Source organism: Oxyura jamaicensis, chromosome 15 (genome assembly GCF_011077185.1).
Source record: "Oxyura jamaicensis isolate SHBP4307 breed ruddy duck chromosome 15, BPBGC_Ojam_1.0, whole genome shotgun sequence".
NCBI classification, from domain to species: Eukaryota; Metazoa; Chordata; class Aves; order Anseriformes; family Anatidae; genus Oxyura; species Oxyura jamaicensis.
The window spans coordinates 1,185,065-1,325,484 of NC_048907.1; the positions used below are offsets into that span (position 1 = coordinate 1,185,065).

General features: G+C 51.7%; 4 protein-coding genes across 11 annotated transcripts in view; all 4 read right to left on the reverse strand.

Annotated features, from left to right (window-relative positions):
• Nucleotides 1–16,235: 16,235 nt before the first annotated feature.
• On the reverse strand, nucleotides 16,236–19,753 carry CRYBB2 (crystallin beta B2). 2 transcript variants are annotated; one of them, XM_035341082.1, is made up of 6 exons: nucleotides 19,205–19,753; nucleotides 18,439–18,513; nucleotides 17,792–17,910; nucleotides 17,144–17,318; nucleotides 16,626–16,768; nucleotides 16,236–16,544 (listed from the first exon to the last, which is right to left on the reverse strand). In XM_035341082.1, exons 2-6 carry the CDS (start codon nucleotides 18,490–18,492, stop codon nucleotides 16,376–16,378), a joined length of 660 nt encoding a protein of 219 aa, XP_035196973.1. In that variant the 5' UTR covers nucleotides 18,493–18,513; nucleotides 19,205–19,753; the 3' UTR covers nucleotides 16,236–16,375. The 2 variants fall into 2 exon arrangements, with proteins under 2 accessions (XP_035196973.1, XP_035196974.1); XM_035341083.1 differs by having other exon boundaries at nucleotides 17,186–17,318; nucleotides 19,205–19,742.
• Nucleotides 19,754–21,628: 1,875 nt separating this feature from the next.
• CRYBB3 (crystallin beta B3) lies at nucleotides 21,629–25,138 on the reverse strand. Its single transcript, XM_035341085.1, has 6 exons — nucleotides 24,827–25,138; nucleotides 24,040–24,119; nucleotides 22,635–22,753; nucleotides 22,395–22,527; nucleotides 22,172–22,314; nucleotides 21,629–21,922 (listed from the first exon to the last, which is right to left on the reverse strand). Exons 2-6 carry the CDS (start codon nucleotides 24,112–24,114, stop codon nucleotides 21,757–21,759), a joined length of 636 nt encoding a protein of 211 aa, XP_035196976.1. The 5' UTR covers nucleotides 24,115–24,119; nucleotides 24,827–25,138; the 3' UTR covers nucleotides 21,629–21,756.
• Nucleotides 25,139–27,898: 2,760 nt separating this feature from the next.
• KIAA1671 (KIAA1671 ortholog) lies at nucleotides 27,899–80,479 on the reverse strand. Its single transcript, XM_035340372.1, has 12 exons — nucleotides 80,349–80,479; nucleotides 78,165–79,824; nucleotides 76,690–76,783; nucleotides 72,184–75,372; nucleotides 71,396–71,521; nucleotides 39,339–39,457; nucleotides 35,566–35,821; nucleotides 33,337–33,511; nucleotides 31,801–31,928; nucleotides 31,304–31,437; nucleotides 31,034–31,117; nucleotides 27,899–30,497 (listed from the first exon to the last, which is right to left on the reverse strand). The coding sequence occupies exons 2-11, from the start codon at nucleotides 79,769–79,771 to the stop codon at nucleotides 31,039–31,041; spliced, it is 5,907 nt and encodes a 1,968-aa protein (XP_035196263.1). The 5' UTR covers nucleotides 79,772–79,824; nucleotides 80,349–80,479; the 3' UTR covers nucleotides 27,899–30,497; nucleotides 31,034–31,038.
• A 28,898-nt stretch (nucleotides 80,480–109,377) lies between these two features.
• The window catches only part of SGSM1 (small G protein signaling modulator 1), a 35,287-nt gene continuing 4,244 nt past the window's right edge, over nucleotides 109,378–140,420 (reverse strand). Inside the window, exons 3-27 of one of the 7 annotated variants that reach the window (XM_035340674.1) lie at nucleotides 135,222–135,297; nucleotides 128,760–128,922; nucleotides 128,002–128,154; nucleotides 127,425–127,492; nucleotides 126,787–126,932; nucleotides 126,199–126,330; nucleotides 125,917–126,041; nucleotides 124,857–124,919; nucleotides 124,147–124,214; nucleotides 123,570–123,733; nucleotides 123,266–123,395; nucleotides 122,014–122,193; nucleotides 120,925–121,063; nucleotides 120,488–120,552; nucleotides 119,976–120,121; nucleotides 119,533–119,661; nucleotides 118,906–119,088; nucleotides 117,077–117,148; nucleotides 115,536–116,120; nucleotides 115,233–115,357; nucleotides 113,889–113,971; nucleotides 113,522–113,631; nucleotides 113,163–113,259; nucleotides 112,586–112,753; nucleotides 109,378–112,106 (exon numbers count right to left, since the gene is read on the reverse strand). In XM_035340674.1, coding sequence (XP_035196565.1) covers nucleotides 112,018–112,106; nucleotides 112,586–112,753; nucleotides 113,163–113,259; nucleotides 113,522–113,631; nucleotides 113,889–113,971; nucleotides 115,233–115,357; nucleotides 115,536–116,120; nucleotides 117,077–117,148; nucleotides 118,906–119,088; nucleotides 119,533–119,661; nucleotides 119,976–120,121; nucleotides 120,488–120,552; nucleotides 120,925–121,063; nucleotides 122,014–122,193; nucleotides 123,266–123,395; nucleotides 123,570–123,733; nucleotides 124,147–124,214; nucleotides 124,857–124,919; nucleotides 125,917–126,041; nucleotides 126,199–126,330; nucleotides 126,787–126,932; nucleotides 127,425–127,492; nucleotides 128,002–128,154; nucleotides 128,760–128,922; nucleotides 135,222–135,297 — 3,459 coding nt within the window. In that variant the 3' untranslated portion in view covers nucleotides 109,378–112,017. Of the gene's footprint in view, nucleotides 112,107–112,585; nucleotides 112,754–113,162; nucleotides 113,260–113,521; nucleotides 113,632–113,888; nucleotides 113,972–115,232; nucleotides 115,358–115,535; nucleotides 116,121–117,076; nucleotides 117,149–118,905; nucleotides 119,089–119,532; nucleotides 119,662–119,975; nucleotides 120,122–120,487; nucleotides 120,553–120,924; nucleotides 121,064–122,013; nucleotides 122,194–123,265; nucleotides 123,396–123,569; nucleotides 123,734–124,146; nucleotides 124,215–124,856; nucleotides 124,920–125,916; nucleotides 126,042–126,198; nucleotides 126,346–126,786; nucleotides 126,933–127,424; nucleotides 127,493–128,001; nucleotides 128,155–128,759; nucleotides 128,923–135,221; nucleotides 135,298–140,420 lie in introns of all 7 variants that reach the window. The other 6 variants (XM_035340673.1, XM_035340672.1, XM_035340676.1 and 3 more) reach the window with 6 other exon arrangements.

The following is a 140,420-nucleotide window of genomic DNA, read 5'->3' on the forward strand; positions in this document are numbered from 1 at the left end:
CGGGGAGGGGGCAGCGCCGCCCGCGGATGGGCGCCGGGAGCGGTGCTGGGGGGGCTTCGGGCAGGGCGGGGACGGCCGGGGGTAGCGCTGCCCCCGTGGGCCTGCACCGCACCGGGGGGCTCTGGGGGGGGTCCCGGGGCAGGCCGTGCCCCAGCAGGGCCTGCAGGCCCCGCGGCCCCCCCGGGCGTCGTGAGGGAGAGGCGCTGGGGGCTGCCCCGAGACCCCCCCGGGCAGGTGATGGAGCAAAGGGGGCAGCGGGGGGCTCCCAGCGCCGCCCGGCCGCCGGGCACAGCCCCCCCCCCCGGTATCTCGGCTGCAGTCAGGCAGATATGCAGATCCGAACTCCTCTCTTTTCTGACTTTCTTCAAATATGTCATAAATAATTGGCTCAATGAAAGGCTAAGTCAATGACAAGTCTGAAGTTTAAAGCTCAGCTTGTTTTGAGCTCTTTTCAAGTGCCGCCACTCCTCCTTCCTACATCTTTATGAAAGTTAATGATCTGATTAAAGCAAGGTAAAGTATACAGCCGGGAGGATTTCGCCGTGTGCCTCATTACGAACCGTCTGGGAACGGCGTTTTGTTGGAAACGTGAATTTACACCGGCACTTTTCACCGGGGCCGATCCGCAGGGGAGGTTTCTGCTCGGCTGGGCACGGCACGGGGCGACGAGCAGCGGCTGGGGCATGGCACGGCCCTCCTGTGCCCCCCGTGTTCCCCAGGTCCCCATCCCTCTGCTGCCCAGGAGCCATCACCCCCCGGGCTCCTGCAGAGCAGGGCTGGAAGCTCCGAGCCCAGCATCCTATTTTCTCCTGGCCCAGCAGTGGGATGGGAAGGTGCACGTCTCTTCTCGTCACTGCATGCGGCCGGGGGCTTCGTGCCAAACTCTCCGCACGGGAGCAGATCCGTGGCCGTGAAGCCATCCAGGCACGGGAGCTGCACGCCCTCATTGATGCTTGCAGCATTGTTGAGTTGTAAATGCACAAGTATACGTGATGCCCTGCACTGCAAAGCATCCATCTACCAACCAGGGCAAAAAACACAGCCTGCACCTCATAGGTAGAATTGCTTCATAGCTTTAAAGTGAGTTCTGATGGGAAATGCTGGCGCTGTCCAACGGTGCAAAGCAGTTCGGATCCACGGCCGTGAGGAGCGTCCCAGTTTCCCCAGGCAGGAGCGAGCGCAGGTGCCCCTCACCACGTCCGCACCCATGGGTGCGAGTGGCTCCTGCGGGTTGGCGGCTCCTCTGCAGCCCCTGTGCCCGGCCAGCTGCGGGAGGCCGCTGGGGGGGAACGGTTCTGGCTTCCTGCAATGGGAGCGTGTGAAAGAAGCAGGAGAAGCGCAGCGAGCTGCCGTCGCTGGCCTGATAGTGTTGCTAAACAGCACCAGCGCCACGCAGTCACTCGGAGGGGAGGCAGAGCAAACCGAAACCCATTAACGCCTGCCTCGCGCTGCCCGTGAAGGAGGCCCTTCTGTTTCCTAAAATATTTAAATGACTCTACAACGATGATGATTGCAGTAACGGCCAAGAAAACGCCACTTAGGATTCATAACGCTCTCCTTTTTATTTCTGAACCATGTTTTTGCCATTATTATCTGGGTATTATTCTAATGTATGCTTCAAAGCCATTCCTTGTGACAGTTCCCAGGACGTCACGTTGGAGAAGGGCTACTACAGAACCCCAGCGAAGAAGCTGCTCTCCTCGTGCTGCTTGGTGCTAGCCAGCGGGGTAGCAGCAGCTAGAACCGAAACGCTGGTGGGGCTTGTAAGAAATGGTGCTCTTCAATACTTGTTTAAAAAACAGTATTTCTTACTCATCATTCTCCAGCAGCATGTAAAACATGAAAGTTTTACGGCGTTGTATTCAGCGGTTTTGAAGCTCACTGGGATGGGCTTTTTTTTTTTTGGTTACAGACTGGAAATAAAGCTAATTATTTCCTGAAGCTGAAGACCAGGCAGCACAACGTGCGGTGCTAGCAGGCATCGCAGGGATATTCAATTCCCCAGCTCCCTGGCTGCAGCCCCTCTGGGCGTCCGTGTGAATCCTGGGTTGATGTTTGCGTGTGGCAGTGCTTTGTGCTACGTGTTGTGTGCCGGCTGCGGTATCCGCACCTGGTGTTGGTGTGTGTTTGTAAACAGTGCGCTGAGCTTGTGCTCCCCTGGACAAAGGAAACCCTGAATTAATCGATGCCACAGTTAACGGAGGTCAGAATATGATACACTCGTGCACGGCCTGAATGCGCTGAAGTACCTCCTGACATTTCTGTGGATGCTGACTGATCCCATTCGATCAATGGAACCGTGCCACGGGGCCGCCGGGCTGGAGCTCAGGGCCCTGCGTGCATCCCCTGCCGCAGCCAAGAAAGCCCAGCTGGTGTCTGGTGCTCCTTGCTCCCGAGCAGCCAGTTTCTCCTGCCATCTGTGTAAGATTTAAATGTTTAATTTTGCACGGCTCTGCCGCGCAGGATGACGGATGATATCACAGAGAGTAACAAGTCAAAAGCGGATTTATTGGTGCATCCTACGCTAACTCCAGCACTTGGAGATAATGGTGCAAAACGGCACAGCAGGACGGAGGCACGCTCATCCCGCTGTCCTTCAGCCTGTGCAAAACCTGGTAACTGCAGGATCTCTGCTGGTATGCATGGCCAGCACCAGCGATATACCCCTTGAGGGGAATGCTCACACAGATGATTATTAAACTTGTTTGTTGTTGTTTTTTTAAACTATTTCTTATTTTAAGTATTTCCAGAAATGCACGGCGTTTGGGAATTAGGAATATTAGGCACTGATTACCTTAGTTGCCTCCACGGGATGCGAACGACCACAAACCCGCCTCGTTCCTCGGCAGCGCTGGTAGGGGATAATGTGTGTGCTGGGGATGGATCCAGCTGGGCTCCGGCTCTCGGTGGTTTGCTTGTGTAATAGCCAGGCAGCGAGCTCTTCTGCTCCTGCTCGCTCTGCTGGCAGTGTTATCTGGAGTGCAACTGCTCGTGTGGCTGCAAGGGGGGGAGAGGAAATCTGCGCCCCACCTGCGCTCGCCGCCCTCCACTCTCCCAAATGTCTTCGGATGGCTTCCTGCAGCGGGGCCACCTGGAGGTAAATCGGGAATGGGAGCATCGCCCTGGTGAGGCTGTGTGGGGAGTCATTAGTGAGCAACCGTAAGGTGCCCAAAGGACCACGAGGGATAAATAAATGCAAGGAGTTCTTACTAAAAAGAAATAAGAAAACTGGAGCTGACAAGGCAGGCGTTCTCCCAGCACTCGCCTCACCCCACACGACGTGCAGGCAGGGGATGTTCTCAGCCCCAGGGCAGCAGCCTCATGCAGCCCACGGGCTGTCGGGCTCCCCCTGGGCCACCACCGCTCTTAGCCCAGGGTCAGCACTTCGGAGTCACCAGCACAAGATGAGACATCTCGTCAGCTCCCATTTACTTTTCTTTCAGTAAAAGTCACCCCCCCCCCCCCCCCGAGCAAACAGCAAGCTCAGGGTTGCCCAGCAGGTGAAGCGTGCTGGAAAGTATTCTTTAGGGAACCAGACTCACACCTCCACTAGTTCTCTCCTCCGGGTGCACCCGGTTTGCAAAAGCTTGCCGCACCTCTCCAGGAGCAGCCTGAGCTTTGCAGGGGCTCCGGGCAGCTTTGCCCCTCTGCCCCCCGCACCGGTACTGGCTGGCATTACAACGAGGCCAAGTTTTAATTAGGAAACAAAAGGTAATTAAACTATCAAAAACACTGTTCACCATCAAACGTTTGTGCTTGAATAGTCTGAGCAGAAATAACGACGTCCTCTGGGGACAGAGATAAGGGAATGGAAAGTCACGCCGTGTCTTCAGTCGTGCATGAGGCAGCACAGGCAGGAGAGGTGGGCGCTGCGGTGGGCACAGCATTTCTCTAACCAGCAGAAACACCCGTTAGGCACTGTCCTCCCCAGATTGTCTCAAACTGACACCCCCCACACAAACATCCTGCTTCCAGCCTCTCCGCTCCGTCGGTCCCACCTGGGCTGGGGGCTCCTCACCTGTGCCCACCACCCATGAGAGGTGCACAGGTGAGGCTGTGACCGCTGTCCGTGCAGACTCCCCCGGTGGGACCTCGACTTCAACCGGTCCCACGGGGCGGCTTGGAAGAGCCCGGGGCCAGGGCAGCAGCTCGGGGAGGCTGTGCTGAGGACAGCAGGAAACCCAGTCCTTTCTGCTTTGTTTAGCGGCGATGCCTGGCCGGACTCCTGGCTCTGTTTAATACTCCAGGAGGAAATATTTGTTCCTTCGAAACCGACTGGAATGATTTAAGCAGTATTTTTTATCAGAATAAATTGTAAAGAAATAATGAATCTAATTCAGCTGATGGCAACATCAGAATGCATTCTTCTGGCCCCTCGCTAATTAGATTGCCAACCACACAGGACATTCTCCGGTACAGATCGTCTCCTAAGGACCGGGGCCCGCAGCCTGAGCAGATGCCGGGTGTGCGGCCGCGCTGGGCACAAACCCGCACCCACACCTCGTGCCGCGCTGGTTGCACCGCGCTGGCTCCCCAGAGCTCAAGTATTCGGTGATGGAACCTTCAACGATTCACTTCGCTGCCTTCGTCTGCAGGTCGCAGTTAAGCACAGAAGTCATTCCTTAATTCAGGCAATAAAAGCATTCCCCTCCCAGCATCGGCCGGCGGGCAGCTCAGCTCAGGGAGAGGCAGGAGACAGCGCGTACATTTTTCTGCTGCCTTCCTTTCTGTGCAGCAATTTGAAAATGAACTTTCCACAAAGCCTAAGTAAATTGTCATGTGACGCAGGAATTCCTGCATCATTAAGATATTTTGACACATGGCTGAATATGAAGTTGTCAAATTTAGCCAGTTCAAACTCACTAAGAGACTTTTTTTTTAAAAAAAAAAAAAAAAAAGGGGGGGGCGCCCTCTTTTTCCTCTTTCTCTCTTTAAAGAAGCATTCTGTTCCCTCCTTTGGAACCACTAGATTTTTAAGACACTCTCTGCTATTTATTTCCCTCCACTTCCTTTCAGTGGAGGGATGGAAACAGACATGAATGCAACACTGAACACTGAGAAGAAAATACAGAGCGTTAAGGACAGAAGAAAGCTGCTGGCAGGTGCCCGCTGAGCAGCGCTGCACCTCCCCGCAGAGCGCCAGGTAACCGGGAGGATTGCTCAGGCTCAGGTGCAATTTGGTGGCAAATGAGTAAGGGGGGAGTGGGGCTTCTGCTTCCCTCCCACCTCAGTTCGGCTTCCTCCGTGCTGTAATTCTGACCAGCACTGGGCTGCAATTTCCCGCAGCTCCCACAAGTATCTCAATTACTGCCTAATGAGATCAGCCCTTCCTCTGCCTAGCAAATCGAGTGCGCCAGCCCCAGTGAGGCACAGAGGAAACCAAAACACCAGGCACGGCTGAGCAGCCAGTACCACCACACGGGTCCCTCCTGCGTGTTTTTGTGAGCAGCTGAATGGGAAAAAGGCAGCCCGAGGGACGGGGAAGGCAGCCAGAAGGCCGTGGCTCTGCCAGCCCCGGGTGGGACAGGAGCTGGGGTGCCGGTGCCCATGCGAGGACCTCCACAGCAGGAGCTCAGCTGCCTGCTTCTAGCTGGAACGAGGAGGCCTTCGGATGGCTTCTCAGCACAGTTCAGGTCCAAGCATTGTGGCTGAGCCCCGTCTTTATTGGGCAGAAAGGTAATTAAAGAACTTACCTATTCACGTACAAATGGGGAGGCAGCGGGGATGTCTGTGCAGTGAAAGATGCTCTCACCTGAGGATGCCGCAGAGCTTGGGTGCAACAAGGACCTCAGTGCCCAAACGGCCACCGCAGCTGGCACGGCCAAAACCCAGAGCTCTTCCCCAAAGGAGCAGCACCAGCAGCCTGTCCCTGCAGGCTGGGTCTGGCTCCATCCCTTGCATAGCCCAGGCTGGACGTGGCCTCCCAGCCGTACATGCAGCAACGATGCTGGAACCGAGCACGGTGGTCAAACAGCTTTCTCCCCACTGCACACGTGTCTGCAGAGAGAAGCGTGCCCACAGCCAGCACGAGCCCACTGCCGCAGAGCGGAGCAAGAAGCCTGAGCTAAAGTTACAAGAGATCCCCCCACGGTCCTCCCTGCGGCCCCACCACTCTGTGGGCACAGCATCCTACACCGGACCAAGCACCAGATCATCACCACCCTGCTACATGGGATGTCCTGCAGCGAGATGGGGAGGGATGGACACATGGAGCCCCCGGGTCCCTCTGCCTGTGCCCTCCCCAGGCATCCTCAGGGACAGCAGGGTTTACAAACAGCAGTTATTAACCAGCAATTATTAACCAGCAATTGGTAGCAGGTGAGGACCGTACCAGCAAACACCTTACAGCTGTAAGAATCCCTCTCGAGCACTGTGTGAGAGCTCATCTCAGGCATTAAAGGAGCTTTTCCACTGCGCAGACTGCTCAGGCAAACAGATGTCAAGAGGGGACCGTGGCGCATTCGCTGCTCCGTGGTCTGGTTTGAATGTAACTTGATAAAGAAAACCAAAATCAATAACTGACTAATTCAGCTATAAATTTTGAGGGATAGAAGGAGAAAACCAACAATCGCTCAGATGGTAGTGAAATGGCACAAGATAATTTAGATTCTGTCACAATGTCGCATGGAAAGTAAGCCATGCAATGCTGAAAAGAAGAGACTGGGTCTGCAGGGTGGCTTTGCCACCCAAGGCTGGGTCCATCGTGGGGATGGGACGGGTCCTGGTGGGGATGGGACTTGCTCGGGGTGCTGCAGGCAGGAGCCAGCTCAGCACGGGGCTCTGAGCCGCCCCGCCGCGCCAGCAAGGCTGCGGGCACCCAGCCCGCCTGCTGGAAAACCTTCACAATATGCTCCTTGGAAACCATTCTAGCTACGTGTGAAACGCTTTCTAGTTATTTCTCTTCCCTGGCTCTTCATACTCAAAGCCTATTTGCACAGAAATTGGCGTTCACCGCCCTGGCTGATCATTCACCCGAATCCAATATCGCGCATCTGGCCCCCGCCGCCCGGCAGCACCCGCGGGTGCCCGACGTCAGCTGCAGGCAAACAGCAGCCGGGGCCGGGCAGTGCACGCCCCGTGGGACTGTCACCGCCTCCCTCCTGGCTGCCAGCAGCTGTGTCCCCTCTGTCCCACCGGCATCTGGCTGGAGACACGAACACCCCCCCCGCAGCACCCTCCATCGCGCCCAAAAATTAAGGGCGTGAAAGGAGGCTCATTGCCAAGAGCTGAGGGTGGAGGAACAGGGAGCCAGGCTGCCGGGCCCCTCGCTGCCCCTGTCGCAGCCGCCTCTCCTAGCTGGGCTTCGTGCTGGAGGCGTACGTGGGAGAAGCCCTCCCTCCGAGGCTGCTCTCGGCGTGCGAAGGAAAGCCGTGCCTGCTGCCAGAGCGAGCCGTCACCCCGTTCCCTTTCCTATGTGGCTGCTTCGTGCCCTGTTTCAGATAAAGAAATCTCTGCAAAATGGAGCCCGGTGCTGCCCGTGTCCCCAGGGAGCTGTGGCTGGGGATCGCGGGCTGCCCTTTGCCTCGGCCACCCCGTCCCAGGGCACGCCGGCGGCTCCGAGCCCTCGCACGGGCGGCAGGAACCCGCTGCCAGCTCGGGAACAAAACGGCACCGCGTTTATTTGCGCTTCCACCACATCAAAGGGGCCCTTGTCTGAATCCGCCTGTCTTTAGCCTAGAGGAGCAGGGGAAAGATTGGTTCCTATTAATAGCCTCACATCCCACAAGATCCAAGCCTTGCAAGAAGCCATGAAAGACGGCGGCATCTGATCCTCTCAATAAGCGAGGTAATTTGGGGAGAAACGTGTGTGCTCGGCAGCCTTAATTACTGCCTTCTCCAGTGGGGTAGGAGACGACAGTGATGACTCCTTTCTGTGTTGGTGGCACCTGGGTCCCAGAGGTGCTCGGTGCCAGGAGAGCGGTCGGCATGCTGCCTCTCCCCAGTCCTCATCTTGCAGGAAAACATCGCCAGGGCTCGCGTGGAGCGAGAAGGAGAGCCCCAGCGAGGGGCCCGGAGCCATGGGGCAAAGCAGGGCCCCTGCCGCAGCGTGCACTGCAGCTGAGCACGAGGCTCTGCAGGAGCACAGCCCGTCTGACCTGCCCGCCCCATATGCCAAACCACTCGCCTACCCTCTCAGTGCCCTTGGAAAATGATCCAGTAAATTATCTTCATTTCACAGCTGAGGAAGCGCAGCTCCAGAGCAGCCGCCGTGCCCGGGGGCCTGCCGGTCAGGAACACCGCACAGAGAGGTTCGTGGGTCAAAGACGGCAAATACATGGGCAGGGGCCTCAAAAGCATTGTTCTTCTAAAACACACCTGGCACCTTCCCACGCTGAGACCAGAGTGAGCAGTCCCATTGGGTTTAGCTTCTTTGGCTCAGCTTCACCTGCGGTGTGGTGAAAGCATCTCCCCTAGAGGACAGCTTAGTTCGCCCTCCAGAAGAAGCTGGCATTGCCGTGCACCGTGCTAAGAGCAAATCAGCCCCAGCTGGGATGTATGCGTGGTATTTGCTTCAATTAAACGCTAAAAGCAACTCGCTCCTTTCTGCTCGGGTAGGGCGGGAAGGGGCTGAACGCCTCCGAGCCGCGCACGGAGCGCAGGATAGGAATTGCCGCGCTGTGTAGGCGCACGCAGCACAGAACCTCCCGGCTCGCTCCGGGTGAGCGCTTCGGCGTGGTGGGCACGTTGCACACTGCTGGTGCCCGGCGCCGAAGCAAAACATCCCAGCCACACGTGCCCATATCCCTCGCGCTGTGATAAGAGAATCGGCTGTAACTCGGGCACCGCAACGCCACCGCCGTGTCGTCAGGCTGGGGCATGGCACAGAGGGTGACCGAGGAGCTCTCCGAAGGAAGCTGATGAAGGTACAGAAGACACAGCAGGGAGAAGCTGCTGTTTATTTCCTATCACACGCGGCTGCGTGGTATGAACTGGCTGCAGGATCATGGCACCTACTCGGAAGAGCCAGGAACTTGACTGAAGTGATTTCCATGGCCCCTTCCCACTCCGTTCCCTCAGTGCCACCCTTGGGGCACTCCTGCGGGCGCCCTGCGCCCCTGCTGCAGAGGCTGGAACTGATCCCAGGCGCTTCCAGAGTCCTGAGAAAGACGCGAGCCGCTCCCGGAGGCACATGAGCAGGGCAGGAGCAGGGATGGCCCCAGCAACCCCCCTGAGATGCCGGTGGGGGGGACCCAAGCCCTTGGTGGGTCCCTTCCCAGCCTGGCCCCAGCTCCAAGCCCCTTGCTCTTCCTTGCAGCCCAGGCAGGAGCGCGCTGTCCCCAGGTATGAGCAGGATGAGCTCCAGCAGCCAAAACGCCCTGCCCCCAGCATCACTGGAGCTCCTCTGGGCAGATAATGGACTTTGCCTTCGGACTTAATCTGCTGTAAATCTCTCTCTTAATAGCTTATCATCCAGAAACCTCGGAGTGAGCCAGGGCAGACACTCCCCCTCATGTGATGGGCTGTTGTCTCCCTCCCTGCCATGGTCCTGTTGCTGGTACACCCCCAGCGCACCCAGTGCACTCCCAGGGCATCACCAGTTCACCCCCAGTGCCCGTACAGCCCAAATCCACAGCAGCACAAGCGGCGCTGGCAGAGAGCAGGGGCTGCCTTTCCATCTGCTTCTCTGCAGACACGCCTCACAAACAAAATGCCAGGAGAGTTTTTACAGCCGCGCTTCCCATCAGCAGCGCCACTGGGTTTGCCATCAGCCATTTTAATGCTGTCAGACGCCTTAGCGGAGCGCGGCAGGATCTGAAAGCACGGCTCCCCCTCCCAGCCCCCCAGGTGGGAGCACGTTCGGCAGCACATCACGAGGCTCCCCCAAGGACCCCACACCCCGGTGGCGCTGCCCTCGCAGCCCCACCAAGCAGCTGCAGCACCCTCAGCCACAGCGGGCAGCGCGAAGGTCACCCAGGGGCTAACCCGGGGCACAATCTGGAGCCAAAGATTTGATTTCAGCGGGAGCTGGTGGGCATCTTTCCACTGAGAACGGCTCCTAAGGCAGAGCGAGCAGTGCTCTGTCCTCCTGCCTGCCGAAGGAGCAATCCCGTCCTGCAGAGGGAAGATGTCATGCGACGGGAGGGTTGCTAAGCGAGCGGCTCCCTCCGTGCGATGCACAACTTCATTACTCGGCTCCCTAAATGGATGTTACATACATACGACGTTTGCCTTGGAGCATATGAGCATCCCAAAATAGCACGCGTTTCAGCTCTGTTTGTACGGTTTCCTGAAGAACGTCCCTGTGTCTGCCGGGCTCACCGCGTGCGCTGCCCGCACGGACCCACAGGACAGGAGGGCTCTGGGGGTGCAAGCACCAAGAGGTGCGGGTTTCCCTTCGCTCTGGTCATTTCTCTCCTGCCTTTCGTTGCTGCGTTCTCAGTGCCTTGCTCGGGGTTGTGCTACAGGCCAAATATTAGGCACGGGGGGCAAACCCCGCGGGGAGAAGCCCTTAAACTCAGCCCAGCGCAGGCGGTGCCTTTGGATGCACTGAGCTGTGCAGACCAGGTAAGGCAGCAGCTCCTGCACCTCACGTAAGGTACAGATTAAGAAATAAAATAAAAAGGGACTGTCCTGAGGAGAGAAATAAAGAAATTTGTTTTCCATTTTCCCCCTGACTTCATAAGAACTTCCCCGGCTGATCTCTGCGGCACTGACACAATCCGGTGCTATATTTTAATCCCATTACGTTGCCATGCGGCTGCTCGCAGGCCGCCTGGCCCACGAGGAACAGATGTTCGCTAATTGGCACTTCTGCTGCCCAGGAGTTTACATCACTGCGAACAGTTTCTTTGCCTTTTTGTGTTGACATTGAAAGCGAGACCCCCACCGCCGCGTTTCACAGCCTGAGATCACACAACGGCGCTGGCTGCCGGCGCTCCAATTACGCCCCTTGAGCTGCTGTTTGCCGCACGATAGCGTCAGGTCGGGGCGCTTCGGCACAGCGCCTGGGTCGGGCAGGGTTTGCTGCCGACCGCCGGGGTTTAATGGCCGGAGGAAGCCGAGGAAGCAATCCGGGCTGCCCTGGCCGCCTGCCCGCGGGGAGCGGCGACGTTGTCTTCTCGCAGATGCCTTCGGGTAGAGCCGCTCGAGGAGAAGCCCCGGCTAGCAGCAGGAGGCAGCACGGGGGTGTCTGGAGGGTTTCCAGCAGGGCTCTTGGCCTCGGGGCAAGCAACAAGCAGTGCTGCTGTGATACAGGAACCCCAGCACGGCCCCAGACCACCCAAATGTGGGCTGGGGGGGTAAGAGATGGCTGCTAGCCAGCCTGGGGCCGGGCTGCAGGCACTCCGTGGGGTTGGGGCTCTCAACGCTCAGCACCCCTGCCCCTCAACACCAAAAGGGAGCAGCTTCAGGCAAAGCCAGGCTCCCCCCACACACAGCTGCAGGCAGGTGCCTGCTCCTGCCATCACACCCCGGTTTTCCCCTCCCCAAAATATCCCCCCCCACCCCGGCACAGCTGCCCCTGATTTGGCCAAGGCTGCGCCGTGCACAGGATGCTCCCCACCTCCGGGCACAGCCTGCGTGCTGATCCCCAGCGCGCGCCTTGGGCTTTTCAGATCATCGGTGACTTCTTCTTGTCCCGGGTGTTTCATTATCGAGCCCTGGGATCACCACACTGAGACTGACTCCAGAGCGCGGGGCAGGAGCAGCGCCGCTAAATCCTCACGGCTGTTACAATCCCCTGATACATTTTAATCCCATTATGTCTCCATGTGGCTGTTTCCAATTCTGGCCTTTGAAGAAGTGATGTTTCTTAATTAGCATTTCAGCTGGACGGGACTTTTATTTGCTGGAGGAAGCCTAGGAAGCTGCAAAGCTTTCATTTCTCCCTTTTATCTCCCTCTTTGCACTAACGCTAGGAATAAAGAGGAGCAGAACACAAGCAAACGAGCGCCCAGGGCTCTGCGCGAGAGCACTGACCGCTCCGGCACGGGGGGCACCGGGGGCTGGCCAGGGCATGTGTGCCGGCCGGCTGCGGCCAGGACAAGCAGCTGGCACTTGGCCCCGGGCATTTCCCTCACCAGAGCATGGGAAGAACCCGGGGGGCCCCCAGCCCATGGCCCTGCTGCAAACCCATGTCCCCAGGTCGGCGGTGGGAGCCGGCGTCACCTCCGTGCACCCGGAGCCTCACCAGCAGGGAGGGAGGCTGGAAGAAAAACTGCAGGTGGTTTCCTTCTTGCACCAGGCAGGGCAGAGGCAGCACCTTCTCACCCCACATGCCGAAGCTGAGCACTGAAAAATCACTGGTCTGCCCAGAAAACCACAGCGTTTCAATAATACATGCTGGGTTCCTTCATAGTTTTCCTTTCTTCCTTCAGCCTTCGTTATCTGTGGCTGGGGTTTGTGTGTGTGCACGCAAACGTGAGGCTGGAGGCTCAATGTAATTTAAAATGTAATTTAAAAATCAAAGCTACGATCTCATGTAATCATGTGGTTCCAGAAGCTGGGGAATTAAACAGAATAGTCATTAGAATTTTAAAAGGACAAAAATCTGTGAAACCCGCAGTACACCCCTAAAAGTTGGCAAGGCGCGCTGAATGCCCAAAGCACCCAGGCTGCAGACAAGATAAAATTCACCCCGCTATGATGGAGAACAAACATTTCATATTTCCGAGGCTCTTGGTTTGTAGCCAGTTCTTTCCCTGCCCTTGGCACCTCTCCCAGCGCCTCAGCACAATGGGCACGGGGGGAGCCGCGCGCAGCCGCCGCCGCGGAAGACAATAGGAAGGCAAAGGAAAGGCAGTGCCGGCACGCTGGCGGCTCCACGTTGCTCCTCGTGGCACTTGCTTCCTCACCAACAGGCAGCGCGTCCTGCCTCAGACAAGATCCCGCACATCTCAGGGACAGACAAGGGCTGATCTCGAGTGGAAAAGGAAAAGAAAATGGAACAAGCGAGGGGACCGGTGCCCCCCGTGCGGGCGCAGCCTGGGTCACTTTGGTGCTCCAGGATCTGCTCCGTCTTTGTGGGGTTTGGGGTGGTGGGGCCACCCCACGGCACCGCTGCAGACAGCTCCCCAAAACACCAGGCGTGCCTCAGCAACCACAGGAGCCGGAGGAAATGTCCCTCTGATGGAGAGGGAGCCAGCTCCCGGGGGTGGCCGTGGGTTTGCAGTCCCCCATGCTATTCGCCTGGTGAAAAAGAAAAAGAAAAAAAAAAAAAAAAGAAAAACCATAAGAATTAGTTTGACAGCCTGGAGAACAGCTTTAGCTCCAGTCTATTGGCATGGCAGCAAAACCACCCACTAGCAGGGAGAGCCGTGGGACCGCTGAAATATCACCAGCCAGCGCCGCTGACAAGCGCCTGTTGTTCTCCGGCGGCCGCCGCGCGGGTGGGCAGCGGGCGGGGAGCGGGCGCGGGGGACACCGCCCGCGGATGGGGGCAGCCCCTCACCAGGGTGGGATGAGGGCGACCTCGTAAAAGGGGGCTTTTCGATAAAGTTTGGTTAAAATAAAGGAAAGCTGCGGTGCCGCAGTCCTGCCCGGCGCATACAGCGCTGGCAGCGGCACGGGGTGGGCAGGGTCTGCCATCCGCGCACCCTCGCGGAGACCTGTGCTGCTCTGGAGCAGATATTTCAGAGAAATGCTCAGCTTGGTGGCAGGGTTTTCTGTGGTGGCAAGCCAACCAGAAGCCGAGGGAGCCTGTTGCAGAGACAAATTGCCCTCAGCCTTCAAAGGCAGCACACGCTCCCCACCTCAGCCAGGCTTCGAGCGCCAATCGGCAGCTCCTGCTGCTCGGTCCCCTGCTGAACCACGCAGCCTACAGCTCCCCGGTTCTGCTCCCCCCAGGCCTGGCATTTCTACGGTTACACCAGCGGGAACAGAGGAAAGAGCAGGGGGAGGAAGCATCCTGGGGGAAGACAGGGCCGGACGGCACACCCCACGGCCTCCTCCCACCCCTTGTTCCACACGCTGGATCCAAATTTCTGGGAAAGCCGCAAGCAGCTGAAAAGCAAGCCTCGGGCGAGGAGCACCAGAGACCTGCCAGCAGCACGCGCCGGTGCCCAGCCAAACGAGGCAGCCCGGCTGCTGGCCCCGTGGGGAGCAGAGGACGGGGCTCTCCGCTCCCTGCACAGCCCCTCTCCCACCAGGCCAGGACGCGATGGGACGCGACGTTTTTCGGCAAACACAGGTGATGGGGCCGGGGTTACCGACGAGCTACGGTGAGTCAGAACAGGAGCAACTGCAAAATAACAGAACCACTTGCTCAGCGCGTTACACTCAGCCAGGAAAACACATCTCCTCCTACGTGAGCCCCCGCGGGAACCGCCAGCTCCGGTGTGCTGCTGCAGCTCTGCAGCAAGCGGGGCGCAGCCCACCCCGAAGGAGCAGGGCACCCGGCCGGGGCCTGGTCCTGCTCGCACCCTGGCTGCTCCGCGTCCTCCCACCTCTGGCTCAGGCCACAGAACCTCGGGGCCAGCCGCCAGAGGGGACAAGACCCTGTGCCATTGGCACCTGGGGCAGCCCGGCGGCTCCTGGTACCCCGGGGTGCTCGGATCCATCTCCCCCCCCCCCCCCCGGCTGGGCCAGGGCAGGGCCGTGCTCACCACGAACAGCGGTCCGGGGCACAGCCCTGGGGGGGGGGGCTGTGTGAAGCTGTCGTTTCTACCGCGGGGGGCATGAGAGCAGGGGCCAGTGGAAAACCCGACCTCAGCGGAGCCAAATGGTGCCTGAGTCACCCCAGGGCGCCCACCTGAGCGCAGCCAGCTGCCGGCGAGGGAAATTCCCTTGACAAGTCAAGGGTGAACCTCCTCCGAGCTCATTCACATTTTCCCCTTCTGCTTTTGTCGCTTCTCCCCCGAGACCCCCTGCCCCTCCTCGTGCCCGTCTCAAGGTCCCTGCCAGGCGGCTGCTGCGAACACGGGGACAGCAACCGCGGGTCCCCGCGTGCCCCCCGCCTCTCACGGTGCCGCTTCCCCCCAGGAGCTGCGGTTTGCCACTGACAGCTCAAACCCAAATGCCAAGACGAGGCAGCCTCCCCCCAGCAGCCGCAGACAGGCGGGTGTCACTACTCTCATTAAAACCCCATTTTTTTCACAGCTTTTCTTGGGCAGAAATGTTCAGGTCTGGGACCGTTTGGGATTTTTCCCTCTGAGGAAGAGGCACAGATTTTCACAGGAAGCCGGCTCCACTGAGCCGACGCGGCGAAGCGCTGCCAAGGCACGACTCGCAGAAGGGCTGACATTTCAGAGCAACATTTGGCGAATGATTAATTCAGAATATCGCCCCGCTGAGCTGGGCTTTGCCAAAACCGGTGATTGATGCGGGGCACAGTCACTCGGAGCGAGAGGCTCTGCAACACGGAGGATTCGCGGGGCTGAAAACCACCCGTGGGGGCCCTCGTGCGTGGGGGGTTACGGACGGGGGGAGCGTGTATCCGGACCTCCCCGCAGTTCCCGATTTGGCTGCTGTCTGTGCCAGAGTACCCCGGCCAACAAGACTAGCAGCGCTCTGCTCTCCAGGTGCATGGCAAAGGGGTGCAGCAGGATTTGGGGCGGGGGCAGCCCCCATCCCACCACCCAGCGGTGCCCACCTTTGGGTGACACGCCAGCCCTGCTCAGACCCAGCGCTGCCCCACACGGCTGCACTGATCCACAGCGGCTGCCGCCGGCCGCGTCCTGCAGGGAGGGACCCGGGCAGCAGCAGCTCAGCACCAGCCCCACGAAGCCCCCCAGAGCCGTGCTGCAGCCCCCAGACTCACACACGGCACAGCCAGGAGCAGAAGGGGCTTTCCTCCGCTGGGGCCCTCACTTGACAGCTTCATTTGCTCAACTTCGAGTGCAAATAATTAAGGCATTATTTAGCGTTATTAATGCTAAGTCAAAGCGTTGTTGAAGCAGTTATTAAGCAATGCTGTTAAGCACTGGCAGTGCTTAATCATTGCTTTATTAAGCTCTGAGGTGTCTCTCCCGACACCGGGCCCTCTGGGGACCCCTTTGCTGCCCGCAGCGGGACGTGGGGCTGCAGAGGAGCCGCGCACCCCCTCCGTGCCCCCCGCAGGCGCAGAGTCCAGACCCCCAGGGCGCAGGCTAGGGGGGCACGGGCATCTCCATCCCGGCTGCCAAACCGCACCGCACACCTCCCTCAGCAGAGCAGGTTTGGGGTTTATCAGTGCTGGCTACGAGCACCACGATGCTGCCGGTGAGGGGCACTTGGGCACGGCAGTGACCCCCCCTCCCCGTTGGGTGCTGGAGGGGTTGGGCTGCGCCCCGCCAGGAAGGAAGGGGCCAGACCCCAGGGACTTTGAAACTCCAAGCTTTATTCGGTTGCGTTGGCAGCGGCGTGGCTCACACGGAGGGAGGCGGGAGGCGAGGCCGTGGGGGCAGCGGCAGGCGAGGGGAGCTCGCTGGGCTCCCTGCTCCCGGCGGGGCCGGGGGCTCTAGTTGGAGGGGTGGTAGGCGCCGCGCTGGTGCCACTGCATGTCCCGGATGCGCCTGACCGACTGGATCTGGGGGTGCTGGGCGCCGAACTCTGAGCTGTCTTTGTAGTCCCCCTTCTCAAACAGGTACTGGTAGCCCCTGTAGCCGGGGTACTGGTAGCCCACCCACCTGCAAGGCAAGCACGGGGGGGTCACGGCTGGCCATGGGGCGAGGAGGGCGCAGTGCCCGGTCCCACGGCCCCGTACTCACGTGCCGCTCTGCACCCGCACGGACGAGACCTTCTCCTGGTAGCCGTGCGCGTGGAAGCTGGGCACATCGTCGTCGATGATTTCGATCTTCTTGCCGGTGAAGCTGGGGTTCTCGTACAGCACGATCTTGTGCTCCTGGCTGTCCTGCAGCGGGGCGAGCCGAGACGTGGGGTCAGCACCCGCTGCTCCTGGGGCTGGGCGGGGGGCAAAGCCCCGGGGGCTGCGGGGAAACCGAGGCAAGGGAGCAGCACCGCGTGCCATACCCCCCCCCCCCGACGCCAGGACCGCTCTGTGTCCCCCCAGCTCAGAGACCCGGCACCCTCCAAGGGCACTCCCGGACTTACCAGCAGACGTCCTGCACTCCTGTGCCACCGGTCCCCATCCCCATGCTCCCACCGACCCCCCCGGGGGCTCCCCTGGGTCCCCGGTGAGCTGGGGCAGGGTGCACGGGAGGGGTGCTCCTCCGCCCGCGGGGCTGGGGGCCCGGGGGAAGGCGGGGGAAGAGTTGTGGCTGCAGACCTTGGTCTGGCGGGTGGGTAGTGGCTGTCTGGGTGCTCTCACCACTTTGATGGGTCTCAGGGAGGTGATGCTGTCGCTTTTCCGGCTGTTGGTCCAGGAGTCCCAGCGGGGGTACTCCCCCTTCTCAAACACAAACTGCTCTCCCTTGCAGCTGGCCTGCTCGTAGCCCACCCAGCTGCGAGAGAGCAGAGGACGAGCCTCAGGCGGGGCATCCCCCCCTTCCCACAGCAGGGATGCTCTGACACAGGGACTGCTGGTCCCCTCCTGAGAGCACACACGGGGGGAGAGGCAGCAGCACCAAGCCGGGGCCACCATCCGTGCCTGTCCCTGCTCTGGAGAGGAAGGCAGCCAAAGGGTGGGCGATGCCGTGATCGGTGCCCAAACCCCCCCAGCTCCCCTCCCACTGAGCAGGGGCTGGCGGCAGCGCAGGATTCACCCCAGGGACAGGCAACCCTGGAGGCCGCTTGCTGCCCTCCCCAGCACTGCAACGCAGCCCCGGGTGGGCCGGGCTGGCTGCCGGGGCTCAGCACCACGGGGACCACGAAGCCTCGCGCTCTGACCCCGCAGCACCAGCCACAGGAAACCCAGGGGGTGCCAGCAGTGGGGGGGGGGGGGTTCCCCAGGACCCTCCCCCCCGCCAGGACGTACGGTCCGGAGTGCACGAGGATGGAGCCCACTTTGTCCACGCCGGCATCCTTCAGGTTGGGGCAGGCGCCGCTGAGCTCATGGCAGCGGCCCTGGAAGTTCTCCTGCTCGAAGATGGCAATCTGCAGGAGAGGGGGGGCCGTGAGAGCAGGGCACGGCCCACGCCCTGCGCTGCCCCCCCAAAACGTCCTTCGCTTCTACAGACCGTGAGCACCACCCCAGCATCTCCCGCTCCCGAGGGCTGCGAGTCCCTGCCGGTGCCTGGCAGCACGCTGGTGCCTCGCGCAGAGGGATCCCTGCACCGACACCGTGCCGAGCAGCCCCGGCTCTCTCCTGGGCTTGGTGGCACAGCCGGGACACAGACCCCACAGGGCCCACGGCTGTGGCGGGCGCATCCGTGCACCCCCACGAGCCGAGCGCCGCCAGCTCAGCGCGGATTTCACGGCTCAGTGGGGCGGAGGGAGGCAAATGTGTTGTGTCTGCACCACGGCTGGGCTGCGAGCTGATCCTGTCCCACCGGGCCCCCGGGTGGCTGCAGCAGCAGAGGGGGCCCAGGGGGCACAGCCAGAGGTGTCCCTGCGGGCAGGGGGTGATTTGGGCGCTCGGTGAGGCTGAGCCCCGGCCCCGCTGCGGAGCGGCCGCGCACTGACCTTGGAGCTGGCTGGCTGCTGCTTGGAGGCTGGCATCTGGTGTTCGGAAGCCATCCTCAGCCGGGCGGTCTGCTTCTGTGGGAGGAAAGCTCCGACTGGGGAGGGTACACCTGGCACTGTGCTCACGGCCCTGGCTCCGTGCCCCACACCCGCACCCCGTGCCCGCTGCTGCTGAACCATGCCGAGGGGTTTGCTGGACAGAGCAGCACAGCCCCAGGCTCCCACACATCTCCCCGGGTGCTGCAGCACCAAACCCCAGCCTGATTTCAGCTGCGATGGGGCTGAGGAGGGGCTCAGCCTGGAGCGAGGGCACACGTGAGCCTGGCGCTGTCTGGGGACGCTCTCAAAGCATCCCAGCGGCTACTTGTGAGGTTTTCCCTCGGTCCCTACTCAGTGAGCTACAGCCATCCCTGTCCCTCGTGGGGTCAGGAAAAAGGCAGCAGGGCACCGCTGGCAGCCCCAGCCGTGTGTGTATTTGCGCGTGTACGTGTGGGTACGTGCACCTGTGTGTGCACGGTGCCCACCGCAGAGCCCCGGCCCCTCGCCCCCTGCACAGCCGCCCCAGGAAGGACGCAGGTCCCCCAGCGCGTGGGATCGGGTTTGCCTTCCCCACAAACCAAAGCCTGGCCTGGCACAGACCCGGCTCCCATCCGAGGGGCCAGGACAGCGCCGCGGCTCCGAGCTGCGCGCAGGTGGGAGCAGCTCTGCTGCGGGCCGGGGTGGAAACAGAAACAAAAAGGCGAGGACAAAAACAGAGAGTTCTTACCAGTTGTACCAGTACCCGCTTGAGCCAGTGAAGGGCTGGGACCGAGCGGGGCAATTTATACCGCGCCGCAGCAGAACGGTGCCCGAGCTATTTACAGAACAGTTAGAGCATGATTCAAAGCGGGAATGCAGGATTAAACCCAATGAAAGCCGGGGTCAGCTGACGCGCCGCGGCCATTGTCTCCCCAAACCCCAAGTCGCGGAGTTATTTCATTAGCTTTCACATTCGAGTCGCCCGCTTTGTTGGGTTTGTTGGCAAGGAGATTTGGAGTTTGCCTGCATCAGCCGAATGCGTGCCAAGACCCAGCCCGGCCCTTGCAGACAAAGCCCCCGCCAGCCCCGCTTCAGGAGTTTTGGAGCCAGGGACTTGATCCCTCCAACCAGCCGGCACGCTGCCCCGGCGCTGGAAGCACTCAAATCTGCTGAGGTCGGCTCTTTCCTTGCACAATAAAACTGCCCGGAGCTTCCCAACAGCCCCTCAACACCTGGGGCTGCCCGTCTGCACCTCCCCAGCCAGGGAAAGCCCCCGGCACAGCGGTGGGGACCCTGTGAGGTCCCTGGGCACAGGGGCACAATGGGAGGGAACAATGGGGGAGCAGGGCAGCCCCGGGACCCTGGGGCCACAGCACCAGTACCAGACGGTGCCAGGTATCGGGGGCCCCTTCCTTTAGCCCCCTACCCTTCTGGGGCCCCCCATGCAGTGGCTGAGCCCTGCAGTGCCACCAGCACATGGGGACAAAGCCAAGGCCAGCAGCAGGTGCCGGCAGCCTGGGCCATGGCCCGGCCGCAGCAGCGCGTGCCCCTGCTGGGGGTCCCTGCTGCTATGCAGTGCCCACAGCCACCCCCGGAGGAGGGGGACCTTCCCTTGTCACCCCAGCAAGTGTCACACAGCATTAGCGGGGCCCAGACCTGCTCCCTTCCGCACACAGCATGTCCTGGGGGGGCTGCAGCGGCTGTGCCGGCAGCCCCAGCAAAGTGCTGCAGCCCCCAGTGGCATCTCCAGCCTCTCCTCCTGCCCCAGGATCCCGGGGTGACCGCGGGGCTCCTCCACCAGGGGATTCCCATCAGAGCCTGCCCCGATGCACACACAGCCTTAGGGCAGCATCACACCGGGGTCAGTCCCTGCAGTCTGCAGCCACTGTGGGTGCCCAGGGAGCCCCAGCCACGCACAGCAGGGCCACACGGAGCTGCAGACGCTGCAGGTGACCCTGCAGCTCTGCAAGAAATCGCTTCACACAACAGCCTGGTTTGGGCAGGTCTGGTTTGTGACTGAGTGCCCACCACAGCCCCCAGCCCTGCTGCAGGACCCTGCTCCATCCCCGTGCCCGGGGGCTGTGCAGCCTCGTGTCCGCCCCCAGCTCCGCGGCTGGTTCAGGAGGGGCTGCCCCAGGGCCCAGCACAGGGCACGCACAGCCCCACAGCTGCCCCTGCGCGTCCCTTCCAAGCCTGGGGGGAGCTTGGCAGCCTCGATCCATCTCCTGTCTCTGCCAACGGCCCCAGAAGGTGCCCGTCTCCCAGCCCCATCCAGGGGGGACACAGGCCCAGGGACAAAGGTCGAGGCAAGGCTCCCACCCCGTCCCCGAATGCCAGGGCTCGTGGCAGGGACTGTCCCATGGCTCTGCCCCACTGCCTGGCCCAGCCCATGGCAGCCCCATCCCAGCCAACTGGGACCAGTATGGGAGGAAGCTGGGGGTGCCCCTGGTGCTCCCTGGCAGGGCTCTGCCTGTGCCCGGGGCCAAGTGTGCCCCCACGGCCGAGGCTGCTCGAGGCCGTGCAATGCCCGGCTCCCTGCCGGCACCCCAGAGGCTGCGCTGGCTCCGCGTGTGAAATGCTGCAAGCCGTGGGTGCGAGGTGCTGGAGCAGCCCCAGGCTGGGTTAGGGACTGTGCAGGGTGCTGGGCTCAGCCCTGCCTGCAGGACAAGCCACCCTCGGGGGTGTGCGGGGCCTGGCACCATCCAGGGGCAGGCGATCTCATCCCTGGTGCACCCCGGGACTCCCCGACACCACCCTGCCCCTTGTTTGGAGGCAAACCTGCAGCCAGAGGCAGCAGGGAAGGAGCCTTCACCCCATGCCCAACGCACACAAGCAGCGCTCCCACGGCCCAGGCAGATGTTTGGAGAAGGGGAATAATAAAATCCCAGCAGCAGCCCTTGGCAAGCCCCAGAGGATGGCTCAGGCTGCTGCGGCTGCCCCTGGCGCAGGGCCGGCTCCGCGCTGCCCTGCACCCCCTGCACCCCGAGCAGCACCAGGGGCTGTTGGTTTTGGAAGGCTGCAGCCTTTACGCAACGCCGAGCGCTCGCACTTTGCACGCTGCCGCTTTGCGCACGGAGGCTGGGCAGTGCCGCGGCCCCGTCCTCACCCTGCTGGAGCAGAGGGACCAAAACACCGCATCCAGCCCCCACCAGGCAGGCTCGCAGCAGCAGCCTCCAGCTCAGAGTTTTATTGAGGTTTTTGCACAAAATAAACACCAAGGTCACGGCGCCAGCTGCAGCACACGACAGCCTGCCCCCGGCGTGCCGGGCGGGGGCGGGGGCGCGGGGCCGGGGGCGCCCCTCAGCTGTTCTCGAAGCAGCCCCGCTGGTGCCACTGCTGGTCCCGCACGCGGCGCACGGACTGGATCAGGGGCTGGTTGGCGTCCCACTCGTTCCAGTGCCGGTACTCGCCCTTCTCGAAGACGTGCTGGCGGCCCCGGTACCCCGGGTACTCGTAGCCCACCCACCTGCGGGACACGGGGCGGCACTCAGTGGCACCGTGGGGTGGGGAAGGGCCCCCCCATGCCCTGGCTCCGCTGCTCCTGCAGAGCCCCAGGCAAGGGCCAGGAGCCATCACTGAGCCCCAGGGATGCTGTCCCAGTCCCCAGACCTGGGGATGATGGTGGGGTGGAGGAAGCTTCCCCGGCCCACTGCAGCTGCTGCGCTGAGCACCCCCCACAGCCGCCCACACGACCCCCCGGTGCTGTGGTCCTTACGTTCCGTTCAGGGCCCTGACGCTGGCCACGCGGTCCTGGAAGCCGTGGGCCCAGAGGCTGGGGACGTCGTCGTCCACGATCTCCATCTTCCGCCCGGTGTAGCCCACGTTCTCAAAGAGGTGGATCTTGTGGTCGGGGCTGTCCTGGGGGACACACGGGTGAGGGGCTGCCCCAGGGACCCCCGCCCCCCAGCCCCGCAGACCCCATCACCACCCCTACTCACGATCTGGAGGGGGCGGATGGACATCAGGCTGTCACTGTTGTGGCTGTTGGACCAGGAGTCCCAGCGCGGGTAGTCCCCCTTCTCGAGCACAAACTGCTCCCCGGCAAAGGCTTGTCGCTCGAAGCCCAGCCACCTGCGGAATGAGGGGGTCACGGCCACCCCTGCACGGGGACAGCGTCCCAGCGCAAGGTGGGGACCCCTGGCCTCGGGGCTGGTCTGGCCTCCGCCTCCCCGACTTACGGGCCGGACTCCACCTGGATGGAGCCAACCTTCTCCAGCTCCTTCTCAGCCACGTTGGGGAGCTCCTCCGTCAGCTCGCACCTCCTGCCCTGGAAGTTCTCCAGCTCGTAGATGGTGACCTGGGGAGGCAGAGATGGCAGCAGCCGGGGAGGGACGCATCCTGCAGCGCTGCAGGACAGCACACCCATGGGAAATGTCTGCACAGCAAAGGCAACCCTTGCACGGAGGCGCTGGGGGGTCTCAGCACCGCGTCCCCTTGCAGGGGGACACCGTGCAGGGACATTGCTCCCCTCGTGCTCGTGGGCGATGCTTGGCAGCCAGGTTCCAGCTGAAGGTGCTTGCTGGGGAAGCACAGGCTGGTGTTTCAGCTGTGCCAGGCTGGAGCCCAGCTCCCCGGCTCGAAGGCAGCGCCGCAGACACAGAGGGTTTGTGCCCGCGGAGCTCCGGGGCCGCTCGGCTGCGGTTTCCTGCCCCAGGGCCGGGTTCGCAGCACATCGCTTCCTCCTCGGGTTCCCACCGATCCTATCGCCTGCTGTGGCCTGCTCCAGCCCTGGGAACCAGCTCATGTTTTGGTATTTTCATCTCAAGCCCCAATGGGGCCATGGCTGGAAACCCTTGGGCCTAGGACAGGGGCGTCATGGGGGCAGCAAAGGATGGAGATGACACCCGTGGGCCTCGGGAACTTCTTCCAGCCCAAACCAGCTCCTGGTACCTCTCTGCCGTCTGGAAGCTGAGAGCCCCGTGTGCAGGATTCGCTCCCCCCCAGCCTCCCGTGACCTTGACTGTGCCTTCGTCCCCCGCTGGGGAAGGGCTGCAGCCCCTGCAGAGCTCCCAACTCATTTATCTCTGTCCCAAGCACCAAGAATTAATTGTGCTGGCTGTGGCACCGCACCTCTGTCCTTACAGAGGAGCAGACGACAGCTTCCCCAGCAGTTTCTCAGGCTGCCCTTCGAGCTGCAGGGCTCAGCGGCGCGGCACCGGTGCGGATGCTGGGCCGCAGCTTCTCACAGACCCAGCCCAGCCTCCCGCTAACCCACGGGCGTGAGAACTGCGACCAGCAAAAACACCCGGGGAAGGAACGCTGCTGCTCGCACCGCCAGCCGTGACAGTGCTCCATCTCCTGGAGCAAAGCGCTGTGCAGGCGCCAGGCAGAATCCCTGGGAAGCCACAAACGCACGAGCTGGCGTCTCCTCCTGCAGGCAGCTGTAAATCATCGAGACAGAGCCGCCGGCAGCCCCGACACACGTGTGGACACGTTTGTCCCAGCAGTGACATTGCCACCCTGCTTGCTTCGCCAGCCCGCACCGCAGCGCTTTGGCACGGGTGAGACTTCGGCACCCGCTGCGCTGCACGGTGGGCGGCAGCACCCAGCAGAGCCAGCCCGCCGTCGGTTGCCACCCCATACCTTGTAGTTGCCACCGTACTCGCCTGCGCCCTCCCCGGTCGCCATCTGCTCGGGGGAACTTTGCTGCTCGGTCATCGTGCCTGGAAAAACGAATCGCCGGAGGTCAACGCGGCACCGGCTTTATGCGAGATGTGAGTCGTTAAAGCAGAAAGGGGATGAAGAGCAGGTAACAGAAAATAACGCAGTCTGTGCTGAGCGGGACAGCTGCAGGCTCTGGCACTTCACGGGGATGCCCAGGGCAGAAGCACTCGTGCATTTGCCATCCTCTCCCCCCTGCACCCTCACCCGGTGCTGCTGCACGGGGCCAGAGCAGCCTGGGCTGGCCCTGGTCACGCTCCAGGTGAGCGCGGATCCTGCTCCCACCCTGGGAAGCCGCCCCAGGTGCTCATCGAGCTCGTGTCTAAAAGCCTGGCCTGTTTCCAGCAGGGATTTGCCTGCTCTCAGCTCCCAGCGGCCGATAGCCGTCCCCACCACCCCAGCAGGCTGAGCAGCCCCGGGGGTAGGAGATGTCCCCAGCCCACGTGGGGCTGCACCAGCCCATGGGACAGCAGCGGGACCACCTCTGAGCTCCGGCAACATCTGCCAGCAGCACCGGGGTCCTGTCTGAACGGAAACCCCCAAGGGGTCATCAAGACTTTAAAAGGAGTAAAAGACCCAGAGCTCAAGGCGCATCCTTATTGTTAAGGGCACCCCGGCAGCACCACTTCTTGCCCAGCGCTAGCACAACTCCCGCTACAACACACTCGGTGAAGCCCCGTCCGGTCCCAAGAGCGGGTCAGGTCGCTACCTCTCCTGGTGAGCTCCCGCGCTGGTGGCAGGCGGCAGCCCCGCTATTTATGGGCTGCGGCTGAACAGGGCAGCATTTTGCTCGGACGCTGATGCAGCAGCCGCGTCCACCCGATTCCGTCCGTGAGATTTCATCTCAATAGCGTGGGCTCGCGGCGCTCCATGGGAGCGGTGTCCAGATTTCTCCCGGCTGCCCCTTAAAAATGCGCCACTCGCTCTGCCGCAGATTAACGTCGAAATTCGCATCAGCACGTTCACGCTGCTTCTTGCCAGGTTCTCTGGAAAACTCTCCCATCAGCAGTAAAGGGGAGGGTTTAGCCTAGAAACAGGCACAGCGCAGAGCCAAAAAAATAAAAATAAAATAATAATAAAAAAATATTGCAGCTTGTTTGGGCTCGAGCACAACAGGGCTGTGCTGGTGCCCCGATGCAGGCTCTGTCCCAGCAGCAGCACCTCCACCACGTCCCCTCTCCCTCTCTGCACCCTGCTGAGCCTCCTGCCCCTGCGCTCGAGGAGGTGAACGGGGCTCTGGGGCCTCGTACGTGGGTGGATTCATCTGCACAGGCAAAGCACGATCATACGGGGAAAAATGGGCAGCCCTTCTGTAACGTGCCAAGCTGAGGAGCCCGTGCTGTGGGAAGCAGGCCCGACTCCCGGTTCTCCAGGCTTTATTCCACCCCCAGCAGCGCTGAAGTGCTGGAGACACCCGACCTGGTGGCTGCAGGGTGCCCTCACCGAGTCCAGGGGGAATCCCAGCGTTGGGGTTATCATCATCCGACCTGCTGTCAGTGGGCCTTTTGAAACGAAGAGCTAGACCCGAAGCATTTAACGAAATTGCCAAAAAGCTACAGCCCTCCTCGGCCAGATCGGTCAGCCTGGAGTCAGTCCCACAGCCCCAGGGCTGGACAACTGCCCCTCTGCGGCCTTGCCCAGCTGGGAACACCCCAAGACGAGCACTCTGCTGCAACCCCTGCATCGTGCCCGCCTATTTGAGATGTTTCTGTAACCCCCTCACGCCCACCCCACGCCAGGGCCCCCCAGGAGCACAGAGCTGCAGCGCCGTGCTCAGCCTCCCGCAGCCGTGGGAGCCTCACCCTCCGTGGCCAGAGGCAGCACCCGGGGCTGGGGCCTCCCAGGAGCAGGGGTCTGCCTCCCAGCAAGGCACAGCCCCACAGGGCAGCAGAGCTCTGCACAAGCCTCCCGGTCACTGCCCTACACAGATGCCAGAACAGACAGTTCAATGCGGTTCGTTTCCATCATGGTTCTTTTTCATGAAGCCTCTTGGCGGTGAAAGATAAACCCACTTCCATACAGAAGGAAGACTCAAAGGAGAGAGTGGAAGGCATTGATCTGCCCCTTTTCCCAAACGTAACTTCCAGATGACAAGCACGCAGCTCTCCTTACCAGTCCCCTCCTTACCAGCGTCCCCCCGCACACCGAGCTCTGCAGCGCCCACAACTCTCCCTTACCCAACCTCCCGGAGCCTGCACAGGGGAAAGGCAAAAGGGACAGAAGGGATACGGGATCGCAGTGATTTTTCTTGCTAACAGAACTCAGTTTCCTTTTGCTGTCAGTCTCTTCAGTCCCTTTCAGAAATCCTTACAGTGTACTGTTAGGAAATGCTAATTGTGCCAATACAATGTACAACAGACAGAATAACTTTTATTACTTAGGAAATTGTGTTGTACAAACTATTTTTTATAGCACAATATAGTTATTGTGTGACCCATATTTACAAATTCTATAAGGCTATGTGGAACATAGAAAATTTTTTACCTCCTTTAAGAACAGGCTCGATCCTGTCTTCACATTCAATAATGGAAAGAGAAAATCCACAAACCATTAGACCTCACCTCTCCTCCTCTTCCAAATCCCAAGTCGAGTCAGAAGTTATTGCAGGTGGCGTTTTTGAGAATATTTGGAGCTGAGAGGACGCCTGCTGGGGAGGGAGACCTGGGCAGGGAGACGTGCTGACCCCCAGGAGCCATCTCCAGCCCCCCACAAGGACACCCACCACGCACGTCCCTGCTCACACCGGCACGAGGCAGACCCAGGCTGGACCAGAGGCTCCCAGACTTGGTGGTCCCAGGGAAGAAGCCTCTGAGTACCAGATCCCCAAATCCATGCTGAAGCTCCGTGGAGCCTTGTGTCTGCCACAAAAGCCCTGTCCTCCCTAGGCGGCCACCCCCCTCTTTTCCCATCACCCACGTGAGGATTCACATTCGCTTTTCCTTCCCAGCACGTACTTGAGCATGCACAAGGCGCAGAGCAGGACGTTGGTGTGGACACGTCTCACACACCCCATCTTCCCCACACCCCATCTTCCAACGAAACGAGCCGCCCCGAGAAAGGGGCCTTTTACTGAGTCTGGGATGGCAGCACTCCTGGGCACGCAGTCCAGAGGCTCAGATAAAAGCGTGCCGAAGACACCCTTGCTTTCTACAAGCAGTAGGAAGGGCAACAAATATCTTAGGAGCAGCCACGGATGCTTTCCTGAGTAAGGAGTAGAGAGAGAAGTTCCTTTTGCCGGGGTACAGTTTTTAGAGCACTGTGTTTGTAACTATCTGCCTTAGAACAGCCCTGATCCCACTAAGGGATTTTGGTGTACCAGGTCTCCATGGAACACCTTGACACCAAACCATGGCTCGGTTAACACCTGGGGCAGGAGGCATCAGGAGAACGAACTGCAATCAGGAAAGTCTTTCTGAATCCCACAAACCACGTGCTTCCATTTTTTAAAGCGATGCATACGCCACTGATGCAGCTCTTTAAGGAAGCAAAAAAAGCCTACCAGCTGCAAAGGAAGGGACGAGGGCACTGCCTTCCCCTGCGAGGGCCGGGCTCTCCATCGTGTTCTATGTCACTCAGACACTCAGAGCAGGGCAGGTTCCTCTAACTAGAGACAAAGCATACCTGAACAACGTGCTGCAGCTAAGAGCTCGTCCCACTTCATATGAACAGCAAACACGGTACGTGGCAGAAAGTACAGGTGTAAGAAACTCAACAAGCATTTAGAATTAAAATAAAGCGTATACATAAGTGTACTATAGTATGTTCGATCATTTATGTAGTAACATCTTCATAGATCTTTTATTACACAGTGAGAACCCAAAGAGAATAAAGTAGGGATTTGATTTTTATATAACATCAAGAAATGGCAAAGCAGAAAAAAACACTTTCCCATTCAACATTCTAAAGATGCTTTTTAATTAGACATTTAAGCATTAAACATTTCTCAGTAGTAGGTTAAACTACTAAATACAGTAAGTTTCAGTGCATTGTCCAAGCAGATGTGGAAATGCATACACATTCAAAGGGCTTTGTGGACACCTCGCTTTAATCCCCTCGGTTCCCTCATACACAGAGCAAATACTGCAGTTAAAGAACTCCTGGCCTTCATTTATCAGACCAAGAAACAGTAAATCCTCCAACTACTGGTAACGCAACACTGCCAGCTTGCTGAATTCTACACTTAAGCCTGTGTAAATATTCTGGTAAGCAGGGGAAATGTACCTGATTTTAGATACTTTTTAAAGTAAGCCCCACTCCATCTGCATAACAAGAGGAAAGCGATCGTTCTCTTCTCTCACACACCAAAGGCTGCTGCTCAGAGCTGTGATGTGCCTGCGACACACAGGATGGAACTGGTGCTGCACCTTGAATGCTGCCTTAAAAAATCCCAAAAGACACGCGTGCAAAGCTCATCTTAAAGATTTGCCTGTTCAGGGCAGGGAAGAAAATATGGGCAACTTTTTAAAATTAGCTACGAGCAGCTCCTTCGCAGTCGGGTTGACTGCACTCAGATGGAAGTCTGTCTCCCATGGTCCAGGACTAAAAGCGACATGGAGTGAAACAATGGGCAGAAGTCTTGGGGGGCAATTTCTTAGTTGGTAGCAGAAGAGGATGTAAAATCGCAGTGGTGGCAACAGCTCTGGTACGAAATAGGGCAAAGCAGCAAGTATTTTATTTTTTTTTTTACATAAGAGAATCATCCTTATTTCATCTCCATGAAGTACAGGGAGCTGCGACTGAAACCAAATCTGGGAGAGAGATGTGCATATGGGACTCGCCTCTTGACACACTGCTGTTATTTCCTACGAGCAGACTGGGACTAAAAATCCCCTCATCTGCGTCTCCTCCGTGAGAAGAATTGGCACATGGTTTTGGCAGCGACAGGCTCGATAGACAGCAGACCCGGCATGCCACTCTGGCTAGCAGATGCACCGTCGTGGCAACCCCACACGAATCCAGCTTTCTGAAAAGCTGATCATAAGAAAAAGGACAAAGAGTTCAAGTGCTGGTGCTTTATCTGTAGTAGTTAGAGGACCCGCCAGCAGGGCTGAGGAAGCAGGGAGCGGCTGCAGGAGGGCCCGGAGGGGAGCGAAGGGGAGCAGAGCAGAGCAGAGCTCGCGCCTTGGCTCGCCGTTCCCCGCTGCGTCGTGAGGAACACTGACACGACAGAATAACCTCCCTTCCGGGGCTACATTTTTACAGGTTTACTGAAAAGAGCACTTATTTGGGGAAAGAATAAAGTGTGTCTTAAATGGACATCTCGGCTGATATTCCAGAATCTGTATTCAAAGATGTTGACGTATTTGAGATATTAGTGATATTCGTAACACTCGTGTTATGCGTGAGACTATCTATTAGGACATCAGTCTTATCAAAAGAAAAGTAAATCTGAGAAACTGAAGATCACATTTAGGTTATCCCACAAAATCAGCATAAAAATAAAAACTTAAAACTGCTATTTACAGGTTAATGAATAAAAATATGAAGTGGGACTATCCAAACTGCTATTAAAGTGACATTCAACAATTAACTGGAACCCTGATATGAGTAGAACATCCTCCCTCTTCCCTTCCTTTTGTTATAAAAAACAGTATTTACAATTTATATATATATATATATTTTTAAAGAGAACTGGTTGACATTATTGCTTGATCCTTTTAGGAAAGACATTCCAATGAAGTAATTATTCCACATGCTGACAAAACACAGAATATACCACTTCAAGAGTGACAAAAATTAACAATTTGTTCATCTAAAAATTATATCGATCTGCTAGATCAGCAGATCACATGTAAATATAAGCCAATCAAAAATACATTTTACAAAAAAATAATCAAGTCTCCTTTTTCAGTATGGCAGTAAACATAATTTGTTCTTTCACTCTCACCTTCCACAAATTTCATTCTAAATAGGAGCTTACTATATTTTCACAAAAAAGATAAATTTGATTAAAATTGTTATTTTCATAAACAAACACAAAGCCCAGCCTTACACCTAACACATCTACCAAAAGTCATACTTTTGAGTTGCTGAACGCATAGGTAGAAATGGAGTCTCTGTTCAACAATGAGGGGGACTTCTCCAGTGCACAGCACTCCTAGATCAAATATTACAATCTTCCAAGACTTTCTGAAGTGCTAACTATGAACCACAGGTTCTTCTTCCAGTAGGTCTAAAGTGACTATCCTTCCATACCCAAAAAGATACAGCTTTGTATTTGACTATGAATATTAAGCAGCTTTCTCCACAAAACAGGAAGGCACCATGCACATAGCAGTTGAGGCAGGAAGCAAACAGCAGCAACATGACGTGAATTTTAAGTTCAGATGAGTTAAGGCTTCTGTTAAACTTCTTTATCTTCTTCTAGTTAGAATCACTATCTGCAAAGAAAGGAAGACACAAACTACTGAAGTAACTGTACGAGACGGTCAAGAAAGCCGTCAGACACTTCTCAGTGTCTGCATCAGGAAAGCCCCAACAAACGTGTCTTGCATCTTGGTCTTGCCCCATCTGACACACCAGATGTCCCAGAACTGTCCAGAACGCTGCTGAAACAGCATACTCTAAAGATTTCAAAACGTGTACAGGCCTCACTTATTCAATGACAGGCTCGTTCTTGTTTGATGGAGGCACTATGAAATGGCAGTACAAACGGACTGAGAGTTGTTGAAATAAAATTGCCTGCAGAGAATCTGTGAAAATGAATCACCTGTGCATTAACCTTCAAGGAAACATGCTCTGCCTCAGCACAGGTTTACTTTACATTCCTGGATGCACATTTCATAGTAAGAGCCTGCTTTAATATTTATGCTTACAGAGCTGTCACGGTGACACATTAAGGAAACATTTTCCACTTTTCTTTTAATCATTGCAGGCTTTCATTTAGCAAAGCCCCTCTTTCCATGTCAGAAGGTACCTTTTTCAAACCTGATTCTCATAATGGCTCTGTCTCTTCTTTGATTTCAGCTCCTTCAGCCACTGAGGAGATTTTTCTTCCGACCTAAAATATATAAAAACACTCTCCTTACTCTTTCATTATGAAAACTCATCATGAAAAAAAAAAAAAAAAAAAAAAAAAGAAAAAGAAAGAAATACACGATTTTCTCTAAGGCCTCAGGAAGCCTGCTTGCATTATTTCTCTTCCACCAAAGCATTAGCGTCGTTCTGGCTCATGGAAGTCTCTCACCTGTCCTCCTTCTCTACACTGGAGGGCAGTATTCTGCTACCAGGAGTTCCAAGCTGTGATTTAGGGGATTTGAACGGCTGAGCAGAACCTGTTTCACCAGGACTCTCTGACTCGTGTCTTTTCCGCAGTTGGGCCTAAAAAATAAGAATAAGGGTCCTTTTTTTAAGGCAGCATTCAGACTTTCTTCGCAATGCAAAACAAATCACTCAGATTTATAAGAACAAAAAAATCCATGCCTGAAATCAGTGAAGGGATTCCTTCTAAATCTACACAGCTTTGAATGCACATTTACTATTGCAAAGCTGTTTATTTTTCCAAATCAGTAAAAATTTCTATCCAACAGTTAAAGAGCAAGAAAGTGCAAAAGTGAGAAAGATATCACACACACACCCCAAGCTGCATGGTCATCGTCAGCAGCATTCCAAGTGCTATTCTTAGAGAGCATCTGCAGCTACTGAAGCAGTAAGTCTGATCCGACGTGTCCTGCCTTTGCTCACCTTGAGAACAGAATGGTCCATTCCTGGAAATATGGGAAGTCTCTGAGCGGGTACAGAAGACAATCTCCCAGTACGCTGTGTCTTTTCTTCCTCATCAGAATCTTCCTGTTGCATAGTTTTCTTCTCTTCTAATCATTAAAAAAAAAAAAAAAATCAGAGAGGGAAAAAATTAGTCAGCAAGCTTTTCATTTATATCTTGTTCTAGACCTCTGCCTCTGTTCAAAAAGTTACTAAGAGTAATATTAATACACCACAGAAATGGGTTCAACACTCCAATGCAACAAACACGCTAAATACTCAGCAATAGAAAGGTTTCTTGCTGGCAGACATGAGGGAGCAGAAGAAGGTACTCCTGAGTTAATGAATGTTGCTGCTTCTGAACATCTCAGTTGATCACAGAAGGTGAGATTAACTTAGACTGGAAGAGAGAGCTGAAAGTTATCTGTCCTACCCCTGCCCAAAGCCGGGCTTTGATACAAAGCAACCAAGAAGCTCAGTCTGCATGCAGCAGACAAACGTGCAATGGCATGGTTGCCTTTATGTGTACCAGGCCCTTTAGCTGATGATTTATTCCAGCTTCCTGTGCAGCATATATCAAGGTTAAGTCTTCAGAATATTTTAGGTCTGTTAGATCTGCACCAAAGCAAGCTGCACATGCCTAACAGCATTTCCACTGATTAGGAGGCTACAGGAGAGATCAGTTTGATCACACGTTCTTCTGTATATTCATAGGCTTTAAGGCAAAGCAAATGGCAGGTCACAAAACTTACTTTTTTTTTTTTTTAAGAGGACCCCACAGTTACAAAAACATCACCAGCCTCTCAAAAGAACAGGCCACAAAACACAAATTATTTCTTTGCTCACGGAAACATCAAAGAATATCTGCAGCATGTATCGCCATAGCACCAGAGTGCTACAGGTATTAAGTCATGGATCTGAGCGTGAGCACTGAACCTTTCAATCACTTCCATAAGCAAGGCTTCTCCATGCCTGATGCATTTCTGTATTGCATCCTCAGTAATAGGACGGGCCATGAGGGAGATGTTTTTAATAGAATGGATTCACAGGAGGTGATTTTTCCTTAACTAGGCTTCTTTAGTCATGTAGTACTTAAAGACGCCAGAAAGAAAGAACATTTCTGAGATATCCATAGAACATGACCAACTACAACTGCTCGTAGCAAAGCCATGCAGGTTTAGATATAAAGAACAGGGTAGAGAATGCATCCAACCATAAGCAGCTTCTAAACTTAGAATTTTCTCCATGAACAAACTTATATCAGCTACAAGAAGCTGAAGATTACATTGAAGCCCTCCTTCACCCTGGCCTTTTGTAGCTCTGGCTAGCAGGGCTTTCTTCAGTTCACAGACCCCAGGGGCCGGAGGGGAAGGCTGGATTCAGAGGATGACCCAGAGATGGGAAGCAGCAGCTGCTGTTAGACCTTGATGCAACTTCAGGTATGTTACATCACTCAAAAAATCCTGCCCTTCCAACCCAGTCAGTTACAACTAATTATTTCAGATAGTTTAGGCATACCTGTAGAATCTTTAAACATCCAGGTACTATCTGATTCTTCTGTCAAAGAAAATCTATTTTCAAACTCCAGCCCTCTGCTTCTTCTAAGGGAGTGGGAAATAGGAGCCCGATGGCGCCTCTTCTTGCTGAGCTGCACACGGGTTTTCAGAGCACTGGAGTCCAGAACAGTGGTTTGCTATAAAAAGAAACAAAAACCCTTATTTTCAACCAGACTGGAAAGAAAAGTCACCTCCTCCATAATGACTTCCTACCCTACTTTGAAGCATTAACCCATTCAGTTTAATTAAGAAACACATATATATTTGCTTGATTACTATTATTGTAGTTACTTAAAACTATATTAAAGAGAATTTATGATGAGGCTATGCTACGTTATGGCTAACTGGGTGCAGTGCTGGTTCTTTGATCTCTCTTGACTGGATATCTCATCTGCATGAATTACTTTCACTAAATGAATTCATAAACCAGTAACTGCAATAAATAGGATTTTCGTTCCTAAAGAGTTTTATGAATGCAGGCCATGCTAGCTACCAATAGCTGAAGGCTGATCAGAAAACTGGGATCGAAAAAGAGCGACTGCACTCAATTCTGCTGCAGGTGAGGGCTATAATTTAATTGTTCGAGCGGGTTGCCAGCCACAGAAATTTCAAGCCGGCTCACCAGGAACAGGCAGACCGCAAGGTAGTGTCACGGCATTCAGAAAATGTTTGTTATCTGTCATTTCACAAAGCTCTGTGCACAGCAGAAATGCAATTACATTTGCAAAGCAAAAGGAGGAGCTGTATTTTTTTATTTCTTAAAGGCAAGTTGTTTTTAGAGACGTGCCTGCACTCAGCAAACACCACTCGGCCTCTTTCTCTTCCCAAGGTATGTTCTGTTTGTTTTCAAGAGATTTCAGGTCAGGAGTAAGTCACTCACTAAAACAGAGTGTTGTCATCCGTACATTAAGTAATGCTTTTAACCAGACACCTTAAGCTGCCCAGATTACTGCACGACATGGAGCCTTCTCTACTACCTGCAGAACCGCTGACATTCAGACAAACGCCAGCCATTCGCGCTGCTCCGCTTCCCTTCCAGAGCAGGGGGCACGCGGGATCTCCTGCCCAAGGGCTACTGACACCAAGGCCGAGGCGTTCGCAGCGAGGGAGCTCACAGCAGTGGGCTACCAAACACAGCCTGCTCCTGAGCCTGGCTCCGTTTCACAGCCCGAGTGGGCTGGAAGATGAGAGCAGCACCTGCTTTGGCAGAACACGGGCTGCTGCAGGTCCCCGTGGATGGCACACCAGAGGAGAGAGCTGGCTGGAGGCTCTTTCTGACAGCCCACGCAGGAAGCAGCTGTGATTTTAACAGCCAGTTCTGCTGCACCAGACCAAACTGCCTCCAGCACAAGCCTGCTTGCATCCCTCATACGTTTTACAGAGCAGTCTACTCATCAATTCAGAAGGCGTAATGACGCTTCGACAGGCCAGGCAGTGTTTCTGAGACCTTCCTAGCAGCCGCGTTAACCATTTCAGCTGGGAGCCTTGACCTTACCAATGTATCTGTCATCAGATATTACATAATACAAAACAAGTGCACAAACTCTTACCCGAGAAAAAACCTAACTTCCTAGATGCTATCCTGAATATGAAGAATCAACAGTTGCATTAGTGAGCACATCAGAGAACACTAAACTTCATCTGACAGCATTGCAGAAACTACTGTTTCTATACTAGCTGCAAGATTCTTAATTATGAAAATTCTTAATTATGAAAAAGCCTTTAAAATGCAATTCTAAGCTTCTACAGAAAGAGCCCAATTGTAAATAAGAAAAATATTAATAAACATCTTTATATTCTCAAGTCTGCATGTCCCACAGCACAGCAATCACTAGCTATCTGGGTTATTTAATTACGCTTCTGGTGTTCGCAGAGCCATTTAACTCTTCCGTTACAGCTCACTGAGGAGCAGAAAGAGAAGCAGCAACGTTATTAAGCCATGGGCAGACATTACCATGGCCAATAACTCACTGGAATCTCTCAAAACCTAAGCCTTAGAGAAACTCAAAGTACTCCACAGCTTCACTCAAACTTTTCAAGCAGGAAGTCAGCTGGGAAAATTCATGTGATAAAGAAAAGGCAGAGGAAGTCTGAGTGCAATTTGTGGAAAATAATACTTTGCAATGGCTAGTGCTGGAAACAGCCCAGTTAACAAAAGCAGAATGCCTCCTTTCCCATTCCGGTGACTCACATCAATGAAGGAGAAGTCAGTGGTCTTCTCATCAGGGTAGGTGTCTCCTGGAGGAGGTAAATCAGTCCCATCAGTAGAGTCCATGTCAGTGCTCGAACGGTCCAAACTTGTGCTCCTTTGGTCTTTTGAGAAGTCATGGTGATCAACCAGGGAGGCAGGTTCTGTTTGGGAGGACAGTGACGATGGCTGGCTATTTGGTGGCTGCTTTCTTGTTGAAATGACATCGTTTTCCGATGACGGAGATTCAGGCACAAAGCTGCAAGTTAAGAAAATAAAATCTATGAGACTTCAGCGTGAAAAAAAACAAGCAAGGATATTTTGGATCACATGCCAACAATCACAAGGTAACCCAGCATGCTGAAGCATTTATGAACTGCTCCAAAATAGGGTCAGATCACGCAGGGTCAGACACAGCGTGCAGTCAGAGGGGCAGGCCCCACACCACGCTGAAGGCAGACACTCTTCCCTTGAGATGGGGAGCTGGGGGGGCTTGAGGGAGGCTGGGACCTTCCCTTATCCTGGGGTGTCTCTGAGCCATTCCTGTCACTGACACAGCTGGGGATGAGCTGAGTGGTGAGCAGCGGGCAGCAACCGAGCTTGGGCTCCCCAGGAGCAGCCACACAGCCCCACGACCCCCACAAGGGTGTCACACCGCTTCCAGCAGCCCCCCAAAAACCTTCCCTTGGCAAGGCCAGCACGGGAGGGAGTCCCTACCAAGACTGTGGCCGTGTTCAGTAACATTTCCTTAGCAGCAGGTTGTAGGAAACACAGCAAGACTCTGCTGTCAGCAAGGAGAGCACTGTTGTGCATCTGATTTTTAGGAGGCTCCAGTTGAAAACCAAAATCTGAAGTGTTTAGGGAGTTCAGCTTTTTTTTCTCTGCTCAATAGGAGTCTTTTGTTATTAAGCACCTTTTCTGGAGGCAAGTATTTAGGAAAACTGTTCTAAAACACAACATCCGAATGCGCCCGTATGAATAGACGCACGTTTTGAACAACAGACCTTGGTGCTTGATACAGCCCACAGCGACGGCAGTCTGGGGAGGAAAGCACTCAGGAGCCTACTGCTGAATAACAGCTCTCTACCAAGCAGCAGGACATGATATAATTTCCAGCCTGGCACAGAGGATACTGCACAGAGGGTTCCAGTACAAATCAGGCGAATGCCTCTTCCCTCCTCCAGCAGTGGGCCCCAAGATAATTAAGAAATGGTACTAATGAGCTCCAGGGGAAGTTTTTGTCTCGTGTTCTTTACCTTGAATGGTATTTGGTTTCTGCAGCATTAGGCTCTAGATCCACTGAAATATAGAAGAATGTACAGAGAGGAAAAAAAGTGGCAATCTGGAGATTTAGCACCTTCTGGGGAAATGTATGATGGCTGTGTTACAGGATCCGCTCGGATCTGTGCATCTCCAGAAAGTCTCTTCCCTTCTACAGCCTGGGATTTCACCTAGTACGACTCAGTGCAGTGTTTCAAAAACACTGAAAATATTTGGGAGAAAAAAATTTCTCACTGAACTTACTCTGGCTGGTGGTTGCTAATTCATAAATCTTTCTAATGGCTTCTCCTTCCGAGCTCTCGCACAATCGCAGCACTGCCGCATGCTAACCCCCATGGCACAGCTAATCACCAAACGTGGCAAGGACAACTCGAGCACCAACAATCTGCTATGCACGATGGGTTCTCCCATCTGAATAGCAAATGAGGGGGGAAAATCCTTTCAGAATAACAGTCAAATATTGACATTTAAAACATGCTTTTGGCTCTCGTTGCTGAGATGTATTATCCATCTTCTCTCTATTGCTCAAGGGTTCGTATTTTATGAGTATACCTTTCCATATTGTACCTGTGAAGCTACCAACACTGCTCAACAAGTTCCACTTGCAGATACTTGCACTCTGAAATATTATCTTCCATGTAGTTCACAGAATATCAGCAGGATGGTTATCGCACACATGCAATCGGTTGAGATCAATCTTCACTCTCAATTGCAATTGAATTTAATTAGTTCTAGCAGGAGAGCACTGAGACCACAAGGAACGTGTTGCTCCATCACGCAAACTAAGAATCAAGAAGCAAAGGAATGCTATTTTTTTTTACAAGAAATCGGAAGCGTCTCCGAAGCAGGGGGCTGGTGACACTGTTGTGACCCTCCTTTCCCCGAGCAGCTCGAGGGCAGCACTGCCCCTGCGGCGCTGCTCTCCCAGACGCCAGCCTAACGCGGGGCTAAAGCAGAGCAAGGGCATGGCAAAGTGCTGAGGCATCTCTGCAGGCATTGTTATGCTATAAAGTAATTGGAAACTAAACATTTTACTACCGAGGAAACAAAATTCTAGGACATGGGGATTAAGAGTTCGATACTTTAATAACACTGAATTTTTATGTGGTGTTTTTCTTATCAAGAAAAGTCTCCCGGGTTAGAAATAGCTGTCTGCTTTGGAGCTGAGACAAGCACCTTGGTTAGGAAACTGATGTCAGAAAATGTCCATAAATTGCTAAAATCACAGTTAATTTTACAGAAGAGCTAGATGTTGGCATGTCACTGTCAGCTTGCTGAACTTCGAGCTGAAAGCTACCCTGCCTTCACATGCAATAAAATATTTATAACCCACAGCTCTCAAGTGTAAAACACACCGAGCATAACTGACATTAATATCTGCTATAAGATTTCAACAAGTATAGCATTAAGAAGAGCAAGGAAAATGCTATTTGCAAACTCCATTGAGCAGATAAGATATTGGCTCAAGCAGAACACAGCAAGCAGAATGCACTACAGGTGCAGGAGAAGACAAGAGAAAAACCACACAAGTGCTCTAGGTTTATTCCTTTGAGCAGTTTTAACAAGAGAAAAGCAGCACTGATGCGACCTCTCATTCAGCTGGAACCCCATTCCACCCTCCACTTCACACTGACGTGCTTCCAAGCGGCTGGGATGTGGGCATCGCATCCTAACACTTAGCGGGGGGACAGCAGGCACACCGTAAAGTCACCCCGGGGCCTGGCCCCGTGCCCAGCATTCGGGGCACCAGTTTCAAACTGGTTCTGGCCCTCAGCCTGCCCAGCAGCACAGGTTTTAAGGCAATGCTGGGAGAGATCAATTTTATAATAAGGAAACAGTAATAAACAAATCCCCCAACTGTTAGGGCACCCTGCCTAACCACAATCAGACCATTTCAGACCTAACCAATCAGACCAAAAGTCGGACAATTTTAGCGAAGTCTTGGCACAGCCCTGGTTCTACCTGTGCAGACCCATGTATCACACAAGAAGGTAACCACTTCCTCAGTGTGACAATGTACGTGTCTAGTTATAATTACTAAAACAAACACAAAGCATAAAAAAGTTACACTACCTATGTTAATTTAGTCAAAGCCATTTCATGTATTTAAAAATCAAGAACATTTATTTTTCCCCATGCCTTCTACCATTTTAGCACTAACAAATAACATCTAGTTTGTGTTCCACACACCAGCAGACTTGTTAAATCTATTCCAGGCCAAGCTGTTTTCGGCATTGCCTGCAATTTGGTGATACTGCATTCTCCCTGGGGGACGGCGTTTAAATTTCCAACCTTATTGCTCTTGGCGGATATTGAAGAAATTTTCTTTACCTACAGATTAAAGAAACTTTAAAGTTGTGCGCTCCTGTTTCAGTGACTGCAAAAATCCATGCACGTGTGAGTGTTTGGAGTGAAAACCAGGAGAACGATTTCTTCTTATTAACCAACTAAGGAAAAATCTGTGTGTATGACGAAGGGACCTTGCTTCTCCTTACCTGTCCCCGCTGTGCCGCTGCTCGTTCCAGGTGCCATACTGGCTGTCGGGCTCCTGCACAAGCGTGTCTGTGTCCTTCGCTTCAGGGGGCTGTCTGGAGAAGCACTGCTTCAGCTGATCCTGCAACAAAGCAATGGAACAATTCTTCATTCCCCTATCCCTTGGCTAAACGACTTACGGATTTTAACCACAGGAGCATTTTTGAATCCACCAGTTAAAACTTGGACAAGAGAAAAGTGAGTAAATTTAAACACGGAAAATAGCTGTGAACCCAGAACAGGGGCTGTATATAAAGCAAGAGGTTTTCCTGGGCAAACGACCAGGCAGGAACCAACTAGCTAGTTTTAAAATCCCACATTGCTTTAAGATTGTTCTTATCTCAGGTTGCACAAAGGCTTTAGAGGCACCTATACAAACAGAATTCTGCTGGGACTACAGATAATCTGCCTCAGACATATAGGTGAAGCGTCAACTCGCTTCCTGGGTTTAATGAAAGTCCTTTCTTTTTTTTTTTTCAAGCTCTTTCTTTGGAAGACCTTCAAAATAAAAATCGTAAATAAATAAATAAGCATAAGGCCAGCTCCTAGAAAGCCTTTGACAAATTGAAGCGTGTTAATGTAAAGTTTAAATACAACACACAAAGTAGGACAGATTGCAGCGCTTTTTTCTTGTGTTCTGCTCTGACCTTTCATGTCTCAAGTAATTATTTTACGAGGGTAGCAGAACTATGAAATAAAAAGGGAATCAGTGCATCTAAGGGCCCTTCCCTTCCAGGGGAGAGAAATGGGTCGGCTGTTGGCACCCTAGATTTGCAGCAGACCAATGTTCCTTTGCTCCAGAACGTAACACTGCTGCACTTTTCTCTTGCAGTTGGATTGCGTTAAGCACCGAAGTTAGTTACTGAAATCATACATCGTGCAGATAATTAAACACAGTGGTTCCTTTGCATTGCTGAACACAGACACAGCCTTCAGTGCCATATCAACGGCTGTCAGATGAGGTCTTTGTAAGCAACAATTACTTTGCTTTCTACCTGTACCAGGCTTTCTCTCTCCTTAGAGGACAAAACAAACAACAAAAAACCAACAGCCAGCAGAACGTGCTGTGGAAACTACCAAGACATCGACTTCAGCTGATGGCATCCACGTCTGCTTCTCCAAACAAGAGCAGCATGACCATTCAAAAAGAAGAGTGGCGGCATCTCTTAGCACATCCAAGGACATTTCTGCAACGCTGTGGGCTATCACTTCTCCTACAGGTGCCGAGCCTAAAATTCAGCAATTCCCTTTGCTCTCTTTCACAATCCAGCCCCGCTATTTCTAGGCGTCGTGCACATTTATGTCGAGCAGACTGGCAGAGCTCGGCGCCTTTATATTTGGAGTCTCGATCATCACCAGGCTCGTCACAGACACCGCAGAAGGGGCGGCACAGGCTCAGAGCGGAGCCCCCCCGCAGCAGCACGGCGCCCACGCCGGGGCTGACGCAGGCAGCGGGCACGGAGCCAGCACCGGGCACTGCGCGAGCACGTCCAGGCCCCGAGCCGCTGCGTGCCCTGCTCTCAGCGTGGCAAGAGGAGCTCAGCCAGCAGCACGCTCTGACCGGCGGGTGCTGAGCACCGGTACCTGCCCTCCACCGGTACCTCCCCACGAATCAACAGCCTGATGGTAGAAAAGGGCACCAAGAGGAAGGCTCTCGCCACACGCAGCCAGCCAGCACCGAGAAAGCAAGCCTCGGGCAACACACATGAAGCGATGAGAGCATTCAATGAAGTAGAATTCCTTAATACTGAAAGGTTCTGGGAAAGAAACTGCATCTTTTCTTGTGTCCTTATTAACCTGAAGAATGCCGCTTTAACGTTATAAAATAGTGATGATTCAGGGTAACTACCAACACCCATGCTGGCTACTCCAATTCTAACAAACTATTTCCCCAGCCATACCACCAGCCGTTGCCATTCCCTACTTTTATCTTGCTCTTTGCTATTGACCAAGTTGTCTAATGCCAAGTGAAATAAAACAGTAAAAGGCTCTGCTATTTATTCCACCACACTGTTACTACACAAAGTCAAATGTTCAGTTTGTAAGACCCAAGTAAATTCTGTGAGTTCCACGGAACGGGCTTCTTGCTTTTTGCCTTTCAGATGTTCCCACAGCCTCGTAACTCCCTGGAAGGAATCATTAACCTTCACATGTCCACGGAATCATAGAGCATCCTAGTTGGAAGGGACCCCAAGGTTCATCGAGTCCGACGTCTCCACACACATGCATGCCCAGGTATAAGCTCAGTTCTTGTATTGTTCAGTCCATTCTGGGTCCAAGCCCTCAGTCCTGAGCGAGGCATCCACTTCCCTTGCAGCCAGCTCAGGGGTCCGGGAAATCGCCCTGTACTTCTTGGAAGCCGCGGGCATTTCTTCGTACTTGGCTGGGGCACGTGTTCTGCTTCCCACACGTGCTCTGTAGCTTCACGCCTTGCACCAGGGGCTCAGCCAACACTCCTGGGCTCAGCTTGCTGCTGTCACTTCGTGGCCACGTCACCGTTTGGCAAATTCACTTCTAGGAAGGCTCTAGCGAGAGCCAGTTGTTATTCCCTCTCCTTCCTACTTCCAGACTAGCTCAGCTTTTTTCAACTGGGTGCTTGTTATGAAATCTTTTTAATCCTAATCTCACTTTACGTGATACCTGATTCTTGTAATTAATGTATGCAGACAATTGATCAATTTCTGCCACTTTCTGCACAGCAGCTGCGTGTACAGTACGAGCTGTGCCTGCAGCCTCGGTGGCAGCACAAGCAGCTGCACAGGGCGCTGCCCGACAGAGCCCTGCCCGACAGCCCCGAGCAACACTCATGGCCACAAACTGCAGACGAGCCAACAGAGGCGAGCACGGCAGCCTTTTGGACAGGGAGAGCAGATTTCCCACATACCACCGCTAAAGCGCATTGTCCCTATGCACAGCATACACCGCATTGCTGGCAATTTCATCGTTTCCAACTAAAAACATGATCTAAAAAGGTCAGAAACAGGAACGGGAGCAGCAGAAAAACAGCTACCAGTACTGCGCTTGGGGCACATTGTTTGTAAAATGAAGTGTTATCAAGAAAATGATGGTTGTAAGCAGAAAATCTGCACGACCAAGATAATGATGCCATTCCAGCAGCAACAGGAAAGAAACGCAGACACAAATGTATCGCTCTTCTGAAGTTTCAATAATTCTTAATAAATTTTACACTGCCAACAAACCCGGCGCATGTTCCTCAGTTTGTGGTAGCGTTTCACCTGCCCTTACATGTATTTTACTACTTCTGTAGAACTGAGAGTCTGAATTTGGTAAAACAAACTGAGAAATCCAAGTGTAAGGAGTTAGATGCTCCAACTCCCAGGCTCCTGGAGGAAGGCGCCTCTTTCAGAACAGGGTCATCCGTCCCTCCCTGCGGCCCCATTCCAGGGCAGGGGTTAAAACGTGATTTAATGGTTTACGGTGCTCTTTTATGACTCTTTGTCCCACGTAGCCCCTGATGATGTCTGGAAGCATCACTGCCTGACGACACCTACCTTAGCAAGCAGTGATTCCAAGAAGTTGACTGCCTTCCAGTAAAAGCATCGTTACGGCCACGGGAGGACAAATGGGGCAGGATTTGCAGAGCTAACTTTCTATTGGGCCAAACAAGGAACTAGAAAAAATAAACATTCCAGGAAGCCTACAGATCCCTGCTCAGGCCTCAGCTCAGTAACTACAAGTTTACTTTATTAAAAACAGTAGAGGGGTTTCGTTGGTTGTCGCTGATTTTCACTGCTTGACCCTCTTTCAGCATCCATGCTCTCTGCATACTTAATAGCTGCTATCTTTTTTTTAATGCCAGTCACAACTGCACACACCTCTGAGAACTGTACATAAGCACTGTATTGTTTTGTAGCTGAAATGCTTTTAGACACAAGCATCTCACCATCAGATTATACAGATACATTTGCTGGCATTAACATTTTGGTTGGAACAGCTTGGTGTTGCTGACAAAGAGCATGAATGAAGAACAAACTGCAATTACAAACCGAAGGCTTTAAAACACGACAGTCTGGGGAAAATAATGCAGCCCTGGCTGAATGCACCGCTGACGTTTTCCAGGTCTGCCACAAGGCCACTCCACCCCAGACCATGGTACCGTAGGCGTTCTGTGCCCTAAGGCTGGCTCTGCCCCGAGCACGGGGGGAAAAAGGAAGAAATACTTCCAGTACGTCCCCTAAACACGAGCAATTCCTGCTTCCCTCTGCTCCCTAGCCTAAATCCTGATATTAAAGATCACTTCTTTGGACAGATTAAAATATGTTTTGTTTAATGCATAAGCTGCACAAAAATGGAGATCCTGAGAGATGGAGAATTGACACGTTTGGCTTTTGTTGCCCTTCACAGATCTGCTCTGAACATGGATTTTATTTTATTTTTTTTCTGTAAGAGAGAATTATCCATTACTAACTCAAACTTCTGCAAATATCTGGGGCCCGTTCTCTTTCCTCATCTATCCCTTGGAAGAAAAGGCCAAGCTTGAAAGACAAGGTGTCCAACACGTGGAGCTAGGCCAGACACAGCCATTCCCTGATAACCAGAATGTGGGATACAGTAAAAACAGACGGTTCAAAAGGAAAAGGCATTTCAGAATTAAAAAATGGGGTCTGCTCTCTTCTTGGCACACGAGATAAACCCAAATTAAGAACCATCTTATTTATAGTCACAGAAGGCATGCAAGAAAATGTGTCCCCAGTCAAATAAATACTACTCCGCATCCAGTAATGCAGTAATTCTCCGAGATTTGATCTTTAACTTCATAATTCTTACAATAGTAGCCAGGATGAAATCAACTTAATTTTCACACGAAATGAAACAGCAGAGCAGTGCACCCAATTCCCATCTAGCCCTCCTGCTTCTAACACGAGACATTATGGTTACGGTTCTTTCAGCACTTACTCCCTTTGGAATTAAGCTGCTCCTGGCAATACTCCAGGATTGATTATTCCTGTAACTTCCCATTCCTGAAAATGATGCACACACAATATTGCTCCTACCAGTGCAGAAATGATCCGTCACTAAGAATGAACGCACGCATTGATGTGAAGCACTCTTTTCACACCGATGTGAAATAAAGACCTGGCACAGGAGGAATACCAGTTGAGAGATCTCACGAGTCAGAATCTGCACAGACAGTTTCCAATATAATCTTTGTTTGCAAAACAGACTGCGACATCAGACAGCCAAAATGACACCCCACAGCTTGAAGTGCAAAAATGAGAGGTTGAGATCTACTGGCGCAGAAGGAACACGAAGAGGTAACTGCACAAAGGGATGAAGTTCTGACCATCTGCCTTATTAACACCACATTCAAAGAGATTTTTTTGCCACTTTTCTGAAAAGCTAATACATAGATCTACATATAGATGTAAATATAGTTATCTTTTTATTATTATTATTAAAAGAGACAGAAGTGTGGTCAAGTTGCCCATATTCAGAACCCCCCCACCCTCTAGGTGTGTCACTGCACTCAAGGATAGTTTACAAGTCCCAACAAATCCAGGAAACTACCCCAATTGTTCCCCAGTAACATGCAAGGAAGGTGCCAATTGTACCTTATTCTATGAAGATTTTATTCTATTATTTCACAGTTGACCCTGCTTTGAACAGGATGGTGGGCTAGATGACCTCCAGAGGTCCTTTCTGACCTGCATTGTTACACAGCTATTTTAATGATTCCAAGGCTTATCACTAAGAGGTAAACTATATATTTTGGATCCCTAATGAAATTAACAGAAACATCAAGAATATAATGCCGTATATTTTAAAAAAGCACCAGGTGGGCCTTAGAAAGTACACGGTATTTTGCAATGTGTGTTTTTCCTCTCTAAGCATCTAAGCCCCAACAGCGGAGCAGTAAAGCCAGCCTCCGTGGAAGCAGCACCCCGTCGTTCCCATGCGTACTTACTATCCGGCGAATTAGTGCTGCCCACAAGGAGTAAGTCATGGCTCAAGACCAACGCTCCAGGGCTTCCTGGCAGCCAGGCGGAGGATTTACCAGCTCGGGGCTGAACTCAGCTTCTGCAGGGAGCAGCCGCTGCAGGGCAGCACCCAGCGCGCTGCTGCCTCCCACCCCACCCACCCCACGTCCTGCAGCGGCTGATAGCGGTTCCAGGAACCGTGCCCTCTCCTTCTGACCTCACCGACGAGCGAAGTTAAAGGACCTCCAGCGCAGGCTCCACCCAGGCGAGGACGGCCTCCCCAGCACCATCAGACACCCTGCTGCGCTCAAGATCCCCTCAAAGCGAGGGAGACCTGGAGAGCAGGTCTAGGAGCGGTGACAGAAGTAACGGGATGAATCAATATCACAGCCTCGAGGTCTTTACGTTACTGCACCGGACACGTCCTCTGCCTCCTCGCCATTGCCCCTGTCCCTTCCTGGGTGTCGGGGCTGGGCAGGACACGTGGGTGCCACATGGCTCCTGCTGCTGCTCCAGGGGTGCACGAGCACCTGGAGCCGGAGCCTGCTCCTCCTGCCCCTGCCTGCCTCCCGACGGGCTCGCACAGTGCTGACAGGTTTGTGACTTGAAAGGCGACGGCACCAAGGAGACCCGAAGTCGACTCCGGTCACAACAGAGAACGTGGCCAAACGCGGCTCAGCCAACCTGCTCGCTCCGTGGAGGATTTCAAAGACCTTTCAGAGCCTGCCACGTTCTGCACCCCCATCGCAGCGCGGCTGGGACTTGCTGCGAACCCTCACCACGCCCCCATCGCGTGGTTTCAGCGCGAGGCTGAAGATAGAGCAGAGGCTGACTCGATGTGCAAGAAGCAGACAAGAACCAAACTCTAAATATACACCCTGCTAGGGGTGCGTGGAGCAGTACGGTGCTTCCTCTCAGAAGAGGAAAAAAAACAAACACTAAAGCAGCCCAGAGGAACTAGTTGGGAACACCTTTAATTTCACATGTGACCATATGAAGTTTTCTTTTCGGCCTTACGCAGAAACCCAATCCAGCAGGATCAGAGCCACAGACACCCCAGGCTGAGCACCAGCCATTCTGAGCAGAGCAGCGCTGCGCTGCTCAGGGATGCAGGAACTTACTCACGCCCAGAGGCCATATGCAACTCTCATCAGATTAATAAAAGTTGGCAGTGAGAGCTGAATAGGCTCCCTCGTCTTCAGCACTGCAAGAGACACAAGCCAGAACAAGACAATTTTATACTCTTATGGTAGGAAGTGAATATATTTGCTTTTTTTGAAAAGCTGCGTGCTTGAAATCAACACCTCCTACTTGAAATATTTTCTTTCACAGCTCTTCTGCACAGTTAACATTTTTCCACGCAAGACACAGGTTAAACCTCAAACAAACATTCCTGGGAAATGGGCTGTTTAGTTGAAAGTCTAGATCCTAAGATGCACAGAAAACTATAGGATTTCTTGACACCAAATGAATACCAAACAAGCAGACTCTGGAAATTGCGCATTGCTTGTTTAAACGACAATTCCAAAGCACTTTGGAGATGTTTTGGAAGGGTGCAGTCAAAATACACGTGCGCACACACACACCCCTGGTCCCTGAAACAAGAAACATTTCATGAAACAATAGCAAAGTCACAAAATTCACTAAAAATGCATTGTCCGAGTTGAGAGCTGCATTCAGTGAGGTTTTTGTTAAGGAATTTATTTCCCTCTGAAAGCTAACTGCCTATCACTGAGAGCTTTAAAAATGAGAAAGCAAGGTGAATGCGCACAGAATGACCAGCTCCAAACTTATTTGTCTTTTCTACTCCCAAAACATTGTAAAAATCAGCTGCTTGCAGCAAGCCTGAGGAAATTCATAGAGCAAAGCCACTGAAGTGATTATTCCTGTCAAAATAACTAGGGAACAAAGGCAGTCTGCTACACCCCCATCCCCACGGCTTTATGGCCCAGATTTGCACTGCCAGCTCTGCTCATGGCCTGTTGAACCAAAGAGAAGTTATTAACGTGAAGCAGCATGAACTTTCAGCGCTGGCCCTTGTATCTTCGTTAATTAAACCAAACAGCTCACTCCTCCCCCCACCCCCAACAAGACAAACAACTCCTTTTTAGAAGCGTTCTTTCTACAAACCCTCTTCTCACTGCCCTAACAGCTCTCTGGAAACGTAGAGGTAAATTGACAATGCATAAAGTGTTTTGGGGAGCAATTCCTCGTGCTCCCAGTGAGCATTAGTGCAAAATCCTTCGGCAGCTATTCGTCGTAGGGTCTGTAGCAAGCCAGAACAAAACGCCAGCGTGCATTCATGCCTTTTGCTGAAGGACGCTCCCCGTGAAGGACACACCTTTGCAGACAGACCCTGGGTAAAATCCAGCTGCTAACGCAGACGAAGGCTCCTCCACAAGCCAAGCTGGAGCCGAGGAGAGGCGCAGGTGAGCGGGTGCCCGATGCTCAGCCTGGTCCCCCTGGCATGGGGCTCCCTGCAGCGCCAGCAGGGCCCTACCCAGACGAAGGCGTGGTGCTCCACCAGCATCCCAAGAAACGAGCTGATGGCACACGCTTGCATTGGCCAAACCAGCCTAGAAAGAAACATCTGGGAGGACTAAAACGGAGATGGGAGCTCCAAGCCTTCGAAGTGTGGATGGATGCTCCTGGAAGGGCTGCGGGGTGCAGGAAACCTCTGAAGGACTGAGGGCAGTCCCAGCACGCTGATGCGCACCACACAACGCACAACTTCCATCTGTTGGAACTACAGCGAAACCGAAACCAAGCAAAGTCCCCGGGATGCCGCCTGATCCAGCCTGAACGAACAGACCTGGTTTTGTCAACTGCCCAGGCCAGCAGAAAGCAGAGAGCAGCCACACGCACCCGGCTGCTATTTTAGCACACCCCAGAACGCCTCCGGTAACAGACACACGCCTCCAGCACAGCGAGTGCTCGCAGCACAAGCAACCACAGAATTTACTTTCTGTTCTGGCTCAAAATCTTCTCCCAGAGAACCTCAAACACATCTGAGAATGTGAAACACCCAGGAGCTTTTTATTCTCGTGAGCCATCTGAGGAGTTCAGCCTCTTACCAAGGAACAAAGTGCCATAATTCTGCTATGGCAGCAGCAGGGATAGGTGAGGAACCACGCTTTTTGTGTGAGGCAGACAAAGGATGGCAACATTTATACGATGCCAACAACATTAGAGATCTAGAACTAATGGTGCTGGACATGAAACAAGGTGCCAGACCTACAACAGGAGCGTGACTGGTATGACCATGATTAAAACTGAATTAAAGCACTGTTCAACAGCAGCACCCCTGCTCCTGTTACAGCAAAGACACAGCCGGTGACAAAATAAAAGGAAAAAAAAAAAATGGGAAAAAGCCTCAGTAAAAGCACCTAGGAGAAAAATCAGTTTTAAAAGGTTTCGCAGTAGGGTGGCAAGTTCTGCAGGCTCAGGTGCAGCCCCCAGAAGCGACGTTAGCCCACCAGAATAACGATGCACCTCCCGTGGCATTACGTGAGCACGGCCGATGTGTGTGACGCAGCGGCAGCGCCCAGCCCATCGTGGATGCAGCAGCCAAGGAGCTTCTTCAGGCAGTGGTGACACCTTTTTTCCTCAAATTAAATACGAGGACACCATATAACAGCTATTTAAAGGAAGTGATCTAAGCCCAGTTTGGTTTCAGTGGAAACAAAACTAACAGATTACTGGCTGTGGAGACACGGCCACATGAACAGGCTACCACAAGGCGAAAGGGAAGGAAAAGCCTGCTGGGAAGCAGCGAGTGATGAGAGGGAGGAAAAAAAAAGCATGTTCAGGGGTTTCTGCTATGAATGAAACCAGGGCAAATAGAATATCCAGTTCCAGTGAACAAATTGATAGGAGTACAGGGAAAATTATTTAAAAATCTTTTCCCAAACAGCCTGCACTGAGTACACCAAGGAAGCTATTTTAAATAAAAATTATCCCTGCGCTTCTGCTTGTGGTTAATAGATTTGTATACATTACACTGTGACTGCTCAGCTGTTGGCTTGAGAACCACAAGAGAAATTGGTGTAATAGCTCTCAGGCTCCATCCTTTGATTGTCCTAGCTTTTACACAGTTCCTAAAAGCCTGGCTGCATTTTCTCTAGATTCAAAAATGGATGGCAGTGTCAGACATTTATTTACCTAGGTGTGATTTAAGGCACATGGATTCAAATTTATAAAAGCTCTTTTATTCTCCCCCCCCCCTTTTTTTTTAAGGCACACACTACACTCCTGATGTTCTGCGTACAAGGTCTGGTTCTCACCCAAAAGCTAGAGGACTTCGCTGTACGTAACGCTTATCTGCCCAGCCTTCCTTCCTCTGCTGCAGAACCTGCTGTGTGCCGAGCTGCAGAGAAGCACCGAGCGTCGCCAGACATCCAGTAGGAAAATGTGACAAGGTATGAGCAGAATAACAACATGAGTATGCAATCCTTGGGCTGTTGAAACGAAGTGTTGGAGAATAAAATTATTTCCTCTCTCTTGCAGCCAGATTTTCACTTTTATGACCTCCAGCAAGGAAATAACTAATTACATCAAATCCCTTCCACTCCAATCCTGAAACTTCCCTGTAGTGCACAAAAACCTCTCGTAAAGCCCAGAAACATTGCAGTGATTTACCCACGAGCCCTTTCCTAGCTTCCCAGCTTGCAGGAGCTACCAGCTGAGGTATGTTATGATGTATCACAAGGCACCGACCTGCCCGTTCCCCTGCGTTGGGGGAATTACAGCACCCCCACCTCCTCTCCCAGCTCAGGCTCCAGCAGCCAGCATGCACAGCACCAGCCCCTCGCCAGCAGAGCGGCTGCCAAGGCAGGATGGCAGCCTGAGTGTGGAACGGCGCCTGAGACAAGGTGGTTTGGAGCCTAAGCATTTAAGTTACAGACACCCAAACAAGTGGGTGACTGCTTTAAGGCACGCAGTTCGTTCAGGACATATCTGGAGCAGTGACAGGAGGGCCGCACAAACTGCCGTCTGTTATTTCCATAGGTGCTTCATCTGGAAGCCCACCAACGCTGAAAGAAAGAAGGACAAACGGACAGCTACGTTTACAGACACTCTCACACCTCCTCTACCTCCAAACTCCAGAGCAAGGCACTGGCAGCTATGACTAGTCGTGCTGTTTGAGCTGGCTGCAGCGGCAGCCCCGTCTGCAGTGTGCGGTGACCGCGGCAGGGCAGCGGCCGGGCCGTGGGCAGTAACCCCAGGGCGCTGTGCTGGAGACTCGCACCGCTGGAGCAGCGGCACCGCACAGCTGCTGTGCTGCCTTCAAGCCAGTAAGCAGGTCCCCGTGTGATGGGGTGTTGCTTTGTACGAACCCCAGCGTTGGTGGGGTTTTGTAGAAAATGTCAGGCGCTCCAAGGGCTAAGCACAACCGTGACCCTGCTCCAGCCAGAGGGAATAATAGCAGTTCAAGGTCTGCGGCCACAAGTTGTTCTGTGCAGGATCGCAATGGCACGAGCTACGCGCTTGCACAAGAGCGGAGTAACCTGAAACTTGAGCACAGGAGTTGGGCACAAGTTAAACTAAGTTCGTGCACAAAGCTAAGGCGGTGCAAAATTACTGCTGAACCAGGAATGGCAGCTCCACTGCTGTCACCAGTGAATTACCCGAAAAGGTCACCCTACGTCTCGAGATTTTCTGCTCTGTAAGCAGCGCAAAGCGCAGAGAAAGTAGTACAGATGCCCTCTGCAGCTTCCAATTCCCATTTTTTTAGTCCCATTGATTTCTCTTTTCTAAAGAGGTTTTTTTTTTTTTAATTCAGACAATTCTAAGAAATCTGAAGTATCAACCTTAAAAAAAATCACCATGCTAGCAGCGTAACAATGGTTACCAAATATTTTCCTCCTCATTCTTTTGTGCTCACTTGACTATATTTTCTTTTGCAGTGCAGCCAAAGAGGAGATTAACAGAAAGCTAGGCCAGAAATGCTGTAGACCGTAGCTGATAAAAATAATACTGGAAACAGCCCGTCCACAAACGCCACACCTGCCCAAGGAATGCAGCCTTGTTCAGTGCATGGTTCAAGGCAAGCCTCCATGAGCTCACACCAGAACTTTCCGTGTATGTATGCCCTGTATATATATTTTTTTGCCTCTTTCACGTGGGTCTCGTAGCTCCTGCTTCAGAACAAAGTAGCAATTATGCTAAGAAAAATGCCTCTTTCTCAACAGAAAATGAAAATACCCGTCAGTTACTGCTGACTGCAGAGTGACAGCGCTCAACTCTCCTTGCAAATACAACTTCAGGCATTTTCTCCTGAGCAATTACAAATCCTGAGGTACAGTCAAAGTCACGCTGACCCGTAGCGTTTTGCAATGACTGACACGAGTGCACTTTCAGACGAACTTTCTCATTTTAGACAAATATTTGTCCGACCTTCCTGCGCTGCTTGAAAAAAAAAGATCAACAAAGCGTTTCCCCATTCCCCAAGCCCTGGTGAGTTGTGTTCCCCGACAGGGGAGCTTTCTGTTTGTGCTACAGGGAGAAAGCAGCTGGGAGCAGACAGACATCGCTACCTGGAAGTGTTTGGGGGGGATATTTCAAGAGGAAAAGCAGACAAGATAGGGGGGTTGGTACTAGACAAAATGCTGCCACGAAGCCAGGGCTTCAGCATCACATTATCTACCTCCAGAGGCTCAAGAAGGCGTATAGCTTACAAGGTCAGGCGGCTCTGAACTCGTCTGCCTCTTCCTCAGAGAGGAAAACCTCTGCTGGCTCCGCACGGAAAACCTTCGGAAGGACTCTCTGCTGCGGGACGCGAAGTGCCTGAAGGAGGAGGTTCGCTTGAAGGGAGTCCTGCTTCCACCTTCCCCGCTAGTCCGCTCATGAGCAACTGCAGTAGTGACTAAATTTAGTGCTTCCTGTAAAGATCTCCGCACTGTACCCATCCACTGGGTCATGTGAGTTTGTGCCACTGACAGTTTGTCTCCAAGGTAATCCATTTTTCCAGCAGCAATGAGGAATCAATATTCAGTAGCAGTTACTGTAAAATACGTTCTCCTTAACGGCCCTGATTTTATTTTGCAAGAGATTCCACTTAAAAATATTTCCAGCTAATGCAAATAGCACTACCCTACCAGCACATTTCTGTATTTAAGATACGTGAAGCTGCAGATCAGGTTTTGTCAAGTAGGAAAAAAAAAAACACTTTTCCTACTTAAAATCAGATTTCCAGAGTTCTATCAAAATATCTTTAGTTCAGCCATGTTAAAGAGAAATCTAGGCTTAAATCCTAGCAGTCACTTGAAATCCGTCCATTTACAAGCACAGAATTAGTCTCTTACTTTCTCATTTCAGATCCGGAAAAGCAACTCCCTTTTCAAGCCAAGTTTTTGATTTTCTGTAAATATCAGCAGGATAAAAAAAATCGTATTCTCCTGGCTCGGCGGCTTTGCAGGTAGCAGTCCATCAAACAAAGTTCTGATGCATCTACACAATCCATCGAGCAGCAGAACGGCCGGCTCTCCTCAACGACGGACCCAAGTTATTTTTCTCCCCGAAAGGCTCCGGGGAAGGCATCAGCAGCGGCCGGCCCTCGGAGCCATCTCACCCGGTTCTCCCTCGCGGTGCAGACCAGGGTCTGGGGAGGCAGCCCGTGTCCAGCCCCGACCCGCGGGCTGCCGAGGGCCCTTTGGGAGGACAGCGGCTCTGCTGGCGATGCTCAACGAGCGGCCGGCACGGAGGCTTTCCCCACGCCGATGGAAGCCGTGCCACGCGATCCGGAGGCACGCCGCCGAGGCGATGCTGGATGCCAGGGCTGCCGGCACGGCCTCACCGAGCGCCCGCTGGGCGAGGGGCGGCCGGGCGGAGAGCGGTGCCGCGGGTGGCCTCCGCGCTCGGCTCCCTCCTCGCCTCCGCTCCGTGGAGGGAACAATGAGCGAGGTGACACAGGCGCAGCGCCGGAGGAAGGATCTGGGCTGGGCTCTACCCTAGCGCAGGCAGCGTTGCCATGGAGACCGAGGGACCAGCATCTGCCCGCTGTCACACGGGCAGGAGCTGCCCGGATCCCCGGGATCCATCCCCGGGGTGCTGGGGGCTCGCGGGAGGCCGGGCCCGATCCTCACCTGCGGCTCGGCGGAGCGGGTCGTGTCCGGGTGGCGGCCGCAGGGAGCGGCCACGTACAGCCTCCCGGTGACGCAAACTGGAGCCAGGCGCTGAAGTTAGCGAGCGAGAGCGGCGCAAGTCAATGATTACCCCAAGGGGCGGCGAGGTTGGAGCCCCACGCGCTCCCACGCCCAACGCAGCGGGGGGGGCCCTGCCCCGCTCCCTGCACCCCCCCCCCCCCCGAGCACCCCATGCCGCAGGGGCACGACCCCGCAGCTCCCCAGCCAGAGATTTCTGGGAGCAGCCCAGGGGGAGGAAAGCAGAAAGAAAACCTGAGGCTTAAAGCAAGAAGCACCCGTGTCCAGTGCAAAAGGGAAAGGGGGGGACACAGGTGTTGGGGGTGCGAAAGGCATGCTGAGAGCCGCCTGCTTTCCTGTGTATTCAGGGCTTTTCTTGGTTGCTTAACTTGCAATCCCAAGTCACTGGGCATTGCATCATCCCACCCCCTCGGAGATTTTCAGGAGGAGATCTATTGGAATGAAGAGTTTCTAGACAACACTTCACGAAATGGTGCTCGTGTAAGGTTTCACTTTATCTGAGGTGCTATCTGGAAACATGCACAGAAGTGCATGGGGGTTTCTTCCCTTTTAAGTTTTTTTTTTTTTTTTTCTTCAAGTTCAACCCGATCAACCCGGAACCTATCTCCGAGGAAAACTTCAGTGACAACACATAGCATTCCATACCCTGCTCTTCATTTCTGAACACATTTGTTTTGAACATTCTCAAATTAGCAGTCTAATAAAAACCCTCAGTGTTGAAAGGGAATCCAACCAATAGAGAAAAACCTGTTTTTCCTTACACAGCTCTTCCTTTTAAAGAGCGACTGAGCTGTTTTATGGAAAGAGGTGTCTTTGATCAGATATCCCAAGAACATGGCTTTCCTTAATTATTTTTTTAAATTAACAAACGTTTAAAAAAATATTCTGACTCGGTTAAGAGTAATGCTTCACCAGTGATGGAGACCCTGCATCCAAGGCTGAAATTTAATACTTACTACACATTTCTACGCTGTTTAATCTAAGCCTTATATTTCAAACATCCATGCATGTGCAAGCACAGCTCTGTGTGTGCTGCAGTGCAGGGATTCTTCACGAGGCAGTTTGCTATTTCAGGGGGCAATGGAATCGGAGCCTGAAACCATCTAAAATAGCTATGGGAGAGCTGGAAGTAGCTCCTGTACGAGTTTGTCAGCAGCCCCTTCACCCCGAGGATGGGCTCAGGCGTGGGGTTTCAGCAGCCCCCTGGCACAACACCATCCCCGGCTGCAGAGATGCACGGCCAGGTTCAGCCCAACATCCACAGGCAGCTTTCTTACAGCCTGCTGCAAGAACACCCTGAATGGGTGTGCGACTTGAAGGATCTGAGAATTTCAGAAGAGAACGTATTTCACTTTTGTTTTCCAGCCCTCTCTTGAAAAGAGGTGTTATGTCCACTTCACCATTTACATCCTTAGACGTGTGCAGAACTGCTGACTTGAGTCTGTGCACAATACTAAATTTAATATCTTCTGGCTACCACGTGAACATACTGCCAGATATCCAAGTATACGCAGCAGCTACATTATTGCTTAGCTTTACATTTCGATTAACATCTTGGCAAAGAGCTTCAGGAGATAGCAAGATGAGCTTTCACCATCGGATTCCAGTGGTTCCAGATCTCCTGACCCTCCAGCTGAACTGCAGTAACTGACGGCGCTGTCTCCTGCTGAGCCCTGCACCAAAACCAGCCGAGGTCAGAAGCTGCGGGGAGGCTGACAGGCAAAGTCAAACTTAGTTTCCTTAGACAACCCATCTAAAAATAAGTGAGGTATGAAAAGATGGACTGCCACATGCAAGTTATTTGGGTTTTGTTTCAGGAGTGATACTTTACTAAAATGCATCTACATAGCAATTACGTGGAAGAAACACATCCTGAAAAACACCTCTCAATGGGCCCCGCTAAAACTGGAAAGATTATCTCACAAAATAACCCACCAAAACCTCAGAGGACTCCATCACATCACCCACCCAAAACTAAAGAGCACTTGAGAAGCCTAAAGGTAGGCTTCTCAAAAGCTGTAGGAAACTGAGCAGCAAATCACGTCCGGGGGCTTTCCTAATCAAAGTGAGATTTCAGCCGTGCGAGAGGTACATGCCACCACTAAAAAATAATTTTAAGACATAAATCTGTTTCACAGCAGATTAACGACTATTAGCAGGCTGACACGAAGACCTCCTGCACGTGGGGGCTCACACCACAGACCAAGCAGGCCCACCCTGCCCAGGGCCCGCTAATTTGTTCTCTTTTCTTCTCCAAGGCTCCCCAGAACACGACACTCTGCAGCACTCCTCACCAACTTCCCAGCTGGCAAAAGCTGGCGAGTAGACTTTAATTAAATAACAGCATGTGGGTAACACACAGGCTCTATTTACTTCTTCTCTGGCGAATCCACACATCTCCCTATAAACATCAGCCTACAGAACGTCGCTCAGAGCCGTGCAGATGTTCCCTAACTGTCGCCCAACCGCTTCAGGCCGGCAGCAGTGTTTCTGGCTGAGTAAGGTTTGTTCCGCAGCGAGCACGGCGGCAGCAGATCTCCTCCCCGGACGCCACCGGCCGCCGCCTCGCGCTGCGGCCGCCCCGGGTCTGCCACGGGCCTGCAGCTCCAGGAGCAGGCCCCGCGCGCGCCCGCTGCTCCCAGCGCTGCGTGACTAATTACCGCAGTAGTGAATGGGACCTCGTTATTCAGACATCGCTGGGTGCTTTCATTATTAACATCTATTCCACCTACAACTCAAAAATACGTTCCTGCACAAAGACATAACAACCCCTGTTTTTCCCCTCGTTCAGCAGAAAACAAAATTCTACCGCTAAATTATACTTTCCACAAGCTTCTTTCAGCCCTGCTGGAGCTTTCCTGGTTCTCACATACATGCAATTATGCTAGCGGCTCTACGGGACTGGAAGGACAAGCTAAAAGCAGGCCCACACACAGCACACCGCGAGAGGCCATGGCAGCGCGGCCCCGCCATGTGCCACCCACCACCACCCTCCGGTCAGCACCAGCCTGCTCGGGGCTGGGGAGCCCACCCAGCACAAGGCCTGACCCTGCCGAAGGGGTGACCCTGACTGGGGAAGTCTCCACTTTCCTCTCGTTCCTCAGTCAGGAAGCTGTTCTCCTGATGCTCACCTCCCTCACAACCCGCCAGAACACTTGGTAGCATTACTGATCATTCGTGCTGTTCTCAAGTATTTTTCATTAACAAATAATGTGATCAAGTACTTGCAGAGCTCAGGACAGCTCCAGCTCCACCTGGGGTCTGTTTGGCTGTCCATCTCTGTTACAGTCACTCTTCAGAAACCGCCAAGGAGCAACGCCTGTGCTGGTACGGCTCTTCTGGCCTCACACTGCACACCGAGTCATTTGGCTTCATTAGCGAGAGAGCTTAATTTCACCTGTTGTGTTTTACATTATGGGCTAGATAGGGACACAGCACTGTGCTGAGCCTAGCTGCGTGGCTCCAGGCTCAATTTCTGCTTGGGTTCCTCAGGCACTACAAAACAACTTTTTCTGATATGCTCCTTATTTTTGCCTCAGTACTCCCTATTTTGCCAACTGTTATGCTCAAAGAGGGACCATGCCACGATAACCACAAGCAGTCTCTGGTCAAGTACAAAAAACGAAATGTTGAATGAAGCATATGTTTTAGCACAAGGACTTTGTACAGGGTCTACAAACAGTGAAATCTCTTGCGTAAGCTGAAACATCAGGTATTTCATTAATATTTACCCTAAATATTTGTTTTCTACTCTTACTTTCATTTCCTTCTGAAATTGAGCAATTTAAGTTCACATGTACAGTATTAGTTAATGCTTATTCAGGATTTAAGACAGCCTGCATTTGAACTTGACATTAAAGCCATCCCCTCATACACATAGACAACAACAAGAGACAGAAAATCCATTTCCAGCCTGTTCTTTCTTACATTTGTTTAGCTGAGGAGCCCACGGAGGCCCTACAAACTGGTGGGCAGGGGGAGACAGCAGCAGCAACAGGTTCTGGGTCAATGCATGGAAAGCTTACACAAGCACCCATTAATACAGGAGACTTTTAAAGAAAGGTGCTGAAGTACTTCATAAAACATCTCATCAATGCAGTCCATGGGTATTTTCGTAATCTTTATTTTAAACAGAGGCAATAATAACCTCAGAGTGGCACTAATTTCTCATAGAATGCATTTCAGCTGTGGGTAGACAACCACAGTTTGGAATTCAGTGCTAGTGGTTTTACAGACAAATACTTCAATGTTCATCCAGACTGCCTGATACTCATGCATCACAACTGCAAAGAGGCCTGTGTAACAGAACACCAGCTTTGCAACTGGCCTTGGAAATGTCTCATCTGATCTGTAACAGGGCACCAGGCCTCTATAGTCATCACTCAGCCAAATTAGCTCCTTAGCAAAGTTTGTCCTGAAGCTAATTTGTGTTCTGTTGAAGACATCACATTCCTTAGCACAGGTGCCCGCACAGAACACGGCACTTGAGGACAAATACTGGCCGTGATCTCATCGGCTGCCCCACAGCAGAACGGCATGGTGGCAGACCCACGCTGCACACCTTTCTTCAGTCTTTTAAAAACAGAATGATTCGGTCTGATCAATGAATTTGAAACACAGATTAGACAACCACACAGTTCCAAAAAGTCAAAGATTAGAAATGTTGATGAAACATCTTTGTCCTCTCAGGCATAAAGCACATTAGCACATACGAAATGAAGCTTTATACCTCTGGGGAATGTTTTGCGATGTTTGCTAAAGAAGGCCAGATACGGGATACATTTAATCTGCCCCATAGGAGCACACGGTCCTGAGCTGTCAGCACGCGCTGCCTGCCTTTGTAAGCTCTCGTCCACGTTCCCCTCTCTGCGACCACCGCCCTTCCTACTGCATTTCAGGATCCCATGCAACTGCAATCCATTGTTTCAATCACGAGTTGATGAGGGAAGGTTCATCTTACTGTTTCTGTGAAGCACATGCAACACTCGTGAACATCATAACAAAATCAGAGCACTATCAGCTCAGTAAGATAAAACTCTGTACCTTATGTCCTCATTTAGGAGGAGTCACATTCAGGTACGATACTTACACTTCTCATGAACTCCAATCCAAAAATGCTAACAGAAGGGGAGAGAACAGGGGAAGGCAAAGGCACAAAGTAAATCTTACAAGGTTCCAAATGCATTTGAAAGCTGCTCTTTCCTCCGACTTAATCAGTACTAGAAAATCCAGATAAGAAAAATATTTAAATTTGCATTTGTTATTTTCCTTACAGAACTACTCGTGATAAAAGAAAAACATTAGTAACATTAATAATTTTCATGACAATACAAACACTTGTTTTTACCTCACAAAATAATGTATAAGATTATTGCTGTAACATGCACTTATTCCTGTACGTTTTGCCTTCATTTAACAAAGGTGTGAACCGATTAATCTATTCTCCTTTAAATACACTATGTCTGTACATAAAAGAATCTAATAAATTGCAATTAGATGAAATAAGGAAGAAACAGGAGCATTAGGCTAATTACATGCCTTTTACACCTTACTGCTATCTGTGCTAAGTTTAGACTGCAACAGGATGGTTAATTACTCTGACAAGGCAGTCTTACTACCATGGTCATCTTTGATGGGATAAGGGAAAAAACTGCAGGTTCACATTTTATTTGTAATCAAAGCAGAAAGTCGGGTACCCATTTCTCTCTAAAAAAATTCTGTGCACTTCTATCAGTAGTATATAATTATTCAATCCTTAAAAATATGTAAACAAGATAATTGTGAGAATAACTTTTAATGTAAGCTTTTAAGCAATTTAAGTTTAAAATGCAACAATAAGAATGCTAAAACAGCTCTTCTGAAAATGTTAATTCTTTTTGTCCCCCAAGCTTTGTTTCTCTTGAACTTAAGAAAGGCCCAGCTAAACATCCTGAACAGCCTTTGTACCTTGAATTGTTTCAGTGTAAAACAAAGATATCAATGTTAAAGCTTAGGGAATGAGCTAAAAATATACTATGATGTTTGAAAGCTCATGTACATAATCATTCAGCACTTCCCTTCTATCTCAGCTGAGGAGGAAAATCTGAAAAAAACAAAGGAGAAACAGGAAACTCCTACAGCACAACTATTCTGGAAAGTACTTAAAACATTTTCTTTACATTTACTTACGTCAAAGGAACAAGTCAAGCAAAAGAAGGATAAATAGGATTTTTTCCCCATTTTCACCAATAAAAAAAAAAATCTACTATTAAGAAAAAAAAATGTTTATAAGTATTACCATACAAATAATAGACAAGAACCATACAAATAATAGACAAGAAAGCTGTCTCATAGGGCACAGAAGGTGATGAGGAAAAACCAAGCGTAGGGTCAGGCTGTTACTGCTTGAAATGACATCTGGGAATACAAGGGGGTTGTGGGAAGCTTCTTGCTCCCATCAGAGCTGATCAAATGTATGTGCAAACAAGAAAGGGCCAAAATGAAGCGACGCTCAGAGCATCTCCTTTTCTTCCCCTGTAAGAAGTCTCACTGTCAGTTCAGCCCTGTGTTCCAGCAGTTGTTCAACTCCCTCCTCACCAACATCATCTGCAAGGGCATCAGAGCCCTGCGTGAGGGACAATGCCAGACTCACCGCTCTCGTTCCACCTCCTTACGATTTTGCCAGCCAGCTAAACGCAGCCTGCATGGCTCAGCCGGTGTTGTGTCTTTCTGGCTGTTCAGGATGCAGTGTTCCCACCCACAGCTACAGGAGCCCCTTCTGCAGGAGCAGCTCTTCCCTTGTGCGTGGCTGAGCTTTTGGGGAAGCAGGGTTTGTCCCACTCACAGTGCAGTGATGAAGCAGACTGAGCGCTTGGAAGGCATCTTCTCAAACCTACCAGGACATTCTTGTGCTCCTTGGCAATGCCACACCTGAAGTAAGGTTTGCTTCGGGGGGTCAGGAAACACAGGCAATTCAACACACAAGGGCCAATTTCAGGAAGACAGACCGCATGCTATAAAGAGAACAGTATGTTCTCGGAAAAGTTAGATGTGTCTCAAAGCATACTGCTCTTTAAAGTCAGTTAATGCCAGGCTTATCATTTCTTAAGTGATGCATTTCCATCATCCTTTCAAAAAGATAAAATATGGAACTTTTTATTACTTCCTGGCTAGAGAAATTTGGTATTATTTTCTTCCTCACAGAATGTGCTCAGGTAATCTCCAGCTATTGAAGGTATAAATGTGACTTTGCGAATTCAGAACACATTCTAAGGGAAAAGCACTCTTACATGCAAGGCATTACCTTCGTCAAAGAGCAGGAACAAGAAGCTGGAAAGTAAAACTGCATCTGAAATCACTGCAGCTGTTCTTGGCATAATCCCACGCCTGCCTAACAAGTGCCTGAGCCACCTTCCCTCCGCACAGCTGGAAGTGCCGCACACCTCGCTGTTCTTTCTGCTTTCGCCCTGTAGAACACAACTCCACGCGTCTTTCATTTACATCAACCGCTTCTAGATCACAGCAAGTAGAGCAAACATTAAGAGTAAGTTCGTACAGCATGTCCTTCATCCATTTTACCTTGCAACGTGCCACTTTTAATGAAAAAAGCAATAGCAGTTACAAGCCGCTGCTGTGTAACAAGCTCCCTGAGTGCACACACTTCCATTATTTCCTGCTCCACGCTCTCCCTGCCTCCCCTTCCCCATGGCCCAGACGTGCTCAGTGCCACCTCCATGTCCCCAGGACATGGCCAAGGCAGGACTGCTCTTACCCCAGCCACCACCAGGCTCCTCCTAAGCCCCAGCACTGGCAGGGCATTAAAACAACCCCCTGGTTGCAAAAGGTTGCGTCAAACTCCTCATCTGTCCATTGCTACAGGCAGGGCCTTCACGCACGTTTTTTAGACGAAGGGCATTGTCCCCGCTAGGCCTGGGGCTCCTTGGAGTTTAAGGGGCTGGTTTGCTGCAATCCCTCCTGCGTTTGCAACCAGATCTGCTGCGTTTCCTGCCCTGACCTGTGGAGTGCCGTTGAATTGTGAAACAAATCTGGAATTAGATCCAGCCTCATCTGACATCCGCAATCTGCAACTCCAGCAATCAGAACTTGCCAAATATGTGGATAGCAAATAACCTATACTGCCTCCAGAGCACTGCGTGTATTTACCAGCCCCAGCCATGAATCACTAAACCAAATACTACATTTTTGCAAGCTTTATTCATGTTTAAGATTTACCTTAAGTTAATTTTTAAGAGAAGCCTTGCACTACAGTACAAAGTCCCCTCATATCTGGAGGAAAGCCTGCTACAAAGAACTACTTTCTCCGTGCTCAAGCTGCTCTCTGAAATGCCGTTTCCTTTCAGTACAGTAAACACGCACGGGCTGTATTAACAAGTCCCAACTGCTGAAAGAACAGAAACAATAGTGGGAACTTGGCTGTCGCCCAGCGGTAATGGCACGGACAACAGCATGGGAAAGCAGGAACTGAGTCAAAACAACTTTATATCAAAATATTAGTAGAGAGGCAGTGAGGTTACCTCTGGTCTGTGTGTGTCGATGCCGTTTAGCAGCCCCCTTCAGCCCTGTATCAGAAGCGTGCTCACTACTTTGGGTGCCCGACACGCTGAGGGGCAGGTGCAGGCAGGACCTCAGCCCCGGCTGCTCCGAGCCCACAGCAGCAGGGTCCTTTCCAAACAAATCACCAGGTTTACAAGTGGCTGCATCTTTCCAAACGCAATCCTTATTGCGGCACGTTAACCTAGAACGCATTATTTCGTAAAAGCATTTTCATGGTAAATTAAACTTAATCCCATTCCTAATTGCAACAGGCTGCCGGGGACGCTGTGCGTGCAGCGGCGTGCACAACAGCTCTCCCTCGCGTTCCTGGGGGGAACGGGCTGCCCTGGCCAGCTCGGCTTGCTCTGCGTGCTCACAGCAGTGACTCAGAAGTCAGGATTCCTCTCCTACGACAACATTCAGGAATTAGGAGAATGGCTATCTAAACAGCTTTTCCCCTCCAGCAGTGCTTCGCTGGCTCTTAGATGCCCGATTTGCTGCCGGCATCAGCACAGCAGGCACACCTCGGCCACCACCCGGCTGGGAGGGGTTTGTACCTCTGCAAAGAGGCATACCCGAAATGCAACCACCTGGTTATCAGAAGGAAAGGCAGCGAGCTTCCTCCCCAGGGAATCCCCAGGCAGAAGCCACCAAGGGCAGCCCAGGGCAGCCGGCACGTGGAGCTCAGACCGATGCTCGCAGCCTTCTGCCATCGCCGCGCCGCTGCAGTGACACGCAGTGGCAGCACGCTTCTCAACGACTCGCCGCCTCCTTTGAGATCATCTGATGAAGAGGAATCAAAGCAGTTTTTAAAAGGCAGCAACTGATACTCTGTCAAAACAAACTCAGAGTCTGGTTCCTTGCTGCAATAACCCTATCTCCTCTCAATTTTATAATTACTGTTTAATGGCTGGCAATAAAGAATGAGGTCTCTTTCAGCCGTCACAGCGCTGCAGCGTAACGTTCTATTTTAAACATGCCATCTTCCTTTGAATGCTTTCGGGACGTGTTCACCACTCAGACAGACAGGTGCCAGACTGAGAAGCAAACTCCTCAGGAACAACACGAGCACGTCCCGTAACCTCGCTCCCACCGGCCGTACCAAAAGGCCCGACCTCGGCCACCTCCGCCTCAGCCCAGCGCCGCAGCAGCACACGTGTGGCAGAGCAATGAGACTTAGCAGAGATTCTCCGGTGCCACAAGGATTTCATCTCAGTGATCTGAGCTAAAAAATTGTTCTGGGTTAGAAACATGGAATCAAAAGACGTTGAGCAGAAAGAAACCCAGCGCCCTTCTAACCCGCATTTTGACCATGTGGCTAGGATATTTTTAAAGTTTAACTGGAAAAGTTAAAATCAAACACCACTTAACTAACGGAAAAAAAAGTGGATAAATGTACAATAAACATATTTGAGATAGCCCCATCCCACTCCTTAAAAAAAAAAAAAGTGGAAGAACGAACACTGGTCTCCAGCAGGGTTTTGGGAACAAAAGCAAACTTCATTTTGTTAAAAGCACAGTCATGGGCACACTTACACCATACCTACTGTGTTTTCATGCTCTCAGCATCTTCAGCCACTCTCCTGCCCTACATGATTTTCCTGTCACCCTCAGCAGACGCTAATGAAGTACCCATTTTAGGAGGTAACCATCTCCTGCGTGGGCTGGGGGCATCCAGAAGAGCAACATCCAGCTCTCCCGAGGGACCACAGTGCTCCCTCTGGTAGCTGCTCTCATCTTGCTGACGTTACCCGTTTCATCTGGCTCGACTGGCACCCATGTGGCTCGCCGCTGAGCCCCAGGATTTGGGTTTCCAATCACCTCAGGCACCCCGGCTGTGCAGCTGCAGGCCCAGGAGCCCTCTGAAGGGCCCTCACTGGCCGTCTGACCATCCGGGATGTTCTGTGGGTGGCTCAGCAGAAGCAGACAAAGTCACAGCTGGCTCCTGCCCAGGGCACTAAAATCGCATCTAACACGGCTCGCATCCCGACAGTGACCCTGCTCCCCCTGCAAGCACAGCAGCGTCTGCTCACTGTCAGCCAGGGCTCCGATTCTTGTCCGTCGCCACCCACTCTGGAGCAGATCCAGAGCTTTATCTCTTTTCAGATCTGTCCCCACCGCAAGAAGTCTGGCCTCTGCACGCCGACCTGGCTTATATTCCCCAGTGCTCCTTGTAACTGATAAATTGTTTATCAGTGTGCTCCTACAGCAGCCTCAGATACATTAAAAAGAGATTGCATCATGACATTGCAACAGCCCACAAAAAAAAACCCTGGGGCAGAGCAAGAATTGCTCAGAACTCTGAGATGGTTACAGACAGGAACAGAAGCCACTGGGAGCACTCACTAGTGGCTGGGCCCGCAAGCAACCCAAAAACGTCGGTTCCTGGACCAAAGGCATTACGAAGGCACAGGAAGCCTCGCCGCTGTGGCTGCATACCTGATGCACTGGCAGGCCTGACCGATGCGAGCAGCTGGCAGACCGCTGAGCAGCTCTTAAAGGATTTCTTGTGCAAGCCAGACCTAAAGATGTCTCGTATCAGCTGCAGCAAAGCTCCTTGCCAGCTGTAAAAGGGATGGTGGATACCCAATGTACCCTGGAAGACGCTCAAATATAATAGCACAGGTCACTGAATGACTGGCACTTGAATGCATAATTACAATAATCAACCAATTAAAGATGATGAGCAGATCAGAGCTAGGAGGAACGTACACGACAGAGCAGGGAAGGAAATGATGATGTGGTGAATACCGAGAGCTATGACTCGGTCTCTGAACCTCAGCTGGTCTAGAGACCACCACAGGGTTTGGTGAGTCAGAGCCCTGCTCTTCCCCCTTTCCAAGAGGCATCAGCTCATTTGACCAAAACCAGGCTCTTATGTCACCGGCCAGGAACTTCTGGATTCTTGAACCACCATGCTAAGGATTCATAAAAGCCTTTTGTAGCCATCTGCAAGGCTCCCTCACCACTTCGCTTTCCTTTCACGTATGTATTTTTAGCTAGCTGGTACAGTTGCAGCAACAGTTCTCAGAAACTTCTGCAGGTCCATCTGTTGTCACCAAAGATCCAACGCTCACTCTTCCCCAGGAACCTGCTTTTCAGCAATCCCCGTTTCAACGTCATGGATCACGAGTAAGGACACCAACCAACAGCTGCGGTACTTCACCGTCCTGCAGCACGCCTCATTAACACTGCAATGATCCAGGCTTGATAAGCTTACTTTTCTCCTGATTATTACAAGTCTAATTGAAAAGCAAGCTCAAGATTGAATTACTGTACAGAGAGCTACTGAACAAAGCCTTTTGCCCTGGACACAAAGACTACTTTTCAGAAATGCAGAGCTCTCGCTCCGCACCCTGAGCACAGCAGACTTCGTGGTCACCAATCATTTCCTCCTTACTCGGCTGACCACAAACACCCTTGTGCTCAAAAAACACTGCAAAGATGTTTCTTCTAAAACTTTCCTACACATCACAACAATATCCTCTTTAAAGGTAAGAAGAGGCAACAGCAAGTAATTAGCTGGTACTGAGTGGGTCTAACAACGGCACCGCTGCGTAGGAGTCAAACAAATACACGGCTGAGGAGATGGAGTTATCAATAACTTGAAACATTAACCACGGAAATGGATTTTCATTATAATATTTTTAATTAAGTTACAGCTTCTTCAGGCACGTCTAACTAATGAATAAAGTATTTTAGCTCCCTACGACAGATTAAATAACACAAAGCTTGACAACTAACCCCAATATCTCCAGTTACTCCTGATTAGAAAGAACTGATAAATATCTCCTGAGCAGCCTCCAGCTGTGACACCAACATAAGAAAGTGACTGCAGTGCTTTTCCCTAAAACATGTTTTTTGTATTTTTTGTTTGTGTTTTAATATTTTATGAATATCATAATTGTCCTCCAATAGGTTCTTGCTCTATAGCAGGAGAGCGTGCGCTAACTAAAATGCCAAGGGAAGACTTGAGGGCCTCCACGAGAGCGTGCATCGCCCCACACAGAGAACGTAACCAACCTGTCCTGTCACACACGAGTACCGCACAGTAACAAGATGCTTCCTGGTGATCTCCTGGACCCATCTAGAAGGTTTTCATTCCCTGACCGCATGGAAAATTACCAGACATGTGATGGCAAAAGCATTCAGAGACCTTTCAGACTCCTCACGCTGGCAAACCACGAGGAACGTCCACTGGCTGACAGAACTACCGAAGCAAGGTGTACCAGGCCAAGATGCACATATAAAAGTGAGCTTCCATCCTAAAAATCAAGCTAATTGAATTTAAAAAAGTAATCAGGAAGTGTCCAAGGAGTTCCATGTTTTACAGTAGTACGGTCTCACATGGAAATAGATATGAGTGCCCAGCTCAAGCACTAATCTCTCTCCCAGCCACAAAGAACTTAGCGCAGGCAATCTCGCTACCGATCAAAGTGCATACACGGCAAGGTTTGCAGAATTAAACGCTAAGAGAGAGGAACTGGCTCTGTGCTACAGTTTCACAATGAGCCAGCAAACAGCTAGCATTAAAAAGGTTTAAATGTCAGAGTGTGCTACACGCTCAATTTACAGCCGAATGCAATGCAGACGATACCACAAACAACCGAATACTGATATTTGATTAGTACAGAAGAAATTAAAACATACTACATCGGACCTAACTACTTTAATTTTTTAAGCCTTTATGAACAGAAATGTATCTCTTCCAAACGTGAGGCTGTTTGACGAACAGAAGCCGCCGTGCAGCAGGAACCCTGCACAGCTGGCAGGCTAGCGGTGAAAGCAGCGTACCAAAGAGCTTTTCATTGACACGGAGCCTGAGAGTTGTTTGAAGAGGAAGTGCACACTGAGAAAGGGAAACCTACCAAGAGAGTCAAATTAAAAATAAGTGAGGAATTGCAAAGATACACCATTCTGGAGGCATTAGCACTAGCCGTTTCACTTAACCGGCAGGCAGCAGGGGAAGGAAAGCCTTTGGAAGCAGCCATCTCCAGAGCCCAAGGATCACTTCTAAACAAATGGGGAAGGATGTCTCAAACGGACAGTCCACGAACTACAACTTAGACATAAACAAGAATGAAATTCCAAGTATTAAGTGTTTTCTGAGGCACGTTTAAGCAGTCTGCAGTCCCCTCATTTACACAAGCATTAGACAAAATAGCCTCTCACACCACATAAATGTTAAAATCAGAAAGATCAGGAAGAAGGTGCAAGGCAACGCCATTTCTACATATGAACTATCTCAGGATTTTTTAAACCAGTTAAAAACATCCAACCCCTAAGTGCACTTACCCACAAATATTGCAAGAACTTCAACAGCCGCGGGCAGTAGTAATACTCCATTCTTCCAGAGCACAAAGTTAGCACAAGACCATCTTCCCTAGACTCCGGCTCCCCCCTCTCACCTCCTCCAGCAGGAGTTAAAAGCACTCGGGGGCAATTACAGGCAGCACGGGCAGCGAGCGATGTTTATCAGCATCCACATCCCCGCCGAGCTCTGCGCCTTTAACAGATGCTGTGGCTACTTACGAGCAGGAGCTGAGCTCTGGCAGCATGTGACTTAACCTCTTGTTATTTAGCATCTCGCCGCGCGGAGTTTGCCCGTCTCGTTAATCCGTAACGTGTTAGGCTAGAATTAATAATAGCACTTGGGGCTGCGTGCTGAAAAGCCCTTCATCTGGAAGGAAAAAGCAGCTTCTAAAACCACTCAGGTTTTTTGCAGGCTGGGGGTTACGAAACGCTATTAACGCCACCGCCGTGGTCTGGATTGCAAGCTGACCTTATTTGTTCTGTAATGTACAAGAAAAAAAAACAGACGCGAAAGAAAAGCTCCTGCTTTTAATATAAAAATGCCTTTGGTGAAGAGGAAGCAATAGACACAACAAGTGTCTTTTTATATACGGCTGGAATGCTCCCAAGAAGCGAATGCTACCAAAAAAGGCAAAATCCCGGCCAAAGGAGGCTGACAACCAGCACCGGCCTCCGAGGACACCGCTCGCAACAGGAGGCTGAGCCACCGGGCACTGCCAGGGCTTCGCGAGGGCACAGCCGGGAATGGCAGAGCTTCCCGCTGCCTCTCCCTTTTTGAGCCCTTTTTAAGGAGAAAAAGAAGGGCAAGCGACAGAAGGCGGCCCCGGAGGACCCCAGTGACCTCCAGGGTGACACGGCCGAGCTGCTTCCCACAGCCCCACGTCCTCCTGCTGGAAAACGCTGGCTCGGGGCGTTATGGGGAGTGCTCCCCCTGTCCTAACCACACCTCTGAGACCTCCCGCAGACATGAAGCTCGTCTGATTTTTTTTTTCCTAGGCTGATTCCGTTTTTAGGCTAGCAAAACAACTTGCACAGGATTTCTTTTTTTTTTTTTAGTACATCTGTTTCCATCCAGGAAAGAGTGAAGTTGTAATATCAGAGGCGTTATCTGACGGGAAGGTGAGAACGCTCACGTTTCACTGGGCAGGAGAGACCCGCTGTGGCCATGCTGGGACAAGCCAAGCAATGAATTCATCTGTGCGTGTTTAGAAAATATTTATCTTCTCTCCCCTGCAGTTCATTTCCAAAACAGTTTTAAAAGTTAGCTCATGGTTGCCTTAAACCAATCCTTTCCCACCCACACATCAGTCTCAAATAGCGTGTTTTGATATCACGCCATTATGGATACCAGATTGTCTCAAAGAAAAAACAAAGTTAAACATTTTTGAAAATCACACACAAGATAGCTAAGCAGAGGCTTCCAAAGAAGCCAAGCTCCTGGCTACTCTGTTCCCAGATGAAGGCGCAGTCCCCTCGGCCCCACCGAGGGTGAGCACGTCCTTCGATCCGGGGGCGAGCCACGTCGCACATTCCGCAGTTTTTAGTTCATGAGACTCCTATCAGTCTTGATGACCTCATCAGGAACTGAGGTTGGTGACCAAACACCAGAATTAGAGACCTGTGTCAGCTGAGACAGAACAAGTTGTGAAAGATAATACTTGAAAACCTCTTCTGCAATTCTCGTGGCTTACCACAACACGTCGCAGCTACAGGGCCTCGGAGGAGCACAGAGCACCTACCGCAGCCTACGAACAGCACTTTTATTTGACAGGCAGGGACACCCCGGGGCTCAAGGAAAGGCACCCTGCCGCAGGCTGGGGCGGGCGGCCCGGCGGACCCTCCGGCATGCAGCAGGCTCACAGCCCGTTCTGCGCGCTCCAGTCCCAGCTGTGAAGAGCAAACAGCCGGAGGAAAACAGCTCCGTGTCTACACTGAGACATGGGCAGGGCCAAAGCACAAGGTATGAGCTGAGTGGTTGGCTTCATGAAACAGGAAATATTTTTAGACAGGCAGGGAAAAGTTTTGTTCTCTTAAATATTCCTGTCTTCAGAGATGCAAAAAGGAAGTCATTTATTCACGTTAACTCTATTCTTTCCCTTAATTGCCTGTTAGGTGAATGTTTTACACCTGAACCAATTTCCTTCTTTACTGGAATTAGCACGTATCAAAGGGCAGAAAGGGGAAAAAAATCTTATGTTGGAATACATTTTAGGAAGGAAGACTTCAGTAACATGCGACATGTCCCGTAGCGCAGCTCTTTGTCACTACTACACAAGAAAAAGCAGGTAACTTTGCAAACAAACATCAGGCTAGAAAACATTCAAACAACACAAGGCCAGTTTGGCTTGCTTCTAATCTTATCTGAAGGGCATGCTGAGCAAAACACAGATTGCATTCAGATTGAGAGGAAATGGGTTACTGGTTTCTCCTTCTCCAGGGGGTATGTCCGGACATCCCACGTTCCCTGACACCCGACCTCAGAGCAGCTTTGGTGGAGTCCCCGTCCCTGGGGTATTTGTGGCTGTGGCACTAAGGGACATGGCTCGGTGACGGGACTCGGGATCAGACTGGATGATGAAGGTCTTTTCCAGCCCAGATGGTTGGAAATGTCTCTGACTCTGTTCCTCCACCAGAGGGAGGAATTGCAACGCAGACAGCCAACACCGCTGTATTTTCTCCAGACGAGCACAAAGGAGTTATTAACCTCGGTGCCAGAAGAGCTCTGCTCGTCTCCCTGCAATACCCACGTGGGGCTATGGAACACACAGACGGGTGGCGAGGTTTCCACCTCGCAAACACCAGTTGGAACCACCTCCCTACCACCTGCCCACCCGCGGTCCATACGCGGAGGACCGAGCTCTTTTTGCTAGCACTGCACTGAAGAACAGATGGACCTCGCCTGGGCTTTGCAAGGCAATACAGGGGAGGAACGTGCTCGGGGCCCGCTGGATTCCAAAGGATGCCGGACACTTGAGCGTGAGTACTCAAAAAAAAAAGAGGTTCTCTGAAAAGAGCAGTACGTCCTGTCACCACACGAGTGTGCTAGCAGACTAAGAGGACGGATTAGATTTGACCTTGGGACAGGTAAGAGCAGTGACCTCTTTCAGTCATCTTCTCCATAAAAGTAGAAGAATTTTGAAAAGATGCAGGATGGCCAGATTTTCAAGAACTACAGACGCATATTTAGAATCACAGAGAAGTGCACTCTGATGCAACTGCAGTATTCTAGCATGTCAAAACCATTTCTGTGCACAAGGGGAAACAAAGGCACAGCACTTGCAGTGAATTTTAGAACGTCCTTCCAGTAAGGGAGGATTTCTTTGGCAGCAGCACTGTCTCTCTCGGAACGATGGAATTCTGTGATGTTGATATGCTATTCAAATCCTTTATTTTCCACAGAAAAATAAATATGTTTCATTTCTGGTGCAACTTTTTGAAAGGTTCAGATCTTTGCTCTGTATTTCAGAACATCAGGACTTAGAACGCCAACTGTTTCCTAATGTAAAATGCACCCATGGGCTAACATCAGGAAGTCCTGCTGCAGCTTAGGATAATGTTGCCTAACAATGAATTTACCCCAAAGGATGCATGTTAGAGACAAATCAAATTACTGAAAAAAGAGTCAGCCGTGATTCTTCACATAATTAGTTGTCTACTGCCTACAGAGAAAATTAAACCCATCATTTTTCCAGATTATGACATGCTTCTGCTTGCAGTTTTCCAGAAAAGATCACAATAACCAATTTTCATTATCTAAGCTGAGAAAAACAAAAAGCATTAATGATCTAGTCCCACACCTTAGGAGTTCAAGATGAAAAATCTGTTTAGAAAGAACCATCAACAAGCTGCAAGTTTATGCTTATGTTTGAAGATATGGCACAGATCGGTGTGGTGGAAATGTTGTCTGCTACTCAAACTTCGCAGGAACCAACCACATCTGCTCCTCCTGCTAGGAAGGCAGATACTTTCTTTCACATCTATTTGCATAAAGGAAAACAGTTCTGAACGGAGTGAACCAGGCTGAACCTTCCTTATCTCTCCCCAACCCCAGGAACCTCCTCCCAAACAACATACCATTACGTTCTCCGTCCTTCTGTCTTTATGAAAAAAGCTATGACTTCTTCTCTGAGTAGAAACCAGTGAAACCTCTGTTCTGTCTGCTTTTTCAGCACTCTGCTTGGTCCACTCTTTCCTAGAAGCCTGTTAAAATAAAGTTATAGTTATATAGTTATAGTTATTGTTAATAAAACATGCATACACACACGTACATATGTAAAATGCCCTTTTGAATGAAAACAGGAAGTTCCAAACAAACTGCAAAATGGAAGAACAACACAGCCGTCAATATCCAACAGGCTGTGCATTGCATGGATTAGCCTGTCACTGTTAGGGGCAACCACTTGCCTTTCACCAACATCAATACCAGCAAGTGAAGTTTCAAATGAGGGCAACTCAAAGAAAAAAAGCTTCCTTCAGAAAAGGAAAATGAATACAACAACTCCAAAAAGATCAACACTGACAACTCATAAACCCAAACTAGTTCTTTTTGAACAAAGCTGCAGTTTGCAATTTAACATCCTGGTGTTCCAAGCATTAATAAAACATGCACACATTTTAGAGCTGTTTCATGCTCTCCATAGAAATATCAATAAATATTTGAAGCATTTGAAACAAAAGCTAGAACAACACAGATTCCACAAGAAAAGAGACCCCAAAAGAAAATTAGATCTATTGAAGAGTACTCATCTGCTCACTTGCAACAAAGTCACACCTAGCACTCAGAAGCTATACAGAGACATAAAAATCTTTTCCTTGCTTACATTTTTAGTTACAGGAAACACTTAGATACCATTTGGCAATACCTTTTTATCCTCGTGGAAGAAAGCTTCTGACTGCGGTGACAGCTTGTTTTTCCACCCATTATCCACACTTTCCAAGGGGAAGCTTTGCCTGGAGCGGTATAGATCCTTTCTTCCCCTTACTTCTTGCGTGAGCAGTAGATTGTCTTTCCCTTGGTGGCTCTTTTCTGAATAGGATCGCCTCAAATCTGGGGGTGCACTTCCTAAACCAGACGTATAGCTCTTCCAGTCTTTTGTTTTGCTTTTCACCTTGGAAGAGTCGTTGTCACACATCACCTTATTTGCATCATCTTTGTCCTTTGTTACTGAGATTCTTGCTACGTTTTTGCTCCAGTCACCTTCTGGAGACACCTCTGAGGACTGTTCTTTCGCGACCAACCTCTTCTGTAACAGCCCATCCTCGGCCTTTATGGACAGCTTGGAAGCAAAATTAACTTCCACCGTTTGGTCTACAACTGCACTTACAGGCTGCACCTTGTCAATTACAAATTTTGAACTTTGGTTCCTGGAAGATAAGTTCACATCTTGGTCTTCATCAATGATGAACGTTTTCTTTGCTGTTAACTCCGCAGGAGAATTCAGAAACTTATCTGAAAACACGCTGCTTGTGTTTCCCCAGTAAGGGGGGCTGAACTTTTTGTCTTTGGACTTCTGTTTATCAAACTCTGGGCCACTGGAATCCAGTTTTTCTTTATTCTTCTCATTTAGAATTAATTTCTCTGGCCTGTGAAACTCTTCTGCACAGTCACCTTGCTTGTTACTCACAGAATACTGATCCTTCCACTCCTTCCAGTGATAGGAAGTTGTCTTATCTGAGACATTTCTTTTGTTCTTTGCTTTGTTCCTACTGAATGAACTGTGCTCTTCAGAGAACTTGTCTTGAAGATTACCAGCCCTCTTACTTGCTGATTCTTCTTTATATTCTGCCATAAGGGCATCAATATCAAGAATTTGGGATCTGTAACCGTCCTCAGCCTTCCTTCCAGATAAACCATAGTTATTTTCACTGCTCTTCTGTGTGTCTAGTTCACCATCTTTGTGTAACTGTGCGAAATGCAGAGGGGATCTGAGTTCATGGTAAGAGGAGACCTTTCTTCTGCTACTTTTGAGATCAGTTTGAGCTGTATTTCCCAGTTCCTGTTTTAAAAGCAAAGCATCAACATCTATGATTTTCTCCTTAGAGTGATCCAGGCCTCTTTCATAATACTTTTGGTTATCCTTCCCGGATACATCTAAGTTACCAAACGCACTGGTTTTGGAAGAAGCATCATTTTTGTCTTCCTCTTTGACCCAATCCTTTTTGACATATACTTCTCGTGACTCTTCCCTACAATTTGTACCTGTTGCATTTTTATCTGGTTGCTGTAATAAAGGTTTGGACCTTCCAGAAAAAGCAGGATCCAGATTAATTGCTCCTCCATCATTGGAGCTAGAAATTTTACTAGTTACACTTGCACTAGGAGTACCCAGAAAGCTTTTCTCTTTTTTGATACCAGGAATCTGATAAGTTACTGCAAAATAAGTTGCCTTTGGTTCAGAGCTAGAACTCTGTTTTTTCAAGTACTCATCAGAACTGCCAACAACAGTTTGGTTTGCTTCATTCCCTTCCATCTGTTCTTTGCTACTTTTCTTTTTAGCTGAACCTTCTTCCAAGTGCAATGGATCCGTCCTACTCAGCCTGTTTATATTTTCAGGTGTGAGCCAGCCAACCTCTTCTGCCTTGATAGAATCATGAGGCAAGGTCTTCCTCCTCCATCTTTCAGAAATCTTCAAGTCAGAAACACTACTTCTGGTTCTCCTGACTTTTTCTTCTGGATCTACTACTTTTATTACTTTGGTTTTTTCTCTGTTTTCAGGAGCTGTAGTATCTAAGCTAAAGTCTTGTTCTTTGCGGTTTGAGTCCAGACTTCTCCTTAAAGCAAAGGCTCTAGATTCCTCTTTCACATCGGGACTGTGGCTACTGGAAGACCTACATAACTGTCCACTTAAAAGCACTGCAGAAGATTGGACCCCATACTTATTTACATTGGTTGAAATAACTTCATGACCAAAGCTGGTTCCAAATTCATAGTCTGTTCCTCCTCGTCTAAAACTCCTTTGCTCAGAAGAGCGTTTGATCATATCAGACCTCCCTGTTTCATCCATGGAAGAGACTTCACTCTTTTCTTTTTTAATTTCAGAATGTAGCTTGCTTATTTTTTCATTTGTTCCCAAGCACTTACTTTTGTTTATAGAACAAGGTATTTTCTCAGCTATTAATATTGGATCGGTTTCAGTTTTATCAGAGTCTTTTTTCTGTTCAGATAAAGTGCATTCACTGGAGAAATAATCGTTATGTTCTCTAAAAGCAGACCTGCTCGGAAAAGCTTTTACATCTTTAGAATCTGAAATAAGGTTACCTTCTTTCAAGTAGTCACTTGTTCTGTTTACCCTCGCTGACTGATCAGTGTGTAAAACATCCCCATCGTTTCTCTGCTCTTTCACGGATGATTTTCGAGTTCTAAGTGTCATGGCCTTTTTTTCAGGAGCCATTGTAATGGCTTCACTAAGAGCTCTCTCACCACACATCTGAAAGACTTCATATCTCGGCTCAACCCTTTGGAAAATAAAAGACTCCTCTGCATTTTTTGGAGTGGATTTTTCACTTTTCTCAACTGAAGGTTTTTCTAATAAAATTCCAGGAGTCATTTTCTTGCCATCACTTGAACAAGCTGGTTTTCCACTTTTTTCTAGGTCAGCTATATGCTTCAATGAATCAGATTGACTGCAATGATCCTTCTTTACACTAGCGGTCTCCTCCGCTTCTCCCATCCACGACCTCCTGTTATGCCCCACCACATCATACTTTGCTTCAAGTTCATTATTCATTTTCAGCAGAGGACCAGTTCCAGGACGATCATCAGCGACGTTGTGCCTCTGAACGTTATGGTCAAACATGGTGGCTCGGACAGTTTTAATGTAGGTCTTTTCCATAACTGTGGTTGGTTTTAATTTTTTTTCAAAGCTGCTTGTGAACGAGACAGAATTTTCCTTTTGCTGAGAAAAGTGCTGGCTATCTCCAAGGAAGCTTCCCTTTGTCTCTGTCTGATCAGTTTTGTTTGTTATTTTTAAAACCTGCCGGGGTTTCCATGGGTTCCCAGTAGCATGTGCCTCAGAGAAATCTGTGCTATGAGCAAGCGTGACCTCCTTACTCTGGAACAAGAAAAACCCAACAGTTAAGACTGTTACACATCTTTGAAATAAAATAAGTAACGCTCACTCTGCGCAACACAGCCTGCACAAGTTAACCACATCCCTGTTCTCTAAACACAAAATCCATTGATACAGGTGATCCAAGCAGCAACGTGTAGCTCCAGTCTGAATTTAGACTACAATCACCTCACAGCTTTACTTTCACTTTTAAATCAAGGAAGGGAAGAATGTATGAAGTGTCAATACACGAGACATGCATGGTTCTGAGTTCCTGAGCTCAGATTTCTCAAGAAATTTTAATCTGCAGTAAATGCATACCCAGCTGCTTAGGTGTGATGAGTGCTAAGGCAGGAAAGAGTTAAAGGGGAAGTGGGAATTGATATTTATTGCCAATTCTATACTATTATCTGCTTCCCAGAAAGATAACTAGCATCTCTATGTTCTTCTAGGCAGAGCAAGGGAATGTTTTAGTCCTACTTTAATAGTCTGATTTTGAAAACAGTACTTCTACCATTAACAGATTTTCTTTTTAAAATAAATGTATCCTCTTCAAAATAAAAATTAATCTACAGAGAGTTTTTGATCAAACTGCTGGTTTCTCTGTCTCTCCTGTCTTAAACCTAGGCAGAAAAAAGCACAGCCATGGGAACTCACAAGAAATATCCACAAAACAACATTAAAACTCCAATACCACAAGTGTTAGCAGAGAAATTGTTTTGAAACACCAAAGTGTTACTTGGAAACAGGAACAGCCTCACAGCTTTTACAGCAAATGGAACTTTCTGTACAGTACTTCACTGTCACAACTTCTAAGTTAAATGTTACTTAGGAGATTGACATGAAACACACAGCACATAGTAAGGAGCTGTGACTGTGGAAATTCACTATGCTATTGCTACGCTTAGAGAAAATAATCACTGCACAGAACCACAACAGCCATAGTCTGTTCACCACGGGTTTTCATATGTTGTAAGTCCCACTGAAATAGCACATAATATTTTTCACTCTATACCATTGCATGCATTTGTACTGGGTCTGGCTGGGATGGAGTTAATTTTCCCTGCAGCATGCACATTTAACTTTTTAAAAACTCAACACCGACAAAATACTCCCGTTCTTTAGCAGCCTGTCTCCTCAAGTGCCTAAAGATAGAATTACACGGATAAACCTATTAGGATTATGCCATTCTTAATACTCTCTGTGCCCACTTTAAAGTCGTCAATCGGTAAAGACCGAACGGGACACAAGGTACAGCACTCTCTGCATTCGAAAGGCAAGCCTAACTGGAGGCTACATCGGCTGATGCCATTTTCTTACTTTTTGATGTTCCTGAGTTTCATTCACAGAGCCATTCCTAATATCAGCGGGTTTCTCAGTCTTCGCTTCACTGCTTGATGCTGGACTTGAAAACCTAAGAGAAAAGACTTTTAGTTCCAGTTAAAATGCACTCCTCCTACCAAAGGGGATGATGTATCATCAGTCTGCTGTCAATAAAAATCACCCGATAAATGATATTTCTTAAAGGAGAAACATAGCTATTTCGTGTTATAACGGTATTCTGTGGTTTTACTGTAACTAGACCAAAGGATTGTTGCTTCTGAAAAAATTGTTAGCAATGTAGCTTACTGTACTGTAAGAATTTTGAGATGCATGATGAGGCAAAATAGTGGAAAAGTTATTAACATCCTCGTGCCTCAGTTATATTTCCCTTATTTCCATCCCAATGCAGAAGGACTAGGGTTTGCTGAAAAATTACTCTGCTCCACTGTTCAAAAACCAGGTCCTTTTAGCCAAACACCTGCCGCGTTCATTACACGGAGCACACCCTGTCACCCCCCGAAACAGCAACCCTCCCTCCTTTCCCCTTTCTCATCGCATACAAAACATGAGCTAGCCAGACTAGCACCAGGCGCTGCAGCATGGCCTCAGATTATGCTTTATGCACTTTGCATCTTGGTCTTATTCGTGTCAAAAAAAATAATTCTCCTGATTTTGAATCGTCAGTTACCCAACCTTGCACTGAAAGAACATGTTTTATCTTGGCCCAAGTATCTCTCTACAGCGAAACATTTTTTGTTGGTTTGGGAATGACAAGGTTAGCAGATCTCATATTACACTAACAGCGCTCTAAAAAACTGCAGATCTGCAGAAATACGGCTTGCAGGATTGACTTACATCAGAGGAAGCAGAGAGCTTTCTGTGTTATTGGCAGAGCAAGTCGTGAAACCCAAGATGTTTCCCTATTCCATTGCCACAGTTGGGCAGAATGCACGTCATAGATCTCTAGGCCTTAAATGATATTGAAATAAGGTTTCAGTCTGGCCAAAAATGTAATATTCTATACCACTCTCTGAGACACAGTAAGCATTTCTGCCTCTCCAGTGTCAAACGAAATAAAATTCAGAGTTATTTTGAAGAAAAACTGCTGTGATGACAACAGGATGGACATCAACACAGCATAGTTAAAACAGGGAATCTCAGTCATTGCTTCCTCACAAGTGTGTAAGCGTACAGCCTACAAGGCAGGCCTCAAGATTTCAAAATGCATGCAGTTTTAAGAGAAGTACTGTTACAGTAATACACACAGGTTATAATACTGATGGCATGTTTTGACAGGGTTTATTTCATTAAGTTCTCTTTTGGCAGGGTGGATGTAAAGGGGATTGAGAATAATGTTATAAAGAATAAGTACATTGAGTGGAACCAAAACATGCAGACATTTTACTGTACTGATAGAGCAGGTTTTGTGGAATACGATGAAGATGATTATATAGAACTTTTGCGAAACTTACATCTTTGTCAAGTCTGCAGAAAGTGGTCGTGACTGAAGTGATCTGCGTAGATTCCCTGGCTTAGCCTCAGTGTTTTCTGTTGTCAGTTCTTTGATTCTCTGCTGGATGTTCATACATCTGTTTTCCCTCTCAGCAGCTGATGGGAGAGGCTCTGTATCCATTGAGCTGTTGGGATTTTCTGACGTAAACAAACTGATGTGTTTTTTAACACTACCTCTTACGATACTGTTCTCTTTTTCTGAGGAAGCTGCAGGGCTTTCGCTGCCTAGAAAGCCACTCGTCTCCTTTTGATCGATTTTTTTCCCATCCCTGTTAGCTCTGCTTTCGCTAGTTGTTTCAAAGGATTTTTCAGAACCATGCAAGTTAGTGACTATTCCTGATTTTATCTCAGTTTGCTCACTTTTAGATTTATGTTTTGTTTCCCATATGTATTTTCCATTATTTAGGATGCCAGTGTCCTGACTACTGCACTTCAAATTTATCTTTGAAGAAGAACTGCCTTTATTAAATTCAATTTCTTCAGGTTTTGGCCCCATTTCAGACAGATCATGACAGCCCTTGTCAGTAAAAGAACTTATTGACACGTTCTCCTTGCTCTCATGGGATGAACAAGTCTTCTTGCAAGAAGAAAGATCTTTAAGTTCAAATTTAGCTGTCAGGTCCATGGACAAAGGCCTGGGTTTTCTGACCCATGATTTCTCTGTAGGAGACTTTTCCTCAGGAGCTTCCGCAGGACGATGCTTTTGATCTTTTAATGATTCCAGAAAAATAGCAGATACTGGTCTATGTTTTGGCCTTTGCTGCAAATCAATAGAGAAATCGACTTTAGTGTTGATATTATTTGCATCATTGTTTTTCTCCCCTGGAAGATCTTCATAAGCATCTTTCTTTTCACCAGTTTTGAGGGAGTTCCAAGAGACCAGTCTAATACCAGAGGAAACCGATGTCTGCCTAGGAAGAGACCCTTCAGGACTCCTGGATGTCTCAGGTGGCTGAAATGGCTTCTCCAGCTTGGCATTGCTCTGAAGCTCCTTTGTTTGCATAGTACTAAATACTCTGCGGTCATCGGCAGCCGTTTTTCCTTGGGCCGGGCTCACCTTTGATTGCTCTGCTCCTGCTGCCTCAAAAAGAATGACAGTATTTGCACTGGGACCAGTGTAAAATGTCATGTTTGTGACGACTTCACTGCCAGCCTTACTTTCATTTTCAATTGCTTTTTGATCCACTAGTGGAGGAATGTTTCCACCTAATACCTTGACAGATGTTGTCTCCTCGTTGGGCTTTCTAATAAGACTACTTGATCTGAAAGCTGTAACAGGTGGCTTTACATTAGCAAAAGTATCTGAAGATGTATCTTTAGAAAAAGGTTTTGGGAAAAGTCTTGGCCTAGATCCTAGCGAGGGCATTGTTGCAGATCTTGAGGTACTCCCAAATTTGTTCTTCTCTTCAAGTGTTAGTGATGCTGAAGATTCCTTTGTCTTGCTAGTTACATCCGAAAGCACACTTACATACACACGCTGTGATTTATCTTCGCTTCTGATCTCTTTTAAGTCAGGTACTGTCGTCAAAGACGCCAATGTGGAATTTATTTCTACTCTTGTTGCCATAGTTGTAACTACACATTCAACAGAACTGAAAAAATCCAGCACAGAAGAAAAATCTACAGAGAAAGAAAATGAAAGCATTGATGTAAAGTCAGCATGAACATCAAATAAACTCATTCTAATTTTAATTCGGAAGGTGGCTAAATTCAAATTAAGATGCATCTCAGATTTGTTCTTTACGTAGTGTGTGTATCACATAATGAAAAGTCTACTTCTTCTCTCGAAAAAAAACACAACAAAACGCACCATTACTCAGTGATTAGGCCTAACAACCAAATAATAGGACAAAACCTGCAAAAGCATCTGCACAGCACTGAGTTACCATTAGCCAAACAGATTTCAATTGCTGAGTTACTTTAAAAAAATAATTTATTTGAAGCAGACCTCCTGGTGTTGATATATAAACCTCAAGTCATAATATAAATAGCTGCCGAGATGCATTGAGTATACTTTCATACTAACAAAAATATGGAGATCACTGTGACTGAAAACATCATTTATTACTTATTAGTTAAGGCCTACAACTAAACAGAAATAAATGCATATTCTACAAATTTCCAAAAGCTTTGCTACTACTTACCATAATTCGCATTTTCTGCTGCAACTGATCTATCCGAGCCGATCCACTTGTCATAGCGAACAGCAGAGCTTGCCAAGATCACATTAACGGCAGGGGACAGCGATCACTTCAGCAACACTGATCAGACATCTGCAAATAAACAAAGAACATTCAGGTGCTGGTATAGCACACACCCAGATCTGCATGGGTAATACCACAGGGGACAAAAATCCCGGGTATTTGAAGGAAAAAAGCTGGCTCTTGTTCTGAAACAAAGCCACCAGATTTAACTGTACAGAGTAGAAGGCTGTTTAACTTCCAGTTACTAAAGAATCAACAAGGAATTATCACTGAAAGCCTGCTGTAACTGTGAAGGGTAAATAATTTGGTCTGTGTGATAGACAGACGTTTAATCTGAACACAGTTAAACCCACATTTAACGCATACTGTTTGCAAATTCAAGTGTTGCCAATCACTGGTTAAACACTGAGCTCTGTGTTACTGTAATCTCAATTACTGTAATTTACTTTCTATTGTAAAGCTCCTTTCTGTGACAACATTACGTGAAGGGCTACCTGAAGGCTGACCTTCAAGTGGCTGGTTTTCAGCCTAAATACGGCTTTTGCCATGACAAAGCAGTTTTCCTAATAACTCACCAACAATGGCAGATTAGCTTGGGCTTTAAATACATTCTTACTGCAGAGGTGAGGGAAAACCAGCTGCAATTAAGATTTCAGCAGTAATAGATAATCAGAATGTTTTGTGTTTATCTTTTTTCCTAATAAAAAGAATATTTAAACTTTGTAGCCAGTGCCTGTGGATACAAGGTTAGATGCACTATATTTTCTTCTAAAAGCTATCATATTCCTAGCCTTTAGGAAAAACCCGGGCTGTATTTCATCACCATTCACTCGGGGTCTCTGCTTTGTGTTGTCACCCTCCTGTCCACTTTTGGACAGTTTCTGAAGCAGTGTCACACAGGGGCACTCTCCCGATCCATTTCTGTGTGCATTTCCTTTACAAATATGAGTACTGTCAGGTCTTGTGGAACGTGGATCTTCCGGGCATGTGAATATTTAAAAGACCGGACTGGTGCCTTCCTGCGCCTGCCGCCTAGAGCGGTTATTTCACCTTCAGCTTCCCTTGGAGTGGAGCAGCACAACTGCACCACAAACTGCAGAGATTTATTTTTGTCCCTTGCGTTTGTGCCTTCATCTCCCGGGCAGGCCAATGAACTCCGCTCACCTTGCCAGGGCCCTTTCGTCTTTCAATCCACTTGAATTTCTGTCTCAGCTACTTACACACACGCTGCGCGAGTCCCCTCGAGTCCATGACCTCTTCTTTCCAAAATAGTTGCTAACCCAATCAGCTTATCAGAATCAATCTGTTCCTTCCACGATCTCACAGATCCTACTGAAATCTTCCTCCCTCTCCCACTCCTTCTTCTAAGAAACACCACCAAAATCCGATTAAAATGCTCTCGCATTCCAAGGATGAAAAAGCTTTGCGAGGAGCAGTCGTGCTCTAAACACAGACCAGTAACACTTGCTGAAATAAGGACGATGCTAACAGAAAATACCGCAAAGGAAACCAAGGTGCTGTCTGTCGTGATGTCGTGCAGGGCTCGAGTATGCTTGTTTGTGTCGGAGCGCAGTTCTTTTTCTTTGGAAAAGAAGGAGGCGGCACAGAGCTTCTTAAATGGAATAAAACTTGATCCCCAACGGAACGCAAGGCGGCGAACATACAACGCGGGACTTAATCCTTGCTAACAGCATGCAACACAGCTCTCCGGCCACCATTCCTAAAGCTCGGTTTACCCGTTCTGGTTATGCTTTTCCCATAGTTTTATTGCACTACACTTCAGCTTCACAGCTGAAATCCCATTTCTCCAGGTGGCCTCCTGAAGGCTGTTTCCAGGTTTTCGATTTATGTTACTCAAATTCCCTACAACAAAAAGTGACCCCAAACAGGCAAGCATTCAAAAAGGCACAATAAAATATTGGGGGAAAAACGTTTTACCCCATTTTGCAAGTTATAAAGCTCCTGGGACTCCAAGGAACTGTACAAGTGATATAGAGGAATCGTGCCATCGCAATGTACACTAGTCACTGCACCTCTGTGTTGCGGCACGCACCTTGGTTTAGATAAATTCCCTTCTCTCTAGTAACACACTAGCAAGTCCATGTGGCCACTCACAGAATTTCGGGCAATTTAAAAAAAGTCAACTGGAAACCAACCAGCACGAGAATCTCAAATGCCACCAGCATCTGCATCACCTCCCGGGCACCTGCCGTCACCGCACAGCCCTCGCTGCCACAGCCAGCGGCGTGTCCCCGGCGTGGGGACAGGCTGCGCCCCGTGACCCCCTGCCCATGCCCACCCTTCCCTTTCCTCCCCTTCCCAAGTGCCACGTTCTGCCCACGCACACAAACGTACCCGCGGCACCGAGATGACTTTGAACGTTTTGCCCGCTCGCGGCGAGAAGGGTGCATGCTGGCCGGTCTGCTCCCTCGCTCCACTTGATCTGTCTCAAACCGAAGTGCGTTCCCAAAAGCAAGTACCTGGGAACCTTCCCAGGCGCTGGTGACCACTGCGGACACACGTGAACCCCCTCCGCGCTCTGTCTTAAACCCTCAGTGCCTCGAGGCGCTGCCGTTACTCACTTTGCTTTCGTTAAGCAGCCGGTCTTCGCTAGTAACATTGCTCAGCAGCAATCGGAGTGGGTTCCTCACCTCATGGCATTATCCAGGCGATATTGGTGAGGAAGGGCTCCGCACAAAGCGCCCCTCGCACCGGCTGGCCCGCCGTGCCCACCGGCGCACGCACCGCTGTTATTTACACCCGCGGTAATTCCTCTAAGCCTCTTAGGACAACGGGAGCAGCGGCCCGCAGATAATTTTTCCACCCACCACAAATCACGTGATTTCTGCCAACTTCCTCGCTCACAAGTAAGGATGTTTTACGTGATACAAAGCAGTATCATCTGTAACGGGTCCCGGAGCCTCACGGCAGACAAACAAATTCATCTGTCTCGTGTGGGGATGGAAAGCACAAATTCCACAGGGAGAACTTCTCTGCTTTTAAAAAAAATAAATCCAGTTGAGAGAACTGAAAGCCATCAGAAAGCAGGGCTCCAGTCAGTGACTGTTTCTACGAAGAATGCTCCAGCAGAAGCCTACCAAAGAAACACGACGTCTTCCTTCTTCAGACACAACTGCACCAGCCAACAGCGACGGCTGGGGTTTTGGCAGGGTTTTACCCGTGCAGCAAGCCACTCAGGCTACTGGCAACAAACCCATCCACCCTCTGTAAATTCAGATTTATTTCACTCCTTCTACAAAATATTTCTCCATTATTTAAGTGTTTGGGTCTTAAAAAAAAAAAGTCACTTCTTCCTCCCTCAATGGCTACATATTGGAATCAAAGCCTACAGCATTTCAAGTCAGCTTTTTTAAGCAGCCATCCTTCTGTCGCTTCCTGCAACACTTGGAGAGTTGCTGATAGGATCTACCCAGCTAATTATTTAATCCCATCACTCACTGTGCACAAATTAAAAAAGAAATGGCTTAACAGTGTGCGTGCATGCTGTCCGGAACATAAGGCTTACTAAAGCACAAAAAATGCACAGAGGAAAACAACTTTTCTGAAACTTTGATAAGTAAATTGGGCAACTAATTTGGCCACAAAGTCTCCTCCTGTTCTTGGATTTAAGCCTGGCTCGTGCTAGTAGCAGCACCTCACACTGAAATGGGAACCTTCAGTTATATTTAAGAGGACGTACAGGGTCTCTCATAAAGAAGTATTAACAATAACACTGCCACAGTGGCTTTAATTTTTAAAAAGTACATAATTATTGACACATTTAAAGGACATATTTATTGGCAAAGTAAGAACAAGCAATAACATGTAGCAAAAGTATCCTGTCCCTGAATCACAAGAAGAGGTTCAATAGAACAAGGAGCTTTTAGTTACAGCTGAGATCTGGAAATAAACACCTCACAAGACAGACATGACCCACCAAGCCCCATAGATCTTCAATATTAATATCTGAAAGTATTGTAGAGTTTAAAACATTCCTTCTCCATTCCTCGTGTGCAAGCCTGCTTAAAGCCCCCGGCTTAAACCAAGGGCAGAGCCCTGTTCTTCTGGCTGCTACAGTCCAGTCCCAACACAAGACTGAACTACACCACCCTGACATTTTCTTCCACTGCAGAGAACGATTAGTGTTTTGTTCAGGAGAGTGCCATCCTATAAATAGCAGCGTTTACAAGCACTTATAAATCTCTAATTGCTATTGCCAGTACAATTGCATAACTATCATCACTTGCTAAAGCTTCCCTGAGATCTAGACGTCCACTAAAGAACAGAAATATTTTCAGCTGCCCTTTCGATTATGTGCTGGCAGCTCAGTGCTAGAGGGACAACTTGACACCTTATATTTTAATAGTTTACATATTTTAAGGTATGTTACAAAGGAAGGTAGTTACGCAGGTAGCAAATCAACAAGCACTACAGGCACGTAACAGGCAATTACACAGGAAATAGTGCTTATATAATGAAATCATAATTTTTAAGTTAAATAATTGGTATATCCACGTAATGGACACCATAAATCTAAGACTACATTCTTGGTGTAGCAGGGCAATTAATTGATGTAGACAATCAGGCAAACACAACGTTAAAATAGGATTCAATGGGAAAATGCAACCGTCCGTAACTGAGGCGGACCGCACGGGAAGGGTGGTAGGGCAGGGGCAGCCATTGCATGTCCTGAACTTGGGAGACAAAAAGATTGGTCTGGAGGGGATGACTGGTGTAAAAAAAAATAAAAATCTAACTGTCCTCTTCCAAAGCTGTCAGTCCTATGTAATTTTTTTTAACAGTTTGCACATCACATATTAAGAGTGGCCAGACAAGGTGTATCCATACAAATCACAACACCCACTAATGAGCAGCGATTCTCCTGGCACCGGTCTGCTCCCAGCATGTGCATACTCTGTTCGGAAAGAAAAGAACACAGGGCAGAACAGACCTCGAACGAGGGGATTTTGCCTCCAGTTCTTTCTCGAAAGCAGTTTCAGAATCTCACCCTTCAACACCATTTCATGTGGCTCTGGATGGCCACTGGCTCGTTCCACTGTTCCTCCCCCCACGCAGCATCCACCGCCACTCCTCTACACCAGGAGGCTTTTCCCCCAGTTTTGAATGAAGAATCTGTTATTATTCCCGGCAGAAAGATACCTCAAAGCATTAAGTGCATATGGCCCTGCAGACAGTTATGGACAACATCTTTGCTGCCGTGATCAACTCTGTCAAAGCAAGAGTCTTGCAGCAGAAGGAAAAGCCCTGATCATCTTTGCCAGTTTGTTCTCTTTGACACAGAGATCAGCCAAGAGCACGCAGGCTGAAAGAGCATGCTAGGCATTTCCTCTGACCCACACAAGCACCTCATTACACCTAATTCTTCCATAATTTCATCCTCCACAACCATCTCATTGAGAGTTTCAGAGCAAATTCTTCCCTTCCAAGTTTCACAGAGCTAATTTGCTATGAGAGTCTCACGAGACATCGAGAACAAACCTTATCCAGAGGAAAAATGCTTTGAATTTGTGGTGAATCATTATTTTTTGGTATCAGATGCTGTGCATCCTTACCCTCCCGAGTGAGTCATCTCTCATTTCCAGCTAGCATTCTGCATGAGGGACTCCACCTGGCTCATTAGTGGGTGGGTATTTTCAGAAACTCCGATTCTTTCAGCAGTTGAAATAGAGAACAAAAACAAAATCTCGATTTCTGCCAACACAAGATGACATTCAGCAGGAACAACGTGAATTACTGGTAAGGCTGAAGCTAGGCTAGGAGCATGTTTGTGCGGAAGGTCGGTATTCCCAGCAGGTCTCAGAAAGTGCTGCTTTGTTTGCTTAAGTCATCAAACATTTGTTTTTGTGGTCTGCTTCAACTCCTGTTAATATTCGCTTAGGTTTCATCCTTGTAAATGCGTTTCACCCACAACCAAGGCCTGCAAATGACTTCCCCAACATTAGATGCAGTTTAGCATGTAGAGACATTCCAGAAGCAATTGCATTGCATACCAGGTGAAATATTAATGATCAGGTTTTGCTACAAGCAAGAAAAATTGACCATGGACCTGAAGAAGTAATAGTCAAAGCAATGCTCTTGCAGGAACATGGTCAGTTGTTTCAGGTCTCTGTTCTGCCTGCAGCCCCCAAAGGCAGTAAGGGTTACAACCCTGGCACAGAGGCAAAGAGTTAAGTTTGTGACCTGGCACTTCTCCTCAAACCTGTTCAGAACCATTATTATCCAGAAGGAAGTTACATATTAATTTGTAGGAACAACACAGTCTCTGTGCTTGAAGCTGAACTCCACATTTAACTGTATTTAAAAACAAACTTTGTTTGGAACAACTTTTTTGCACAGATTCTAGAGGAAGAGGGTTAAATCCTCAGATTTGTCTTGCTTGTCCTCTTACCGTACTGCACATGACAATGAAATTAATCACATGCTAATGCATTTGCACCACGCTGGAGCATGTGGACTCCACGTCCTCACTTGGAAGGGACGGATTTGGCCTGAATTGTTTCAGAACTGCATCCAGCACGGTGCTGGTTGGCAGCAGGACCCACGGCCCCGGGGCACGAGGCAGGGCCGCGCCGGGTCGCGTCCTCAGCCTCCAGCCCCAAGCTGGTCCCATGGACACGGCTGAAGGAGGGTGAGCAGGGAGCTGGGCTGGCCACAGCACGGGGCTGTGTGGGATGGGGAAGAGGCTGGAGAAGAGGCCGGCATCCTTCCAGCTGAGCCTCCCTCCAGGAAGCCGCCCTCCACGCCGAGTTCCGACAGTAAAAGGAGCTCGGAGACCACCCACACCTGACCAGATTTACTCCAGCTGTCCACACTTCTCGTCCTCCTGGCAGCGAGGGAAGACAAAGGACAAGGGTGTCCGATCCTGGGGCCAACAGACACGGGTCTGAGCCCTGGATCCTCCATCTCGTTCACGGCATCACTGCTTTCAGAGCCACCGGCTGCTGCACCTTACAGGCAACAGCCGGGCTGCTGGGACAGGTTCCTCCAAAACGCTGGGGAAAACTACATCGACACTGACACTGCTTACTTCACGGAGCAAATATCCCTCAGAAAATCCCCACAGTAAAACACTGGCTGTTTGCCACCCGGTATGCAAACGAGCAAAACTAATGAGACCTGCAAAAGGTGCCACGCTCGCCTTGCTCATGAGGCAGATCCACGCAGGCCCCTCTGGGTCACACAGGTCAAAGGTCCGAGCCCTACAGATCTGTGGGCTTTGGATTATCAAAAAAAAAAAAATCCACCCACTTGTTACAAAAATAGGCAAGTGCCTTCACAGAGCTACCCCTTGCAAGCAAAGGCTACAGAGCCTTCAGAAATAAACCCGACACGTCGCCCTGTGCGCCCAGGAGGGAACAGATCGTTTTGTATAAACTGGGCCTCTGAGGGTCACTGTATGACAGAAATAGCGCGATGTGAGAAGACATTTCCTGCTTGCCCCTGCGCAGGGCAGGTGCCTGTGTCAGAGGAGTTGCTAGGAGAGGACAAGCCCATAATCCTCGGATCTTCCTCCTCAAGTTCTGACAGGATTTCCAGTGCTGGAGAACACATTTGTGACCCTGCCCAGGAAACCACCTTCAGAAAGGATAACCAACTTGGCCTGTTCTGTGATTAACTTGGAGTTTCCAGTACTGACTTATGAATGCTGTGCATTTTATACGTTCACACAATTCCTGAAAAGGGGATTAAGGTATTAACATACAGAGAAAAGCAAGAAGTAGTTTCATCCGGCGTTTAATGTTAAGAAAACCTGAAGCTACCTGCCTTGAAGCACTACCTTCATCAACCTAGGAGGTCGTTCATCAATTTAATCATCTGAAGAAAACCTACACCCATAAAAATGGAGGACAAAGAAAAAAGTGATGGGAAAGAAAACCACACAGAAATAATAACAGATTAGAAAATAGACATAAATGCAGAACACCTGGGCAAAGCTAAAATGCACTTTCCATAAGGAAGAGAGCTTTTCCTTCTTTTTTAATCCCCATGACTTGTCCTTCCCGTGATGGTTCAAAGCCAGCTGTCTCGGGTCACTCTACAGCTACTGCCAATGTTTATTAGAGAGGGGAAACCACTTGACCCTGGGAAAGGTCTTTGGGGCAGACCTGGCCCCGACCAGCAGAGCAGAGGCCGGCCCCACGCCGCAGGGAGGCCAGGGGCTACGGCACCGCCAGGCCCCGTCCTGCACACGTACAGCAGGGGGTGACCGACTCCTAGGTTTGAGGTCTGAGCAGTAAGGGCCCTTTGCTTCTGCAAAAAGAAGGAACGTTTACACTTAGCTTATGTCTGCACTTGTCCTGAAGGATGGATTCTGAGGCTGAACCATCCCCAGCTAAAAGACTCCTGCCCAAACTACACTGAAGACTTGGAGCCAAGATGCCGTAACACGTTGTGCTACTTCTGAAGGTTTCACCCAGCAAAAATGAAACCTGTCACTGCATATTTTTGTTAGGAATGTTTATGCTCTGCTTCTTCTATACCACTCAATGCCTTCACTAGCTGTTTTTCTGCCTTTTTTTTTTTTTTTCTTAAAATCACACACTAAAAAGCTCTGTGTTCAACAGCAGTGGATTTTGCTTCTAACACCGCATTTTCCTTCAATTCTGACAGCCAAACCTGCCTAGTAGCAGTTTCACCATTCCACCTTTCGAATATTTGCGTAACTCATGACAGAACCACGTAGCCCAGCTTGGCCAACAAGCCACCACACTCAAGCCCCAAATATTTGTCCCAGACATTACCCAAGGAACGAGCTAGAGAACCACCACGCTGGCCCTGCTTGAAGCAGGGGCTGGCCCTGGGGGCCTGAAGAGGAGCCTTGGAGCCCAGGTTGCTCTGTTCTGTGAGCAAACCAGCAGCTTCCGAGGCTCGTAGGAATTTGTCTTAAAGATCAAGCTTGCCATGACTGTACCCATGTGAAGCGGACGGTAACGATACCTCGTTGTTAGAGCCAGAGACGACAAAGAGCTGGCATTAAGGAACACCACTGCCTGACCTCGCAGCCCTCATTGGTATACCAAGGCAGGCAGCAGGTCCCTGAGCACACATTTGGAGGCTGAGCAGCATGGCAAGTGCATGTTTACAGCTCCTTGCACCGAGCTCTGGTTCTCCAGGATTCATCTCCATTATCACAGGATGCAGCTGAGCTGTCTGCAAACATGAAAGGAGAAAAGCCGTAGGCACCACCTAGCAAATTTCGACTCGCAGCATTCCTGGTGGCTGACAGCGAGGAGTCGCAGCGCGCATCCAGCACCAGCCTCCCCCATGCACGGCAGGATCCAAGCCAATGTGGGCACTTCTGAGAGTGGGAATGCAGGGGACTTTTTGTGGCTGCCCTTTTTTTATGCGTGGACCCCCTAGCCCAAAAATGCTCAAGACAAAATGGAAGGAGCAATAGAATTAAAGTTGGACTTATTTTATCTGGTATCGGCATCACCTCCGAGCAAAGTTTTCCAGCCCACCCAGCAATGGCCCAAGACCACGTTGAAAATCCAGCTTCAGCTGGAGTCCTGGCAGGGCAGGGCAGCAGCACACAGCCCCCAGACACCAGCCTCCTGCCCAGCACTATGGACAACGCAGGAAAGGCTGCCTGATAAAGTCCTCCTTCTCCCAGGTTGTTGATCCTATAGCAGCAATTTGAATGCTGTACTTAAAAGATGACCTGATTTTGAGCAAGGCAGTTATTAAAAAAATCTTAAACTGGATTAATTTTGCTCTAGTTTTGCCTTTCAGTATATAGATAGAGCCATTAAAACTCAAATAGACATGAGCACCAGATTTAGATTTTTCCACTCATATCCAGTAAAAAAATCAAAAAAAATACGAAGACCAGTGAGAGAGGCATGGGTCTATTTTGAGTCAAATAAAATACTGTTATAAAAGCTAAACACTTGATAACAGATTTTGGCCAAGAGAATGTTAGATGCTATGTCAGCATCTGCTCTACTGAAAATTTCAAAGTACTGAATTGTTTTGATAGTTCTTTGACCTCTGCCCCACATATTCAACACAGCGTTCATTTGGGGAGGAATTATTACTGCAGCAGGGTGCTGCTTCCAATCCAGCATCAGTAACCTGTCCCAAGCCGTGTACCCATGAAAAGGATGCCAAGCGAAGAACATCTGTGCCAGGGGAGCCACTGCTGCTCCGTCGATAAGGCTCCCGAAGCCACCTCAGCGGTCACATCTAGCTGTCCACGTATGCCAATTGCCTAAGCTTCCCCCCCCCACCAATGCAATAACCTGTTGCAGAAATACTGGGAGTTTTTGCTGATTTTATGTATGCTTCTTTCATTACCTGGTAGCAGGTCGTCATTAGCAGCAACCCACGAAGGAGTTTCCTCCTCCACCAGCAGCCACAGATTTAACAGGGCACTGCAGTTTTGCATGACTGTGAGGACTCAGACCTGTTTTTTTTCCTCATTTGTGAACGAAAGCACATTTAAGCCAAGAACTCTGACAGCACAAAACCTACACATTAGCCATTGTTTACTGCCTCTTTCTTCAGAAACACGATGCTACGCAAGGCCTGTAACGAATTACTGGTCAGCACGCTATCTAGAAGCTTTGTGACTACAACAGCTCCCTCCATCTCCTTATATGCTCAAGAAAGCACAGACAGGGAAAAATAGCCAATTAACTGAAAGTCAACAGTTCAGACTCATAAAGCCTTACCCATCTGGGAGGGGGGCAGAAAGCAGAACAGCAGCATGCAGAACACAGTGCCAGCATCTGAGAGGCGGCTGTTGGTCCCCCCAGGACAGGACCACGGGGCTGCTCCGACAGCCGGCCCAAGCGCTGGCATCACAGGCGTTTTGTGCCACAACCACACAGCACTCCTTTAAGCCCTCTGGTAGGTTTTAAGTACAGGAGCCAAAGAACGTTAACATCAAAATGAAGAAAAAACAGAAAAACCTTTAAAAAAAAAGGAGCAGACCGTCAAACAGTACATGGTACAAGGCAGGGATTTAAGGCCGGTACCAGTGCCTGGCTGACACACGCACAGGAAGGCTGGTAGGAAGGGTGTCACCAGCCCACCCCTCTCCAGATGCTAACCTGCCATAGGCTTCATTGCCGCCTTCCCCTACACCCTTTAAAGATGGTCTCAAAATGCTGTTTGGGTGCTCCTCCCACACTTACAGGTTTTCTGTGCTCCTATCAGCAGCTGGGTCCTGCTGCAACCAGGGCAATTACCACAATGCTGAGACATGGGTTTCCAGAAGAGTTGTCTCAGTACTTCAAGGAGCCAACACAAGCAGAAAATGGCATTGGTCAACCTTTACGAAGGTTTTAAAGCAGTAACAACCAGAATGAAAGGAGCAGGAGGCAGGCAGAAAAGTAAAAGAAGTCTCGCCCCAAGAGCACGCATGAAGGCTCCAGCCTTCGCAAGGTACAACGATGCTTCTCGTTCATTGAGAGCAACTCCACCAAGTTCAGGTTTCTTACATCGTTAAAAAGGATGCAACAGACATAAGAGCACGGTCATTCACAGAACCAAGCTAAATGGAAAAGAAGAAAGGATTTTTCATCTTAAAATAACCATTTTTAACGCCCATAAATGCAGCAATTTGAAAGACCCCTAACCTGGAATTAAAGCCATTGCCTTTCCAAAAAGAAGAAACCCAATGGAACTGAGCAGAGAATTTCGGAGACAATATGAAAAATAACCTAACCTGCTCCATACGGAGCCAGGCTTGTGCAAAACCCGTCCTAGTCAGCCATGCATCTACAGTACAGAAAACCGGATTCAAAATCAACTCCTTTTACTTTGTGTTACAGTCCAACACCAGCAAAGGCAACAGTATGTGCGATCATTGCATTAAACATGTCTCGCATATGCTTTAAGCTATCATAAAATCTCTAAAGGTACTTAACTGCACATGCTGGCTAGGAACCAGTATTAATACGCACTCCTAGGACTCAACACCAAACACAAGAGAAGAGGCTCCACACTGTTCGCAGGAGGCCGTCAGTAACTGGACCTAAGTTACACACCTGCTTCCAAACACAATCTCATTTCATTTTTGTCTGCACATAATCAATGTATTCAATCATCACAGGTGCCCTGTATCCCAAAATAGTCTTTTCTTCCAAAAAAAAAAAAAGTATATTTCATCCTAAACAAGACTCTGGCCTCTCCTAGCTCCAACCACCACGCTAAGACCAGCCCAGCAGCAGCATTTACCATTTAAGCGCGCGCTGTGTAAGGACCTCAGCACAAACCAGACCCGTGGCCGTGTTTCCCGCACCCGATGGCAGCGCCACGCACAAGGCAGCTTCTCCCTGCCCAGAGCTAACCCTCAGCACCCCGAGTGCCGAGCAGAGGCTCTGATGGAATCTGCAAGCACTGCAGAAGCAAAAGGAAGCGCAATTCCAATACGTTTAACAACCGAATTAGCATAATGCTCAGCATGCAGAAACCAGCTTCCCTGACCTTCCCAAAGTGCTGATCCGCAGCTATCGATGAGCCTTCCCTATGTGTGCTGTGATTCAAGTACAGCTAAGAAAGGAAACAAGAAAACATCCATTGCCCCGTCAAGTTTAGCGAGAACAGCTCAGAGATGTGGAAACCTCTCCTGCAACCACACACAACCTCGGAGCAATACCGAGCACCTCTTACTACCGTGTAAAACAGCAATTGAGGGTAACAGGATCAGAACTCGTACTAGAAACCCTCCTGCAGTCATATCCGTCCATTTAATCCCTTCTTCATTGCAAGCCGTAACCAAAGAGAGATGGAATACTCTTAAAAAACCTTTCTTTTGTAAAGAACAAACTGGACGCTGACTAGTAAGAATTAAAAGACACATACATTCAAACACGATTTAGAAATACTTCAAATGGTTTAGAAATACTTCACATTAATTGCATAAATCAAGATGTCTACTTTCTCAAACACAACTGCTACCGTAGGCAACAGGCAAGAAAAAAACTCTGTACCGTGCCTACTGCAAGGATAGGATGATATTTAAGGTAACCATTAGGGTGCTTAAAATAATCTAAGGGCAAATTATACTAATATCTGACATTTAAAAGCGCCAGCACAGTTAGAGCACTGTTTGACAACAAACAACAAAAATGACATTTCTTGTGAGGTCGCTAAGTGAAGGAACAAACCGGCTGAACTGCACGGCTTCGGCCTCAGTGCCTGTTTTAGAAAGGCATCCATGCTCGTCCTGTTCGGTGGAGAATTCAGAGCGTTCTCGTGAAAATCAAAACGCAATTATGGTGGCCAAAAATCCCAGCCCTGTTTAAAACATACGACTTTGCTGGGCCAAATGCTTTCGTTACGGATGAGAGGGCTTTGTCCATCGACAGCCTTGTATGGCTGAACGTACTCGCAGCACATAAACATCCCTCTCCGGCTCTGGCACAACTCGCTCCCTACCAGGAGTTACTGATACTGAAGCTGAATTGAGAAGGCAGCCAGACTCGAATCCAAGCTGGAGTCTGAGCTCATTAAAAGAAAGGAATAAAGACAGGCTTAAATTCCATTCCTGTTTGTGTCTTCCAAATGCTAACCAACATTGATCACCCTGCTTTTACATCGGCAGGAATACCAAGTCGCAGAACTGCATGGTTATTAGCATCACTCGATGAAAGGCACAGAAGGCATGTGTTTAACCAAGACCAAGACCAGAAACAGCCACTACAAAAATATAAACAGCGGCTGACGTGTATGGAGACAACATTGTTTGCACCAAAAGCACACACAAACACTCCTATTTTCATGCATTTCACTAAAATACCAGCAGCTTTTTACCCTTAAAAAGGAAGGATAACATTTTTTGGTTTTAACTATTAAAATTAAAGAAAAACCAACGAAGCAAAACCACCATCACCTTCGCCTCTTCACCTCTTCTCCCCTCCACCGTGCACACCTAAGCACTTCAAGCAACAAAACGCCGCCCATTTCTTTTTCTTCTGTCTTGCCATTCATCTTACGTGCACCCAAGCTGCCCCCGCGGCCAAGCTGAGGCTGTCCGCTCTCGGGCTGGCCTCGCTCAGGGGCACGCAGGCGCTTTCAGGCGATGCCAGCACGCCGCGGACCGCGCTGCCGAGCGGTAACTGGGTCAGGCGCGCAGCCGAGGCACCGCGGCCACGGCAGAGCCCGGTCCTCACCTCCCACCGAGCTCCCCCCAGCTCCGTACAGCTGGGCAACCACGAGGTTGCTCTGATTAAAGAAACTTCTGCAGCGCACACGTAGGATTTTTTTTCCCCTCCAAGTGAAATCCGTGCAGATAACTCATTGCTGCAGGTTTGGTTATCTTTTTCTACTTGTTGCAGCAAGCTAATGGCCATCCTGACTCATAATTATTACAACAGAGAGAAGCTTTCGGTTCTCACACTGCTGCAAGTCCAACATTTGTTTTATTTCAGGCATGCCACAGCTTTATTATAGCTCAAAATGGAAAGTTCGGGCATTTAATACTGATAAGAACTTGTACGGAACAGCTCTGTAGCTGGCTTTAAGGCGGCCCAGATTTTCTCCCAGAGGCTTCAGCGCACATTCACAGGACAGGACTCGAAACGCAAACAAGCAGCAATCTCAGCTCGTAATCCCCGGCAGCCCCAGACTGCCCAACTGGCACCACCACCACCACACCGGCCTCAAAAAGCAGTACGTTCCCCTTCCTTTCCTCAAGCGTGCTTTGTAGAGGTGGAGAGCACAGAAAGAAAGTTTGACTGCCAATTGTTTCCATGCAATTGTGAAGTTCTGAAAACTGCCCAAATACGTATTAGCAATCTGGAATTTTCTCCGACTTAAGCAGATGTATTGAAAAATAACCCCACCCAGCCCAGAAAGCCGTTCGAGAGCTTTCTTGCTGCAGTTCCAGCATCGCGCATTTCCAAAACAAACCAAGGGCAGCTGGAAGCAAGAAAGTAAGCCTTGGGGAAGGAGCCTAAAGATGGAGCTGTTTACGGAGGTGCTTCGAGGCCTGACCAAAACCCTCATCCCCCGAGCAGACCTTTCTGGTGAGACATTCAGCTCCTACCAGCTGAATTTCACCAAGAATTTCACCTGAAGCCAGCGGGCAGAGCACGCCCTGAGCACCGCGGGAAGCACACAGGCAGCCCAGCAGCACGCTCCTCGGACGTGTTGGGAAGAGGCAGTGCCCTCGGCTGCAGGGGGCAGGTGCATCCAGAGTTTACCAAGCGTGACGGCTTCTAGCCGTGCTGTTGGATCTATGGCACCTGTGTCAGGAGGGAAGCTCGCTGCTGGGCTCTCCGCACGCTGTCACCCCAGTGGTTTTGGCTGCAAACTGGGGACAGGCACCGCACGGTGCCTTGTGCTGCAAAGGCCACTCCTGCACCTGGGAGTCCTCATTTAAATAGGTCCCGAGGCCAAAGCAAGAAGTTTGTGGCTTTTTCCACACGATGCCTTTGGATGATTCCTACACAGAAAACAAAAAACACACCTAAAGCGTTGCAACACCCGCAGCTCCTCATCACCCTTGCACACCAAGCACAAAGAAGTGATACAGAGCGCGCTCACAGCATCGCTGCAGCTTCGTGCCTGGACTTGCAGGATTAAGCCGTTTCCTTCAGGCTCGCTGCTACAAACAGCCCACTGAACACAATGCGATCTGCTCCGCGAGCGTCGCCCTCAAGTTCTGAATAGACACCGCACTTTCCTCCCAAAAGCTGCTTAAGAATCAAACAGGGAGCCCCAAAAGATTGCGCCCACGTTAAAGAAGGACATAAACTAGCAGAAAAGCTGCACGCTGAGCATCTCCCTGCCACCAGCAGCATCATGTGAAAATCTACCAAGCTCTGGAAGTGAAAGACTTCCAACCGGCATTATCCAAACCCTCCTGCAGGAAAACATCCTATAAAAAGAAAGCTTGGAAGTACAAAAAGGACAGCGGCACTGCATGGAACTTGATGCCAAGGATTTGAAACTCGCCGTGAGACAGGCAGGCACACACCCCTTTTACTAGTCACAGCTTTAAATACCTCCACAGCGCGCAGCTCGGCGTGACAAACCCGCCGGCGGAGGAAACTTCCCCTGGCCAGGGAGCAGCACCAAGTCACCGGTTTCGGTGGAGCATCGAAGAGAGGAAACCTTCCAGCTCAGGGAGAAAAATGGTCATAGACGGGGCTCCTCGGTAAGGAACCAGCATGTCCAAGCACACAGGCAGCACAAGGCCCAAGCCCCGTGCCGACAACCTGCAGGGCATCCCCACCTGAAGTTTTTGAGCCTGTGGGAAGCTTTTTTACCACTATTTAGAAACTCACGGACAGGAGAAAAATCACCAGGAGCTGTGTCAGCTTTGTTCGGATGGCTCTTGGAAGAGCTACCCGAGGAGAGAAGGCTCCAAGAGCAAAGAGAAAGCAAAGACCGACCCCGCGGAAAGGACCGGGCAGAGAGCACAGCAACGCATTCCTCACCAAGGAGAAAGAGCTTGCTTCTTACTTCACCGTAACCAAGCCCGTGTGAAGGGGAAAGGAGGCGACAAGGCCGGCTGCAGAATTACCTAGTAGCCAGGGAAACAAGGCACGGACCAGAGCAGGGTCCCGGACAACCCCGGAGCTGTGCAGGGAACGCGTGCTCCTTGCAGGGCGGTCTCCATTCTGCGCTCAGCCCACGCAGTGCCAGAGCTGGAGAGCTTCTTAAATGCTGTCCTTGGAATCTGAAATTCTTACAACCGGGTCTCTTCCCAAGCCATAACTGATTCCCCTCCCCTTCAGAAGAACTCGGGCCTGCAGGAATCCCACGGACACCCGAGGGGCTCAGCTCACAGCCCAGGCAGCAGCGCTGCCGCACGTGGTTGGAAACGGCATTAAAAAAGGCAAATCATAGCTACGTGCAGCTGGCAGTACGGCAACGAACAGAGGTAATAAACTGCTCAGTTATCAGACAGCAAAGTCTTCCCAGTACGTTGCTATCTGGTCAGCCAGAGCCCAGATGCGGAGCGGCGGCGATGGGCACGCTCCGACCTTTCTCCTGCAGCCACGGGGCTGAGCAGAGTGAGCACCAACCTTGGACCGGCGCTCACATCATTTACTGCCGTGTATAAAACGGGACAGTAAAAATGACAAGGTGACGCATTTGAGTTAGAGGACGGCCCTGGACTTCTGCTACTTCTAGGGAACGTCAGTGCTGTGACAGGAGTCATTTTGTTCTCGTATGTATTTTGGAAAAGGAGCGTTACTTGGAGCAGACGAGATGCAGAGAAGCAGCACGAGCATCATGATAAAGCCGATGATGGGTGACTGCTCCCCTGCGCCCGTAGAGGCAGGGGTCAGACCCGACCCCAGCTCCTCACCCCGGGGGAATTCCTTCGGCTTCCAACCCAGCGCCCACCGGGGTGAGTTTCCTTCACTTTCAGCCCGATTGCTGCCCCTCCAGCTATTCCGAAGCAGCAAACCTTTGTAGATTTACTCGCCAATACCCATTCTTGACTATTTCTACAGGAAAAAGCACAGCATACAGTGAAAAAAATAATCCTATAAAACGGCAAGAAAAGTTTATGACCTCTTGAATGGAAGATCTGGGGGAAAACACCCGTGCTGAGCCGCCCGCCAGCTGGCAGCACCCCGCCTGGCCCCCAGCACGCCCCGAGGTGGCACGGGGCAATAACACGAACGCCGCGATCCCGCGCGGCCGGGGCAGGAGGGTTGGGATCCTCCTGCCGAGGCTCGCCCCGGCCCCGCCGTTACCGGGGGAACGCGGCCGGCCTCCGCCTGCCCACCGGGGGAAACGCAGCGGTTTTACCAGCGGCCGCCGCCCCCCCCCCGATCACCGCCCCGGGGCCGGCACCGGGGCGGGGGGGGAGGCTCCGGCCCCCTGCCCGGCCGTGCTCCCGTGCTTTCCCCCGCAGGACCCGCAGCGCAGCGGGCCCACCGCCCCGAGACCCCCCAGCCCGCCCCAAGGCCCCCCCGGGGCTTCCCCGCCTGCCGGTACCGGCCGTGCCGCAGCGACAGGCGGCGCTGCCGGGGGTAGCCCCGGGGCTGGAGGCAGCGCCCCGCGCCCCCCGCCCGCACTCACCGCCCCGCTCCGCTCCGCGCCGCTCCGCGCCCCGCCGGGCAGGCGCCGACCGGGCCGGGCACGGCCCGGGGTGGGCGGGGCCGGGGCGGGTGGAATGGGCGGGGCCTCGCCGAACCACGCCCCCACGCAGTGCCCGGGCGGGGGGGAAGCGGCTCTGTTGCCACGGTGATCGTGCGGCTCCGCTGGGGTGGGCGGGGCCGCGCGCCCCCTACAAACACACGCCCCCCCCCCAGGGGGGCGGGGGGCCACGCCCCCTCCACCTGACACTCCTCCCCCCGCCCCTCCGGTGGCCCGGGCGCTGGCGGAGCGTTCCAGAGGCCGCAGGTTCGAGTCCCGCCCTGGGACCGAGGCCAGCGCTGCCTCCTCCTGTACACCCCCCACGTTCCCGTCCGCCCGCCAGCCCTAAGGAAAGCACAGTCCCGTGTCCCTTCGCCCCTCCAGGGGCCCCGGGCCTTCCTCTCCCCATGCCTGGCAGTGGCTGGGCGAGCTCAGTCACCAGCACTGGGGACAAAGCTTTGGGCTGTGAAGGGGACATGTCTCCTCAGTATGGGGACATTCCTCCTCAGTATGGGGACATTTCTCCTCAATATGGGGACATTCCTCCCCAGATCAGGGGTGTTTCTCCTCAGACCAGGAGGGTTTCTCCTCAGCATGGGGAGCGTTCCCCTCAGCCACATGCCTGCCATGAGCCACCCAGCCTGCCCGCAGGCACCTCAGCAGCCCCCCGCCGCCCCCAGGGCCGTGCAGTGGTGGCAGCGCTGCCGGTGCTCCTTCCCCCTTTGGGCAAGGTGTGGTTTGTGTGACGGAGGAGTCCAAAGTCAGCTCCGGGGCCGGTGACTCACTGGGCAGGCAGTGCCCAGGCCATGGCCGGGGCAAGCAGTGGGAGCGAGGCCGGCCCCACGCCCTCGGTCAGCTCTCAGCAGGGCCGTGGAGCGCCAGGCAGCATTCCCCTCGTCAGCAGGGAGCCCAGCAGTCTGCCTCTGCCCATTCAAACCTCACTTCTACTTTGGGTTTTAGGGCTCCTGAGCAGATCAGGCTGATTTATCTTTCCGTGACCCGTTCCTGAACTGCCGGAGGGAGGTGATGCTTCCTTGGTGTGCCTCAGCTACAAGCAGAAGCTGCACGGTAGCTGCTCCAAGCAGGTGTGTGGATGGGGGCCAGGGGAAAGCTTTCAGCAGGAAAAGCATCCAGCTGTACAATAGCTGTGCGAATAAAAGAGAGCCTCACCTCCTCTTTCCCCACCCTTGTTGTATACACCCACATCCCATTTAAATTAAGATCCCTTTCCCACAGACCCCCTTGCTCCCAAATCAGGTTAATATATGTATTTCCCCCACCTCAGCAATGCTTTTATCTTCACCGCATACCAACACAAAGGGATCCCAGCTCCGTGACTCATTCACCTTTCCCTTTTCCAGAAATGAAGACACAATCCTGTCCCCTCATCCTCCTGTGTCCCCCCCCAGCACCCCTCCCTACCTGGCCGGTCACCTCCACGCCAGCACCCATCCTGCAGCCCGGGCCATCGCTGGGGACTGACGCACGCCCGCATGGCGAGGGCGATCCCCGGCTCAGATGAGTGCCTCTGCACAGAGGGTGTTCCTGCTTTTTCCCTCTTTGAAGTGGTTCTCGGTCCACCCCTCGCTTGGGAACCACTGCTCAAGCACACGGGGCTTTCAGAAAGTAATGGGAAACGATGAAATCGCCTGATCAGTTATTCAGGTGCCGCTCTAATGGCATCACCCTCCACAAAAACACCTACATACCACGACGCAGCCAGAGATGAGAGAACTGGCCGAGCCAGGCTCTGGAGGCTGCGTAGCCTTTGGGAAGGCTGCATTCAAATGGGCAACTTCAAGAAGAGCAGACGCCTTCCCAAGGAGCTGCTGCCTCATTTCCCACTGTCTGAGGAGGAACCTCAGCGTGTGCCTTTGCAAATACCCGGGGAGATGAGACTTGGGAACTTCAAAGGAGCCAGAAAAGCTCTCAATGCTTCAAGCCCCAGCAGGCCAGGGGCGGCAGCTGCACCTGCGGGACCGCAGAGCTGCGGGGTGGGTGCAGCGGCGCGGAGCAGGCCTGGTCTGGAAAAGCCTCCAGTGTAGAGCTGGAGGGGCCGTATCCTAACCCTCACTCAGCCTCTGCTGCCCTGGGGAGATCCCAGCCCTATGGGAACGGGAAGAGCTGCGGTGTGGGGCCAGCACTGCGGGAACCACGGGACCCGCAGCCCTGCTGCAGAGAGACGGGTTCCCCCGGCACAGCGCCGCGCTCAGCGCTCACAGCCCAGCACCGGGCACAGCAGGCGACACCGTGGCCGTGGTGGCTCCCCGGGGAGGGACACGTGGGACCTGATGCGAGGAGGGCTCCTTCCCTGTGCCGTCTCCCTGCTACGACCCTGCATGAACCCCTCTCCCCCTGTGTTTATCAGCAGGTATTTGACTGGAGTTAACCGCAATCTAGGGGCAGAGTTAAACGCAGAGCCCTGTTCTGTCGCCCCATGTACATAAATTAGAGCTGTAATTCCACCCCGCGGTGTGGATGGCAATAGCAAACAGACGCTGCCAGCCCCATCTCACGCAGGCGTTTGAGCTTTGAACCTTTGGTTTATGATTTCACCAGTACTGTCAGTGCAATGATATGCAAGCAATATACAATGAGGGAGTGCTTGTACTTGGACAAAAATGGCAGGCCTCATCTCTGAGTTTTCATTTTTAAACACAAACCTTTTTTGCCATCACATCAACAAAAGGCCCTGCCAGGCTGATGCACCAGTTTACCAGCAGCTCTGCTTCTTCTCAGATGGGTACTGCCTCTGTTTCTCCTCTCTACAGAACAATTAACTTCCAGGGCTGGAGCATTTCACAATTCAGCTACGAACTGCACAAGAACAGTGACCAACAACAAACACTGCACGTACCAGCAGGGCTGCTCCGGCGATCTGGTTCCCCTCGCACAGTCTGTCAGTGCCCTGTAGTGGAGAAATGGGTTAATTGCATAAGCCACAAGCAGCCACTGCCAAACTGCTGGGCTGAGCTCCTGCAAACCCGGGACAGGCCCTGGCAGCCGGCGGAGAGGCTCCAGCACCGCGGCCGTGTTCAGATGGCGGCGGGCTGCTGCCTCGGTGGGACAGCGCTCTGCTCCCGTCACCTCTGCTGCACAGGAGCCAGTCCCTGCCCGAAACACAGCCCCTGGGCACACGGGCAAGATTCCTTCCTTTGTCCCAGTTACTAACAGCTTCGTCTCTTCCCTCGGAGCAAGTGACTCCTATTACACAGAGGTGGAGATGCATGCGAAAACACTGCAGCTGGGCCCGGGGAACAAGCGCCTGCTCTTCGCATTTTGGCGTGGCTTCGAAAGGCTCTGGCCCCAAGCAGTAAAGCACTTTGGTGTCCAGACTTGCAACCGTCCCCAAAGTGCATGCTCCCACAAAGGTCAAAACTTGTGCTGAAGGTGCGAGGTGAGGCCCCAGAGGAGCCGGCTGGGAACGCCCTGAATGCCTCGGGCACGAAGTGCTGCAGGAAGGTGCGCTACTGCCAAACTCAACATAATCCGCAAAGAGGAAACAGAAAGCAAAGCTTCCCTTCTGCTCCCCATCTCCACCATGGCTGGGGTCCTTCAGAGCCCCTTTCCCACCTCTCCATGTTCAGCCACCCTGAAAGTCAGCGCAGAGAGCTCTGAGTGCCAGGCTCGGAGCCCCACTGACCTCCGGATCCCCCTTGCCTGCCGCAGGCTCCTCTGCAGCTCCCGGGTTTCAGGTGTGACTTCAAGGGGAGCAGGCACAGAAGAGAGAGTCCTGATTCATGGGGAGGGTTTGTAAAACTACCGAAGGCCAGCTCTGTCCGAGCACCATTCCTGCCCCAGAGGATGCAGGGCTCCGACGGTGTGCAGTGCCTCGCGAGGCCATACCCCCGGTACCCACAAAACGCTCCCTCTGCCAGAAAGGAGGCGTTCAGCAGGGCAGAGGATGCCAGGCCTTCATTACCCTGCAGCTGCGGCAGGCAGCACCAGACAGAAATCCAGAAAGGAAGGATAATTGAGCATCAAATTTGTATGTATAATGCTCTCCAGGAGGAAAGAGTTGTTAAAGATCACACCGTCGTCGTGGAGGTTTTGTTGCATCAGAGTGAAAATTGGTGGGTGTGGAGTTTTTGCAATTATATAATCTCTGGCGGTTTTGGCTTCGCTGCTTTGGGTGAGGACGCAGCAGCCCCGGCCCGTCTGCGGCCCGCCCTGCGCTATCAGCTAATGGCACATGGTCCGACTGCGTGGGGGCTGTGGTGAGAACAAAGGAAAGCAGATTTCCTGGGAGTCTGTTTTTGTTTTCCCAAGCAGAAGAGTGACTCAGATTTCAGCTCGCGCTCCTGTAACTCGGCCAACAACAACACGCTGTTAGTCAAAGTGATAAAGGCAAGTATCTTCGTGCCATTTGCTGAACTAATAAAAGCTCCCTTTGTCCACCCCAGGGCCGACTCGGTGACCCGTTTGGAGCCCCCAGCCCCTCGCAGGGACGGTCTCTCCCTGAGCAGCCTCGCAGCACTCCAGCCAGGTGCCCAGCACGTATCCTGCTGTCTAAAACGTTCCAGGTGATCCCAGCTTGTGCACTGCCTTAGCTGAGAGCTCCGCGATGGATAGCGGTGAACACGTACATCTCATCCTAACGCAGTTGCTAAAAGTGTCGCAGAAATGCTTTCGCTTTCTGGGAAATGTTCCAGGAAAAAGCATCCCGCTTCCTGGTGCTTAAAAAGTGGCTTGACACATCCCTGCTCTTTTGTCCTCTGTATCCGAGCTTGTTTTTCATGGCTGTGAGGTGCATTCCCAACCCTCTGGCATGCCCACAGCGTGCATTGCTCATCACAGCCGCTGCACACCAGTCTAGCAAAGCAGACTGCAGGTCGCAGGCTGGCAGGGGCTGTCCCCAGCGCTGTCGGCATGGTGCTAGAGCTCCTTTTGGGGGATCAGCCTGAAGCAAGCACCGCCTGCACAAACTGTGCTGCACTGGTGCAAAATGCGGCTTGCCAAAGGATTTGCTGAGGAATTGCTACACACAGCTGCGGGTAAGCCCTTGTGCAATGGCTGTAGTTTCTCTGGAAAAGGAGCACCTCCAAAACACGTGTTAGAACACCTCGAACAAGTCAGATGCAGCTACAGGTGCTAACAGGGCAGAGCAGACCTTAGCAGAGGCAGATGTTGAGACTAGAGACACTTTGCACTGACATTTTAACGTGTTGGTGCATGTACGTTAACAGCGTGCTATAAATACGCCTGGTCCGTCCCTGCTCCTGCAGCCGGGGCACTGTGTGGGTGCCACGTGCCGCCACGTCACAGGATGGGGCTCACGGCCACACCGACGGGCTCACAAAGTCACCGCCCGTCCGCTGCTCCCGTATCCCCATCGCGTCCGAGCTCCCCAAGGCCGGCGTCCCGCCAGCCTCCAGCCCCTCCAGCAGGCGCTGAGCTCGACACCACTTGACCGAGCTGGTGAGGAAACCTGCACAGACACTTTGCTCTGGATGGAGCCGAGTTTCCTTCCGTGTAGTCACCCGGCAGCAGGATCGGCACGAGTCTGTGCACGCGCAGCTCTCAGGCCTGAGTCCTACAGCTGCTGCGGCCAGCGCTGCCGGAGGAGCGTGGGGCTGCGGGGCCGATCCTGCGGAGGAAGCAACGCGGGCTGCAGGGCAGGACGCCGGGCACGCTGCTGCGCTCAGGGGCTCTGCCAGCGTAAGTCTGCTTCAAAGCATGACCTCAGGATCACTGCTTTTGTGAGAAAGTACCCAAAGTTAAACATGAAAGAAATTCACTTTTAGGATCATTTGGTTTCATCCCTCTAAGCAGCATGATTTTTGCCACTCTCTCCGCTCCGTGCACGCAGAACATTTCTGCTTTTGCGCACTGGGGACCTGGCCTCCAGTAATTAACTTGCCAATTAATATCAGGTAATTAACACATTCACAAGGGCTGGTGGAATCCCACCCTGACATTTTCCAAGCTATGCCTGTTTGGGGAGCGTCTTCATCAGCCTTTTGAAGTCCTTCGCTGTGAATTCACCGGCAATCAATTAAGCCTGCACTAAAAACTGGTGCTGTGCCATTAGAGCAAACATGCCCCAAGAAGCAAACATATTAAGGATTAATTAAATACCAGGTTTTATTTAATTAAGCCTCTTCTTATAAGTATGTAAAGGCAGGAATCTGGAGCGAGCACCTGATCTTGCGTTCTCGTCTATCCCATTTTTAGAAGTGCATTTAAACCTGGTTGGTGCTGTTTAGAACACGAACTTCAGGCTGACACGAAGCGATTTAACCGCCCAGTGCAGGCACTGGTGAGCACGGCCTCACGAAGGGGTGGCAGTGGCACCGAGCCCTCCCGAGGCAGGGCTCCCTGCTGCCCCGTCCCCCGGCGGCGCTGGCAGCCCCCCGAGCCCCGCAGACCTGCTGGGTGCCCGCGGTGACAGCGCCAGCCCCGTGCACCGGCAGGGACCCGCGGGCACTCGTCCTCCAGCTCTCCTCACCCTCCTGGCATTTCTTTACGACCACGTTGTCACTCCTGTTACCAGCTAACCTGCAGCAAGAAAGGCACCAGCCTGCCGTATCGGCAGCGGTTTAAAGGTCCCGCAATAGACCTGGGAAATACCAAGGCAAGCTCGGGAGGTGAAGTCCAAGGCCATTTTCCACGCGGCTGCAGAGCGCGCAGCCCAGCTGTGCTGCAGGGGAGGCAGGCAGACAGGAGCCACCGCCGTGCCTTCTCCTCCTCAGCCCGGAGGTGGGAGGAGGTTAAGGGAAGGACCACGCTCTGCGAGACCTCAGCCTGCCTCCGACTCCTACATTGAAAAATTCCTTGTCAGCAGCTTAGAGAGCACAGAAATAGCTTGGTGCAGATTAAGTGGAATTACTGTTCATTAACAGCACCAGTGGGCATTTACTGACATACATTCAGTGACTACGGGAGCTTTTTCCATACTGAAAATTGTTCCAGGCCCATTTTGCCGTGGCTTTTCCTAGCAGCTTGGCTGTCCAGGAGCAGCAGGCAGCTGCGGCCACGCGGCACCAAGGTGGAACTGGGACATGGGGGCTGCAGCTGCAAAAGCACACCAAGCTGGAGCCTCAGCAGTTTGCCAGCCCTGTGGTGGTTCCCAGAGAAATGACGACAGGAGCTGTCCCTGAGCAGCCAGGCAGAAGGGAAGGAGGTGGAGGGGACGGAGGCGCTGCCCTGGGAAGGGAGCCCTGCTGGGTTCTCCTAGGTGCCTGCTGCCACCCATCACACCCCTGCTGCCACCCATCACACCCCTGCTGCTCAGATCCGGGCCCAGGGACTGGAGCACGCAGAGGCACGGGACAAATCCCCTTCCCTTACATGGTGGCAGCAGAGAGGAGCTGGTCTTCACCAGCTCTGCCCCAAGTCTGTACAGGTCACCCATGTCTGTCCTCAAAACAAGGGGAAAAGCACCAGGGTCCCCCCCCAGGGCCCAGTGGTTTGGGTGCAGCACCGTCACCCCCAGGCCTTCGGAAGCAGCCGCCCTGATCCCGACAGCGCTGCCTCGTCGGGGACCCCCCAACCGCTGTCTGAGCAGGGACTGCACAGCCGGAAAGAACAACCAGGGTTTTATTGATCTGAAAATACATCAACCATAGAGAATAGAGCTTTAATTTTTCTTTCTGAACAACAATAAAGAACAGTTTACATTTAAAAAAAAAGAAAAAGGCATGAATAAAATAATAAAAAACATACCACAGGTTGGAGTTCAAATCTAAGAACAGCAGCAGCACTTCTACAGATATATTAAAAGCTATAGTGCTCATTAACCTCAGACTGAGCAACTCCCAGAGACCAGAATGGCATCCGACATAGAAAAGCAGCAATTCCGTGTAGGGCAACATAAAAGTCTAACACCAGAACATCGAATACATTCAGAACCCTGCTGTTGAGAGGTAAACCCTCGTCCCCCAGAGCTCGCATCGTTACCTGGCATCGCCACGACGGCTGCAGCAGGTGATGGCCCAACGGCCCCCGTGCACCCTGCCGAGCTCTCCGGAACACATTTTAGCACGAGGGAAGCGACAATCGTGGGTCTAAGGTTACACCCGAGGTGGATTTTCAACAATTTTTACTTAATTCTCTTTCTGAAAAACAGCTTTCTCCTTCCCTGGCTCCTGGAAATTGTACTCTAAGAGGAGACTGAATTTCTGAGAATTTAAGTAGATCTGCTTATGCATTTGTGAACATGACATTTTTAGTATCTCAGTATCCAGGATCAGGATTTTTAATTCTTTACCTTCCTTAGCAGCGAAGCCACACCGATTCGTAAAATTCCAGGGACTTTTTGAGATCTTGTGCATAGTTCAAACATTAGCATTGATTTATGAAAAACAAACAAACAAAAACCCACCCTGATAAGTGGAGCTTTTTACCCAGGAGTTTCTCTGCTGAGCATTTTCCCATTCCTACAAAGAAGTCAATGGGGAGCAGCCCTCATCCGACCCCTCCCGCTGCCGTGGCCGTCCACAACCAGCCCTGTGCAGGGAGCGGAGGGGTGCGGGGGTCTCTGCCGAGGGGCACGGCCGGGGGGAGCAGGCTGCAGAGCCCTGGGGGCCCGCTCAGGGTCCGGCTCCACGCGGCAGGACCGAGGGGCTGCAGGCACAGCACCTGCAGCTCCACCGCTGTGCTCCCTGCTCGGCCTCCGCATGCAAGATCAGTTTTTAGAAGGAATTTGTTCAACTTCCGAGCCGGAATTTAAGGTTGAATGTGCTCGTTGGTAAACTAAAACTAGTTGTACATTAAAAGAACGATGTGGCTATTCCAGCAGCATACATCCCCCAGGAAATTCAAGATTCAAAGTTCAGAAGAAACCCAAGCACTCCAAGCTGTAGAAAAGCATGGCCATGGCACCAAGAGGATCGTGGCGTTGGCCCATGGCCACCATAAACATAAACGAGGTGAGTGCAGCTCACAAAGACTTCAGGTGCCTTCATCAGCCATGTGCTGACTTCACGGCAGGCCATGAGGATAATGACCTGAGTGAAGATCATTTGAGTGTCTGAAACAGCATGCAACAGTAAGTGGCATTTTATCTACTTCAGGGCATCTGAAAATGCTTATGAGGAATCTGAAAACTGGTTCTGGTGAGAGTTACGGCACGGCCCTATTGCTAGAAATTGTCACTTCATCTGTGAATTGTGCTCTTTCACTTCCAATTTGTGCTCACGCAATACCAAAATGCAGAAAATGTGCCCAGAAGTGAAAAGTCCCAAATGGAGCTGACAAGTGTTTGATGAAACGACAATCACTGCGGTCCCACTGAGGACCAGGCTCAGAGGCCACCACCGGCCAGCAGTGCCCCAGCACAGAGCGGCCATTCAGAATACCAGAAGGTGTTTTTTAAAGCAAACTTACATGATGAGAATCCTAGAACTGGTCCCGTACCTGTTTTGAGGACTGCCACAGCAGCTCCCAGTGCAGAGACTTAGCCAACTACTCAAAAGAAATGGGGGAAGAACTGAAAACTACCTATCCAGATTTTTAAAAATAAATAAAAGTAATAAAGAAGAAAGGGTAAGAAGAATCCCATACATTTGTTCCCGGCCACGCGCCTGCCACAAGGCTCGTGTCTGTCTCCAAGGGGGGATTTGGGCACAGGCTCACAGCTTGCCCAGAGCTGGGGTCGCAGCAGAACTGCAATTCCGAGCGACCACATCAAGAGCAGTCACTCCTCTTGAGATGTTTTTATTTATCGGTGAAAAGCATTGCTGATACCTGCACCTGTGTTGCTGGCTCTGGTTGCAACGCCAGCTATATCTGGCTGTGTTCAGGGACGTTCGGAAAGGGGCTGGATGAGAGCAGCACAGGGTGGCTGCAGGAAGTTCCCGGGCAAAAAACCCTCTCAATCTTCATGAAAAGTGTCAGTACCTAAGCAATTCAGAGAACCAACACAGTAAGAAAAAATCCTATAAAAATCACACATTTAGGAACAAAGACAACTTGTAAGGTGTTTACGTTAGCAACGCTAGAAAAGATGGGTACCGAGAGTGATTTGGCAGCTTGCACCAGCAGAAAGCTCAGACGCAGCAAGGATCCATTAGTGACTCCCTCGGGGAAAAGCGGGGCTGGGATTCAAACACTGATGGCATTGAAGCACACCGAGACGATCCGAGGGCTGAGCAGCTCCAGCACCGGTGAGCGAAGGAGCAGGGAGATGGACGAGCCGCCCGTGGCAGAGCGGGATGCGGGCAGGGAGGAGGCAGCGGTGCGGAGCCAGGGGCCTGGTCCCGCAGAGCTAACAAGGGGTGAATCGCAGCTGCAGGGCGCTGCGAGGATGAAGCATTCCCTCTCCCGGAGCCGGACAAGATTACTGTATATGGGCAGGCTTCTCCCCCGGCCCAAGCAGGAAACCTCCGGCTGCACAGCCGGGGTGGGAGCCGCGCTGCGTGGAGCAGAGCGGGGTTTGATCTCATGGCACCGAGCAGAGGGGCAGAGCCAGTGGGAGAGGCTGAGGCCCATGACCGGGTGGACAGCAAGAACCTTTCCTTAGATCTTGGTCACTTTTAACCTTTAAACAGATCTCGAGGCCTAGACTCCTGGTGCTCAGGTCCTGTGCTGCACGCCTCCGCAAAAAAAGTAAAGCTCCTGGTGGGACAGTGCCTGTGCCAGAGGAGTCACCAAGAGCAGAGCTGCCGCGGGGAGAGGCTGCGACTCCTGGTGCTCAAATCTGAGCACAAAACCCACACAGCCTGGGCAGGGCTCTGCCCACGCGGACCCCGCTCAGCGCTGTGCTGGAACAAAGCTTCCCCCTCCACAGTCCTTTTTTCCTTCTTTTCCCCGGTTTTACAATCAGAACTAAAATCAAGCCAAGCTGAGGTCACGACGGCCCTGCTCCGAGCCTCCTGCTGCCGCCCAGCACACGAAGCACAGCGCAGGGCAGCGACAGATTGGCACGCCATGAACGGGTGCTAGAGAAACCACGCGGTCCTTGAAGCAATAGATTTCTTCTCCCCCCCTCAAAAAATAACCCGCTTAATTCACAGATTTCTCTCTATGCTGTATATATATATACTATATATAGACACAATTCTCTGGTAAACATTTACAAGATATGTTTGCAACATTGAAAAGATAGATCTCCATTTGCATAACAACGCACACTCACACACTTCAGTATACAAGGACACACAGTAATGTACAGTCAATAAATAAATACTTTTCCCCCCCAGAAGTTATTCAAAAAACACTGCTATTGAGCGGCCCAGAGACACTCTGTTAATGCAGACAGCAAATATTGTGCAGATTTTCTTGGCTGTTTTTGTTTAAAAACCAAGAAAAGGAAAACAAGCTTGAAAGATAAAAGTGTCAGCGATGTTGCTTGTTAAGACTGTTTCAGTTAACCCATTGGTTCTCGCCCCTCAGAGAGGGAAGGGCAGAGCACTTCCCCTTTGGAAGAGGCTACGCAGGCGGATGCTTGCCTGCCCCGAGACCTAGACAGAGCAGGAACAGGCTGGCAGGGAGGGCACGAGCTTCCTGCTTTATGGAAAATGAGAGAATCCCGCAGAAATCTGCAGATTCAAAGCTCAACTGCTTTTGTTTCCCTTGCTACCGCAGACTGCAGACCAAGCACTCTTTGGAAGTTTCACGTAGAAAACTTCTTCAAGCAATTTCCCAGACCGTTGGTACACCTTTTGTTTTGGCTTTGTAAGAAATGAAAGGCTCCCCATCACCCTCACCGCCTGCCGCAGTCCTCTTCCCTGCAGATTTTGGTACGCACTGCTCCCTACTTACAGCTGGGAGCTGAGTCCCAGCACTGCAGGAGTAGCTGACTTACCCAAACTGCTTCACCACAACTGCAGAACGCCTCGGAAGCATCAGTTCTCTCTTCTGCAGCTCTGTATCTGTTCTGTTCAAGCAACATCTAACACACGCCACAGGTAAACACAGAGCACATCAGCACAGGTGTCCCATGGAAGGGAAGGGCCCCTCTTCCCTGCTGGCGAGCAGCGCTCCACCAGCGAGAGAAGAGCAGGCCCTTATCTTGCAGGGGGGAGGAGGACAGCACGCACGCGTCGCACATCGCATGGAGGGGGAACACAGATTTTTGCAGCAAAACTTGAGAGAAAGTACCCTTATAGAGAGCTACAGCCTAGCATCTTCCCTGCTGCTGAAAGCACACCCTCACGGCAGCTTTCTGTGGCCATGGCGAATCTCCCTCTGGCTGAACTCGGCCTGCCACTAACCTACATTCTCCTTTTCCTTTTTTTTTTTTTTTACCTGAGTTGAGAAATGAATCCAAACCCTCCGTAACACGGCCACAGCATGGCACAGAAGCTCAGCTCTCACGCTGGTAGTGCTGGTAGGCACTTCACGCAGCGTGCTCCAGGGGTGCAATGCTGGAGAGCCACTGCAGGAAAGGTGGCCACAGAAGTGCATCTTCCGAAAGCAAAGACCGCTCAGGGACCTTGGGCTATTTGGTCCTTCGCAGGTGAAAGCAGCCCACCGGGACCTAACCGGAGACTTTCAGTGGGCTTAGAGGGCTTTGCAACCAGCCCCGTAAGCACACAGAAAACCTGCAGGCACCAAGGAGATTGTTTGCACTGTTTAGATGTAAGCAGCTGGTCTTTTGATTAATAGAGGAAGAGACAGGCACCTTCAGAGGGAAAAGTCAGGGCAGTCACTGAAGCCAGGAGCTCTGACTTGCCTTCCAAGGAGCTCTCCCCTAACATGGGTTGCAGGAGAACAATCAGGAGACCAGGCTGCTAACACAAGCAGCTAGAATAAGGCAAAAACCTCAAGTCTAGAGCTCCCAGATGAGGCTAGGACCAGATTTTTCAGGTTCAGAGTGTTACAGAGGCTGGATTTTGAAAGAGAAACCCACTGCTGACTTTGGAGCTCTTCCGAAAATCCATCCCCAGACAAAACTCCTGTGTGCTCAGATACTGTAGTAACAAACAGTGTAAAAATCCGAGGGAGAGAACGGAGCCCTAAAAACACTAAAGGAAATGCTATGCATCAAGGGACAAGGTCAAAAGAAGAGGAATTTCTGTGATCGAAGCCCCTCTGTTACTGGCAGAGCCTCGTAACACTTGTAAGAAACTGAGTACTGGCAGCATCCCTGTCCTGCCTGGGATCGCAGGGCTGGCCAGCTTCCCCGTGCCATGGGTAAGGGCTGTCGAAGGAAGCAGCTTGATTTCCTCCCAGCAAAGGCTGTCGAGCCCGTCAGCCCCGGGGGCTGGCAGCCCAGCCCTCCCAGACCCCCAGCTCCGAGCTGGGACGCTGGCAGCTGCCTCTGCAGTGGTGGTGGTAACCCAGTGCCACACCTCCGCTGCAGCAAGGCAAGGAAGCGACTGCCTGGTCCTGCTTCCAAAGAAGTCTTTAGCAATAAAGTGTGATTGTACAGATCTTTGGTTAAGTCACTGGAGAATGCTGCGCAGATCTGAGCCAGGGCCCCCGGACCTACCACTGAGCACAGCACTGGGAGAGCTGGGGCTGCCTCCGGCTTGGACAGCAGTGCATGTCCAACCACCTTCCTTCCACAGGCGTGGCACGTCACGGAAAAGGAGAGGGAGAGGAAGCATTGAAGGGGAGTCCCGGCTCTTTGGATGCCTCGTCTTCTCCACATCCTTCACTTGTTCTCGATCAAAGTCTGGACTTTGTACACAAGGTCCCGAGCCAGCTTCAGGATCTGCTTGGTGTTGTGCCGCTCGGCCATTTCTGGAACACAGACAGAAGGAGCCCACAGAGAGGCGATACCTGAGCAGCCCAGCACCTCGAGGAGCCCCCCAGGCCTCACCACTCCGCTTCACAGCCAGGCTTCAGGCAGCAGCTGAAGCTGTGGACTCACATCCGAGGCCCTAAGCACCAGCCCTTGCAGAGACACCTGACGCTGAAGGGCCACCATTAAGGAGCTTATCTCAGCACGATTACAAGCTGCAGGAAGCACCACCTACGCTCACAGCTCCCTTCAAGCACAGATAAGGCAGGCTGTGACCGAGGATGGTCCCCCAGGCATCGTCTGAACCCTTCAGAGGCAGGAGATCTCTTTAACATCACATTCCAAGTAGCACAACCACACACTGCTCTGTTCAACACCTACCAGTGTGTTCGAGACACGGCTGCCTACAGCCAGACGGACGTGCTGCCTGCCCCTGAGCAGCTGCCACAAATTCAGCCCGACAGAACACAAGCCGTACCATTGAAAAATTTGATGATGTCTGTAAAATCCATGTTGTTCTCCAAGATTATGTCCCGGTACATTTCCACCAAAGCCAGGGCTATGAAGAGCACATAGTGTGTGGAGGAAACGTGTGCAGCTGCCCAGATGGTCTCCCAGACGGCGAACACATCATCGTACACCAGCTCTGTTAAGGGAGGAAAAAAAACCAGCAGTCACTCCACCAGCTTACAACCATCCCGACTCACAGCACTCACGGCAGCACTGGGGAAGACGTGCTGGTGGTTTCTTCCCACAAGAACCTGTTCCAAGGAATAAGTCAGGCATCTACAGAGAGAAATATTCTGGCCTGCAGCAGGTGGTACAGACTTCAGGACATAAACCTGCTGGAAGCTCACCAGCAGCTCTGGAGCAACAGGTTCTGTAACTAGACTGAAAAGTCAGCCACAAACCTACCAGGGAAAAGCAAAACAGAAGCACACAGCAAAAAATGAAGTTAACTAACGTTGCAGAGCATATTGAGAAGGATGGAAGTGTGGCAGACCCTGCCTTCCCTGCCCTTTGATGGTCTCAACTGTCTCCCTCCCTGCACACACCTCTCTTGAAGTCGAGGAGGAACCACCGGTAACAGAAGTAGAAGTGAGTGTAATCCCCATTCTGGTGCATCAGCTCAAAGAGCTCAGAGTCCAGAATCTGCCAAGAAAAGCAAGAAGAAACTCATCAGCGCACACCCGAGGCACCAAGCACTCCTCTGCTTCCCTCCTTCCCACTGCTCGCCTCCCGCACCACCCAGCTTCACCCTCCCTTGTGGCCCTGCTCCCAGACTCTCCTTACATCCCCCCTGCTCTCCTGCCACAAAGCTCCTCTCAGCCCGTCCCACGCAGGCCCCCATGCCAAGAACAGCTCTCCCTCACTGCCCTGAGAGGCCGCTGCCCCTGCGCCAGGACCGCCCTACCTGGATCAGGGACCTCATGTTAGCGAAGTGGGTGTCCATGGCTCCCCCGTGGGGGAAGTTCTGGTTCATCCTTTTCATGAGCTCAGTGAAACAGCTGAAAGCCAGAGCCTCTGCACGGGGAAGACAGAGAGTCAGTGCTCTGTTGCACGGGCACCACCGCATCTGCACCCGCGCGTGACCATGCCTGCAACACCCAGCAGCAGCAGCAGCCCTCCCCACCGCACGCACGCACAGCTGGGGTGCACGGCGGGGACAGGCCTTGGAGGCACCCCAAGGCTCCCCCCCTCTGGGTGTGGGACCCAGCAGATCCCCCCTGTGCACTCCCACTACTACAGCACTGGGGAGCGGGGCAGCGCCACCCACTCACCATCGTCCAGGATGACCAGGAGAGGGGCCAGCAGGTCACACATCCCTTGCACGTAGCCAATCTCAATGTGCTGCCAGATGTAGCTGTGAAGGAGGGCAGGAAAGCCGTGAGCCCCCTCCCCGTGCCCAGAGCTAAGCCTCTGCCCCGTGCCCCAGCACCGCAGCCCGCTGGCACGCGCCCTGCCTTTACCCCTGTGATGCTGGCGTGCCCTACAAGCTGCCCTCAGCACACAGCCAGGGCCATCAGGGCACATCAGACCTCTTTATTCCATTACGCCCGTGCCCCGTTGCTCCACAGCTGGCCTGTAAATGATTAAATCCCAGCGGTGCCTTCCAGGTGAGCCACGCACGGCACGGCCCGAGATTAACGCTGTGCAAGGTCTGCTGCCTGGAGATCGGAGCAGGGAAAGGGGAAATCAGAGAGCACAGCAAGGTGCAGGAGGTTGGGCAAAGGGCAGGGACCGATGGAGTTTGTTCCTTTGTCTCTCTCATTCTCACCCTTCCCCTTGATTCATCCTCTGGGCTGGGGAGAGCCTCCCCTGCACGGTGCTGCCTGCTTCGCCTCCCTGGACCCAGCGTCCCAGGAAGCGACGGGCCCTGCACAGATCTTCCCATATTTGGTAGCAAGTCAAAAGTGTTCAGAAAGGGCTCCGAGCCGCTGCTGGCACAAGGAAGCAATCCTTTCCACCCTGCCCACTGGTTTTCCAAATTCTGCTGCATTGTAGGTCTCGTCTCAGCAGAGATCTCCAACTCCGGCTGCCAGATAAAGTGACAGCTCTAATGAAATAGCAGCTTCTCCTCATATTTGCAAGATGAGTAAGAGTGGTTTAGCCTTCCCTGCCCCTGCAGCAGCCACAGCTGCTGAGCTGGAGCTGGTTTGGGTTGGTGAATGTCACACAGCAACCTCTTAGTCACAGGGCAGGCAAGGAGAATCAGAAAGGCACCCAGGGACTCCTGTCCCCTGGGCTCCTGTGTAGGCACTAACCACCAGGTTGTTTCCATATTCCTCACGAGTACTAGACCTCCTTAAACACTTTTCCAGGCAAGAGCAGGTGGGCTACACTCTGCTCACACACGGGCAGCCCCAGGGAGCCCTCCGCCTTGGCCCAGCCCCAGCAGGCGCAGGGTAAAGCAGCACGGGGCAGGGCTGATGGGCTCCTCGTCAGCTGGGCCCCGCTTCTGTGACAGAGGAAATTTGGAGGAGGACGCCAAGGAGGCAAACTCAGCATCCAGAACTAAGTTGGAGGCTCTGCTCTGACGACGAATTCAGGGAAGCCCTGCCAGGAGCGTGCCCCAGCACCCTGCAGGAGGGCGGGCAGCCCTGCCCCGGCCCCGCAGCTCCCACCTGCACATGATGTTGCGCAGCTTCTCCAGGTTGGCGGGGGTGAAGTACCAGTAGTTGCGGTCGCACCGCTGCACGTCCTTCTCAATGCGGTGCAGGTTCACTGTGTACATGTCCAGGAGCTCTGGCTGCCCAAAGCAAAAGCAAAGTTGATTTGTTTTCAAACAAAAATTTTTAAAAATTGCAAGGGCAAAGGAGCAACAGGGCAGAGTTTGGGTTGACGTAGTGCAGGATTAGCACAGGGCAAACACGGGTGAATGGTGAGAGACTCACAAAAACCCGCTCAGTGAAGAAATAAAGACTTACAGAGTAGGTGACACCCGTCGAGGAGACAGGAGATGCTTCGCTGTTGGCCAGATCCACCACAGCCAGGGAATCCAGCTGCGGGTACAAGCTCTCCATCTCTGGCTCCTCAGAGAGGTTATCTTCACTCTCCACCAAGCTTTGCTTTTCGGCTTCGCTGTCTGCCCAGCTCTCTACCACCGTCAGGGCCACAGCATCACGCCCACGCAGGACCCCTGCTGAGCTCTCCCCCACAGGAACGAAGTCCAGGCTTCCACCGGTGGGAAATTCACCTTCCAGGCTGTCCTGACCCTGCAGCTTTTCCCCCTGCGCGGCCCCATCCAGGTCCTGCAGGGCTGTGGCGTCGGACCCACCGGCCTTCCCTTGCGAGCTGGCTGAGGACTTGTTGGTTTCCAGGGCGCTGTCCTCGTTGCTGAAGCTGCGCTCTGAGAATCCCGACGCAATGGAGAAGTTCTGGGAAGAGGGATGGCCAGAATCAGGCGAACACGTGCCATTGGGAACGTTCCCGTTGGGGATCTTGCTTTGTTTTCCATCTTCCAGCTGAGCATCTGCTTCGGTCTGTTCCACCTCATCCACCGATTCAAACACCTGCGCAGGGCAAGCAGAGCCCCGTCAGAGCGAGCAAGCCCTCTGCATGTGACAGCTCTTGGGGTTGTCATGCCCACGTTCCCAACGGCAGGGAGGGTGGAAGATCTGCTCTGAAGAGGGCTATATACATAGGTCATTTCCCTAGATGTTTGCTCCAAATTCATTGACAGCGCTGCCGAGTACGCAGCAAGCTGCTCTTATTTATCAATGCTCCAGCCCCACCATGGGAAGCCAGCAAGCACCCGAGAGCCCACAGGTCCCACAGCAACGCACCTTGCTCCCCAAGCAAAGTGCAGAGCAGGCCACAGCAGACCACGTTCACGGTCTGTGCAGGTCTCATGTAAGCAACCAGCACAAAAAGGCTCAGAGGACCGGGAGGCATTTTCACTGGCTAATGCTGCGCCTGGCTGGGGCTCCACATCTTCACTGAAGTCAAGGCCAACTCCAGCTGAGCACCTAGCCCTGTCCCATTTTAACCAGACTCTGGAAGGATTTCTGGGTGCAGTGATGGGACAGCTCAGAGCCCCCAGCCTTCAGGCTCCCCTGCTTTCATCTGGCAGGTCAGTGCTGAGGCCTTTGCACAGCTCAGAGCCCCCAGTCCATGCTCCACAGGACTACGCTTTACTCAGCATAATATATTGGGCAGAATGCCACTTGAAGGGGTTGATTAAGCACATGGTTACTACCATACGGAGCAGCCAAAGGCCACGTGTGGGTTGGTCCTCCGAGCCTGGGCAGGGCAGGCAGGTGCATATTAAACACCGCCACGCAGTGCGCAGCCCTGACCTTAGTGGCTCCAGAGGCAGCTTTCTGAGTCATTTACTTCCTCCAACTACAGCTCTGTTCGACAGAAGCCATCATGGCTAGCAAGCAGCCCAAGGCAGGGGAGAGAGCCTCGTGCAGTAGGGCAGCCAAGAGCATGAACGGGTGAGAGGGGACAAAGCGCCGCCGCTCACCTGCGTGCTGGAGCTGGAGTCGCTCTGCAGCCGGGCGTGATTCTGTCGGCCGGAGCTGCAGCTCTGCGAAGACTGCAAGAGAAAGAAAAGGCCAGTGACACAGGGCAAAAAGCACGGTGTCTGCAGTGGGGGCATGCCCCAGCCATGCTATCAGAGGTGTGCACGTCTATAAATAAAGTGGAAAATGCATCCAATAAATTCTCCTATTTGACCCACCATACAGTCATGTCACATCAGCTCTGCTCTGCTGGCTTGTCACTCAGAGCAGCACCCTCCCTCAGCCTGCCGCTGACATTTACCGCTGGAGATGATAAAAAAAACAAAGTCCCAGGCCAATTCAGTTGTTCAAACACTGTTTGTTTGGGTATGAAATGAACTGCTTTCTTGTAGCCTTCAGAGAGGTCACGCTGTCTCCCCGGCGTGCAAATTTCTACTAATTTCAGTCCTAATTTGGCAGCAAAGCGACTCACCCCATCTTAGTTTACATAAACGATGAAGTCACAGGCTATAAAACAATCTCTCTAAACGTATTAATGTTTTTTCCTTTTCTTAAAGGACTAACATTGATGCTTATAGCCAGGCTCTGTCAAGGCAGCCCCTCTAAAAGTCAACAGCACCATTTTCTGGCTTACAGCTGGGCTTTGCAGCACCCAGCTCGGTGCTGTGCCTCGTGGGTTCCCTCTGAGCAACGAGCCGTCATGACGAGTGAGTCCTCCCTGCTATCTGAGCCGCCCCTGCGCAGGGCTTATCACGGCACAAGAGCCTGCAGCTGCTCCCACTGCACGCAAAGCTGGATGTAGAGAGCATTGCAATTACATCACGCAGAAACAATAGGGTTTTAAGAAAACACAGCACTTTCGGAACGGCAGCAGGAGCTGTCCCCACCCTAGCATTGTGGGTGTTTGCTGGGCAGGGCTCCGATGGAGAGAGGAAGGGCGACAGTTTTCCTCCATCACCATGGGAGCATTTTATAACAGGAAATTTCAGGTTAAGATGGGAAAAGGGTGAAACTTTGCATGTATTAACTCTGCCAGCGCGCGTTCCCCAAACAGGCAGCGAATACAAAACAGGAATACAAAACAGCAGAGATGCTGCAGGGATGGGAATGATTCACAGAGCTACAGCAACGCCGGCCGAGCAGCCCGCTGCTCCTCGTCTGTGTCACCTCCGCTCCTGCGCTTGCCCTCCCTGCTGAGCTGATGGCAAAAAGGAGGTAAGAAACCCACGGGCTTGTTTCACAGCCCCTCAGTACCAAAAACATGGTCTTCCTCCTGCCCCCTACTCCAACACTGACTTCCATGGGCCTAATCCTGATGTGCACCTGGAGTGCAAACTGGGTTATGAATATCTTTGTTTTCCAGAAATACCCAGAGAAACTGCATGGGACCAGCCAGTGTCTGGATGTGGAGCTGCCGCCCGCTGCCCTGCCAGGCCCCACATGCCCAGCACCCCACGCTGGGCGATGGCTCCCCAACGCAGAGCTGTTCAGTGCTGCTGTGGGCACGGAGCTGCGAGAACCTAAGCGAAGCCAACTCCTTACACCTCCAAGAGACCTCCCAGGCTTCAGTCAAACCCTCTGAGTCAGTGCAGTCCAAAAGTATGGAAACTAGGGCAACTGCAGGAGATGCCCACTCCAAATTCTTAAATCTCTGGAAGAGCAGATGAAAGACACAAAAAAAGCTCCAATCCTACCTGCACAGACTACAAGTAGCAAGGCACGGAGGCAGGCAGAGGTCAGGGAAGGAGGACAAGCAAGAACCGTCCCTGTCTCTCCCTGCAGCACACGTCCCTGTGTGGGGACAGCCCTCCCTGAGCCCGCGCACCCTCACCTCATTGCTGATGGTCGAATCTCTGTGCATCATCCTCTGAATGTGGGAGTCCAGACTGGCCCCAGAGGAGCACTTGGCCAGGGCTGCCGCGTGCGACTCCTTCTCCCTCTGCCGGACGATGGCCTCGCAGCCCAGCCACTCCGCCATGGTGTGCTCATAGCAGGTGCGGATCTGGTCGTCGGCCTGCAGAATTGAGACAGAAGGTCTTTGAAAAGCTTTCCCAAAGAGCCCAGAAAACCGTGCCTCCTCCACCCCCCTGCACGGGCAAGTCAAGTGTACACGTGCATTAACTATGGCTCAACAGGACATTAAAATCTCCTGATCTCCTGCACTGTGCCAGTCACAGCCTGATCCAGGAAACCTCACAAAAATTAGGATGGAAAAATGATCGTCTAGCTCCTTCCTGCCTTCCAGAGGCACTCAGGGCACTCTCTGACGTAAGCAACCAGCAGCTGCACAGGGTAACATCGAGCTTGGTCCCATCAATTCCTGCTTATCTGGCCCTTCTCCCACTTCCTAAGTACAGCTACAGTACAAAGGGGACAGAACGGCCAGCGTGAACTCCAGCACACAGACACTGTGAGCTGGGAAACATCCAGGGTACACCAATGCCATGCTCATACCGACCTCTTTCCTTTCTGCTTCTGTCATCCCAAACTGATAGTGGCCCAAAAGGAAGGGCCAGACAGCCTTCCTGATCTCGTGCTGGATCCCACCATAGTAGATCAGCCGCAGCAGCTCCTGGTCCTCGTAACTCTGTGGGAAGGATCCAAGTCAGTGTGCAGAAACAGCTGGGACCGCAGCCCATCAGCTGGCAGTGCCAGCCCAGCCTGGCCACAGCACCTGCCAGTCCCCGGAGTGCTGCCAAGACTCCGGCCACCCACATGCTCCTTCACTACAGATGCTCTCTCAGACCTCCACCTGGACTCACGTACAGCCAGAGGCCCCCGCGGATAGACATTTTGGGAAGTGCTGGCTCTCTACAGCCAGAAAGCGGGCCACCAAAGTTACCCAAGGTCACTGCTGTGCCTCTGTGCCCCAGGAGAGTGTCCGAGCAGTGCTGGCCCTACCGTGCTGTCCTCCAGGTACTTCTGCCATATGTCCACAGTCAGTCCCGAGCTAGCATTGCAGGGCACGTCAGGAGACACGATGTTGTGGTTAACCAGGGCCGAGAGGTGGGTTCGCACCGTGGAGAGGTGTCTGCAATAGGCCAGCCCTGTGTCAGACAGAAGCAAATGCTCATCTGGGGAACTCAGGGAGTCACAAGGGCAAAGTGCTGGGGACAGCTCTGATCAGTCTGGTCCCTGGAGGAGACCCTCTCAAGCCACATCCAGCCTCAGCAGCAAAGCAGGGAGTCTACCAGGACCAGCTGGCATTTCATTGCCCTGTACCCACCAGCATTGCTGCTTGCTGGGCTGAAGTCTGAACAGAATTCATCTGTCTGCTCCCAGTCCCGAGCTAGTGTGCATGGGGCCCTGCATGCAACAAACGGATCCCTGTCCCCCTAGCCACTATCCTGTTGTTGACCTTAGCCCTTGCCCATCACACATCTCAAGGCATCGTGGATGTGACAAGTACTCACAGCCATAGAAAGCCCGGGAGAGGATCTGGTACTTCATATTGTCACACAGGAGCTTCAGCGGAGCTCTGCCGAGAAAAACACACTGGATGTGAGCACAGGACATGCTCTCGTGCCCTCAGGTGTCTTGACTTTTATCTAACTGTTCAAGCTTTGCTTTCGCAGATGCACCACAGGACCTCTGCTCAGCCTGGGAGCAGCAATCCTTGCTGTCAGGACACAGAAGAGCTGGGATATCCCAGATAAGGAGACAAGCCTCCCTTCAGCCTGGACATGTCCCCCGGCACATATGGTCCCTGGACACGTGCCGGGCTGAAGACTCCACTTGTGCCATAGCTGTTCTAGTTTGGCCATCCACCCAGCTCAGCTGGGCTCTCAGCTGCAGGCCTGTGTTATCTCACCTGTATTTCTCTCAGCAAGCAGCAGTGGAGCTGTCGTACCTTTCGTGGCTGCAGCCGTTGGACGGCCCGCCATCAGAGGAGCCGCTCTGAGAGCAGGAGGAGCAGGAGGACTTGCGGGTGTTGGGTTGCCACATGGGAGGCAGGCCAGCACCCTGCGCGTCCATCAGGTCCTGGGGCACTGTAAGAGGGCAGAGAGGAGCATCAGCCACTGCCCCCCAGTCAGGTGGGCCACAGGAGATGGACAGAGGAGAGCTTTGATCAGCAATTACAGCATCCCACACTCTTTCCAAGGAGGCTCCAGCAACCAGGTAGAACCCACAGCAGCTGATCACAGCACTGATGAGTTAAGAAGGAAAGGTAACAGAGCATTGGTGAGAGAGCATAAAAATCATCTGCTAATTAACTGCAGTGCCTTCAGCAAGCTGATCTTAAATCACCGAGTGCTGACTGAGGCAGAAAACAAACACCCAATCCAGAAAGACTTGAGACAGGGGGCTGCAGTACACTGTCACAAAACTAAGAACAAACATGATTGTCCCAGGAAGAATAGATCACTGGAGAGGAAAAGCCCCCATGTCTCCAACACCCGGATCTCATCCAAGCTTCAGGGAAAGATGAGAACATCCAAATCACAAGACAGGACAGACTTTGATGAAGAGGTTGAGAGGGGCAGCAGGAGCAAGCAGCAGTTCTTGTTGTCACTTGCTAAATCCCTGCTTAAACTCAGAAGTGCTATTGCAATGGCCTCAGATCCTGCTCAGGACAAACTGGCCAGATGCAGGTGCACTGCAAGGTGAGCCCTGAGCCTGGCTGCTGCTCTGACCTGGCTCTGCCCCTCGGTCTTGGGCCTCTCTAGGAAAATGAAGGAGAAATGTGGGATGCAGACAATGATTAACAAAGAAAAGTCCTGTTTGATCATCCTTGGAAATTAAATCAGATCTCACTAACCCTACCTGCTTGTGAGACTGAATAACTCTGATACTGGTAAGAAAAATGCTGAAGTGTTCTCCCTAGAAGCCCCTTCCCTTTCCCTCACACCGAGATGGGTCAGTGGCAGACACCCCTGCAGGAACTGTCAAGTGACAACAAAGGCTAGCAGGTGTACCAGACTAATGACGGCTGCATTACACTGACACTGAGCGGCCCCCAGAGCCGCAAGCCGGGGTCGGGATGCGGTGGAGAGATTCGGAGACCGCTTGTGGATCACCACCGTCCTGCCTGCAGCCGCAGTCCTGGCAGTCTTCCTTCTCCCAGCAGTGACGGAGATCACAGACGCAAGGAATGGGTGAAAAGTACCATTAATGGTAACTAGAGACACAGAGATGCGACAGGGGCACAAATGAATGGGGGAAGGAAGAATCTGTAGAGAAGAACGAACCGATGCAGTTCCACCCCCCTTTGGGAAAATCTATAGAGACTGCACAGACCTGGATGACGCCAGCTGAAGAGATTGCGGCAATTCATTTAACACAAAATTTGCCCCCCAGCACAGAATTTTAAGGGGTAGATCAAAAGGAAGCTACAGAAAGGAGCGTCTCCCCTCAGCTATTTCAATCAGATTTTTATCTGACTCACTGGGTTGTGTTAGTCAGCTAAAGGCAGAGAGAACCAAGTATAATCTTTAGTGATGCCATGGAGGAGTCACAGGAGATATAAATGTCCCCCTTCTAGCCTCAAAAGTATAGGAACACATTTTTGATCAAATTTCATAGCTTTTTCAAAGCACGCCATGAGTTTTCTATTACACTCTTGGTTTGCCCCTTTACAAAGCCATCTACGATGTTTCCAGAGGTCAAAAAAAGTGTTCTTGGTATCCCACAGAAGAACAAAGACAAACGTGCAGGCGCTTCAGTCAAGTACATTGCTCTGATCATTCACAACTGGACATCAAGAGAGACTTCTGGTTTGGTGAATCCAGTAGCATTGTCTCCCTGCCCTGAGCGTTAGGGGGTGGAAATATGTGGGTCAAACCTGGGAACATACCGTGAGGGCTCCTGCTACCTGCTCTTTGTGCTGCAGAGCAACGCTGACAGGCTCTAGCTGGATTTAATACAGAACCTGCTGAGTTGGCCTGGTGATAGCAAGAGGAGGAATACTAAGGGACATGACCAAAGGGAAGCTCGCTACTGAAATAACATGCCAGGTTTTTTTTCCAGCCACACAGGCACTCAAGGCCTGTTCTGCAGCTGCAGAAATGAAGTTTTCAATGGCAAGTGAAAGGTAAAAAACACACAATGCTTAGTAAGAGGCAGTGTTGTTATAGCAAAGCCTGTTTCTGTGGAACCAGGCACCATTTGCGGTGTGCCCATCAGTGCCGTGTCCCTGGTCACTCATACACCTGGTAGCAGCCACCTGAAATGGTCTCTGCCAACGCACTTACCGAATTCAGACTGCGTCCCTGGGTAGATTATTCTGAAAACATAATCTGTGGCTTCGTCATCTTCCTTGTCGGATGCAGACTCGGAGGAGCCCTGGGGACTTCGCTTCCTCAGCTTGGGAAACACCTTCCCCTGGTGAACAAAACCTGCTCTTCACAACGCCGCCCCACCAAAGCCCTGCCCAGCAAGAGCACGTGCTTTGTCAGCCTGGGCGACGTCTGCACATTCCCCGTGGTTTTGATTACGCAGAGAAGACAAAGCCCTATTTAAGCACGCGGTGTGATTTGCCCCCTCCGTGGTGCCTACCTTTCCCCGTTGTGACCAGAGGGGTGGGTCCAGCTGCCCGTGGGGCAGGAGGCCGTTCTCCAGGCAGGACAGGAACTGCAGCAAGTGCCCTCCTTTGGGGAACCGCAGCGGAGGCCTCTGGATCCCATCCTGGCTCACCAAGACAACCGTTCCACCGCTGTCTACTATTAGCAACAGTGACAGCAGAGAGAAGACACACACACATCAGTGAGGGAAATGTTACCAGACAGAGATGCAGAGGGCAGGCAAAAAAGCTTAGGGAATTGTTTTTCTGGCACGCTAAACAGATTTTCTTCCTTGTTTGGATTCTTTCCTAAGTCCATGGCGAGTCTGGGGCCCTGGAGAAAGCGTGCCTGGTAAATCACACCCTTGAAACCACAGAGCACTGCTCCACAGGGAGCCCTCTGCAGCCAAGCACCACAGCCAGGAGCTGTTCCAAATGCAGTTACATAGCAGTGACCACCCAGAGCTCTGGAAATCTGCCCTAGAGCTGAATCCATATGGGCACACCCCAGAGATCCAGCGATGCCAGCATCAGGGTGGGAACGCCCTCCAGCAGCCCCCACTCTGGCCTTACCTTGCTGGTGGCAGTGCAAATAGACGATCTCCTCCAGGCGAATAGTCATGGCATAGTCCCAGTACACGCTGGAACAGAGAAAGGAAGTCCTGAAGTTCTGGGACGCATCAGGCTCTGCTTCTCTTCACTTCAGCTCCAGATCCTGCCTCCAGCTATCCTGACACCAAGGGAAGCTACGGAAAGGCTGAAGCCCCAGCAGCAGTACGACTGCCACAAGGCTAGCCAGAGTAAGTGACAGCATCCCTCCAGAACCAGTTACTGTCCCTTCTACGTGAGGGGGAAATAAACCCTGGCAATTTGTGTTACTTCAGAGCTGAGAACAGATCTGGTTTGCTTCTGTTCTGGGACTGCACTCCCCCAGCACAGACACCGCCAGGTGACTGAGCAAATCAGTGAAGTGCTGTGAGAGGTGCTGGTCAGGATGGAACTGAGGGTGACAGACCCCAGGAGGGAGCTGGGGATCACCCCACGAGACACGAGGCCTCACCCAGGGTTTCATTCCTGCAGAGAGCCTAGCAAGAGGACTGCTGTATGAGGGTGTCAGCATTTAACACCTTCCTATTTCTTTCCAACAAAGCAAATTTCCAGTTTCTGAGCAGCAATCTGCCACTTTACAAAAAGAGCGCTTAAAATAAAGGCATTACAAAACAGCTCATAAAGCCAGTTAAAGATGGGAAGGGGTGTACAAAAGTCACTCCTTTCATACTTACTTTGTCATCTGACTCCTCGCTTCCTTGGTCACGTCTTGACACTGGGAAGTTTTAGAGCTTAGGCTGATGCCCAAGTCAAGAACTCAGAAAAGTAGTGGTGAGATGAGAACAGCATTTTAGGGGGAGAGGATAAGGCATAATGGAATGGCCCAGGAGCCAAGAAGAGAGGGGAAATGAAAAGAACAAAGGTAAACAAAACCCAAAAAACTAAATTTGAGAATAAACAAAGCTGACAGCAAGTTTTTTTGAAGATGATCTTTATCGTAGGCCAAAGGAATGGTGTGCTAAATGTTCCAGTTTTCCTGGACTATTTGCTGACGGACGGGGATTTTGTTTGCTTTGTTTTTTCCCCTCAGGCAAATTAGGACCTGGCATGACTCAGTAGTTTGTTAAAAGGACTGCAGCTATGGAGAGAAATGCCAGCAGCCCATAAGGCAATCCCAGACAAAGGGGCACGGCAAAACAGCCTGCTGAACAAACGTCTCCTAAGCAAACTTCAGTCCCATTAGAGGAACGAACTCCAAGAACTCCGTTAAATTAGAGACTTTGATCACCTGCACATAGACCAGCTGCAGAGTGAGATAGCACTACGAAATGGAAGCCACTGTGTTACTGAGGTGGTGGTAACTGGGAACTGCTCATGTCCTCTCTCTGCAGATATCCTTCCCCTATTTTTAAGCTCCTCACTTTCCCAGCTTAACCGTAATAACAATGTAATACTAATGACAAACCTAGCAGCACTGCTCCACATGCAGAGAGGGCAATCCCCTGAGGAGATCACCGAGTGATACATCACACCACTTTGCACCTTCCAGAACAAGCACCCTCTCCAGTTACCCTGCTGACCTCTTCCAGCAGAGACGGCTACACCACAGCATCTCCCACCACCACACACCACCCTCCCCTCTCTTTTTCTCTGACACAAGCTCAGAGCTGTTCAGCTCTGTAGTGTCAATGGGAAACCTCGCTGATGGCACTGGATGCCAGATACCAGCTCCGAACCCACGGGAATGTCTGCCTCCCCTCTGCCCTGTGTGAGCGTGCACTGGGAGCCAGTCACCTCTTCTCATAGTCCAGATCCCCCACGGAGCCATTCATCAGCTGGTTGGGAGTCCACTTCAGCGCCATGATGTCGGCAGTCTGGTGAAGGGACAGGTATCCTGGGATCGCCTCCATGTCGTCTCGCTTTAGGAAAGAAATGTGAGGAGAGAGAGAGCTGGTGAGCGCAGCCTGGAAGACAGCAGAAGCAAGCAGCACCACTTTCTGCTACCCAACGCTGATGCATGCCCCATAGCACAGTCCTGGACCACAGCGCAGCCCAGATCTCCCAGCAGGTACTTACCGGCTGCACCAGGACATTGTTTTTGCCATACAGGAGCGTGGCCCGGGAATTCTGGTGCAGTGACTCCACGTAGTCCCTGGCAGACAGCGACGGCCGGTCATCCATACTGCCACTTGAATGCCTTTTCTGAATCTGGAAGAGATCCACCTACAAACGTGAGGTGAGCACGGACACCTCCTGCTTTCTAAAAGCATCACTTGAAAGCTCATTTCCTCCTCACATATACTTAAGAAACTCAGTGCTAGAAATCTCTTCCTTTGTGTCCTCTAAGAGGATCTCTGGCTCTGGCCATGCTTAAATCTATATTCACAGAAGCCCCTAGAGTGTGCCTTGTTTGCAATAAACTGAGCAGACTTCAGCTGCCTTCGCTTTTAGTCCATACATGCTATTCCTAAACAGCAGAGACCCTTTAGTGATGCGGCGCCACATTGGCCCAGCACGCTCACAGTCTCCATGCCCATGTTCCCAGCACTTCCAGCTAAGTATCCTCACTTTTCTACCTTCTCTTACCCAAGGGCTTCACAGCCCTTTTCAAACAAGGGGAGCTTTAGACCCCGGTGAGTGCTGCGAGGAGCTGCCCCCACTCACGCAGAGCGCCGGGCGCTTGGTGGGCGAGTCCTGCCGGCAGTGCGAGCTGTGGATCCGGTGCCTCTGAACCAGCTCGTCGGCCGAGGGGTCTGTCCAGAAGTGGTCGGCTGTCTTCATCTTGGTGTACTCCAGTGCACAGGGACCCACTGCACAGAGAAGAGAATCACAGACAATGAGTATGGCCAGCTCTCGGACCCGCAGAGCCCAGCATCCCAGAGCAGGGGTGGTGGGACTGCAGGCAGCAAGCACCAGGCTCAGCACACATTGCTGCACCGTGTAACAGCAGCAAAGAACTCAGAAGCGGTCTGCTGGCCCTGGCAGCGAGCAAATAACCCAGCACCTGCAGAGCCCTGCGTTACAGCACTGTACTGCTTTCCAGGGCCAGGCATCAGCCCTGGTTGACTCCTGTTGGCATTACTGAAACCTGTGCAGGAAAAGGAACCCCCTGGGCTCAGCCTTGCAACTTCCCATCTCTACTGGGCATCATCTGCTCTCTAGGAGTACCCCACAGATTTACCCGTCCAGGGCTATTAAATTTTCTGAAGCTCTTAGTAAAAAACAATTGAGTTGGGATCACAGGACTGTGAGCAGTGGTTTGGAAAGCAGGCTGTCAAAGCAGGGTAAGATGGAAGTGTTACCCAATAAAGATGCGAGAATCGGTCCATCCACAGGATCCATCAGGAGAGCTTCTTTCTCATAGTACTTACTAGAAGAAATTAAAAGAATAGAATGCTGTAACATTTCAGTCCCCTGGAGCTGCAAAATGATATTGTTGTTTGAAACCACTGTAATGCCCTTCTCTGTCTGTATCCTTCCATGACAGTAAGAGGCCAAGGAGCCAGTTACAGGCTGTTCCTGCTAGCCTCAAAAGTCCTGGGGGGTTGATGCCCTCCTGCAGTGCACTGCCAGCATCACCATCTCCTGTTAAAGCTTTCCTGGGGCTGGGGGTGACACCTCGCAGGACAGGACACCTCAGCATGCAGTCCCCAGGAGATGAGGACAAGTTGGTCCTCAACAACTCAGCCATCAGCAGAGCAAGCATGGCCTGTCCTTGTTTTAGGGAGTGTCCAGGGACCGCCAGGAGCAGCGTATCAGCCCCTCGCTCTGCACCACCTGGACACTGCTCAAGCAGCAATATCTCCAACACTCACTGGAAGGGGCAGATGCTGGTAGTGAGTTGCGAGGGGAAAACGGTTGGGTGGTGCCAGCACTCACCTGCTGTTCTCTACTAAGTAATGCACGATTTTATCCAAGACCTTTTCAAAGAGGGCTGTGCGGATCCAGAGGTGTTTGATGGCCTGAGGAGACAGGTTGGGCAGCTTCGGCATCTTGCGCACGTTCTCTGGGATGCTCTGAACTTGATTTCGTCTTTAGAGATAAAAGGCAAAAGACAACATCACCGCTGGTTCATCACTGAGCACTGCAGGAGCGCAGGCCCAGAGCACACCTTTTCCACTGGTGCCTGAGGACTGAGTTGCATAAGCAGAGCAGCTTATCTCAGGACAGCTTAAAGATTCCTGCCCCCAGGTAGCTGCTCCATTCATCTCCCTGTTCCTTGTCCATGGATGAGTAAGCCACACTTAAACTGAAGCTGAATTACTGCAGGTTACAGCCCTACACGTTGAACCAAACCAGATTTGGTTCCAGTTGGCTTAGCGCACTGGTCCATAAACTCTGACAGCTCAGGTGCAAATTTGTGCAGCTCTCCCTACAGCATAAGACAAGGGGCAGAGGAAGACAGAACTTGTCCACTCTAGCTTAAACCACAACTGCGACTCACAGTTGCAGAGAAGCAACCAGTTCACTCAAGACATTAAAAGCCCAGCAGAGGACTCTGCTCGACTCTGCTCCACTGGAAGAGCAAATCCTCCTATAAACGCCTGGACATTTCAATCCACAGCAATACCCAAACGACACACTTCCACGCCGAAATGCAAGTGACCCGTAGGACAATAGCCATGCTGGTGCCTTACGCATTCTCGATGAGCTGCTCCAGGTCCTGCACCTTCTTGCAAAGCTCCTCTGCCAGAGGAAAGCTCTTGCCCACCTTCATGAACAGAGCTGCTATCTTGTTGCTGCGCAGGAACCCTGCCGCCCTCCGCTTCAAGCCGTACAAGACACAGGCTTCCACAGCAGCTGCAACAAAGCAAAGTCGTTACTGAAGCGGCAGGAGAACTTGCAGCTGGGTGCTCTCATGTCCCCGCTGCCTGTCTCCTGCTGCATCCATGACCTTACTCTACAGCAAAAACGTTCCCCAAGAGAAATCAACGTCATGTTCTGTTCCTGCCTCAGCAGACAACGTTAAGGTACCCAGATGTTATTTGACCCCAAGCAGCACAGTTTATGCCTGCAGAGCTATCAGTTCTGCTGACGGTACAGATATTATTTTAGTTCTACAAAAATGAAAAATTGACGCTGGCAAAGTTCAGCGAGTCTGGTCAGAAGGACTAGTTTGGTGCATGTAGGCACGAACCATGCGTGTGCTAAAACACGAGTACTTCAAAAGTTAGCTTGTGCCTGCTACAGTAGGTCCAGTAAAACAACTTGAGAGGGACTAGGCAGACAGAATAACTCATCTTGGACTTGCTTGGTGTGACCAACAGCCTCAGGCGATCTCACAGACCGGTGATGAAATGGGATACACAGTTTGCACACCAGCAGCAGTACTTCTGTACCCCCAGCAGCGATCAGCCTGCGCTGCCGTGCCAAGCTAGCAGCCTGGATTAGGATTCTTTGGAGCATGTTGTTCATTCATAAAGCAGCAGGAGGAAGGACTTGAACCTCTACACTCGCAGCCCTTTGTTCCAAAAATGTCAAGATCCAGCTCTGCTACATAATACGCTGAATGCAAACAAATCAATGCTAACGCTGGGAGATCTCAGCAGCGGGGTCATATCCTGCTACAGGTCCATGCCAGCACCACCACTGGTAGTAGAGCAGCGATTTTCTCAGCAGAGGAGAGCCCAGCTGTAATCGCAGGGCTCAGGAACTGCCAAGAGCCTGTCCATGCAGAGTCAGGCAGGTTAAGCCTGTGGGAGTGAACACTTCTGTGGTTTAACCACGCGAAGCTCAGCGCTGCTGCTCTGCACAGAAATGCAGCTGGCTGCGCTTCGCTGGCTAAACGCATCTGAAAGTGTTTTGGGTGCCCGCTGCGTCTGTCGGGCCAGAGGTCACGGCCAAACCTGGGACAGCACAGGGGCGTGCAGTGCCACAGGAGGGGGCAGCCCTGCGAGCAACGTGCCAGGCCCGGGGAGCCCTGCTCATGCCTCCAGTGTGCTGCCTCGGTGCTCAGCGGTGAGGTCCCAAGCAAGGCTTCCCCCGCCTCGGGCACTCCCCAGGCCCAGGGGAAGGGGGAGCCCGGGGCAGGCACCGACCGCTGCCCAGGGAGCCCGGCAGGCACCGCACGGGAAGATGCCCGCACGTACAGGCTGCGCCAGCAGGCTGCTTGCCGGCGCCCCCTGGGAGGGCTCGGGATGGATGTCTAGTGTCAAACACAGACGTATTAAACAGGCCGATCAAAGCACTGGAAAATTACACGGGCACGCAGCTCCACAGGCTATTGATCGGGGTCTGCCAAGAAGCTTTCTGGCATGCCAGCACCCTCCTCGCCCAGGAGAGCAGCGCCGCAGAGCCGCGCTGATCCTTCCCGCAGCAGCCCAGCAGATGCTGCTGAGCCTCTCGCTCGGAAAGGCATCTTCTCCTGCAGCTGAACAACTCAGTGGAGACATTTAAAAAGACATTTCACGCAGGCCCATGCACATCAGCTCCCTGGGCTGCAAGATGCTCTCATTATCTCTGCCCTGTTTAGCACCGTGCCCGAGTTCACCACGGAGCGGGCAGGGTGGGCGCACAGCATTGGGTCTCCAAGGAGCTGCGAGAGACATCCTGTGCTCACAGCACCAAAGGAACACGTCTGAGCCAGCCGGGTCCTGCTCACCCAGAACCCAGAGCAGCTAGATGGGTAGCTGTTTTTCCAATAAAGCCCTGCACAAGCCCTCCTGAAGCCTAGCCATGCTGCACATAGTGTGGCCCACGCATGGATGGGACTTCCCCCCCTGTCCCAGAGGTCTAGACCCCAGCTTTGGTTTTGGAGCATAAGGCTGTGCTGACACACAGCTGAACAGGCAAATCACAGCAGCACCTGGGCAGAAGTCCTCCCTCTCCCCCGAGCCTGAACCGAGGGCGAGGTCTCTGCAGAGCCGCGCTGCCCGTGGCAGCTCTCTGCCTTGCTGGGCAGTGCACCACCACCCCCCGTCTCCAGTTTGTGTTTCCCAGGATCTCCCCATTCTCAAGGAGCTGTTCCCAGCTCTCCGCACAGTGTCCACAGCAGACACCAGCCTGGCCAGGCTCTGACACTCACCCCGTGCAGCTGGGTGCCACGGCTGTTGGACGTGGCCAAAGAACGCAGCAGCTCTGCCAAGCCATCAGCTGCCAAATCTGCTCTGCCACCCGTCACCAACTTACCAAGGACCAGTTTTCTGCCAGCTGCATGTGGTAACAGGAGGGCTGCAAGGCAACAAGCCCACAAAGCCCCTCCGTGCCTCGCACCCACGCTGGAACAGCAGAGAAAAGTCAGGCCAGAAGCTCCGGGCAGGCGGGCGAGGTTTCCCTGCCCCTGCTGCCCAGCAAGGAGCCAGAGTGAACCAGGCGCCCCTCTGCCAGCCCCCGGGGTGCCACATGCAGGAGATGGCAGCCCTGGACACAAGCAAGAGCAGTGAGAAGCCACCCAGGCAAGAGCCAGGGTCCAGGCTGCCCTGTAGCCCCTGGAACAGAGCCTACTTTACACCACGGGCTTGATGTGTGGTCAGTTCTGCTCCCCAAGTCCAGCAAGCGAGAAGAGCGCTCGTGCCTGCCCAGGAAACCCAGCGGATTGCTCTGCTCACGGCCAATGCACCACAGGCTGCTGTCAGCCAGGGAGCAGCACCCGGGAGAAAACCCGGAGCGAAGAACAGCCTCCCAGCACAGGACGGAGCAGCCATCAGCACCTCTCCTCAGCGCCATACCCAAACCTCTCCAGACACTACTGCTGGCAAAGCTACACACGGATGCACACAGGAAAACCTCTCTGTGCTGTCCCGGGGTCTCAGAAGCATGAGCACACAAACTAAGAGCACCTCGTCCACGTTGAATCCAGGGGAAACGGTGTGTTCTTTCTTAACCTTACGATTTTTTGAGCCCCGTTCATCACCTACTTACTGTCAGCACTGCAGACGGACACTCTGCCCACCCCTAAAGGCAGAACCCATAGCAGGGAGCACATGGTGCAGCGGCTCTGTCCGGCTGCTCCCAGGCAAAGTGGGAGTTTTATTTCTCAGCAAGAGACTAAAGAGGTTTCTGAGATCCTGAGCACGCTCTGGCCTGGCGCGATTCAGCCCACCTGGCTGAGCACTAATACAACCTTAGCACTGACGTGGACAAACAGCCCCGGGCACGGGCAGGCCCCCAGCCCTGCCGAGGGTGCTCCGTCAGCCTCCCAGGGCAGCGCGAACCTGACAGATGCCAGCTCGCGTTGGTCTGCTTCAGCCCTTCCCTCGTGGGCAAATGGGAGCAGCCGGGGGCAGCTGCCCTTTCCTGCCAGCCCACTGGTTTCATCGGGAGGGGTTTGCGGTACGCTGGCCACGCAGAGCAGCGGGAGGATGAGGAGGGCTCGGCGAGGAAGGCAGCTCTCCCCAGAGAAAAGGGCAGCTCTGCCTAGCCAGAGCCAGGCTTGCAGCACGCTCTGCTTGTCAGCAGAAGCGGTTATTTATAAGCTCACCCGGCACACAGGGAGCTGCAGCACTCAGGAAGGTGCACATACCATCCAAATTAGAGAGCAGCAGACTAGGTGTAGAGACCAGAAGCCAGTGAAAGAGCAGTGGCATCATTAAGAAGCCAGAAGAAACCAACAAGTCCTTCGTGCCTGGATGCCTCAGCTCTGTGTCGCAGCAAGCTATAAATAATTCCGGGCTGCGAAGCCTCGTGCTGTACAGAAAAGCAGAGAATGAGTCACACCTTGAAGTCTGTTCTGCTCTTTCGATGCCGTTCAGTCGGCAGAGCACAAAGGCACATAGGCCTAAAACAAGCGCCTGCATGTATTTCATCCAGGAGCCTTGGAAAAAAGGAAGAAGGCAGCCTCTTTGCTCTCCAAAGAGAAAGGGAGTCCTCACAGCTCCCTTCTTTCTCTTTCGTGCATATGTCTGTGGATGCTCCAGCCTTACTCAGTGGCGACAGCACTACACGAGTCTTATCGGAGCAACTCCTCCGAAAGCTAGCTGTCATCGCTTCTGTCATTTTCCTCCCAGCCTCCAAATTAGCAAGCTGCCCTTCAGCTATTTGGAAATGGAGGAGGGCTGCTCCCCCTCCGCACGCTGCCTGCGGCATTTGCTCAGCAGCAGCCACATGGCCCCAGCACGGGCGTGCTGGAAGCGCAGCTGACTGCGGCTCCGCAAACATCTCTGCGGGGAGGCGACAGCCACAGCAAGCCGACCAGGCACCCAACGGGCACAGGCTGCCCCCCTTACCTGGAGCCAGGGCTCGTGGTGCTGGTGCTGAGCGGTGGTTTCAGCTCCCTCGGCATCCTTTGAAGTGGAGGTGTTTGTCCTGAGCAAGAGCCGTGGGGAGGAACGGAATCTCTACCTGAGAAATGGTCAGAACTCGGTGGACCCTGAGCAACCCGGTCTGCCCCTCAAAGTGTTGCTGTGCAAGGGGCTGGAGCAGCACCTCAAAACGTCCCCTCCGGTCCCAGGTGACCCAACGTCAGGGCACAGCCAGCCTCCCTCCTTTAACACCGCTTCCCTTCCAAAAGCAGGAAAGGTTTGTGAGCAGCCCTGAGCCCGCAGGCAGGGGGAACCCTCCCTGCTCTGTCTCCCTGCTGCCTCCCGAAGCCTGCACCCATCGCTCGGGCAGCTGCCAGCGAGGAGACGAGGCAGGTGGAGGGCAGCAGGCACCCTGCCAAAGCACACCCTCGAGCTGCGGGTGAGTGGGTAAACACTCAGCGCTGCTGGTGCTGGATTCATGCTGCCTCTTTGTGTGCTTGAAGCCCCCCCTCCGGCCCCATCCCCATCCTACCTGCACCTCCCAGAGGCTGAGAGGTTTCCTCACCCACACCCAGCGCAGAGGGGCTGGTTCCAGACCCGGGGCTCCCCGGACCACAACAAACTCACCCATCTGATAGCCTGAGGTGCTTCTCCTGTTATCAGCACTGACTAATTGGTGTCTGCATAGGTTCGGGACTCGTCCACGCCCACCCCAGCCACCAGCCAGGTTCCTCCACTTCTGCGCACTCCGTGCCCGGTAGCGCTCGGCAGACCGAACGCCTGATGGTGCTCGAGGAGCTGCTTCACCTGGGGCACTAACCGTGTCCGAGGCCCCTTCCCGTCAGAAGGGCCAGAACACCAGAAACAACCTAATTTTGCCAGCCTCGATCGCAAAGTGTCCCCCGATGATCAGCAGTGATCCTATCAGAAGCTCAAGCCTTGTTTTCTTCCGTCAGAGGAGGTGGGGAGCTGACGCACTGGGCCATTAGCACAGCTCTGTGGCTTGGTCCAGCCCCAAGAAACCTTCTCTGGAGCACAGCAGCTGCTGGGAGGGCTCTGGGCACCGCCGCCAAGCCATGGGCACCGCCACCAAGCCAGCTCACCAGTGCTGCTCCAGGGGAGCTGGGGGCCGTGCTCCCTGCTGAGCTCTGCAGAGCACAGCACACACCAAGCCCTGCAGCCAGGAACGGCTCAGGGCACCAGGAGCAAGGCTGCTCTCCTGCTCCCACCTTCCCTGAGGCACCGAGACCCCCGCTGTCCTCAGCGCCTCCACTCCACAGCCCCTGCGCAGAGTCGACCCAGCACGTATTGCTGGCAAAAGGCAGCTGCTCTTCAGGGAGGTTTTGAAGCAAAGGCTTTGCCAAGACTTCGATGAATTAATTCTGAAACGCTTCCACATTTACAAAATTGTCACACCAGCAGAGAAGGAGAAAAAAAAAAGGTGGGAAAAGCAGGTTAAGTGAAAAGCACAGCTGCCAGAAAACAAGACCCAGAGCAGCGCAGTGTCAGAGCAGATCTTCCACAAACCCCATTAAGGTGCTTTAACATCCTCTACCCTCCCTGCTCCTGCATTCGGACAGACTGAAGCCTCCTTTCCAAAAACTCCTACTCCACAACAGCAAAGGAATATTTGGATTTACAGACTTTCTGTTGAATTGATTCTCAAGGGGCTTAAAAAACAAGAATATTTCTAATCAGTGACTGTATGCACTGCCAGCATCCTTCTGACATGTGTCATCCCTTTTTGGGCACAAAGTGAAGACCTCCGTGCTGCCAGACCTGTGGCACCAGCCACCTTCCCACCGAGGACGTCCCCCAGGAGCGCTCAGACCAGTCAGCCAGGCCACGAGGCCGGAGACCCCGCGCGAGGAGGGTGCTGCAGCCCCAGGTCACGCCGGCATCCCGCCGCCGGAGACTCACCGCAGAAGGAGATGATGTGGCTGCTGTCCTCATGCACGAACTTCCTCGTCACCGCCTCCTCCATGATCTGCTTCACCTGTCGAACAGAGCTCCAGTTAGAGAAACCGGGAGATTTCACCCCCAGACCAGAGCGAGGAGACCCGTGGTGGTGCCTGCACAGGGAGGAGGCACAGGGCTGGGCAGGGACCAGGCCACCAGCACGGCTGCAAGGAACCCTCCTCGGCTCCTGACTTCTCTGTCGCCTCCAGCAGCACAAGAGTTCTCCCGGAGAATCACTGCATCCGTGCTTGCCACGCATCACGGGCTATTTCAACAAGCCGGGTAACGACAGAAGGGCGCTTTGGTTTGAGAAACTTCAAAGGAGGAAAACAAGGAGCAGAGAACCAGCTGCAGGCACCAAGCATTGTTGAGATCAAAGGCATCTAAACAAGGCTACCCAAACCTCACTTAATGCTCTCATGGTATCGTGTTCCTTCATTGTGTGGGGCTTTGACAAGTTTCATTAGGAACACAGCTGCTCCAAATGACCGACAACTGTGGCAGTGCCAAAGCCATCTCCTGGCACCCTGTGCGACCGGGAACGCGACCTGCGTGGCCACAGAAAAGAAAATAAAGGCTAACCCACGCAAATTAGGAGCGTGAGGAGGCAGGAGGGAGGTCAGACCTGCCAGGGCAGCAGGCTGCTGCGCCTCCTACAGCCGGGCTCATCCTGCTCAGAGCTGCGGTGGCTTCCATCCTCAGCCATCGCCCTCCCTAATCCTGCTGAAATCAGCAAAAGCCCAGCTGAAAGTTCGGTCCTGAGATGTTCCGTTCCTAACAGTTCTGCCTTTCAAACACCGGGCTACCAGCATGCCCAGAGCTCATCTTCCCCTGCCTCGCAAACATCCTGCTTTTCTCTCTTTGGTTTCAGAGAACGCAGGGGAAAGGGCTCACAGTGCAGAGACGTGGGCGTAGGAGAGGCTCTGCTTATCAAGATGTTCTCTGTAAAGGCACAGAGAAGAGAAAAAAACGGCAGGTCAAGACTTGGCCACGCAAACCTTGCATGTCTGAGACCTTTAATGGAATTGTTTGGGGAACTGAACTCCTTTGGCAGATATAATCAAGGCCAGTTATGCACAACCGATGGCTCAATAAAGGAAGGCCTTTTATGAATATGGATTAAGAAAATAGTCCTATCTAACGCCAGAAGCGTCTGTCCGCATGTCAAACAAACAGGTCAGCTCCCTGTGCTGCTCCGCGCCGATGTGCTGGGCCACAAACAGAGCTGCTGCTGAGCCCAGGAGGCAGCAGGACTGGCGGTGACTCCACCTGCGTCCCCGGCTGCTCCGGTGAGCTGGCAGTGAGTCAGGGGCATGCAGCAGGGGATGGCACCGAGATGCGGATGGTGAATGTTTATGGACCTTTTAAATCTGGGGGGGGATGCCTCGGTGTGTGCAGGAAGGCTGGGAAGAGCAGGGCTGGGAAAACCAAACCAAACCAAACAACACGGCACACTTGGGAATCAACGCACACAGTTTGTTACCAGCTCGTGATTAACATGAGGAGCGGGTTCAAATTAAAGCCGTATATCCAAATGCTTGGCAGCCACCCTTTGTGCAAGCCGCCGCCTTGCTGCCCGGTGCCGTGCTGCAATCACACCCCGCTTCTCTGGAGCCGGGACCATCTGTCTGCAGCAACCAGCGCGGCGGGGCTCCCGCTCTGGCCGGGCACCTTGGCGCTAGCACGGCACAGCCATCCTGCACTTGAAAGGCCCAGAAAATGCTCTTCAAGAGATGCAGCTCAGTGGAAAATAACCCATTAAAGGAAAAAAAAAAATACATGGTATTGACTGAGGTTAGCACCCTAAACAGCATAAATCAAAGATATTTAAAGAAGCAGTGGGAAGGGCACTGCAACAAGGGCACCCACCTGGTGTGAAGGGAGGGAGCAGAATGAGAGCAGCCGTGTGATAAATATGACGCCTGGATAGCTAGGGGCTGGACAGAGAGATGGGGCCTCATCAAAACCACAAAACCTTACATTCACCCCGAAGCAGAGAAGGCTGGCACCCCGAGGACGGCTGAGCAGGACACCACCCCACCCCAGAGAACCCCCAAATCCTGCCCTTCTCCTGCGGCTGTTGCCTGCCGATGCCAAAGCAGTCTCCTGCTGAGAGCCTGGGGATCACGAGCCCCCCAGCAGCGACCCACCACCACGCTCCCACGTCCTCCCCTGGCAGCGGAGTGCACCCGCGGTGCTGCCAGGCTGCAGAGCGCCAGCTCGCCCAGGCTTGGCTGGCAGTGCAGGGAGGACTGGGGCTGCCTCTCAACACGCCGCATCCCGGCATTTTCATGCTAATCCTCACATTGTAGCCAGAACAATCCCAGCGAACGAAGCTGCCCACTCTCCGTCTAAAGGCAGACTGCGGAAAATGAGATATTTACTCTTCTTTTATTAGAAAGGAAATTAAAACAGCAGCTAGTAATTTAGCTGTAGGTAAACTCCAGAGGAACGCTCTGAAGTACTCCTCGAGAACAAAATGCTCTTCCCAGCCAAGCCCAGGAGAGGCGATCCCTCGCCCTGAGCGCGTGGGCACAGACACCCCGCAGCGAGGCGGCCGCGCAAACCCAACAGCGTCGCTCCCAGCCCCAGAGGTCCCAGAAGAGCAGCCAGGCTCCGCAGTCCTGCCCGAACCGCTGACTTACAGCAAGCCAGCGAGTCCCTCTCGGCTGCCCAGCCATGAATTACAAGGCAAATGTTATTTGCTCCTCCTCGTCCCATCTCCCAAACAGGACCCAAAAGCACAGGACGCTGAGGGGAGCACTGGACACGGGAGATGTCTCTGCTACAAAATTCCCAGGGTTATGCTTCACCCCAAAGGCGACTTCTCCCCGTGCCCGTACACAGTCTCAGTTGCCATTTACTCTGCTGGAGCAAGCTAAATACGACAGCAGTTAAAATACCCACCAAGGTGCAGAGACCAGGAGCGAGCCACGAACCCTGGCTTTCCTCAGCCGAAGGCACTCTTTGCTCATAACTCCGTCTTTTGACCCCGCTAGATTTTTCCAGGGAAGCCAGCCTACAACCTGTCCTGCAGCCTATTCCGTAACGTTAACAGTCCCAATTTCCCCTGCCATGCTTTTTGCAAGGACTTTCACTGCTTATCAAGCCACTCCTGGTGAAGCAGGCTATCTCCCGTATGTTTGTCCACGCTCATAACTCTGTTTGCTGTAAGCCAGATGCAAATAGACTGCAAAAAAATCGTACCAGCAGCTCCTCTCTTCCAAGAACTTGTTCCATCTGCTCTTCTACCTGTTCAATGGGGAGCCAAGAGAACCTCGCATTGATGATAGAGCCTTTAAACCTGGTTTGCTTTTGCACGTTCACTTCTCATATCTTTTATGAGCTCGTATCCTCTTATTCTCATCGCAGACTAAGTTCTGCTTTCATTATGCATTTGGAAGTTAATGGCAGCACTGAAAACTCCCATTTTACCTGTTAGCTTTGATGCAACAAGTCCATGTGGGAAATCCTTGACATAATCCGAGCACTTCTTTAATTGCTTCTCTGAATCAAGGTCTCTTTCCAAGAACAAGCTCTGGTTAAGCTCTGCAGCAGACAGTTTCCCGTACACCGTGCAAGACTTGTCCATGCGGTGCTGCAGCATTATCACTTCTCAGGTATTATAAAATGATAAGGGAGCACTTAGCGAAACAGACGCAATATTAACACAATCACAGGCATGCTTGTGCTTGCAAGGACAAACAGTTTGCTTACGTTGCAGCTCAGCCAGCCCCACGGCCAGGCTTTGCCACCGGGTCACCCGGGTACGGTTTCCCGGCAGAGCATGGCTGATTTTTGTCTCTGGCTCTTAGCTTGGTTTGTACCAAAGGTGGCTCAGCGTGCACGGCAAAGCGGGTGAAGAATCCCTGTACAACAACTCTAGGACACAGAAATATCATGCAAAACCCCACGTCCTCTACTTGTGGACTCGGGCACTGTCAGCCTGGTGTCCATCAAAATCCCTGCGGAGCAAAGCGCACTGGGGATGGTGAACAAAAAGATGGTACCGTCAGTTGCACTGGCTGTGCTGCAGCTAAAAAGCTGCTCTACAGCAGAACTTTCCAGTCCGATACCTCTCACAAACCAGATTCATCTTCTCATTTGAAAATGAAATGTCTGCCTACTGACAGTCTTGTTGCTTCTGCTGACAAAGACACAGCATCCTTGTTTTAGCAGGCTTCTTTCTAAAACTCGCATTGTCAAACTCGATGCTGCAAGATACATTTCCCTATCTCTTCAGCCCCAAGCATCCTCATTATTCCGAAAGCAGGTGCCAGACAGACTTTTCCAGCACCATCACAGGTTGCAGCCCAGCTCTGCCACTTATTTGTCTAAGACTCTACTAGCTGCCTCCTAAATAATTCCAATTATCCGTGCTCCCATCAGCTAAAATAACGCCCGCTGCAGAGCACACGTGCTATTTCAGCCCAGAGGCTCCAGGGGCTCTCACAGCCACCCGGTGGCCCAGCGGACTGCTCCTGGCGTGCTCAGCAGACACGCAGCTGCTCAGCTCCTGCCCCATGGCAGCCGGCCATGCAGGGGCCATCGCCGTGCGGTGCACAGCCCCGTGGTGCACAGCCCCGTGGTGCACAGCCCCGTGCTCTGCTAACGCCTCCATCACCATTACGCACACCGGCACTAAAAGCTCTTTGGCAGCTCCGTATCCGTGCTGCCACAGAGACATCGATCGCAACCCTACTGGCTGAGACCTTTGGCTTCTCTAAAAGTCGCGTTTAATTATTTATCATCACCTACTAACTCAGGCACGAGGCGTGCTGCAGCTGGGGCAGCATCCCCGTGACGGGCGGCCTCCAGGCCAGCCGTGCAGAGCCACCTCGTGTCCTCCCCGGCAGGAGCCAGCGGGAGGAAGGTATCGATGCACGCAAGTAAAACATCAGAACGCTCCGGCAGTTTGCTGGAAAGAAATCAAAAAAACATTAAATGGAAGGGTCCACGCTACAACACCATGTCCTGGGGGAAATAAGAACGATCCCAGCGATCTGTGTTCACAGACGGCATTTTGCACCAGGTTCTCTTCATAGGGCATTGACTTTTGGCCAGAAACCCGTATGTGCAACACTAATTTAAGACTGCTTAAGATCACGTTATAGCCATTTCTATTCCTGTTGTGCTTGTCAAATGCAAATTTCCACGCCA

Coding starts and splice junctions, on each gene's coding strand:
- CRYBB2 (XM_035341082.1), bottom strand. CDS start 18,492: ATGGCTTCCGAACACCAGATGCCAGCCTCCAAGCAGCAGCCAGCCAGC. Junction 17,319..17,791: donor ATCCTCGTGCACTCCGGACC/GTACGTCCTGGC, acceptor GCTCTCTCGCAG/CTGGGTGGGCTACGAGCAGG. Junction 16,769..17,143: donor TACCCACCCGCCAGACCAAG/GTCTGCAGCCAC, acceptor GCCCCGCTGCAG/GACAGCCAGGAGCACAAGAT.
- CRYBB3 (XM_035341085.1), bottom strand. CDS start 24,114: ATGACCGAGCAGCAAAGTTCCCCCGAGCAGATGGCGACCGGGGAGGGC. Junction 22,315..22,394: donor CCATCCGCCCCCTCCAGATC/GTGAGTAGGGGT, acceptor TGTGTCCCCCAG/GACAGCCCCGACCACAAGAT. Junction 21,923..22,171: donor GTCAGGGCCCTGAACGGAAC/GTAAGGACCACA, acceptor CGTGTCCCGCAG/GTGGGTGGGCTACGAGTACC.
- KIAA1671 (XM_035340372.1), bottom strand. CDS start 79,771: ATGGCAACAAGAGTAGAAATAAATTCCACATTGGCGTCTTTGACGACA. Junction 71,522..72,183: donor TCTTCCACGAGGATAAAAAG/GTATTGCCAAAT, acceptor TTATTTTAACAG/GCTTCTAGGAAAGAGTGGAC. Junction 39,458..71,395: donor GAAGGACGGAGAACGTAATG/GTATGTTGTTTG, acceptor GCTTTGTTGCAG/GATCAGCTGAAGCAGTGCTT.